Here is a 144,179-nt window from a genome sequence, read left to right as displayed (position 1 = left end):
TCCAGATTTTCAAATAGTTGTATCTCGGTCAAATATTGTCTGATCCTAACAAACCATACATCAATGGAAAGCTTATTTATTCAGCTTCGAAAAATTGACACTTAAGACTGGTTTTGTGGTCCAGGGTCACATATAAAGTCGCAATTGTGAGATATTAAGTCGCAATTACTTTTTTGGCCTTCAGAATTTCAGCATGTATAATTTTCATCCTAAATGATACCCAAGTTTATGTCCATTTAGAGGCAGACAGTGTGGAATGGACAGCGAGAGAAAAGAGGCAGAAGCAGCGAGGGGCAGATAGAGAAGATGAAGTTTTGTAGGGGTTTCTTAACATCGATAAAAGTTGGGCCCTATGAAAATCCCCCTCTGCTCACATCAAAGCCCAGCCTGCCAGTTCAATTCAGAGAACCAATCTGCATTCCCATAGGCTCCCCCTGTTTCCTGCCCCTACAAACACCCCCAGCCCATCTCCCGGCTCCCTCTGACCACGCTCCCTTAAAACAGGACCACCATTGTCCCTGCACACTCCCTCCCTCTGCCCAGCGGGTGACCATTCAGACGTCCCCCACCTCGCTGAACTCCACGTCCAGGCCAGCAGACATCCTCCCTGCCCCCACGAGAGGACAGGGGACAGAGGCTCGCTTTGGGAAATGACCGTTACACACTGAGCGGATCAAAATGAAAGAGTCATGTGATTGTGTGTGCATGCAGGGAGGGGCAGACTCCCATGTGGGGTTTGAGACAGGTCCTGACGAAAGTTAGAGGTTTGTGGTAATCTTACGGGAGACGGATAAGTCTGAGAGACCATGGGGTGTGAGATGTGCATGGAGAAGAAAGGTCAGGTGATAGATGGTTCACAAAACAAGCTCTGAATGATTTAACCGAAACAAAGAAAAGGAAGAGAGATGGGATAAGACTGAGAGTGACAGAGGGACAGATTTGGACTATTTTGAGAGACTGATTCACTTTCAAATGGTCAACTATAAAAGTTTTTGCAGCATCTTAAAGGGATAGTTCAGCTAAAATGTTCACATCCTCATGACTTTATTTCGCCGATGGAATACAGACATTAAAGATATTTTAAAGAATGTGGCGTTGCAAACAAGATTGGACCCCACTGACCTTCATTGTATATTGTGTTCTACACTTGCTTGAACATTTACTGAAGTAAAATATAGTATGTGTCTCCTTTTATTCATCTTATCCTGTAACTCACTCAATTTGCCTCTGAAGGTCTACAGGTTCAGTCAAGGACGCTGTCAAACAGAGTGTTTTAAATGTCAAACCAAAAGAGCAGAATACCATGGATTCCTAAATGACATTTTAAGGCTGTACAGCAGGTTGCCTGGTTGCTCAAGAAAGTTAATGAATGTAGGACCCTGTAGGGCTCAGGAAAACACAGGGGCCTGTTGTACCGAGCCATCTAAACAAGAAAATAAAGTAGAAAAGAGAGTAAAAACCAGGCAATTCTCATTACTTCAAAGTCATAAAATTAATAATTTGGTTTAATGTGGAACGAAGAACTTTTGTCCTCAAAATATTGAACCTAACAAGTTCAAACGGCTTCTGAACAAAAGCCCCCAAAATTGAATACAATCCCTTTTAAGTCAGGCTTAGGGTTGTGCTTGCACACACGCAGGGGTGCTCACACTCATACACACATTTCCTCTGCTTTTCTGTTTATTGTGACAATAGGGGGATTTGGGGGATCAACGCGCACTAGTCTGGATTTTACGCTCCCTTACTCAAAGAGAGCTTTGCTTTTCTGACCCCTCCGTTTTCACTGGTATCAATCAGCACGACCTCTCATCATGTGTGACTCCTCTCTTTTACTCATTCTTGCATTTTTATCAATTCCTTTTTTTTTTTTTTGCTTTTGTTTTGGCGACTGGAGCACATGATGTGAACTTCCTTAGCAGCTTGTGCTAGCATGCTATTAGCAGTTCTTAGAATCACATTGACATAATACATTCTCAGAACATTTTTTGGAATGCTATCAGCGTACGGTGAGACAAAAAAAAAAGACAACAAATGGATATGAATCTGACAGCTTTTTCCCTTTATGAACTCCTTCCTTCCTTAAAGTGACCTTGTTTAAAATCAGTGCTCCATTTAAGATATCTTAAAATTGCAGATAATTTGACATTATGTATACTTATGTCAGTCATGTGTGGCCAGGGCTCAGAAAAAAATCAGAGCAGCATTCTGGACCCAATATTGGTATATTTGTCAATCCTCTGTTTATATTCAAGTCCAGTTTTTGTTTGATCCAGTAGTACATCCATTCTATTTATATTTACCAAATATGCCTTGGCCACCAGATTTTACAGTTCCCCCACCTCCACATTCTCAAGTTAACCCTTAAATGTGCCACATTTCAGTATTGAGATGGTGTCATAGTTTCCACATTTATCATACTGCAACATCCATCCCACATGTTACTGTTTTCTAAGAACAGTTTCAGATGAAAACATTCCTTCTTAAAAATAATTCTTCTGAGAATATCTATTCAACCTGTCACAAGTTGGACTGGTGTCAAAGAATTTGTCAAATAAACATCTCATTGATCTCCTCATCGTACGAGACTTAGAGGAATGAAATTGGTCTGGTTATTCCACAGGCACAAATCATTCATCTGTGTCTTTTTCTGACAGTCACCATGTCACTCGGCCTGAGCAGATCACTGACCTAACTCTGAGTCAGCCTACAGACTTAGGTATGGGAACAGTTTGAAATCACATTCCTGTGTAATTTAACAATTTCTTTACATGAAAACATCAGAAAGAATGTCACACTTCATTTCAAACCTCGTAACATCCATTCAATTTATCTGCACATTTTACTCAGAATAACGTTTTTCATAGCAATCATCTGATTATTCCTATGGGACGTTCTGCAAAGCTTGTCTCGGCAGAGCTTAGTGAAGGTTAATATAGGAAGTGTGAGGCTGTGAGAACTAGACTAATGTCCTTCAGTATCACTTAGGTATGAGAAACAGTGAACGTCTTCTAATAACAGAGAAGAACTTTGCTGAATGGCAAGGGGGTGTTAGTTTACCTCTAATTTACGAGTCAGCAACAAGGAGAGAGTAAACAAAAGACAGCAAATACAAGGTAGCACACAAGCTAGAGTCATCTGGAGTCCTCTGATCTGCTCAATAGTTTTGTGTTTGCTAAGCTTCCTTTGGACAAGGCTCTAACAGATGCTTTTCTTCCAACAACAGCATGTATTCATATTAAAAACAAGAAAATGTCACACTTGCAAATATTTTTTTTGAAAGGCAAGGCATGCTGGAATAATCAACTTACAGTGCGGGTTGATTCCGATGTATAATTCATGTGCCGGGGTGTATAATATGTCCGGATCTGAGGCAGGATGCTGGATAAATAAACATTCTTCTGTGGCATTGTGAGGTGGAGGACTCAAAACACTGGTGACTTTGAACGCTTCCATAGAGAGTAACAGGGGAAAGAGGAAAAGTGATCTCAGAGATCCTGAAGATTTGAAATGTCTTCCTCTTAACCCAAATTAGGAAAGCTGGTTTCTCTGTGGATACTAGATGAATTAATTGGTTTAATTAGTGATACTTGCTAAGGTTAACATCACTATGGCTCATACTCAGGATCTGGATTTTATCAAACCTCTGAACCAGCACATTGCAAAATAATAAAGAAACACTTTCACAGTTTACAGGCCATCAAACTGCTTAGGTAGTTTTGTTAGCATGTTTATGTGTGCATTTCTAATGCTAAATGCTAACATGTGCTATCTTCTGTGTGGTTACATACTGGCCCAAGTCAAAAGAGCATGATATTTTTGTCAATCTAGATCGATATGTGAAGAATTTTGTCTCTTTTTATTTCATCCACCATGCTGTTACATTTGCAAGTGACACAAATTTACAATTTTCAATGCTTACATTTTCCCTTGTGGACAAAACGCAAAAAATAGCAATGCTCTTAAACGTACTCACAAAAATCTCAGCTGGCAGTAATTTGAAACTGATCCTGGTTCTAACGACTAAAAAGTGGGAGATGGTGTTTAATAGAGTAAATTAGAGGGATTACAGGAGAAGAAAGTGCACTGCCCCTGACAGAGTCAGTGTGTCTTTCAGGAAGCATCCTGCTTTGACCCAGTGATCCCAGCTACACATCACTCACGGGTCACCAGCGCAAAACAGGCGATTTAACGGCTAACTTGGCATCGAAGAACAGAGAATTTCCCAGAATAACAAACTTTTTTTACGTCAAACCTCCTGCTGTGTTGCAGTGTGGCCTCAGAGCCGCTGACCCTCATTACTATGCCTTTTCTCTGCCTGTTTACAAAGCCCATATACATACAACAATAAAACACACAAAGAAATATTTAATCCCAAACAACTGGGAAGGAGCATCTTGCTAATAAGAATGCTGCATTTATAAATGACAGCTAAATAGTGCTAAGTATTTATTGAATCTCAATAAAAAAAAATATCCTAAGCTGGTTTGAAGGTCTTAGCTAGGTCTAACTGATCTCTGAGCCAGCTCAAGCTGGTTTTTAGCCAGCTGGTCTCCCAGCCCAACTAGACATGAGCTCTAAACCTGTTTAAAACAAACCAGTACGCCATCTTAGGCTGGTTTAAGCTGTTTTCCTATAAGGAATCTCTGTTGTTGTTTACTTGAGTTGCAGTATGGAAAAAATGAGCTTCAGTCAAGTCAAACTAGCAATGCTAGTATATTGACTTCCAGGGAACACAATGTATACCTTAACTGCACTGTAAGTCACTTTATCTGCCAAATGCATAAATATGGATATAAATATGATGCCTCAAATGATGAAAAATCTGTTAAATTATTTATAATGTTAAAGATTATATGAACATGTTAACCCAATTCTCATCTACAATGATAAAAGACAGAAAGAAAAACACACAAACTCTTTAGAGAATGTAAAGCATGCTGACTGTGTTGTTTCGGTCTAATTGCATTCTACACTGGAGGAATCAAAGTGTGACAGTCTAAAATGACACAAATCAACACAGGCCAAGCCAAAGCAAACTTTTATGAAAAGGCGACACACATTTACAAGAACACACCCACGCATACGGACAAGAATAGCTCAGAAAGTGCCAGCAAAAAAAAATGACAATTCTGCTTAGGAGAAGATGAACATATGAACATGTTTTAATTAGATTTTAATGAAGAATTGTGACATTATATATATATATATATATATATATATATATATATATATATATTAGTGCTGTCAAATGATTAATCGCATCCAAAATAAAGGTTTTTGTTTACATAATATATGTTTGTGTACTCTGTATATTTATTATGTATATATATAAATACACACACATACAGTATATATTTTGAAAATATTTACATTTATATACATTTATATATTTATTTTCTTATATTTATTTAATATATAAAAATATATTTTCTTAAATATATACATGCATGTGTTTGTATTTATATATACATAATAAATATACACAGTATATACACATATTATGTAAACAAAACTTTTATTTTGAATGCGATTAATCGCTTGACAGCACTAATATATATATATATATATATATATATACAACATGTTGTTTGCAAAGGCATATGGGGAAATTATATATATATATATATATATATATATATATATATATAATCATTTTACGTTTCTTACAATTTTAAATAACATTTTAAATTTTATATTTTAATACATTTTAAAATGTAATTTACTCCTGTGTTGCAAAGCTGAATTTTCAGTTTTTTTTGTTTTTTTCTCAGAATGCTGTGATTCTACACAGCATTAATTGGAAATAAAATTAATTGGACCTCAAACCTTTGGACGGTAGTATACATAATTTGCTTTTTGCTTGTGTTTTTCTCTTTGGAGCCTGTGGTGTGGGAGGATGTATAGGATTGTACTTGCTTGATCAATAACACTATTAAAACCTAATTCATTCAATGGGAGGCAAACTCAATTTAATACAGCAGCCCTGTTAGGAAGCAGGAAGCAGCACATCAAAGACAGGCTTTGTGAAGAGAATCAGCAAATAGGTCCACTGACGCAGAGAGGGAGGGTCACACACACACACACACACACATACATATCCTCAATGGCCTTTCCCCCTCTCAGTGTTGTTGATTTGGGGGGCATTTTACTCTAATATCTCCTCTCTCTCTGACTGTGCACATAACTATACAAGACCACCATGACAAGCTCCAGATTAACACCAGAGGAGAGAAAAAAACAGGGTCTCCGAGGGCGTCATTCATCATAATTACAGTACATTATTGAAGAACTGTGTTCTTCATTTCTAAATATGATTAAGATGACTTACAATATCTTTATGGAAATAAGGCCAAAAAAAGTACAAAGACGGCAGCAGCAATGCTTCATGATGGAACATTCCTCTGATCTAATTTTCTCTACAATTTTATGTGCATTACATAATTTAGGTAAATTGCCACAATGTATTTAAAAGCTGCTGTATGTGTCTTTATATATGAAAAACAGTATAATGTTTAGCCTAATTTTCACAAATCCAAACTACACAAAACATTGATGCAGAAGGCCTGGGAGATTACTACTTCAACATGAACACATATTTAAATGTGGTGTGTTTTTTTTCCCTATGGGATGCCACAATCTCCACAACCCAAACCTTTTGTCCCCAATATCTCTCTCACACGCATTTACATACACTCCCCTCTAGACAGCGACACAACAACCCGACATAAAAGAAATAGCAGCGATGAAGCAGACTACGGTATCTCCTCTCGTTGCCTGCACCTGGGCCAAAACGTTGGGCTTAGCTAACAGCTAACGGCCAACTAGCACATACATTCTGCACCTGCGTGAGAGGAAATAACTCTCCAAACCAGCAGGTGTCAGTAGTATGTATTCATCATTTTATTTATTTGCAAATATTTTCAAATTGGAATGTTCAGTTAAGATGGAGATGTAAAATTAGAAGAGCCTTTTGTGGTGTTTCCAAATGACTTTATTGTTTGCTTGCTTTCATTTTTCTGTTCACTTATTCACTAAGCTGATTAGCCAATCAGAGCGATCTTACTATGCAACAGCTCTGACCATGATTCAGCATGCTCAGTTGGCCAAAAAGCCACAGCGGTGGTCTGACCAGTGCAGACAATGTAGAAAACATCACAAAAACTAGGATGACAGATGCTCAGTTACATTTAAAACATACGGTTCCTCTACCAAAGAGAGAAAAAAAGAAAAACTATTGATGACTCATCCTGCACTCAAGGGCGTGTACGCACTTTTTATCCAATCAAATTCTGTCTATAAAGAGAATGTCACTCATTCTAATACCACCTGACATCTTTTAAACACTTTTTCACTCTGTTGTCACTTTTTATAGTGGCTTCATAAGATTTATCACCAGCACTAAACAAAAAAGTGGGCCACAGGAAGCGCACGGGTAAACAGACTTAGTCACTGGGTATTTTGTAGGACGTGCAGACCATGTCTCAGTTTGTACTATCCCTAAAGCAGCGTCATGTCTGTCTTGTGGTGATGTGTAGGACTCAGAAGCACCTGATTGCTCTTGTCATGTGATATATGGACCGTAACTACAGAACCACCAGAGCTTAAAGACAAAAAGCTGGAAGGCTGTCAACACAGCGTGATTAAGCGGTGAGCTGGAGTACAACTGCTTAAGGAAGAAAACAACAGAGCACTTTCAACAATGTCACTTCCCGCCAAAGAATACCAACAATGCCTCTTCCTTTCTGCATGCCCCCTTGCATGCGCCCTCACTTCCTGTTTCAGAGCAGAGCCGGCGCTCAGACATGTGCCTGACGCACTAAACAACTCTCACCCCGTCACAGCACATGCACTTACAAACATGCATTAGTCTACAGCGATATTGTTCTTGTTAACTAAAACTATTAAAAATCAACTTGGTAATTAAAATAAAGTTTAAATAAAATATAAATATTTCATGAACAAACCTGAAAATGTAAATAAATAAAAAAATTATAAATTGAAAGCTAACTAAAGTTTAAGTTGGAGCACTAAATAGAAATATATATATAAAAAAATAATAAAAATGACAAAAGCATATAACAGAATTACTAAAACTTAAACTAAAATGAAAACTACAAATATATAAATAAAACTAATTTAAAATATTAATAAATACAACAATACTACTAAAATAATACTGGTCAACGTTAAAGGAATAGTTCACCCAAAAATTATAATTCTGTCATCATTCCAGACAAGTTTAACTTTCTTTCATGGTAGTTTTTAGCAGTGACTATGGAGTGTTTAATTCCAAAGGGGGAAAAGAAAGAAAAAAAAGAAAGAAAAAAGTAACAGCAGTTTTGTGCTTGCAGCTGTAATTTTGTCATTTGAATATTTCATCTAATTTCCTAATTTTACTTATTTAGAATAAATAATCTGCTGTTTAATGTATATATATATAAGTCATGGCCAAAAATATCGGCACCCTTGGTAAATATGATCAAAGAAGGATGTGAAAATTAATCTGCATTGTTAATCCTTTTGATCTTTTATTAAAAAAAAAAATCTAACCTTTCATTGGATAAGAATTTAAAATGGGGGAAATATCATTATGAAATAAATGTTTTTCTCAAATACACGTTGGACACAATTATTGGCACCCCAAGAAATTCTTATGACTAAAATATATCTGAAGTATATTCCCATTCATATTCACAATTTTGAGCACTCCAGTGTGATTATGAACATGAAATTATCCTGTCATGGCTTCCTGTTTCACAGAAATATAAATAGGAGGGAAAACAAAGCCCAAATTCCCTTAATCATCCATCACAATGAGAAAAACCAAAGAATATATTTCTGATGTGCAGCAAAAGATAATTGAGCTTCACAAATTAGTGAAGTGGCTTTAAGAAAAGAGCTAGAGCAGTGAAAATTCCCATTTCCACCATCAGGGCAATAATTAAGAATTTCCAATCAACATAAAATGTTACAAAACTGCCTGGAAGAGGACGTGTGTCTATATCGTCCTAATGCACGGTGAGAAGGAGAGTTTGAGTGGCTAAAGACTCTCCAAGGACCACAGCTGGAGAATTGAAGAAAATAGTTGAGTCTCAGGGTCAGAAAACCTTAAAAAAATAAATAAATAGTCAAACAGCACCTACATCACCACATGTTGTTTGGGAGGGTTTCAAGAAAAATTCTCCTCGCTCATCCGAAAACAAACTCCAGCATATTCAGTTATCAGACACGACTGGAACTTCAAATGGGACTGGCTTCTATGGTCAGATGAAACTAAAAAATGAGCTTTTTATCTGCAAATACTCAAGATGGGTTTGGTGAACACAGGCATAAAAAGTACCCCATGTGTACAATGAAATATACTGCTGTATTTTTGATGTTGTGGGCCTATATTTCTGCTGGAGGTCCTGGACATCTTGTTTAGACACACGGCATCACTGATTCTATCAAATACCAACAGATAAAAAATGAATAAGTGACTGAAATCTTATAATGGGCCATGTTTGGATCTTCCAACTGTACAATAATCCAAACACAAACCTCAAAAACAACACAAAAATGGGTCACTGAGCACAAAACCAATCTTCTGCTGGCCATTCCAGTCCGTTCCACTTTATAACTACTATGTACTTACATTTAAATTAATAATTTGGTATTATTGTGTACATACATGTTTTTACATTGTACTTATATTTTTAAAATACCTATATGTAATTACATCTGTAATTAAGTTCTGTAATTATATATTTATAATTACACTGTTGACCCATCCCTTACACCTTAACCCAACCTTAAACCTACCCATACCACCAAACCTGTCCCTAACCTTACCTGTATCCTACCTTAATAGTGGCAAAAGTGTTTTGCAATACAATATGACCACAATAAGTACATTGTACTTATTTTTATGTAAGTACATAGTAGTTAAGGCCACCTAATATAAAGTGTGACCTTCCAGTCCTCTGACCTGAACCCTGTAGAAAATGAGTGGTGAACTGAAGAGAAGCACCAACATGGAGCTGGTAATCTAAAGGGTCTGGAGTGATTCTGGATGAAGGAATGGTCTCTGATCTCTTGTCAGGTGTTCTCTAACCTCATCAGGCATTATAGGAGAAAATTTAGAGCTGTTAAACTGGCAAATGGAGGTTTCAAAAAGTATTGAATAAAAGGGTGCCGTTAATTGTGGCCAATGTGTATTAGAGAAAAAATATTTATTTCATAATGATATTTCCCTCCATTTTAAATTCTTATTATCCAATGAAACATTAGATTTTTGTGATTTTTTAAAATAAAAGATCAAAAGGATTAACAATGCAGATTAATTTTCACTGCCTTTTTTGATCATATTTACCAAGGGTGCCTATATTTTTGGCGTGACTGTATATATATAAACCATGAAAAAAAATCAAGTTTGTTAAAAGTCATGTGTGTAATACATTTTTTTTTTTTTTTTTTTTTTTTAAATAACTTTCCTAGCTCCATAAAAATGCTTCTTTTGCATTAAAATTTTACATTTTTACTATATTAGTGCAGATAACACTTGACTGAACTGGACTGCGATTGTTGAGTGGTGAATATGTTTTTTGCGCTGACATACCATATCCAAAAATGGCACAGCTATTTGGTGAATCCTCTGCCTTAACTTTCACAGTAAAATGTGACAGCTCAGTCAACATGAATCAGTCATCTTACTGTTCAAAAACAAAGCACGCAACATTGTTATTTTTAGTGTTGTCTAATATTCTGAGTTCAGGGTGAGGCATCAAAACAATAAGAATGTTCCACCAAGGCTTAAGTCATCCATAAGCGTACTATTGTTCTACTGAATCTTCCTCTAAGGATCCCTCCCATCTCTGGGACTCGAGAGCAGCGTGCTTTGATGAGGGAAGGGTTTCTGCAGCTAATAAAAAGAAAAGAGAAAAGGAGAGCACCAGGGCTTGTGGGTAATTATGGCACAGGCGAGAGCGTTGGAGGGCCAGATGTGTGAGGAATGTTCTGGCTGGATCCGTCGACGGGGGAGGGGGTTAAGAATAGTCGACTCACCGTCTGCAAATCGTTACAGGGCTGTCGAGCCTCCAGCGGTCTACTGTGCGTTTTATAACGTTAAGCTGAATGTCACCACCACAACCATAATAAAGATGCAGAACAACCGTGAGACAACGGCCACGTTAAAAATGAATCGCAGAAAATCTGGCAGTGTCGGCACAGGCGAAAGACATCACAATGATAGAATGCACTTAATTATGTTTTACGTTTTCAAAATGCGTTTTAGCATGAGAATGATAAATCTACAACTATAACCAAAATAAGCAACTGGCTAATTGTTTTATCTCATCAGAAGAACAACATTAAAAATGGAATAAAGCAAATCAATTTTAAGTTTTATCTTATCTGTAAACAGTTCCTTGGACACGAACCCCCACCGCTCATTCGCTCAGTGAGCCCATTAGTTATGTGCTGCTATGGTTGAGCAGTGCTCCAGAACAGCCTCTGTTTGTTCAGCTGTTTCAGGCCGGCCGCAGAAACCCTGGGAGGCTGTAGAGAATTCACAACCCCAACTCATCAAATGAAAGACGAGATGGTGGAGGGAGAGAGGAAGAATGAGAGAGATGAAGAGGAAGGATGAGTGCACTGGAGCTCAAAGATAAGATGATGATGATGATGTCTTTTTTAATCACAGACCCAGAGCAGCTACTTGCCTATGATCTAAAAAAAAAAAGCATTTGAGAAGCATAGGCCATCCCCTATGGAGCAGATTCTGGCACGTGTTGGATATATAGCAAATTCATAATTTATACTTCAACCCCAAGGCCCTTTTAACATATTAGTGCTGGCTTCCACAAAATATGATTAAGCCAGTTCCTCTAATTTGTTTGCAGTACTGCATGAAACTTTAAATGCAATGAAAATTGAATTAATGTGTCCATTGGGTTTTAGCAAGTCCTCTTTGTAGTTGCAAACAGCCTAATGGTTTATACATGTTACAGAAGCTTTTGCTGTTCAATTCAAACACAAACATAAACATAGAGGGTGCAAAATTAAAGGGATAGTTCACCCAAAAATGCATATTTCGTCATCATTTTATTTGTGATTATGTAAATGTGATTATTTAGCTGTTTTTCCTGTTTCATGTTCATGCCAAACTTCACTCTCTTGTCACAAATGTTTTTAATTTTTTATTAAAAAAATAAAAATAATAATAAAAAATAAAATAAAAATTATGAAAAATAATTGGTGCAGAATGTTATTTATTGTAGATGTAGATTTTTTTTTAAAATTTTTTATTTGTGGTTTGATGGCAGGAATATTATTCCACATGTCACCATATTGAATAAAATGAACAATAAAAAAAAAAATCTGCACCAATTATTCTTCATAATTTTTATTTTATTTTTTATTATTATTTTTATTTTTTTTATCTGAGACTGTTTAGGTAAACCTGATAAGCACACCTATATATTTGTCTTTTAGCCTGAAATTCTTTCAAATGGTCTTCAGTAAACTGTCTGCTTATTAAATGTGTGCATGTCTTTCATACATCTGTTTGTAGTTTGACATTAAGTCCAGTGAAAAAAAAAAAACATACAGTATATGTACTTATTAACTTTGATCACTTGCCTGATACAGTCAAAGCCAGCTTTAAGAAAGAGCCCTCTGTTTGACTGATGAATTTGAGTTTTGCACACTATTTCTGTTCTTGCTGACAGATACATATGTTTTTGTAAGTGCTAAATAGGCAATCTAGGTCCATAGTGCGCAGCAAAGAATGAGTCAGTGTGTCCAGTTGGTGTTGGCATTTATATGTGCTTCCCAAAGCGCTGAACATTTCCCCAGTCATCACCAAGGCCAGTGCACAGCCTTTACTCCATCCTGTTGTGTTCCGTCCTAAAGCGAGTGTGGCCTTACTTAAATGTCATGTCAGCAGCCCATACTTCCCCAAAACATTTCCTTATACAAACATACTGGAACTGACCCCAAATCAGGTGAAAACACCTTAAGTTTGATGATATGCCAATCCACATGAGTGGCATATGGTGGTATCTAAAATGCTATAATATGCTGTTTTAAGTTGAACATTATTAGATATTCATCCCATGTTGCATAAAGGCAGCTTTGTGGGTTTCCTTGCGCAATGGATTGATTGAAAAAAAAGAACAAGAAAATGGCGGGAAACTCAGTTGTTTCAACTGCACAGTTGTTTTGAGAGCCAAATCATTTATTGCCCTCGATTTGCAACGGGTTGAAATTTCAGCCTCGCTAAGCGGGGAAACTCGAACCAATGGTCCAGCTGTCCGCAGGCTGCCGTCCCACAGTGCCTACCGCCACACACGGTTCCCTCCCCTCTCTTATTCCATTCATCCCCTCTGTCCCACAGAAGCAGGTGATCGATTGGAAGAACAGACCCAAACAAAACATGGTCCTGAGAGTTGAGCAGTTGCCCAGATCTCTGTTTCCCAAAACTCTTTAGAAAAGCCCAGTTGAGACATGTTACCCCCACTAAACAAATCTGTCATCGTGCAAAACAGCCAAGTTTGAAGCTATTACTTGTTGACTTCTTATACATCTTATTTATCTTCTGGGTGGTTGCTAATAAGGCATTTAAAACTGAATTGAGAATGACTTTTAAATTCCAATTCTGTTTCCAAGTTCTAATTGAAGGAGCAAACAGGTTACAGAAATTCATATAATAGAGCCAATTTTTAAATTTCGGAACTCTGCACAAACCTAAGTCTCTATGATAGTCTGGATCCTAGATATGGCATTTGTCCACAAATAATGAAAAAAAAAAAGCTCAGATTATTTAAAGTAATAGTAGCTCTCTCAAACAAGTTAAGATGATTTGATTAATGATTTGCTCTTGCCTCAGTAAACTCCACTTATAATTTTGTATCAGTATCAAGCACAGATAATTAAAGTGAAACAATAATGAACAACCTTTAGCCATGATCACTATGCTTTCACATCTCATAGAAAGCTGGTTAATTCTTTGCTCAAAACATATGACTTAAGTGCTTACCACTGTGGAACAAGTTGATGTTGACCTGTGATGTGATCCATGATGGCACCAAGGTACTACAGTTCACTAACAACAAAATGGGAAAGAGGTCAAGTTAAACTTGACTGCAGATTTGTCATTTGCACAAGATTTGTACAGAATTTGAGTCAAAGATTCTTGTTTTTGGACTGACTCACATTTGAAGTTACCGGTCACACTGGTGTTATTACACCATCAGAAAATGCCAGCTCAGATGACAGACAATGACAACAGATGACAACTATGATCCTAGTAAACTCCACGTACTCAGGGGTAGAGGATGGAAGACAAAATAAACCTGAAAAGGACAGTCAGACAAAGTAGACATGCAAAATGTGCAGTGTTGGTGTAGCTCCAGAAACTTGGCTGGGAATCACTGCTTTATAGCATAATTCATTTCTCAACAAATAAAATGCCTTTGAACTCGGCTACAAACCAAGAAATTCAACCAAGTGTGAAAACAGCCTTATAATGAGAGTAGAACAAATTTAGCCGAACACTAGTGGCTGTTTGTCATCTGCTGAAGCTGTCATGACAAGTTTTGTATGCACATCTGTGCTGCAGCATCCGTTTCCTCTCTTGTGCAGCGCTGCGTATATGTCCTGTGGTAAATGTGCTTTCAGACAATTGCTCCAATATGGTTGCATACAACTGATATCAATCTCAATTATTAAAGTTCTGCTAATTATAGCGCTCATTTCACATTGTCTCTTTCTATTCTTTTGCCATTGCGCAGAAATGAATGGTAGGATATTACATTAAACAGCATGTGCAGAAGTTTCCCTCCCTTTCTTTGTCATAAATACAGGTCTTTCTTTTGCTCTCTTTAGCTTTAGTACTCGCCTCATTTCCTCACAAAGGACTTGAGGCAGAGTAAAGCAGACAGTAGCTGCATTATCAGGCAGATGACTGGACGGCAACAGCGCCCTTCCCTCTGTCACACATAGTGAATTAGGGACCTCGGGTGGGACAATGAGGGATTGTCCTCTTTAACTTCATAATCGTTCACGTCTCCACTGGAAGGCAGAAAGGCCACAACAGAAGGACAGCAGGAACGGTCAGAGAAGCAGAGAAATCTTACCTGGTAATCTGACTGAATGAAACTTCTTTCATTCTATCATTAAATGCAGTTTTTCTGTGGAACACAAGATGACATTTTGAAAGTCCAAATCTAGTTCAAAAATAGTGTTAACAGATCATCTTTTGTGTGCCTTGTGGTACTGTCGTGAACATGCGTCGAAGACTGAAACGGAAGTGAAGAAACTGTTGAGTCAAGCTGTTATTTTTGTTTTCTTTGTGCATAAAAAGTATTCTCGTAGCTTAAGAACATTAAGATTGAATCACTGATGTCACATGGACTATTTTAACGTTGTCCTTACTACCTTTCTGGGCCTTGAACATGTCAGTTGCGTTGCTGTCTATGCAGGGTCAGAAAGCTCTGGTATTTCATCAAAAATATTTTTAATATGTGTTCCGAAGATGAACGAAGGTCTTAGGGGGTTTGGAAAAGCATGAAGGTAAATTAATGACAGAATTTTAATTTTTGGGTGAAGTGACCCTTTAAGTCCTCATGGTCTTCGAGGAGTCCACACTTTTTTGAGGTTATGCCAATATGACTATCAGGTAGAAGTTTGCTGTGGAGCTCACAGTGCAGGACGTAGTGGACATCAACAATGTGCAAGCACCCTTCTGAAATCTAAAATGACGAATGGGGCACTCTATGCTTTGGTCCACTCTTGTAGAGTTAACGGATACGCGGACACAGCCAAAGTCCACAAGATCAGAAGTTCACATGAAGAGAGAATCTGTTCGTAAAGTGTTCGTATGGGGCCATACTGGTTTGGAATGACATTATGTTGTGTAAACGAATTATCATTTTTGGGACAACTACCTATCAATCTGGGTGAAGTAAGCTAGTCACCAGTTTAGATGGTCTAGGCTGTTTCTCTGGTAGTTATGCTACTTATTAAATATATTATACTTAGTACATAAAAACTGTACTTCATTCTGCCATGAAACCTCCTCATAGTGCATGTGGGAACATAACTGTCCTGTACTGGCTGGGCTGCTGGGAGGACAGGCTGGCGTGGGTTCTAATTGTACATGGTGCAGGGCAGGAACTGAAGAATAGGAGAGGAAATCGGCAGAGGAGGATGGGGGCCAGCAGATGTTTCAGCTTTGGGTTTTGGCTGGAAAGGGCAATTATGAGGCACTCTTAATGACGCTGGCAGCCGCCCCATAAACCTGGTTCAGTGGAAGAGCTGCTCATTAGGGTGACCCACCAAAAAACACTGCAACCTGTCCAAACTCTTCCATGTCCCACCAAGCCAACCAAACACACCAATGTCACTGCTACGGGAAGTGCAGCTGCAAGAGTTGGGAACTGTATGGGTCCCACGGACCCTCCAAAAAAAAAATATGCAGACGACTTTGTTTGAGCCTGTAGATCTAAGGTAGCAGTAAAGCGCTCTAGATGGCGAGCGAGCGTGGTAATGATGTAGGTTTTCCATTATGCATGTTTGTGCGCAAGCTGGTGAACCAGACTACAGAGAAAATGATAAACGGAGAAAAGGGAGAGGTGGCTTTGGGGGGTGTTGGGGAACTGGGCACATTAAAAACTGCGTTAAGAGCCCAATATAAGACATCCTGTAATTTACACGACTGATTTTCCCACTCGTTCATACATATTAACTTCACCGGGTGCCATAAATCTGTTTAACGACCACAAGGCTCAGCACCGACATGGCTACCTCTACAAGGGGCTCCGGCCTCGGTGACGGCAGGCAGACTGCGACATGTTCCCTGGCGCAGGGGTTTACGAGAGATCTCTCCCATTCTCGTGCACCTTGGCACGGCTAGACCTCAGACCTGTCTTCCTAGGCGAAACCGCTGGCACACAAGAGAGTTTTGGCACAGGCCCTGCTATTGAGTTTTCATGAAAGTAGGTCACTGCAAAGCTCCCGTTGAAGCTTTAGAGCATGAGGAAAAGAAAATAAATGAGGAGATGAATGAGGAGAGGATAGAAAGAAGATACCAGCCACTTCCTGTCCAGCAGAATGGGAGGACGCAGAGGGACAGGAAGTTACGTGACATGCTGAAAACGAGACACGTGAATCTTGAGATGTCTTTGAAATGGTGGTGAGAGAATGCCGAACGCGTTTGCTAGCCATATGTTGCCATTGTTGTGGTTTGGTATAAGAACAAGCTGTGTTTGGCAGCTTTATTGTACCTACGATTGATTTACCCTACAAAGTTCAATTTCAAATGTTAGGGCCCAAGTACATGAGGTTTATGTTAAGGCTCATCATGCACTGATTTTGGCCAATCTTGACATGGAAAGGTCAAACTTGTTGAAAATGTAAAAATCTCAGTCGAATGATTCAGCTGCAGCTGATACACATGTCTCCCACATGTTCAAAAGAATTGAAATAAAAACAGCAGAAAGGTGCTATAGATCTGTGAAATCATTTTCATCCTAATTCATCTTAACACATGCGTCTCTCTCTCTACTGCTGAACTTACCAGACACTTCATTTTCCATGTGTTTGATCTCACACTCCAAAGATTTGACAAATCAGCTGGGTTATGGAACTTTTAGGATCATTTGCTCCATCTGAGTGAAGCAGATTATTAAAAACGTCTTGTTTCTGTCCGTCACACATGTGGTCATCCTCCAATTTCCCACAATTCCCTTGTGTTGTCTCAGGTACCACATGGAATGGCGTAGATGGATGACATTTTAACCAGCCAAACTGGATGGGCTGGAACAGCGATTTTGAGGGGAGAAACTGCAGAATTCTGTGAAATGGATTTACACATGGTAAAATATGAAAATTCTGATTGATACCAATAATTAACTTAAAATATTATCTAAATAAATAAAAAATAAATCACTAAAATTAGTGCTTTTAAAGGCTACAAGGGAATTTAGGCATTACGACATTAAAGATTACATTTAACGGTGTTATTAAATTATTAGCGTTAAAGGATTAGTTTACTTCCAATTTTCCTGATAATTTACTCACCCCCATGTCATCCAAGATATTCATGTGTTTCTTTCTTCAGTGGAAAAGAAATTAGGGTTTTTGAGGAAAACATTCCAGGATTTTTCTCCATATAGTGGACTTCAATAGGACCCAATATGTTGAAGGTCCAAATTGCAGCTTCAAAGGGCTCTACATGATCCCAGCTTATCTAGTGAATCGATTGGTCATTTTCTAAAAAAAGTAAAAATTTTCATACTTTTCATCCACAAATGCTCATCCTCTGCTATGCACGTCCACGACCTCACACATTACACAGTCACGTTGGAAAGATCACGTGTGATGTAGGTGGAAATACTGACCAAGTGTTTACAAAACGAATGTGCAAAGACTAAATCAAACAACCTTTTCAAAAAAAGGTAAAGCAACAATAACGGATGATTTTGAAATTGGAGGAGAAAATCAGATAGAGTTCGAGTACTTTCGGTACTTTTGCCTACATCACGCGTGACCTTTCCAACGTGACTGCGTAATGTGTGAAATTGTGGACGTTCATCGCAGAGCTAATGCAAGGCGGGCATTTGTGGTTGAACATTCAACCCGTTGATCCCCATTGAAGCCAACTATATAGAGATACAACCTTAATTTATTTTCGACTGAAGAAAGAAAGACATGAACATCTTGGATGACATGGGGGTGAGTAAATTTTTATTCTGGAAGTAAACTAATCCTTTAATTGATGACAAAGGTAATACAAATGTAAAAATAGGGGATATAAGCACACAATTAAATATATAATATCAAAAAGCATTTAAGTAAAACAAATAGATCTCTTATAAGAGCCTATAACCAATATGGTACCGATATGGATATATTTTTCACAAACATAAAATTAGGCAAAATGTTAAATAAACCAACATGCACAAAAAAATAAATAAATAAATAAACGATGGTTATTCTGATTGGCAGTTTTTCTGTGGAGTTCTGGGGCTTCTCTAGATTCCATATGGGCATTCTAATAAAGCATATATTAATCAAATCATCTAATTACAGTAAAACGAGATTACTGTCTCGGATACAGGACATCAGGATGTTGCTCCCCAAGTCTCTTTTCCAATATGCGAAGCCAGATGGGAAAGGAGAAAAACACTGTTTTTACATGACAGATCCAAAGTCTTGGATTTCAAAGAAAACAGACACTAACAGGTGTGTTAGATCATATTGTGGAGAGATTCAATTATACGCTGCGTGCATATGCACACACAGACACGTGTGAACATTCAACATGCTGGACGTTCTGGCAATATTTTTTCGCATATTTGCATGTACTGTATTTTAAGCGAGGAACATTTTTTGGCAATCAGAATGAAATAAAAACAATTTCATCTAAGTTTCAGTTCAGCCAAAACGCAAAACAAACAAAAGCAAATTTCACGCTTGTCCGCACGTGAAACTACTGATATCTGTATTCAGATATAAAAATAATCACTTCCTCCTCTGCAACACCCAAACACCCACACATATCAAAACAGAGCCAGGCCACTGTCAACGCGTAGGACGTTACATCACTTAATATAGAACTCATATCAAAATCCCCTAAAGGTCACGTGAATCAGGTGTGAGTTTGGAATGATACATGTAGGTGTTTTTTACAGTATGTCTCATGTGAAATTGTAGTAAAGAAGTCGAAACCAGATTGGTTTGGACATGTAGAAGACAAAAAATATTAAGCAACTCTTTTAACCACGATTTTGACTAATAAGCTAAATTTAACATAAGCAGTATAAAACATCACCCTCTCAGCATTCAAAACACATATTCATCAGTATAGACGAGTTTAAAAAGAAGAAGGGAAAGAAGAAGTGGATAGAGGGCAGTGCACTTGATAAAAGGAAGTGAGAGTGTTTTAGTGCAACATCTGCTCCTCCTGTGGCCTGTCTCTCGGCGAGCTGCTCTGTTTGTCTACGGGTCAAAAACGGCCAAAAAATACAAACACCAACAAAGGCACTCACGGACATGTGGACGCATAGAAAGCCGAGTTAATAAGTAAACAGGCAGCGCTCCATATCTGATTTGGCATGGATGGAGTTGGTCTCGCTGAAAATAACAAAAGGGAGTGACAAAAATCAATGTTATCTTTTCATTTGCAAGGGAGGAGGCAAGAAGCAACGTGGGCCCACGTCAAGAAAGGAAGCGAGGGAGAGAAAGCCCCCTTCTGACTGCTTCAAACCCACATACATCTCCCCAGCTTAGCTCACCCTCCCCTTCTCTTGGCAACTCAAAGTCCTACACAAAGAATTCCAGCGTTCAGCCAAAGGTAAAAAACCCAGTGAAGCTCCGCCTCCCAGTCTGATAGACGTTTACCCCTGAAAACATGAGCCTGATAGATTCAACCTGTGCTGTGGCTGTGATTTGTTAGGCTATAAAAAATATCTAGATTAAGTATTGATGCTATTTGTAGCATAAACTCAAATGACTAGTTTGAATTAGCACAGTTGTTGGTGACATCATTTAGAAATGTCAAATGTGATTTAGCATAGCTGTGATGCTACAAGGGGCTTTTTTTTACCATGTGGGTGTCCTTATTAGTAGTCTAAAGATGCTCTCTGCCTCTTTCACTGCTTTGTTGTTCCACATACGTGCTCTCTTTAGCTCTGTTCCAAAACCTAGCGAGCTGTGCATTGCTGTCTACTGCCTGCAGCTGCCTCCTAAGGCAGCAAATTAAATGGAAATGATGTTAGCATGTTGCTAAGCTAACAAACACAATACTCTAAAAGCAAGAAACAAAAAGTCATTAATTTCTAACAGAGAGTCACACTCGGACTGAATTCGATTTGAACTCTGTGTTTAAATTTTTCATCTTGCGAGACTAAACAATATTCCTCCAAAATATCCCTCCAGACTTCCTCCAGAAGTACTGGCAGCTAATTGTCCCAGATGGGTAGCTATTCATTCATACATGCCACAATGGTCAATACATGAAATTTAAATGGTCTTGCTTTCACGCTCCTTGACAGAAACAGCGACTTCATGAACAAACTGTCAATTCACAAACTGTCACAGTAAACAGATGGCCTAATCAGAATAAAAATACACAATGTACACAAACATTTGATTTAAAAAAAATAGCATCAATTACATCACCACTGTTTTTATCTATATTTTTCGTTGAAAACAAAGATTGACATTTTCCAGACTTTTCAGGTTTTGTAAGAGCTTGCATGCATACAAAGCTGAGTGAACTGAGGTTAACTTAAGCTGATCCATCTGTTTGGACTGCATCAAGAAAACGGACATGCAGGCAGGGCCCAAAACACCCACGCTACATGACACACACACAGCAAGCCCGCATAGTGAAGTGCTAGAACTGGACTTCTCGCTCATCACCCGCTTTCATCTTGGCATTGGCAGAACTGTTCATTTTCAACGAAAGCCCATATTTGTGTCTGGTCTGGCCACTTCAGAACGACTGATGTATGCTCTTTACTGCTCTCTCCACCACTGCGGCTGCGCTGGGCCAAAGCCACAGGCGTGCAGGAGAATCTGATAGTCGTGGAACCCGCGCTGCTCTCGCTCCGGGCTGGAATGCATTTCTGCAGCACTGCACTTTTCACCATATCAGGGGAATGATTGGAGGTCCCCACCAGAGCGATCAACTTCCATGTTTAGCCAGACAACCAAACCACCCACTCACCACACACACAAACACTACTGGACAAATCTCAGCAGACTGAATGCATGCTCACAGCATATGATTCACATGTAGAAAATTACAGTTTTTGGAGTTCAGGTTTCACTTCCTCAAATTCTGGCGTTCTAACATTTCAAGAAATCAGTGTCGGTTTAGCTATAGGAAACACACAGACATATTTACACAAACACACACTAATTACACCTAACACTTCAGTACATAGTTGAGAATTACTTATCGTCCTGCAGAGTCTGATCTTTTCAATGCTCTAGTTTGCTAATCTAGTTCACAAAAGCAGCCTGACTGATTTGTTCAGGGTTCATACTGATTTGGTTCTGACTGATTTGTTCACGAATCATACCGCTCTCGACGACAACCTGACTGAATGGTCTGGTCGTAGTGGATAACAACTCCCTGGAATGCTAAGATTTAAATTTCAGTCTGTTTTTCACACAAAGCTATCACATGATTTCAAAAACCTTGAAGTTGTGTGGATCATGTTTAAGATACTTTAAATGGGGACCAAAGTTTTCAAAAAGTTTTTAAAACTTCAAAAAGAAGACCATTACTGTAGTTACATGGGAAAGAGCAACCAGAACATTATTCAAAATACCTCCTTTTGTGCGTCACCAAAAAAATCAGATGCACTTTGAATGATATGAGGATCAGTAAATGATTTTGTAAACTATTTCATTAAGACAACAACCAGATTTTGCAGACACACACATTTATCTGCCTCTCATCTGAGATTGTAAACTGTGGGAGGGTGAACAAAGCAAATGCACAGCCCAGATTTTGATTGTGAACTGTAGAGTAGGCTGAAAAAGGAAATTATGATGCTGCATATGTATGAAGCATGTGGTCTACTATAGGAGTCAAGAGGGGTATGTTTTTAGTGAAATTTACATTTAGAAACTGTATGTGCATGTGGAAAGAGAGTTATAAGACATAAAATCTACAAAATTTGAGATCGTGAGCATGAAAATGTCAGACTTGTCATTTATATGGAAAGCCGAAAGCTCTATATACTTCACTTGATGGTCTACAAAGAGAGATATCCCCCCTTAAATCTCCTCTGGGAACTGTTATATCGCCCCCTGCTGGATAAACTGCTACTAGCTTTGTTTTTTTAAGCTCTTTTTTTCTACAGGTAAACTCTTGTCAGTCTCTCAGACATAATTAAAAACACTTTTATATCTCTCACACTGGCTGAGCACACAACCTTTGTCCTGCAAAGAGTTCCATCACATGATTCAGTAGACGGCCTCAAAACAGCCCACGACAATAATTTGTCAGTGATGAAACAAAGCGGTATCAAAAATATGATGTATGACTTTTTCCACATTTTTTTATAGCTCTTCACACAGGCTATGAAATATCTCAATGAGACAGGTAGAGGACACATAGAGCGTCCGGAACGTTAGACGAGAAATGGATTGTGTTCAGAGCATGGTTTTGTCATTTGCACTGCTTTTCTTAGTATCTTGCCATCTCTCTTTTTCCCTGAAGGTGAATGGGGGAATCTAAGAGAACCTGAAACCACAAACGTGCACCACACCCTATTTAACTCCACACATCCTCATTTAGTTTTCCTGAGCATAAAGGGCCAATAATCTCATCTATATCAGAATTGTTGTAAAGATATAGGCAGGGGTAATACACTGCTGTATTTTCCCCTAAATAGACATCAATGCAAAACTTAGAAGTGCCCGCAAGCTGTAAAGCTTCAAACCTTTATACACATATACATTTCATAGTAACCATCAAAGTATGTAAAACATGCAATAATGTATGTATCTATGTCTACTTGAATATAACTTGTTTAATCTGACAATAAACTATACTTATTTTTATGTATTAAAGATGCATTCTCTGAAAATAACTCTTAATACCTTATGCATTGGTGCTTCTCAAATAAATGAATATTGTTTCAAGGATTTTCAGATATTTTAACCAAAAAAAAAAAAAACTACAAAAATATTTGTGAAGAGCAGGATCCTTCGCAGTGTATCTCCAAACTTCTGCTTCAGCGTTTTAAAAACAGAAGGCGTACGGGAATATCTGGCCAATTTGTTTTTCAAGAGCATGTGGACTTTACGTTTCGGCATTTATTTCATTGACTTCACGAGTTGTCTGATGGCGGGGATTCCCCGGCACTCCATTGTCATGAGATGGTAATCACTGTGGGAGCTGCATATCAGTGTAAATATGAATAAACCTATAAGTAGTTAAAAAAGATTTTGTTTGCATCCAGCGATTTCTTTTCTCTCTGTTTGAACAAAACTGTGTTCAATGCGAAACTGCATTGAGTATCGAATGCTGTATGACTAGTATGCAGTATGGTAGGCAGTATGGATTGAATCCAGGCCCTGGCTCTCGTTTCAGCTCGTAAATCTCTACAGCCAGTTCTGTGCAGCCGCTGAAGGTAATCTTATTGTAAAATATTTTAAAGTCCCAAATTACGTCCAGTTAAAGGCAGATCTCACACCAAGTTTTACATGCACTTCAGCATGAAACTGTTGAGTAAAGACCTTGGAACATATAAAGATGCTCAGTCTGTTCCAAATCGTTTTCTCGCTTTTATAAAGAAACATTATCACTGGCAAGCATGGTGGAAAAAAAGCCTTTGTTACAAGCAAACATTCTGGCTTGTTCACTTGTCAATCAGCGAGTCGCTTTGACGAAATAATGGATGAGCCGTAATGAATTGACTGGAGATTCCCCAGAGGTTATAAGAAGGCTTGTGCTTACTGGTTTGATGGCCTGATTGCCAAGAGAACAATAGGTAGAAGAGAACACTACCTGATAAGGAAGTGAGAGGCACTGCTGTGATTTGTTTTTCCCAGCATGCTCGGACTGCATCCCATTCAGGTACGGTGACTCATCAAGTGCTCAGAACTGAGACAAAGTTTGTGTCAGGCAAACAGCCACAACAAAACACAAAGGACTGGCGAAAGAAAGCGACGGGGACAAACACTGTGCATCTTCAAACAAACGATCCAGCGTGTAAACCAGTCTGACGTACGGTCTGAAACTTTCGAGTCACTTACCACAAATCCTACTTAACCACTGAATATCTAACCTCACATTTTACTATACTATGTAATCACAAAACTTACGCACAAGCGGGCTACACTTCGGTCATGTTGAAAGGGTGCACCGATGAGATAATGGCCGCAGTCTTATCTGACCAAACACGGGAATGGTTATACCACCCTCATTACAACTCCTCTGATCTCACACCTGCTCCAGACATCCATAAATTCTCCCATATACAGCTCAGCTATTTTGCTTTGTGTAAAAGGAAACAGCGTTCTTATGAACGCTAAGTAACAAAACACAGGCCTCCTGGATTCTCTTAGACACTGTTGATCTAAATATAGAAAATTCTGAGAGTTTAGGAGTCACGTTGTGCATACATGTAACTTTTGAGAGTGTACTAGATGGTTTTATCCATCTGGATGTGATCATTGGTCCACAATATAAGGAAATAAAGGTGAGAGTCTCGAAGGTGAGACTATGGAAACATCTTTTTGACATTTTGAGATGTTATCGAAACGTTTTGGCTGGAGAATGACATTGTTTGGATTTGCGTGTTACAAATTGATGTGTGCATCTTTATCTTTCGTGGTTACATTCCTGCAAACCTTATCAAGAAATCATAATTCATCATTGCAGCAACTTTTGCTACACTATCCACAGACACAAACATCTCAAATCCAACCCTAAACACCCCAAACAGGACTGAAAAGGTCTTGATCCCTTTTAATGGAGGCAACAGACCCTCGTTGTCCAGACCGTAGATACTAGATAGGACAGATTCAATGTCTAGTGTTAGACCGGTCACGTATACTTTGAACACGACACAGGCTGTGCGAACGGACAGGTTACCGTGAATCCAGATGGGCCCGAGGGTTGGGGGCGAGGGGTCGAGGCAAAGACACGGTAGAGATATACGCAGACCTGAGCGATCTGAAAACCGGGTGGTCTGTTATGTGGCAGAGGAATGTGAGGATCGCAAAAAGAACAGACGCTCAGGAAAACTGAGGAGCCCACATCAAACGTGATGACCAGGAGGGCCGAATGTAGAGGTGACCCGATACAGCGTGTGTGCGTCTGTGTGTATCACCGAGAATATGTCAGTCGCACGCTGCTCAAGCTGCTGTTGGTTGGAACACAGCAGCCATTCTCAGATCTGTTACAGGGTCCCACGGGAAGAAAGAGCCACCCACCCACAGTGCCACTGTCAAGAGCATCAGCCCGCTATCTTCTTAAGTACAAACATATGACCACCAATATCTGACCCTAATATGACCCACATGCTTGGAGCAAACCAGAACTATCAATGAACCAAATAAATGAGCGTTGAAAAGTGTTCCTACAGAAAAACTACAAAATATTTCTCTAAATGTCTGTGTTATTAGGTAGACGCCCATAACATGCTCAGCAAGACTCTAAAATGTTGCTCTGCCATGCTTCAATTAAAGGAATTGTTCACCCAAAAATGAAAATCGTCATTGTCATAATTTTCTCAGCCTAAAATCGTTCCAAACCTGTTTCTTTCTTATGTTGAACACAGAAGAAGATATTTTTAAGGATTTTAAAGAACCAAATAGTTGTTGGTCCCCAGTGATTTCCATAGTAAGAAAGTATGGAAGTCAATGGGGACCATCAACTGTTTGATCGCCAGCACTCTTCATAATATCTTCTTTTATGTTCAACGTAAGAAAAAAACAGGTTTGGAACAAGATGAGGGTGAGTAAATGATGAACTATCCCTTTTAGTTGACATAAAAGAAAAGTACTATAAAATACAATATATGCTAATGTAACAATAGCGCCCCTTATGGCAAGCCGTTTTAACTTTTATTCATTCTCAGGATATGACTTCTTGATATCAACAATTCAATTTTCACTAGTTAAAATGTTAATTCTTGATATCAACAATTAGATTTTCACTAGTTAAAATGCTAATTGTTTATATCAAGAATTAAATTGTTGATATCAAGAATTAAATTGTTGATATCTGTAATTGTATTTTCACTAGTTAAATGTCACCATAGGCTGCCATTCAAAATCAATTGTTGATATCAAGAATTAATTTCTTACTAGTAACAATTTAATTCTTGATATCAGAAATACAATTCTTACTAGTAAAAATGTCTATTCTTGATATCAACAATTTAATTCTTGATATCAACAATTTAATTTCTGATATCAAGAATTGAATTGTTGATATCAAGAATTGGGAGGGTAATTTTTGATATCAACAATTTAATTCTTGATATCAACAATTTAATTCTTGATATCAGAAATTAAATTGTTGATATCAAGAATTAAATTGTTGATATCAAGAATTAAATTGTTGATATCAAGAATTTAATTGTTGATATCAAGAATTTAATTGTTGATATCAAGAATAGACATTTTACTAGTAAGAATTGTATTTCTGATATCAAGAATTAAATTGTTACTAGTAAGAAATTAATTCTTGATATCAACAATTGATTTTGAATGGCAGCCTATGGTGACATTTAACTAGTGAAAATACAATTACAGATATCAACAATTTAATTCTTGATATCAACAATTTAATTCTTGATATCAACAATTAGCATTTTAACTAGTGAAAATCTAATTGTTGATATCAAGAATTAACATTGTTACTAGTGGAAATGCAATTGCTGATATCAAAAATAGCCATTGTTACTAGTGGAAATCTAATTCCTGATATCAAGAATGAACATTTTAACTAGTGAAAATTTAATTGTTGATATCAAGAAGTCATATCCTGAGAATGAATAAAAGTTAAAATGGCTTGCCATAGCCCCTTGTAGATACACCAATGTTCTGACATATTTTGAAAGACAACAACATGTGAAATCGAGCTTAAGCAACTATCAGCATTCCTGTTCACATACTAGCATAAAGTCAGGCCTAATTCTTAAAGCTAGCTGCTTTAGCATGTAGCTACATTTGTCTAGGACAATTTTATCCTTATATTCCTGTCATTAACCACCTGTTGTTTTGTTGTGACTATGGCTCATTGATTGACATTTATTTCTTAACTATTTTCAGATGTATTATTTTCCACATCTTCTGTGATCACACTAAGAACAAGGTCAGGCAGCATTAAGACTGGTAAAAATATTTTTCTTCATCAGTATTTTGTCTTGTTTTCAGTAAAAACAACTTTAAATCAAGATAAATTTAATGTGTAGATAAGAGTTTTCTGGAAAACTTTTCTCTTTTTTTATACCTTTTTTTCTTTTTGTTTTGAGTATAAACTTCACTTAACTGTTAGCTATGTTTAGAATGAGAAAACAATGATGTTAGAAAAAAAAATATTAATTAAAAATATTTTAGCTTCTGAAAATGATCTTACACATTTTATTTTATTTAGTTTGGGAAAACATGACACAATTCTGAGTAAGAAAATGATTTTTCATAGCTCTCTGCCCTTTCATTCTCATCAGGGTGAATGTGAAATAAGATGAAATATTGATGACTGACATCTCAGAAATGCAAGAACAAACATGAATGAGAAGGTGTAGCAAGCTTACTAATGAGATGTCAGTTGGTGTGTGTGTGTTTACAAGTCAATTTATCAATGACAAAATAAAAGCTCAAAAAAGAGTGAGTGTGAGCCATCTGAAAAGAGTTTTCCCACTGTTACATCATAATATAGTTGGGCTTCGCTCTCTCTGTCTGGTGACGAGCTGTCAGCCAATCAAATCCCGCTGGAAAGCACCTCATTGGCTGGTAAGCCTCACAACTATCGGCAGCCAAATGTAGAGGCGTGTTTCAGAGCCTTAGTTACAGAAACAAAACAAGATTTCTGTTATAGTCATAATGATCTACACTGAGTAGACCAGTTGGCTTACGCACAGCTTACGCTATGTCAATCCATCTTAACGATAAACAGATGAAGCAATTATACTTGGGTTAATTGTGTCATTTCAATAAAAGTGTTCAGAACCTATTGACAGCTGTGGTTCATTCACATGGAAGAAATCACAACCTCACCAGTCCCATGCGCGCACACACACAAAGGCCTATAAAAAAGGCCTATATGATTTTGCATCTAAATATTGGTGTGCATGTTTAAAAAAATTTTGGTTTTGAGTATTAAGCAAGAGACACACTGCACGATTTTCGTCTGTCCCAGACGAAAGATTGGCACTGTGAAACAATTATGGCAATTTCTGTGATCGTGATTCCTAATCAGTGGCTCTATGTCGTACAGTGAGAGATGTTTCAAGACAGCTGTTGTCACGGTCTTGCGACCGAAGATAGCCTACGATAGTTTTCTGAAATTCAGCATGATCATTGCACAGTGTGTTTGCTGCCACGACCCACGTTTACTGACCAACCAATAAAAATGTGACATGAAATCAACGCGACATCGCGCTAAAACATAAAACTGCTTTTTCTCAGTACACATAAAAACTAGAACTGCCAAAGTGTGATTCATCATGCCTTTTTTGTTTACCACTAGCGGATGTTGATGCCGTTTTATTCTTCTATAGAAACATGCGTCGTAGAGTACAAGTCAATAGGTGTCATCATCATACGGTCTACATGCATGTCGTACCCAAGTTTATTAGATCCATGTCGCTCAGTGTGATCTACAATGATCTTATGGGATTGCTAAAATCGCGCAGTGTGTAGAAGGCTTTACTGATACCAAAGAGAAAAAGTGTGCGGAAAAACTGTAATTAGCAGTTTAAATGCAACCGATAAACGAGATGATGCACAACAAGTTGCTCAGAGAAAACAGAGTGACAGCAAGAAAGACCCGGTCTTGAGGGAAAACAGCCAACATTGAACTAAACTCAAACTTGCTTCTGGTCCAAAAACAACATGCCAAATGCAAGCATGGTCTTTTTTTACCGAACTAAATCATGCTTTTTACAATCTGAAACTTTTTATAGAAACCCAAATGAGCCTCTCGCTTGAGCTCCTGTGGCTCCAGTGCGTTTTACAGGTCCACGGAGAGTCAATGAGCCCATTGGGACTACTATGTTCAGAGAGGAAAACCACCTAGACCGCAAGAGATTCAGCAAGTTGTACAGCAGCAAATGAAAACCAACCCCCTCTATGAGTAAAGGTGATTTGTAAATAATGGCTTTATGTTGTATTATATTGTAGGGACATACAAAACTACAGTTTTTTTAAATCAACTAGTTGGTGGTTTGCCTGAATGACTAGCTGAGTAATCAGTAGTAATGATGCGTTCACATCATGTTGGAATTACTGTAATTAAAAGTTTCTGACTTGTAAAAACCCATTTGCGCCTGCGTCTACCTTGTGATTAAAGGTTGCAAACTCAATTTTCGGAGAGCTTCGGCTTCTACTAGCTGACCGCTGTGATGTCACGTTTAAACAACCAAAATGGTGGCAACTTGAGCAGTATAATGAATACTTGGTATGCTTTCTCTGTCCTTCAATATTTTCTCGGCATTCCAACGTGGCATGAGGACATGACACAAAGCGCTCAAAAAGACTTCTATCTGTATGTGTGTGGCTGTACCAACGGTGCTTTAAAGGAAGGTCATTGAAGTATTGCTACAAAAGAATTAATATAAGAACTAGCTAGTCAGACAACAGTTAGTCAACCACTGTGACCCATCCCTAGTATATTGTGCCTGTTTGGTTCAAGAGGTATATGAACTTTTATTAACACCCATTAAGGACAAAGACAGTGTTTATATACAAACACACATGACTTGCAGATTAGATCATAAGTGACCCCACCTTTAGAGTCCATAATGCACCTCTGCAGTCAGTCGTCATCCAGCAAACATTTCTTAAAATAAACCTCATCTTTTTCACAGCTAGACGCACTCTGAAACATTTTCTCTCTCCGTGGCTCTCGTGTGAGCAACGGAAATTTCACTGCTTTTTTTAAAGCCTCAAATGGCCACTTTAACACCGACCGAGCAGTTGAAAAAACAAGAGGTAGTGAAACGTCTCACATATTTCATAATCAGATGTAATATGCACACACACCTGCAATAACACGGTTCCCACTGTATTGTACACCCCAGCGGTGTGCTCTTACACCAAACACCCCAGCCAAGACCGCTATACCGTAACTCTGTCCTCATCGTCGCTCGCCACCTTGCTATGCGTTCCTGGACGCAGCTAAAGTCAGGATTAAATCAGGATCAGACCACTGTAATGAAATCATACAGAAAAGAAACTTTACGGTTGATACACAGTCACACATTTTAGTAAATAGAGTTCCTGAAAATCATTTCTCGTCAAGGGCTGGTTTGGATGGAAACAAACGCATAGATCTCACAACTGCCAGCTGTTCGCCTTAATACCTTATTAAAACCACACATACCCATTACACTTAAAACTTGGTTACTAATCATAAAGTTTGTACAGCCAACAGCTGCTTTGAAGGAGACGCCCATCCGTAGTTCATTAAGAACATAACCGATACGTTTATCTTTATTATAGTAATATATTTACGCTAATCTAGTTCCACTGAACCGAACGAAATCTAACGACTTCCTGCAGTTCCTTCGATAAATGATCTGCGAATATATGGGAAAGATAAATTGTAAACTGATCTTTTCTGCATGACCTTTTGACTATCAAAGAAAACATACCGGTACAGCTGTTTGGTACCAACCGTTTGGATAGCCTAGAGCGGAACAAGCAAATCTGTTACCTGCTCTTACATGCACAGTTGCTCAACTTAAAGGGTTAGGATTAACGTCTTACGGCATGAATCTGTCATTAGGACAAAAAAAATGGTGTGTGACGGGAACTTTGAGAGACTTGGAGAAATGTTTCGGAAAATGGAGACAAAAACAAAGATTAAGCCTATTGAGGCAAGATTTACTTTTGGGTTCTATGACGTCAAGTTGTACCAAATACTCATATTCCCACTTCAAAGGCCAAAGTTGGGGGTGGATTTGTTCTTCAGGAACAAACTGGGTCCTTTGGCAGCCTTATGGAGCTTGTTAGGGATGTTAGGCAGAATGGGGCCAAGGACTCTGTGGCCATCAAGTACCTGGCAAACCGCCTAACCATGCCATCGTGCTGAGCCAAACCAACTGCAGAAAAGTCCGGAGAGAGAGGGTTTGACGTGCAATGGGAAGGCGCACACAACAGTGATGGAGGTGTAGGTATGAGACGGAAGAAAGTTGAGAGGCCTGGCTCTCCACCCCTGCCTGGGGTCTGGACCGCAGAATGAGCGGCAGCTATTCATTTTAATAACTGCACTTATTTTCTTCCCTGCCAGGAGCCATTACCATAATTCACACTTTCTGCACAGTACCTGGAGAGCTTTAGTGTGGTTTACAAGTTTTGGATTCAAAAAAGTCTGGAAAAGTCTTCTGAATTCTGAAACAGAGCGAGGAAGAGAGAAATGAACCCAAAGTGTTACGCCTATTTAGAGTAGCCACACACCAAACAGACAGAGGCAGGCTTTAGTTCAACCAAAAAAAATATTTACTCTCGGGTCAGTCCAAATCTGTATAATTTTCTTTCTTTCTTTGATGGATTTAGAAGATGTGTAAATGACACTGATTTCCAATCAATTACAATGAACATGCACTTTCAGACTACAGAAAGGATGCAGTAGTTCACTGTTGTAAACACAACTCTTATGCTTTATTTCAAGACCTCTTAAAAATAAAGGATAGCTTTGGTTCTGAAGATTAATTATTTTTTGCTGAATATCTTGACTTTTCTTCTACACTCTAAAAGAATGCTGGGTTAAATACAACCCAATGCTGGGTAAATATTGGACAGAACACATGCTGGGTTGTTTTCAACCAACAGCTGGGTTAAATGTTTAACCCAACCTTCTGGGCCGTAACTCAACCGCTAGGTAAAAACAACCCAATCGCTGCGTTTGTCCATATTTAACCCAGCATTTTTTAGAATGTAGCTCTCATTGGCATGTTTACGCAAGTTCATTAGCATTTGTTGAATTTGTAAATTAATTATTCTTTTGAGTCAGTTGATCCAGTTCACAAAACTGTATTTGCTCACAAAGTTTTCAAGGTAAACTCACTGACTTGATTATTCAAAATTTCACCTTCTGTGTTCCAAAGACGAAAGAATGACTTCGGAATGACATGTAAATGGCTGTTCATTCTTCGGAACTATTTCTTTAAATGTGTCATGAACACTGGGGATATTTTCACAAGGCAGTAGGCTTTGACAATACTATCTGCAAGATAGCGCATGGAGTCCACCTCCTTTAAATCACACCGTGAAGAGATAAAACAAGGTTTCCATCCATGCTTGTGCAAATTCCTCTTCCCCATCCTCATCTATTCTGTCACACACAGAAGCAGTGGAGCTACATCTCTGTAACAGTCACTCTGAGATGTGACAGCGGTTGACAACCACTTGGCATCTGCTTTAATGTTTACACTGAAGCCTCACCCTCAAGCAGCAAAGCACTAAATTTAACAGAAGATACATAAACCAGAAAGAAAAACGATGTGAGAGTTATTGCTCTTATCTCAAAATAGAGAAAGAAAACAGAATAGCCTGCTGCTCAAATACCCTGGTAAAAATGCAAAGCAGTGTGGGAAACCTCCGTGTAACGTTATGCAAAGCTGAGTGGGAGATAAGCAATAGCCGTTTACATAAAGGCAACAAGCAGCCAAAATGAGAGATACAGCTGTCCACCGTTTTAAAAAACTGTCATAAGCACCCTCAAAGTACAGTCTTACAGGTGGCTGTTTGTTTTGGCTTTTGAAAATTAGATTACTGGCGAACGGCTTCATATAGAGAAAAAAAACTGAAGGAGCCAGTAAGACAATGAATATTACACTATTTTATACTACATTTTTTGAAACCCAAGGTTAAGGCCACATTTACCCTTTAAGTTAAGCAACATTTAACCCTGGGTTATTAAGCCCAGCTCCAGAACTTAACCGGTCAGGGTATACAGTAAAATGTGAATTTCTAACACGTTTTGGCAAATTGATGGTGAATTTGAATTCATATAATCTCATTCATATGTTTTGTATCTGCATACACCCCACTTATGGTTAGATTTAGGGGTGGACCGTCATGCTTACTTTATTTAGTTTTCATCAAAATGTCGCTAAAATGTAAAACAGCATAAAAACATTTTCTCATGAGATCAGGTTGATATGAACACTTTAAAACATGGAACAGAATAACCCAGGATTAAAAATTACACTTTTTAAAGATGAAAAGCCTAGCATTGTATGTTTTCCATCTTGCAAACCATAGCATCACTTTTCCACTATGCCCTCAAACCTGTTGCACAGAGAGGATACATACAGAACAAAAAATAAAACTCTATTCTAAAAGTCCAAAAAAAAAAAAAAAAAAATCCTCTGTGATATTTCAGAGAAGAAAATAAGTCATACAGGTTCAAAATGACATAATAGCAAATCATGACTAGATTGTCATTTTTGGGTGCACTACCCCTTTAACAAATACTGAATATTAACTAATATACTTTGGTTAATATTCATGGGACATGTTTGCAGAGATAACATATCAACATGATTTATGAGATCCTTTTTATACTATTCTCAATAACCTTTATGTGTATAATTAATCTGACTGCCTAGTTTATAACCTTGTGTCATTACAATCACTGTTTAGCACATGTAAGGATTACAAATAAAAAAATAAAAAAAAGGTTTAAAAAGCAGTTCCATTCTGTAAGGCTAAGATAAGAACATCTAGTTGCTCTACTAGCCTGCAGTTAAAATGCTTTAAATAAAGGTAATAAATAGTTTAAACAAAGACAGTTTTCTGGTCACAACCATTCTGCATCTGTCTGCAATACTCCATATAACATAAGAGCAGTTGTTAAACAGCTTTCCTCCCATTGTATGGTTTATAAGGACTCGTTCTCCATTTCTAACCTGCTTTATGAATGGATCTGAGCCCTGACACTCAGATCTATTCAACATGGGCTACTCTCGACACACCTCTCAAATGCAGCATGAAGCCATCGTCTGCTCCATTGCACTCTGACAGCTTTGATGACTGACAGGCTTAAAGAATACTGTAGTGATACCCCTCCCCACTGACTCAGTTCCCATGCAAGACACTCCATTTAACCAAACCCCTCCTGGGCTGTTAGTCCTGGAGCGGTTTGAGCTGGAGTCTCCGATTGTGAGCCGCTTTGCTGCTTCATTAAGCTGGAATGAAATCAGAGAAACATTACAGAAATCAGACAGCGACTCTACACACACATCGGGAGGAAATAAAGGCTATTTATGCTTCACCTGCTCTTTAAAGGGTTAGGGCCTTTCCATATTTGGAGTGTTGACAGATGATTGGTTGTGTTGCTGTTGGAGGCGGAGTTTAGGTGTTTTTTTTTTTATATAGGTGCAGTGGCATCATAGCAGGCCACACCCACTACGGTCAGGTGAGCTCATAGGCGTGCTGCCACTGCAATCAAAAGCGATGAGAGAAGAGTTGCCAAATCGCAATTGAAGGATTTGAGGTGACGCATAATTGCCCTAGATAGCCACAGGGGTTTTTTGAAAGAGTCTACAAAAAGGGCAGGAAACTGGAGACAAGAAAGACACACATAGGTTTAAAAGCCTTTCAATGATATATGGTGACACGAGGATTAAAATGCATAGTTAGGATTAAGTGACAAAATGCAATCAAATGTACATGTCTGAAACTAAATGAGCTTGTCAATTTTCTGAAGTTCTGAAATAAATATTGAAAAAAATGTACCTGTCATAAGTTGTATAATCAGGCCTAAGGCTCTGACCTATTGATAGAAAGCTTGTTCATATAATGAAATCTATAGATTCCAACCATTGTAGGACACAAGCTGATGAGGATATGAGGTGTGGACCGGTCTGACACAGAAACACACACAGCTCACATAGCCCAAAGACATCATATTATCTGAAAGATAACAAAACATACCATGTACACTGATACATTATGATACACACTTCATGAAATCTGAAGTGAAGTCTAGCAGAATAGAAATGTACTGTGGCAAACTACATTTATGGTGGCTACTATACAACTGTAATAACTTGGCATTGGCAAATGCTGGAAACTGAAAAGCTTAAATGAGATCCCATAATAATTTATAATGATTTTACATTCGTAATAGTAACTGTGGTTTGTTAGCATTAAGTTACCTTACACTTGTTGGTAAAGGCGCCAAATCCGGGTTCTGCCGTGGTGATAGGACGCCATCTAGTGGTCAAGTGACAACATCACATTTATATATTAACCTGCATTTAACCTCCTCAGTGTAAAATAACAGGGTAGATGATGGTTCAGACGCAATGAATTAAGTGCTTGGATTTTTATTAGATTCGAGAATGTTTGTATGAGAAATGGTTCACATGTTCACTTATTATTTCATAAACAGATGGTGCAGCTCAACAAAAGTTAAAATCTGAGAACTAACGACAAAGACCTCTATGCAAGATTTTGTACGAATATGGGGGGAAGAAACGTTCATTTATCCGAAAAAGTCGAGAATTTTCAGTAAGAACAGCAGGCATATTTTTATTTTTTTTATCTCCAAATTTGAAAAGTTTGTCTACCTGTCTCAGAAGACAAACACTAGCCAATAGCGTTTGAACGCGGGCTGTGAAGTAGCATTTCATTGGTTGAATCTATATACATTTAAACAGGGCAGTATTTGAGGGTACAGTTGTAGTGGTGTCCGAAACCATAGTGGATGTTATTGAGGGTGTAGAGATAACTGAGCCATAGAGATAACTGGCCAAAACCAACCCAAATCGCCCCCCTTTCCCTCATTCCCAAGATCACGTGATCACAAATGAAAATTGTTTCCTTGAAGTGACCATCGTATGTTCCCTTCACTAATGGACGTCTGGAAGGGCCCTTCATGAAGGGATTCATGTTCACTTTTATTTGGATGTCCCTACAAATGACGTCCCCTTCCCAAAGTGCCCTTCAAGGGTATAAAAAAGCTGTTTGGAATTCGCTGATTGAGTGTACACCAATTGTACACTCATTGTGGTGCATTATGGGATTGAATGAGCTCAACTATGGTTTTGAACACATCACTACACTTCTGTAATAGCGCACTATATGAAGGTATAGGGAACAATTTCGGATATAGCCTCTGTTTTTTAATGATTCAGTTGGCTGAACAATTCAAAACTGGTTTACAACAGCTGTATCTGAAATTGCCCCCTATACCCCCCATTTACTCTTCCCTATACTTTTGTCCACTAATATAGTCCACTGAATGAGTGGATGAAAACAAGTAGGCCTAAGTGTATTCGGACACGAGTGTGTCGAACTGCTGCAGACGCCATCTTAACTAAGACGCTCACAGTGCATGGCTTTACATTTGTTACTGAGGTGGTGTATTATAGGATTGAATGAGCACACAATGTCTATATGGGTTTGGACATTACCTCCAGACACCTAACCCACACATACCTGTAGTGCCCTATAAAAGGATATAGTTGGCAATTTCAGACACAAACACACATATCGCTCTCCTACTAGTGATTCTCAAACCTCTCCATGAAGTATCCCCAGCACTGCATGTTTTGTATGTCTCCCTATATCTGACACACCCACTTCAGGTCTTGCAGTCTCCACTAATGAGCTGGTGAGTTGAATCAGGTGTGATAGATGAGGGAGACACAAAATGTGCAGGGCTGGGGGTACTCCAGGACAGGTTTGAGAACCACTGTACTAGTGTAATAATGCAAGTGAACTGAATCAGTGATTTAAATCTGAATCAGTGACTGACCGAGTCCGTTTGGATGATCGATTCTAAACATGTAAGTCTCTGAGATCATTCGAAATCCCCACATTTATCCAAATTTTGTTTCATGGGTTGTGAGCTTTTATATTGATATATGTAAAAAAAATTTAAAAAATGTAAAATCATATATGTGAAACCATCACTGTTTTAATGAACCGGGGAAAAAAAACTGTTAAATGTATGTGTGAGCCGCAGGGTGTTATTTGCTTATATCACACATTTAAAATTCAAATGACAACACTTCTTGCATTCCTTCCGCATATCACATTATCATTGCCTGAATGCACAGCTGTATAAACAGGTGAACAGACATGGCATTGAAGACCATCTCCATCACTGCCGTACATCTATTGATATGGCCGGATCTGTATTGTGATGTTATAGAGAGTGATTACAATACAAGAACAATGGCAATGCGCTGCTTACAAATAGGAACGCTAAATTTCAAGGGAACAGAAAAGTGCACTTGATAATCATCTAAAATTTATAACTCTGACAATCATCTAGCACACCAAAGAGACAGGTGTGCAAAACACTGTGACATTACAATGAACTTCAGAATAATAGCTGCAACAGCTACACTATCAAAGCTATGAACATAACATTTGACATTTTAATTGCAACTTTTGTATTAAGTTGAGATAAAGACTAAATACAGACATTTTCACTTAAAAAGAGTAAAAACCAACAATATTGATTGAATTTCATTCAAAAATTAGTGGCTTTAATACATTTTTTGTTTGGTCAGGAACAATATAACCAATACAACAAAACTTTCTGGCAAATCAATAACCTGAAATTGTAGCCATGCGGGTAATAACAAGGTTATTTGCCACAATATTTCTCGTAATCTTCATCCGTTACTTCATGGCATATGAGAGACGGAGCTGAAATTATTAACATTGACGTACCTGAGGTCAGTGAACCTATATGCTATATGCCTTTATTGTGACTATCATCAGATCCCTTAAAAGACTCGATGTGAATCTAGCACCAGTTCATCAACACATTTACCACAACAACTCATTCTCTCCAGTGAAAACACAGGAAACTGTGATGTTTTTATGGTTTCAGTACTGAGCACCAGGCCTCTATATATGTAAAAACAATACAGTACTCCTTTGGGTCTTCATCTCTATGAGAAAAATAAACAAAGAAAAAAAAAGATCTAAGATCAGTCTGAATATGAAAAAAGCTCCTGGAAGACAACTTTCATGCATGTTCAAGCACTGAATTTTTTGAAGAATGTAAAAAAACACCAAATTCAAGTGCAAGGCATTGCTTTAGGTTATACATTATATATACACAATAAGTTTTTAATATATTTTCGTGACATTTCTTAACTACATTTTAGATATTAATAAATAACACAAACTAACATTCAAAAGGTAAGCTATCCCAACAGTTATTTGCTTTTGCTACTACATATACATCATACACACTGTTTATAATCTAAAAGGACTTGCTTATTTTTTAAAAGCACTTGATATATAGCTTTTCGTCTCTCTACAAGTGATGTGTTTGCTTTCCTGGGTTTTTTTTTTTTTTTTTTGGACGAGGGAACATGAGTCATTATGTTTGTCCCCTCCCAGAGTGTAGGAGTGGATGGACTGGTTTGGGAGGTACAGTATTGTGGTAGAGGTGGAGGGTTCATTCTCATTTTGCCATCGGGCACCACTCCTGCAGACAAACCTTTAACTTAACGGCTACTCGCCCGAATGCAAGGGCGGTTTGACGTTGAGAACTGAGGTGGCAAATTAACCAGAAAGTTCCTCACAGTTGTGCAACTGTCTCTGTTGGAGCTGCACCAGCCGTGTCCAAGCGACTCTTTCCCTGGAAGCAGGTGGGAGAGAGATTGAGAGATGTGCGGAGAGAGTCATGGGTGACGGGAGCTTTGTGATGGGGATAGGTGTTGACAACATCCTCAATCCACCTTCACGTAGCCGTTTGCGCTGGTGGCCCCTGCTCTGGCCCCTCGTGCTCTTCGCCCTCCGCCTCCTCGTCCCCCACCGCCTCTGTCCGACCGTTCTTCAGCCTGGCTGGGATCGGTGGCCTCGTCGAAACGCAACCGGAGCGTGTTGCGGATCACTAGGCGTTCTACAATAAAGGAGGCGCAGAACCAAGGCACAGCGTACTCTGCCGTGATCAGGCCCATGAAGTTATATTTAAACTCTGAGTAGTCCCATGGACAAGCGTTGAACTGTCGTAGCAGCAAACCCGTGCCGAACTCCCACAGGTATGTCCACAGTGTGTAAATGATGCAGCGGAGCAGCACGTTGCAGCGGTCTCGTAGACAAAGGTACATGCGCTCTACGATCAGGATGCAGGTTCCGTAGATGAAGAGCGCCCACACGCTAGTCACGCCGGGAAACTTCCAGTTGCAGTTCACCACAAACTCCCAGGCGGCCGTGAACATGACTTCACAGAAGTAACCGTGGATGGCGTACAAGTACCACCGAGAGAGGGCTGTAAGGGGCTCAGGGGTCATCGTGTTTGCCATGTTGACCATCTTCCTTTTATTTTGACGTGTGGAGTTAATAGGCTTCAGGAAGTAAAAAAAAAAAATATAAAAGTGTTACAAATCTGCAAACGCTGCAACAGAGGTTCTGAATGGAATACTAGCATACAGTGTAAAATAGTAATGTAAAACAGCAATATCTGGTTGTGGGCACAGTTTTGTTTTTGAGACAAATTACCTGAGCAGCTTGTTATAGCAGGATGGATTCTGATTGGGTGTCAATGTTTTTATAGTTCATCAACTGGAAAAAATTGTTATGAAAGTGATTCCAGCAATGTCGTTTCTCTGTCTTTATTGTTATAGCTGTGGTGTGGACTCTGCTATTCTTTAATATTGAGAATGATTTTTAGAACTATATGGGTCAATATCACCATAGAGTGCCTTTCAACCCACACAATACTCAAACATTTTGGTTTTAATTTCCCATTCACTTTATGTCATGTCATAAATAGTAGACACTCAAGTACTATAGAAACATATTAGCTGAGCTTCCACACATTTTCTTTTTAGATAATCATGGGCCATTATTCGAAGCATAAATCATAAGATATGTCCACCCTGTCATGGACATATATATTACTGTTAAATACATTTTCATTGCAAAATTAAGATGCAAATTATATTTTCTGAAAGGTATGATGTCCCTTTCCTAAACAGGGTTATTTGTTTGCTTTTAAATTATAAATACATGAAAGATTTTATGTAAACCATGTGTTTTTAAAGAAACCCATAAACCCGCACATGTAGCTTCAATTAGCATATTAGCTTACAAAAAAACTGTGACTAGCTAAATAGTTAGTCTGGTTGTTGAAGAGAATTTGGTCTTTAAATTTACATATTTTGAAAATACTGTATTCTAATCACTTCTGGCATATTTTATCCCGACAGGGTGGACATGTTAAGCTTTGGCAAAGCAAGTAAGCAAATTCAGATGAAGAAAATTTGTCAATTGAAAAGTCATCAACTTATTCACCTCAGCCGTTGAAATTCCTGCCACTGAAGAGACGAGAAAAAATCTGTTGTTCTAATGTCACTAAAGGGGGTGGCCTTTTTTAAAGGGGCGGATTCCCCAATACAACCATTCAAGGGACATGGACAAACTCTCTTTTTTTATTAAATTAAAATATTGTTTTTATTACCAAATGATCAATACACTCAAATTTACACTCTTATTTAACAAAATATTAATAGGAGAACAAAATTTTTGAATTTTATGATTTGACAATATTCTACTATCATTCAAATTTAATGAGCAGTGTGTGGGACATAGCAAAATATCATGCATCCTCTTACACTAAATAATATAATATAATAATATAACACACCCTTTCATAGTCAATTTTATGTTAAATTATCATGGCAAATGAGTTATTTAACTACAGGACACCAAAAGGCACCCTACAGTGATACTGACCCATATATTTATCATTATCTTTATAGTTATCGTCCTTGGTGTGAACGGGCTTTAATGGTTTAGTAGCTGCAGGGAAATAACACAATGAGATGCTCAAAACTGGTTAGTGACACCACAATAATGCTAAATTAAATGAAAATATAAAAAAATATATTAACTTTATATTTAAATATAAAGTTTTTAAAGGGCCCTGCAAAAATGACCACTGGTAAAATATCTGCTATAATATATTTAGCCTTTTAAATTCAAATATAATTTCATTTTCAGCCATTTTGAGAGCCCTATTGTCAAATCTGAGCCAAATAGGCCATTTAGGTAATTCATGCATTCAGAAAATTAGTATGTTGTGCCCAATTTATACTACCGTTCAAATGTTTGGGGTTAGTAAAGTTTATTTAAAAAAAAATAATAATACTTTTAATTAATAATTTTATTCAGCAAGGAGATACTTTTGTTCAAAAGAGACAGTAAATACATTTATAATGTTACAAAAGATTTCTACATCAAACAAATACCGTTTTGAATTTTATATACAAAAAAAAAAAATTCATAAAGATTTTTTAAACATTCATAATAAGAATAAATGTTTCTTGAGCAGCAAATCAGCATGTTAGAATGATTTCAGAAGGATCATGTGATACTGAAGAAAATTGGCCATCACAGGAATAAATTACTTTTTTAAATATTTTAAAATATATTAAAATAGAAAGCAGCTATTATAAATATTAAATTGTAATAATATTTTATAATATTACTGTTCTTATGCTATTTTTGATTAAATAAATGCTTTGTTGAGCATAAGAGACATTAAAAATAGTACCAAACCCAAACTTTTCAACGGTAGTTTATATATTGCAGAAATCAATAGAGTAGTATGCTACACCAAACATAGCCAACAAAATACAAATGCTGCATGACAACACACAGTAAAAGCATCTACTATACACTATTAATAAATGACAGTATATAATCTCAAGGAGCATATGAGCTGGATTCATGAACGGGGTCACTTGCAGACATAAGCGAAAAATAACTGATCCTAGTTACATGAGCCAACAAACACTTTCAACTGTCCTTTGCTGTAAATCCATGTACATACATACACACCGTACACAGCTTAAAATACAGTATCGTATGTCAGAGGGTCCCAGAACAGCTCATCTGTGTTCAACTAACATCACAGTGAAACTGCAGAGATGGCTGGTCAATTCTAAGGCAATTATGACTGTTTTGATATTCCACTGCTGCTGAAGATGTGTGTGAAACTGAATTAGAGGTGAATGTGATCTCATTATGGCCTATCAATTACACTTTGGTTACTTGCCATTTAGCAGATGTTTCTCTCAGCCAAAGCTGCTTACTGTAGGCTAATTGTAGGGACAGTCATGGAGGTTAAGTGTCTTGCTCCAAGGGCATCATGGGAACTCAAGTGACTCTATAATTCACACCTCCTGAGATCGAATACAAACTTTACAAAGTGCACCATCGCATTCAAAATAGATCTGCTAGTCTTATTTGAAAAACAAAAACTAAAATAGCCTGTACTGTGATTAAACTAGACTAAGGATTCAGTGGATGGAGAGGGAAACAAACAAGAGAGGGACATTATGAAAAAAAGTAATATTTGCAGATTTACCTAAGCTGCTGTCTGGTAGTCTCACCGTCCACACTCCACACCGTCTGTCAGGGTCCAAAGAGAGTGGTACTTCTGAGCTTTGCTGCCGATGCCAATGCTAATGTAGTACTCATGTACTAAAATGGAGAAAAAAACAGAAGAAAAAAGTAAACATACAGTCCTGTTAAATTGAGTGGAATAATAGCTTTGTTTTAAAGGAATGTTACAGGTGCAAAATTCTTGTCAATTCATTCAAGTACATTCATTTCAACTTTCCCCTAAAATCAAAGAATATGTGTTTCTAGTAATACACTTACAATATAAACCTATTGGGAAATAAATTCCATTATATATTGCACTTATTTGTAGTTATCAGTGTAAGACTAAAACTATTTTTTACACATTTTGTAATACACATTAATAGTATTCCTTTGTATTTTTGAAAATTATAATATTGTATAATATTATAATAATTCTGTTTCTAACACTAAGAACGAGAATTCCTAAGTGTTGTCATTTTAATCTCACAAAATCCGTGCATATGATAAAAGCCTCGCACAACAAAGGTGTCAAAAGTGTTACTGAGAAAAATGCAGCCACTGTTTCTAGAATCTAATACTTCCAGCTCTTCTAAAATATCTTCACAAAAAGGAAGAGTGTCTGGTGTTGCAAGCATCTCCAAATGTTCTGAACTGGGCATGCTTAACATTCTAACCAGCTCGGGATGGAAAATATTTAGTGTACTACAAGCAAAGCTCTTAGTTCCTTAACAATAGCAAGAACACACTATGAAGAAATATACTGATTTCCCTATAAAAACAATTCCCCTAATATTTAACCATTGACTTCGATCACAGAAATAAATTATATTTTAAAGTATATCAAAATAGAAAACTGTTATTTTAAATTCCAACAATATTTCACAAAGTAACATTTTTATTTTCTGTATTTTTGATCAAATAGATACTGATGAGCAGAAGAAACTTCTTTAAAAAAAAACATTAAAAATCTTACTGATCCCAAACTTTTGACCAGCAGTGTACATAATAAACAAACAGTACACACACACATATATATTATGTAAACCAAAACTTTTATTTTGGATCCGTTTAATCGCGATTAAGAGTTCAGATGCAAAAGCCTCTACGTCTGACGGTTTCTTTAAAATTAGCATTTCTTTCTGGCTACTATGTATAAGTTTCTATGTATGTACTGGTACTTCCGAATGGGTCGAGGCTGGGATTTAGCACATTTGAAGTGAAAGTACATGATGATGGCTTTTACGCCCGTTTCACACCGCAAGCGTGAGCGGCGCAGAAGCGGTGTGTATGCAGAGTAGGAGCAGTGCGCGCCCATTGCGCTTTCACACTGGCAGCGTTTGTCACGCGCAGCTGAACCGCGGCTTGTACTGCATTACAGACGAGTATCGTCATTTGTGTCATATTTTCCAGCGTTCTCCTCCGAACACTGTGTGCCATGTGCTTTGATGTATGATATGGCCAGCATACTCTGTGATGCGACCGTGTCCCCCTCCCCTCTGTCCCACACACATGTAAATAACATATATTATATATAGGTAGTTTACACGAGAAACTTGAGCCAAGTTTTCAAGATGTGTATACGAAAAAATTGCCACATCACATTTTGTATGAGGAATATACATTTTTGCCATCTAACAAAAGGCTTGCATATGCTAGATTGAATTGTCTATGTTACGTAAATCTTTGGTGTATCAGTCATTAAAATTAATAAATCAGAATTGGGGTTCAAATAGGCCTCTGGGCTCTGGAAAATAGAAAGGACTCACTATTCAAAAGCACTGTAGCCTACTACAGTGTGTACATAGCCTACTGTTGTTTTTTGTATTAAGGTGCGTCTATTGTATTGTTTGTTTAGCCTAACTGTCGATGTGAATTGATGTGAGACGCACGCTGTGAGATCCAAGACAAATTTTAGAAAGAATTCCAACAATAAAGTGTAATTGGATTGAATAATTGAATTGAAAAAGTAATATTAAAGCTAACAAATGCCTCTAGTTTTATTAATTTAACAGACCTTTGAAGTTTGGGCAATAACTCGTGGAAGTGATGCGTTTTTGTGCATTTTATTTTTTCATATAGTGATTGTGAAACACGAAACATCACTTACAAGATTTTATGGTGAATTTTTTTTTTTTTTTTTTTGTTAATTTTAATGTTAATCGGGTCAATTTTGATCAATGTTTTTTGCCACAATTAATCATACCCTTTTATTCAATATTTGCAATAAGTAATTAGCAGAATCCTGCTATTTTAACATAGAATAAATATAATCTAAAGCTATTTGCACTGTGTAAATAGCATATCACTAAAGAATACTGCTATTTTCACTTAGTGTAAATAGCCTCTATCGATGGGGTATTGTCAAGAGGAAGATGAGAGACACCAGACCCAACAATGCAGATGAGCTGAAGGCCACTGTCAAAGAAACCTGGGCTTCCATAACACCTCAGCAGTGCCACAAACTGATCACCTCCATGCCATGCCGAATTGAGGAAGTAATTAAAGCAAAAGGAGCCCCTACCAAGTATTGAGTACATGTACAGTAAATGAACATACTTTCCAGAAGGCCAACAATTCACTAAAAATGTTTTTTTTTTATTGGTCTTATGAAGTATTCCAATTTGTTGAGATGGTGAATTGGTGGGTTTTTGTTAAATGTGAGCCTAAATCCAAGAACCAAAGACTTAAACTACTATTTATTTAATACACGAGTTTCACAGTTTGAGTTGAATTACTGAAATAAATATATATTGCATTTTTTCTGTTTGTGTGTTCATGAGAAGTTTCTCATAGTTACAAAGACTAATTTCTTTTATCATAAATACAGTGAACACAGTAATATGAAATATGATTACAATTTTAATGTTTAATGTTTAATTTCCGGCATCATTACTCCAGTCCTCTGTGTCACATGATCTTTCCGAAATCATTCTAATGTGCTGATTTGCTGCTAAAATAACATTTCTTATTATGTTGAAAACAGCTGTTCTGCTAATGATTTTTGTAGATAGTATGATGCATTTATTTTTCAGGATTCTTTGATGAATGTAAAGTTATAAAACAAGAATAGCGTTTATTTGAAAGTATTCAGTATCACTTTTGATTATCTCATTTATTTCCATTTCTGATTACATTATTGTTTTTACTTTTTTGTGTCATTTAAACAATACTGTTTTAATAGACACTGTTTTATTGTTATTTAAATAAAAAAAAAAAAAGAGAGATAGTGAGAGATTTAGGTGTTATAAATAACACTCGATAAAAATTGCATTTCATACTTGGAAACTCCAAAGGTTTTATCAGCGAATAACTCCATGAGAGTGCAGCACACATTGCTAAAAGGCTGATATTCTGCACTCTAATGGAAAGGCCATTATGAAATATTAATCTATGCATTGAGATAAGACACAGCTCTTGAGCCACAATAGAAGACAAAAGTGCTCAGTCATCCAGACAACCTTGCATTAAGAGTTGTCTGGTACAGAGCCCAATGCATGGTACAGTGTTTACATGTTACCCATTTACTGGCCTTGCAGTCAGCATTGCTATTGATCTCCTCCTGTCAAACCTCTATTGACCTTCTCAGCAACCTGAACAGACCAGTCACTGCTGACAGCCTGGTCATCACTATACCACACAGACACGCAAGCTCAGCTGCACAGAGCAGCATCAACGCAGAACGGCTGGTTTATGGCGCATTGGATGATAAGAATAGTTTCTTTCTAGACGTCAGGGGATCACTGTGTTATGTGCAAATAAAAAGAGGAATTGGTTGTAGAATTTGTCTATTAGTAAGGGCAAAGTACATGAAATGGTAGTTCAGATATGTGTGCCAAATGTAAATAAGTGGAATATTTTAAAGTTGTTTTAGCAAATTATGCTCAATCGAATGGAGGACGAGTATAAATAAATAAATAAATTCATAAATTCATAAATGCAGAAATAAATAAATGTAGAAATACATGAAGAAATGAAGAAATAAATACAGAAATACATAAATAAATGAATAAATTAAATGCTGAAATAAATAAATAAATGCAGATATGCATAAATAAATGAATGAATAAATTATTGTCAAAAGTGTAATTTTTAATTGTACTATTTTTGTACCATTTGTGTTATACTACATTTATTTCTGCATGTATTTATGTATTTCTACATTTATTTATGTAGCTATTTCCACATTTATTTATTTTTACATTTATTTACGCATCTCTACATTTCTGTATTTCTGTGTCCGTATGTTAATAATGTAGGTGGTTCTAACCTCTCTCAGTGCAGGATTGGTTAAACAGGATCGTTATCGTTACGGCTGTACTACTGATACTACCATTGCTAATGATTTGCGTTTAATAGCAAGTGATGTAGATCAGTGTTTCCCAACCACACTAGTGTGCCGTGACAGGTTGTCGGGTGTGCCGTGGAAAATGATCTAAAATTCCATATCTCTATTATATTTCGTTATTATTATTTTAAATCAGTGCTATTGGTCATCGTTATGTCTGTTTGTGGGGTTTACAAATATTTAACCAATGAAAAGCATTCAAAAGAGCTTGTGACTAAACCTCGTAATGCCATTGGATCCTCAAATTGTCAGTCAAACCTCATAACTCCACCCCGCCTCCATTCAGAATGAAGCACCGCCACCTTACAGTCTATTGGCCGCGACGCACAGTTTGAAGACAGACGTCTACTTCTTCACAATGCAAGGGTAGCTAAATAAAGAACTGATGTTTAAATAAGAGCAGCGTTTCCTTTACTCAAGAAACGCTGTCTATAAAGGCTAATGTTTTTGTATGTTTAAAGAGCAGTCTGTCTTAGCAGTCTGGCCGTTCTAATGATGGACAAAACACAGATCTCTGTCATTCGGTCTTCAAAAACCTTTTTTAAGAAATTAAGTGCAAGTGTCTGATCCTATATAAAACCAAAATACCAACTCTGAAGACGCAATGTTTAATTACTGGGGGGGGAAAAAACTTTATTTTCCCATTTATTGACTGACAAGTCTCCAGTCACCATACTGGGAGAAATCGGAAGTGCAGAGGCATTGTGTGCGCTGTGTGAACATGATGTTACTGTAGTTCTAGATTAAGTCAAGTCAAGTCACCTTTATTTATATAGCGCTTTTAACAATACAGATTGTGTCAAAGCACTTAACAGTATCAAATTGGAGGATAGAGTGTCAGTAATGTATGATTAAATGTGAATGTGCATTAATTCATCCCACTCGGAAAAAAAAAAAAAAAAAAGATTTAGTATTCATCAAAATGAATTAAAACAGTGAAATGCAAACTCAGAATATGACGTAAACCTGCAGTAATTAAATGTTACATAACACAAATGTATCTAATCCCATTTTATTAACCAATGTCTTTGCTGCTGACCTTTGATGATCCAGTTCAACCATACTAATAAGCAAAAATGACTTTAGATAAACTAACAATTGTGCTTCATTGTTTTTTATTGCTGAAGAGTGTTGAACCTTCTTCTCCTGCGTTCTACTGTACAGACGTGAATTTACTTTTCCTTCAGCCTGAGGTTTATTCATTACACTTTTTGGTGTGAAAGGGCTTTTACATTTGCTATAAATAGAACTTCTTAATATTAAAAACAATCAAGCCCTGCTCATATTTAAAAAGTAATGCAACGCATTGCTTTCCATAAAAAGTAACTAAGTAACGTAATTAGTTACTTTTTTAGGGAGTAACGCAATATTGTAATGCATTACTTTTAAAAGTAACTTTCCCCAACACTGGTGGTGTGCCATGGGATTTTTTACATATCAAAACTGTGCTGCGGCAGAAAAAAGGTTGGGAAACACTGATGTAGATCATGCACCAAGCGACTACCTTCTGTTTCGTTTGGAGCGTGTAGTCGATGAATTAGTTATCAGCTCAGCGCTGATATGGATATAGACCTTGATCCAGCTGAATTCACCGGAACACCGGACTTGCGTCCTCCCGTCCTCGGGAGTTCACTCTCTCCCGAGTCGAACTTGCGAAGTCGGAACTAGGCCTACGCAAGTCCGAACTTTGCGTACTTAGTATTGAGAAACGGCTCGTGTATTTTCAAGACGCGGCTGGCTTGACCACAGTTAATAAAGTTAGCAGGCTAGGCTAATTGCTATCTCTCAAGGGTTGTTCTAATTGTTCTGCATTGAGAGAGGTTAGGACCGCCTACCTTATTAACATACGGACACAGAAATAAAGAAATGTAGAAATGCAGAAATAAATGTAGTATAACACAAATGGTACAAAAATAGTACAATTAAAAATGACACTTTTGACAAAATGTATTCATTCATTTATGCATATCTGCATTTATTTATTTCAGCATTTAATTATTTATTTATGCATTTCTACATTTATGTCAGCATTTAATTATTTATTTCTTCATTTATTTATTTCTGCATTTCTATATTTATTTCATTTATTCATTTATTTATTTATGTATTTCTACATTTATTTATTTCTGCATTTATGTATTTATTCATTTATTTATTTATACTTAAGTCATTGCTCGTCCTCCATAAATTCACTTCCATTATAAGTGCCTCATGTAATCCAGATTTTTTTTTTTTTTAAGAAACTGAGGGACAAGTGGAAACGATTTTTTTGTGGTAATCAACATCACGCCACAAGAGCTGTTGATTAAGCTTTACTTATTTTAGTGTTGTTACTGTTAACTAAACCTATTCAAAAAATGGTTTCAATTGAAAGCTGAAGTACAAAAATTACTAAAACTGAAATAAGTAAATACAAAGCTATACAGAAATAAATAAAATAAATAAATAAATAAAAATCACAAAAATCACAACATTGTGAACTGAAAATAAAAGCTAAAATATTCATAAAAACACTATAATAGTATATAAATAATACTGATTCACTAAAGAAGCACACAATGACAGTGCATGGACTATTTTTATGGTGCATTTTTTTTTGGAGTTTGGATGTTGCTTCCACCATATACAGTGGGGCAAAAAAGTATTTAGTCAGCCACCAATTGTGCAAGTTCTCCCACTTAAAAAGATGAGAGAGGCCTGTAATTTTCATCATAGGTATACCTCAACTATGAGAGACAAAATGAGAAAAAAAAAAATCCAGAAAATCACATTGTAGGATTTTTAAAGAATTAATTGGTAAATTCCTCGGTAAAATAAGTATTTGGTCACCTACAAACAAGCAAAATTTCTGGCTCTCACAGACCTGTAACTTCTTCTTTAAGAGGCTCCTCTGTCCTCCACTCGTTACCTGTATTAATGGCATCTGTTTGAACTCGTTATCAGTATAAAAGACACCTGTCCACAACCTCAAACAGTCCAACTCCAAACTCCACCATGGCCAAGACCAAAGAGCTGTCAAAGGACACCAGAAACAAAATTGTAGACCTGCACCAGGCTGGGAAGACTGAATCTGCAATAGGTAAGCAGCTTGGTGTGAAGAAATCAACTGTGGGAGCAATTATTAGAAAATGGAAGACATACAAGACCACTGATAATCTCCCTCGATCTGGGGCTCCACGCAAGATCTCACCCCGTGGGGTCAAAATGATCACAAGAACTGTGAGCAAAAATCCCAGAACCACACGGGGGACCTAGTGAATGACCTGCAGAGAGCTGGGACCAAAGTAACAAAGGCTACCATCAGTAACACACTGCGCCGCCAGGGACTCAAATCCTGCAGCGCCAGACGTGTCCCCCTGCTTAAGCCAGTACATGTCTGGCCCGTCTGAAGTTTGCTAGAGAGCATTTGGATGATCCAGAAGAGGATTGGGAGAATGTCATATGGTCAGATGAAACCAAAATATAACTTTTGGTAAAAACTCAACTTGTCGTGTTTGGAGGAGAAAGAATGCTGAGTTGCATCCAAAGAACACCATACCTACTGTGAAGCATGGGCGTGGAAACATCATGCTTTGGGGCTGTTTTTCTGCAAAGGGACCTTTTAAGAAGCATTTCAAGGTCCTGGAGTGGTCTAGCCAGTCTCCAGATCTCAACCCCATCGAAAATCTTCGGAGGGAGTTGAAAGTCCGTGTTACCCAGCGACAGCCCCAAAACATTACTGCTCTAGAGGAGATCTGCATGGAGGAATGGGCCAAAATACCAGCAACAGTGTGTGAAGACTTACAGAAAACGTTTGACCTCTGTCATTGCCAACAAAGGGTATATAACAAAGTATTGAGATGAAATTTTGTTATTGACCAAATACTTATTTTCCACCATAATTTGCAAATAAATTCTTTAAAAATCCTACAATGTGATTTTGTGGATTTTTTTTCTCATTTTGTCTCTCATAGTTGATGTATACCTATGATGAAAATTACAGGCCTCTCTCATCTTTTTAAGTGGGAGAACTTGCACAATTGGTGGCTGACTAAATACTTTTTTGCCCCACTGTAGATGAGCAGCTTGAACATTGTACGAAATATCTCCTTTTGTGTTCCATGGAACAATTTTTTTTTAAACGCATAGCATAAAAACTTTTTTGGTGAACTGTCCCTTTAAGTGCCTATTTGAGTACTATGGGAATTTCAGACATAAGAAAGGCTACACTATCCAAGTTGTTGTGTTGTGTGTTTTTCTTTTTTCTTTTTTTTTCTTTTTCTCTCTGTCATTCTTTTGTCAATATCAAGCACACACTTGCCAAGAGAACAAAGGCACATCAACGGCAGGGACAATATACTATAACGTCCTCAGATGCACTGGAATAACCGGCTCCGATGAATTCTTATTACAGCTATTTCTAGAGGTGACTGATGAGAGCTCTGGTCTCTTGCCATGAGTTCACTCCACTCTGCACAAATATAAATGGCAATGGATCAATAGTGCACACAGCTCAGTTACTATCACCTTGGCTCCAGCCCGCACACTGCCTTCATTCCTCTCATCAGGTACAAGAAGTGCTGATAAGCCTCCTCAGGGCTGTTAAAGGACGATCATGTTTCATGACAGAGGCAGAACCAGTTTCATTAAATTCTCCAGCATGAGGCGGACAATTCATCCTGAGTTTCACTCATCAGCGCTAATGAGACACAAATTAAGAAAAATGCAAAACAGTAGCTGAAAGCTGTTAGTAATAAGGAGTGGCTATATAATAACAGTCACATAATTATTGGTTAATTTATATGTGTTTTTCAAAAGCAGAGAGAGAGAGACACGAGTGAATTTGTCAACATTAAATGCTTATTTATTTAAAAAATGCAAATTACAATAATCTTAAAATGGCCTAATTTTGCCCAATATATTGGTCTATTTTCCCCAGCATTATTTGTATTAAATTATTAAAATAATAAAAAATTAAAAGTATGATTTAAAAAAAAAAAAAAAGGACTTGTGGGGGGCAGAAAATGTATTGTAGATATATACAATAATTAAATACAATAATTTTGTCTTAAATAATTTCAGATGAAAAAGAACTGTATTGCTACTAGTATTGTTATTGTGAACTAAAACCATTACAAATAGTTCTCATAATTTGAAAAAAATAAAATAAAATAAAAATAAAATATCAAATGGAAAAGTTAAATTAAAAAAAACAAAAAATATTAGAAATGCTGCATTGGCAACTAACTGAAATAAAATAAATTTAAGCTTAATTAAATTACTAAAAACTAAAATAAAAATAAAGATTAAAAAAACTAAAGCACATAAAACTAAAACTACTCAAGTTAAAATGAAAACTGAAAATATAAAAAAATAATAATAAATACTATAATAAGTAGGCTATATAAATAATTCTAAAATAACCACTGAGTGCTACCGATATCATGGGAGTTTAATATGGTCTGGCTGCAGCTTTAAAATACGGTGGGCTGTAGGACTCTCAGGGTGGGCCAAGCTCATGATTAGGTGGATCAGGACCACCGAGTCCCGCTCTGCAGTCAGTCCTCTTATATACTTTTTACTTCAAGTGATTATGAAACAGCCAAGGAGCTTATCCTTTCAGTTTGTTCCCCCAAAAGGACCACAAGTATGTCCCAGACCCTCCAGACTGCTAACATATGGGTCAGCGCCAAGAGATTAACAACTTCTGAGCCTTAATAGAGAGGGTTAGTCACATGACAGCACCGAGCCACAGTGATGTTAAAAAAGACTGACATGGCAAGTCTTCTTTGAAGAATAAAATAATGACAATCCGACATTTACCATAATTACACGCCTTATTTTGAGAAGCAAGATTGAGATGTGGGCAAGTAAAACCGCGTGGAGTGCAGTGGAGCTGATCTGCTACACTAAACACCAAATCCCCAGTTTTAATCAAGTAAGCTTTGGGTGTCTTTGATCTCATGCTGCTGATGTAAGTGGGGCTTCAGCTTAGCGGTATGAAATATGAGGACAGTCAGCGTAGTAAATATTGACCCATCCAAAGTAATTCCAAACTATCCCGGAACGACCTCTTAAAGGGCACGTATCATGTTTATATACGCTTAACCCCATTGTATATTGAGTGACTGAGATGGAAGAAGTGAGAAGCCGGTGCCAGAGGTCTGTTTATAGCCAGTGACCCAATACGTGTGAAGAATTTGAACTCTTTTGGTCCGTTTACTCAAAATAGTATTCTGAAGTGTGGTCAGATATAATGATGCGACTTGATTTAGCACCTGACAAGTTCATAATAACACGAATTGTTTGGGATATGTAAATGTGAGGGTTTTTCGTCCGAGACTTAATATACCGCAGTCGTGACAGCGGCGCCGGTCGGATGCGCAGCGCAGGCCTCCATGACAACCGACCACTGCAGCGCTGCGTCGCCTGCGCAGACACAACTGCACACTGTCTAAAACATTACAGTGCGATTTATAGCAGTACGTTTTTCTAGTAACAACGTTAAATAAAGTTTCCTATCGTTTTTGTATCGGACAACAAAGAAACGGTATAGACAGATGCAACATTGCAAATGGTCAAACTTAACAGCAAGTTCCTTCATAATTACAGATTTGAGCGCAAATTAACGCGTTTGGGATCAAATGCACGATGGAGATGGCAGCGTTGACTTCCTCGTTCGCATATTTGGGTGATAACAGTCCGTAAAACAGCGAGCTTGCGGGCGAGTAAACGTTCAGAAAGATGCACCGGTTTACTCTGACTCGAGCTCGTGTAAATTGTGGGATAACCCATGCAGGAAACTCGACTGGGTCTAATGAAACATCCTAAAAGCCGGCGAGACTTACCTTATTATTCTTCCGCTGCTGTAGATGTAGAGGAGCCGTGCCTCATTTTGGTGTTAAACAGAAAATCGTTGCACCGGCTGCCCCTCAGAGTACATTTGTAGCCGGCTCTCTCTGTCCTCTCGCCGCTGTCCGGTGAAAACTGACATATTTTACTCCACTGCAGCAGTAACAGCACATGCTCAGACACCGGCTGCGTTTCAAAACACAGCGAGCTGCCTACCTAGTAGCGACTTACGATTCGGCATCGAATCATTCTTTTGAGTCGAATCTTTGTAATGAATTGGTTGAATCGGTTCACAAAACTTGTCTTTAAAAGATTCGTTCACCAAAAGTTCTGTCGTTACCAATAGAGTTCAATAGAACTTGCGACCATAGTTAGCTAACGATGCTTTAGGGAAACGCACCCCTGGTCTGACTCTGAGCTGCTCTCGTTCACTGGCTAAACTGAATCACGAGTCGACTCATTCGAGCATGCTTGTTTTGATTCTCAATGTGCCTAGAACGGAGTGATAAAAGGATGTGACTGTAAAATGGCAATAGCGGAGCGACTTTTATGGCAATTCAAAACATACGAAACTGACATGGTTTTATTAGCATTTTATTAAAACGTGCAAAATCTTTTTAGTCAATTATGTAAAGGAATTATAGTATTGTTGTAATTTGTAGGCTACATAATTTACAGTGTAGGCTAAAATGTAAACTACAATGTAAAGTAGTGAGTGTACAGCTTGTATAACAGTGTAAATTTGCTATCCCCTCAAAATAAGTCAACACACAGCCATTAATGTCTAAAGCACTGGCCACAAAAGTGAGTACACCCCTAAATGAAAATGTCCAAATTGGGCCCAAAGTGTCAATATTTTGTGTGGCCACCATTATTTTCCAGCACTGCCTTAACCCTCTTGGGCATGGAGTTCACCAGAGCTTCTCAGGTTGCCACTGGAGTCCTCTTCCACTCCTCCATGACAACATCACGGAGCTGGCTCCTCCACCTTCCGTTTGAGGATGCCCCACAGATGCTCAATAGGGTTTAGGTCTGGAGACATGCTTGGCCAGTCCATCACCTTTACCCTCAGCTTCTTTAACAAGTGTTTGGGGTCGTTATCATGTTGGAATACTGCCCTGCGGCCCAGTCTCCGAAGGGAGGGGATCATGCTCTGCTTCAGTATGTCACGATACATATTGGCATTCATGGTTCCTTCAATGAACCGCAGCTCCCCAGTGCCGGCAGCACTCATGCAGCCCCAGACCATGACACTCCCACCACCATGCTTGACTGTAGGCAAGACACACTTATCAAGTCCACTCACCTTTATTTATATAGCGCTTTTAACAATACAGATTGTGTCAAAGCAACTTTCCAATATCAGAATAGGAAAATAGTGTCAATAATGTAAAATAACAAGATTAAACACTCAATTTTCAGTTAAAGGCATTTCATTATTGAATTCAGTGATGTCATCGTCCAGCTCAGTTCAGTTTAAATAGTATCTGTGCAATCATGTAGACCAGTGATCCTCAAATCTGACTCGCGAGATCCACTTTCCTGCAGAGTTTAGCTCCAACCCTAATTAAACTCACCTACCTGTGATTTTCTAATGGTCCTGAAGACATTGATTAGCATGCTCAGGTGTGTTTGATTAGGGTTAGAGCTAAACTCTGCAGGAAAGTGGATCTCGCGAGCCAGATTTGAGTATCCCTGATGTAGACGATATCACTGCAACTTGTCTTTGTACTCCTCACCTGGTCGCCGGCACACACGCTTGACACCATCTGAACCAAATAAGTTTATCTTGGTCTCATCAGACCACAGGACATGGTTCCAGTAATCCATGTCCTTAGTCTGCTTGTCTTCAGCAAATTGTTTGCGGGCTTTCTTGTGCATCATCTTTAGAAGAGAATTCCTTCTGGGACAACAACCATGCAGACCAATTTGATGTAGTGTACGGTGTATGATCTGACCACTGAAAGGCTGACCCCCCACCCCTTCAACCTCTGCAGCAATGCTGGCAGCACTCAAAAATCTATTTCCCAAACACAACCTCTGGATATGACGCTGAGCACGTGCACTCAACTTCTTTGGTCGACCATGGCGAGGCCTGTTCTGAGTGGAACCTGTCCTGTTAAACCGTTGTATGATCTTGGCCACCATGCTGCAGCTCAGTTTCAGGGTCGTGGCAATCTTCTTATAGCCTACGCCATCTTTATGTAAAGCAACAATTCTTTTTTTCAGATCCTCAGAGAGATCTTTGCCATGGGGTGTCATGTTGAACTTCCAGTGACCAGTATGAGAGAGTGAGAGCGGTAACACCAAATTTAACACACCTGCTCCCAGTTAACACCTGAGACCTTGTAACACTAACGAGTAACATGACACCGGGGAGAGAAAATGACTAATTAGGCCCAATTTGGACATTTTCACTTAGGGGTGTACTCACTTTTGTGGCCAGCGGTTTAGACATTAATGGCTGTGTGTTGAGTTATTTTGAGGGGACAGCAAATTTAGTTATACAAGCTGTACACTCACTACTTTACATTGCAGCAAAGTGTCATTTCTTCAGTGTTGTCACATGAAAAGATATAATAAAATATTTACAAAAATGTGAGGGGTGTACTCACTTCTGTGAGATACTGTATATATATAGATTCGCATCGTGTCTAACAACGCCCTTCAGCCGTGATTTATTCACGATACAGCATGGCCTCTCGTACCTTATTGCTTACATATATATATATATATATGTGTGTGTGTGTGTGTGTGTGATCCTGGACCATAAAACCAGTCATAAAGGTCAATTTTTCGAATAAACAAGCTTTCCATTTATGTATGACTTGTTAGGTTAGGACAATATTTGTTTGAGATACGACTATTTGAAAATCTGGAATCTGAGGGTGCAAAAAAATCAAAATATTGAGAAAATCACCTTTAAAGTTGTCCAAAGGAAGTTCTTAGCCATGCATATTACTAATCAAAAACTTTTGATATATTTACAGTAGGAAATTTACAAAATATGTTCATGGAACATGATCTTTACTTAATATCCTAATGATTTTTGGCTTAAAATAAAAATAAATAATTTTGACCCATACAATGTATTTTTGGCTATTGCTACAAATATACCCCAGCGACTTAAGACTGGTTTTGTGGTCCAGGGCCACATATATGTATGTATGTGTGTATGTATATATATATATATAATTTCTTTAAATTGAACTTTTTATTTGAAGAAAAAAAAACACACAAAAATAAGGAAAACACATGAGTATGCTATGATATTAATTTACCTAGCTTGTTTAAAAAAATGCTGAAAATAGAGGGCCCAGATCCACTGATGGAATACACAATGTTTTCAATGTCAGCACCACTCATGTGTTAAATATGAGCCCCATGACATATTGATGACATTATGTTTTATGCTGTATATTAATATGGTAAAAATTAACCAAAGCCATAATTTAAATATTGAGTACTGGGGTATAAGATTAGAATACAGCCAGTGGGGCCAGTGGTCCAGGTACTGTTGGGTCCGAGTCCACCTTGTCAGGTCTAGGTCCTTAACCAAATGATGTCTTATTTTAATTTTATTTTGTTTATACTTATTCATTTTAATTCATATGAAGTCCAAAATGTAAGATTCCGTGTCAGATTCGAGTCCAAGTGCCTTTGCTCCAGGGCACAGCAAATGTCAAACAGTGCTTCATTATGTGGCAGTAATACAATAAAAAACAAATGATCAGTTAAAAATCACAGGTGCATATCAATATCACAATTAATTTTAATTAACACGTTAAGTATGGGGTGTCTTATGTTAAAATCCTGGACTTTACTTACAGCTATAAACATAAAACCCTGTGGCTGCAGGACCATAATCTTTTCTAGAAAATATAACCTCACTTAACGGGACAGTTCACCCAAAAATCAACGTTCTGTCATCATTTAATTATGTCGTACCAAACCCGTATGACTTGAATATTTCAGTGAATCAATAGAGGATATTTTAAAGAACGTTGGTAAACAAATGTTTGGTACCATTGACTTGCATTGTATGGACAAAAAACGCTGAAATGTTTCTTAAAATATCTTTTATACTCCACAGAAAAAATACAGGTTATACAGGTTTGGAACAACATGAGGGTGAGTAAACGACAGCTTTTTATTTTTGGATTAAATATCCCTTTAATAACAAATGAAAAACATTAAAATGTAGTTCGCCTGATATCCGTTGTGTAATTTTTTTCCACCACAAGTGACTCCAAATTGATGTGTGTTTTGTAAGGAATGAAATTAGCCTATATTCTACCTTTTCTGCTTTAGATATGATGGCAGTTCATGAAAACGCGTCTATAAAAATATCATTCCCCAAAAATACATCCTTTACACTGCTAAGCTCAGCATCTTTGGTTGCAAGTGTCAAATTATACATTACTTTTCGAGATTTTCCAAAAATGTTTACAACCACAGTCTGTTGTATGTGTATACATCCTTGTCATTTTAATATTTAAAAAAAAAAAAAAGGAAAGGAAAATGTGTGATGAGCGTGCAAAGCTCTGCGTTGGCCTAAAGATATCAATATTTGATAAGCCAACTGCAGAGTAAACTGGGTTGTATCACATATCCCTGGCCTGAAGCACTCAGTTATTTGCTGAGCGCATACGTGAGGAATAACTTAAACACCACACTCCCATACAAGCTCATTTTCAAGAAGGTGCATCATTGTATTAATGGGGTAGTACCTTTTCAGAGTTCCCATCATCTCTCCGTATATGCAGGAGAGAGCTGAGGAGGTTTCCTTACAAAAAGACATTTCAAAGAATACGCTGTGCATGGCAAATCCATTACAACAAGCTTTGATAACCACCAAAGGCCCAAAATGCACCACTGTACAATAACGCCTCCCTCCTGTTTTCATTTACATATTCACAAAAGAGAAATTACATATAGGAGCAGTTGCAATACTCGTGAAAAAGGTAGAAAAAGAACGTTCCGTTGTCTTTCTGAATAATTTAAACCACTGTGGCAGGACGGACTAACAGAACCGGAGAATACAAGCATCCAAACGAAGAGAAACGTCATAGAGTCCTTCACGTCGGCGCGGAGCTGTCATGTTACAAAACAACGCAAGAGACAAAAATGACAGTTTGTCCCACCTTTACATTATGGTTTGGGAGCAAGTCGTTTCAAGAAACGTTCAAGATTCTTACATTTTCTCAAGTCATTAAAAAGAAAATGGTTATACTTGATAAAAAAAGAACAGTAATAATAATTGTAATAATTATAATAATTACAATGACAGAAGTAACAGCCGATGGTAAATAATAATAATCAGTCCTATACAATCAGATCAGTCCTGTGATTGGCCACAGGCTGTTTTAACCCATGGAGACGTCAGGGCTTTGCAGTCATTTCAATGGCTTCAGCTGTAAAAAATGGGCCGCCTGGACAGGGCTTTCTGACCGCAGATCCTTTCTTAGGTCCATCCGTCACTGAGAGCTGAAAAAATCTCTCGAGTCACCTGAAAATTGAGCATTAAAGAGCTGCTTTTAGAGTTTGTAATACAACACAAGACACGGATTGTTGCTTTAACATATTGGATTTAGAGTATTAAAAACAATATAACCACATTTTATTGAAATTAAGTTATTTGCAGAATTCAGAAGTTATAAACAAAATTTAGACATTAAAAATTTAATTAACAGCCCTAGTTTAAGGGTTACATAATTAAAAAAAAAATTATATGGGCCAGAAAGATGAAAATTTAGGAGTATTTTTTTAATGTTATTAAAGCACAAAAAAAAAATCCTGAGCCTGAACTTTTTTCCGAGGGTTGGGGGGTTGCGGGGGTGGATACATACACAGGGTTATTTGGCAAATAAACAAACAAACAACATTTTCAAATGATTTTCCTTGAAACTACCTGATAAATAAACTAATAAAACAAAATGGTACAAATAAAGTGCTGCACACGCAAAGAATGCAATGACATTAACTAACATTTGAAAGGATACTATGGCAAAGATACCGCTTTCCTTATTCAAACTGATTTTTTTTTCTCACGAATATGAGATTGACCTGAAGGAAGAAAGCTGTATCACACACTTGGAAAATTATGAGCTGAAAAACAGGCTTTAATATGACTATTTATATATAAACTAATGTGAGGCAATAATAATTGGCTCAAATAAAGCATCAAAACCAAGTAATTACACGGTTTTATTGTTAATTACATGGTTTCACTGTTAAAATACATGTAATATGTCTATATTATAAAAAAAAAATACCTGCAGAGGGCAGGTTAGTAGGTAGTAATGTTAGGTAGTTCTTATGGAGATTATTTTGAGCTGTTTACAAAGCTCTGCTGCTTTTTTAATAGCTTTTCTATGTAAACATGGAGCTAGATAGACATTTTTGACCATTGCGCCTCGCAGCTTTTTCAATGTGTCACGTGCTCGAGACGCAGCCGCTTCTTTTCCATTCCTCTGCTATTATGCACGTCTCGTGTTTATAAGAGCAAAAACTTCTGACGGCTAGTAATGTTAGTTTGGTTGAGAGTGAAAGCTGAACTCATGAACTCGAACATGATATCAACAAGTTATTTTAAATGTAGGACTATCTTTTTTACGCTGCCAAACCCCACACGCCAGAGATCTTTAAACCCTGGTTATTATATAGTAATGATCATTATTCATGTAAAAATAAAAAATAAACTGTTGTGCTGCTTAAAATGTTTGTGGAAACCATTAATTTAAAAAAAAAATTTTCAAGATTCTTCTAGGAAAAGAAAGTGCGAAACAGCATTTTATTTGAAACAGAAATCTTATGTAACTATAAATGCCTTTACTGTCACTTTTGAACAGTAGTGTATATACATATTTTATATCTGATGGAAGGGTTTTTGAAAGCATTTTTAAAGCTCAATTTTATTAGAATATCTACTAAATGTACCTGTTGAAAAAAATGTGCATTAGAAATGGTCATGAGAGCTGTACCTGCTCATCTGGCCAGAGTGTAGCAGTCAGTTGTCAAAGCAGAGGTCAGTCCAGCTCATGAACCTCATCCTGCAGGCCAGAGGGAGTTCGGCCTGGTTCAGACACCCTCTTGGCCATTATTTCCCACTGAGGAGCCAGAACTTTGGGTTTGGACCCTGACACACATGTAGAGAGAAAGAGAGGAGATAAATCCATCTATACATGTTGGTAAAATGCATTTACACCTAACAATTTACATATACAAAAACCATGCATTTGAATTTGAAGATCAGGGTAAATTTAACTTATTTTATCTTCTGGGAAACATGTAAGTATCTTCTGTAGCCTCTGAAGGGCAGTCCTAAATGATAAAATATGATATTTAGGCAAAATAAGTAAAATGTACACATCTCCATTCTGTTCAAAAGTTTTCACCCCCGGCTCTTAATGCATGGGTTTTCCTTCTGGAGCATCAGTGAGCATTTGAACCTTCTGTAATAGTTGCATATGAGTCCCTCAGTTGTCCTCCGTGTGAAAAGATGGATCTCAAAATCATACAGTCATTGTTGGAAAGGGTTCAAATACACAAAAATGCTAGAAAACCAAAGAATTTGTGGGACCTGAAGGATTTTTCTGAAGAATAGCAGGCAGTTTAACTGTTCAGGATAAACAAGGGACAAGGGTTAAACAAATATAATATAACATAATATAATATAGTGGTTGTCATGCTTGTCATGTGACACACAGCAGCCATATAAGTACACATGATATAAGCATATGTTTTATTTATATTTTCCCTTTTATTCGAAATATTCCCAAATGTGTTAACAATATCATGAAATATCTTGATTCTCAAATAAGTGAAAGCAAATAGATTATTAAGTACTAGATTATTAAAATAGAAAGTAAATACTTTATAGATGAATTGATCTATAACGGGTGATGGGCAAAGTAACCTAATAGTGTAATCTATTAACTACGCATAAAACCCCATCTTTTTACTTAAGTACCAGATATGGGTGTCATGCCATAAAATATTTTTAATACGACTGACTTTGTACTTAATGTGAATTTAATAAAAACATTGTAATTTACTAATTATAATACTTTCATTGTACAGAAAGAAAACAAAGAACATTTACATTATCAAAAAAACATTAAGCACTCTCAAAACTCTTTTTATAATCACTGAAGCCGTTTACACTGTGAAATGAATATCCTACTTCATACACACATCTGCACTTTGTTGTTTCTGATGAGATAATCGTCAGAGAAAAGAACTCCTTCAGCAAGCGAGTGAACAGAACACCAGCATTTCAGCGATGACTCATCTGAACGCCTCTGATTGGCTATTGCATTCATGAGCTCAACAGAATCATGTGTGATTGGTTATAATATGCCGAGCTGTCTCTGGCTCAGCGGCAGCCAAAGCACAAACGCAGATTTGAATTTAGCAGCTGATGCTGTGCAACACTGCACGCTCTAATCACGTGCAGTGTACAATTGTGTGATTGTATGAAATAAAAAAAATATTATTCGGCTATCTTTTGTAAGCTACATTCAAAATCCACGTGCCCCCTCAGTCTGAATGGGCATGACGCCTCTGACTGAGTCTCCAGACACTGTTCCATTCTATAGTTTCATGAGCAGTTCACCCTGAAGACTCATGTCACCCTACTGGTTCTAAGAGGTACTACATGCACTCTTCTGCTAACCCCATCCTTTACATAATGCATGCGGCTCACACCACCAAGGACCAAGTTTGAGGACAGCAACATGGAAAAAAGCATGTGCCATTTATCACAACCACATCAATAAGTGCATTAAGACCCCAAATGTAAAAGCAATCTGAAAAAGCAGCATGGGGGTGAAGAAAAAGGATTTGCTGCTTTGGACAGAATGGTGCCAAGCTCATCAGGAATTTATATAACCGCTGAACATTGGTTTCCCTCCAAAGCCTTCATAGAGACAAGAGGGTAATGAAGCACAATGTGACAGGGGAGCATACATAAGTGTTCCTAACATCCGCGCCACGTGCTCGGGAAGCCCTCCTTTTGAATCGACGGTTACGGTGCCTTTAGTCTGTGTTTTGGGGTCTGATCTCCCGCAGGACTAATGATCCATGTGAGTCACTGCTGATCCGTTACCATGACAACCCTGAAAGCCATTCAGAGATTAAAGTAGCATGTGTGTGTGTGTGTGTGTTTTCCTGTATGGGGGTTGGTGAAGATACGAGTGGGAGAGTTTAAGACAAGTGAATGAGACATTGCAAGAAGAGTAGGAAGAGAGTGTGTTGTGTGGGCAGCACAGAAACCCGAAGATGGCTTACCATCCAAACCGTTGTGCTGCTCGTAGCTGCGTTTGCCCAGGATGGTTGGGGAGCCGTTGTTGAGGATGGGCGTGGATTTGATGGGTGTCAGGCTGCCCATGGAAATGGTGGCTCCTCGTGGAGGATCTGATTTAGGTGGGCAGGGGTGGGCCTCTGGAACACGGTTTGAAAAGACATGATTAAAATGTGTTTGCTTGAAAATCTGAAAAGATTCTGAAGGAAAGTCAGCTTCACTCACCCAGATATCTGACCACTGACTCTAAAGGCTTCCTTACTGTCTGCTTTAGAGATGGAGGCTTTTTGGACATATCTGGCAACCTAACCGCACCTGAAATGTGTCAAAAAGAAACGCCATTAAAATCATGTATTCTAATCAGGTTCAAATTACTGTGGTAATTCAGTACAGGGTCAATGACACAACTCTCTTTTTAATTAAGAGTTTATTTTATGAATATGTATATTCATTCAGGCGATTCAGGGTGGTACAAAGACACAAAGAGCCTATTTAAAAGAATGCAGTAAAGATAGTTTAGCATAATCTGTAAATTTTTATTCACACATGCATAATTTTGTTTTATTAGAATTTCGGTAACACTTTACAATGAGGTTCCATTTGTTAACTATATTTAATGCATTAACTAACACTAAGCAATACATTTGTTACAGTATTTTTGTTAATACAAATACAACTGTTCATTGTTAGTCCATGTTAGCTCTGGTCCATTAAATACCATTAACAGATACAACTTTTGATTTTAATAATGTATTAGTAAATGTTTGAATCAACATTAACTAAGATTAATAAATGCCTTAGAAGTATTTTCATTGTTACTTTAACTAATGTGGTTAAATAATGTTAACAAATGGAACCTTATTGTAAACTGTTACCGGAATTTACTTAAAAAAAAAAAAAAAAACAGTGAAGGAGATTTAAAATGTATTATTAATCCTAGAAAATTATTAATATGAAAACTGTGTGAAAAACAAAAACACAAAAAAGTACATTTTCAAAAATTTGGTACACGTGTTTTAAACTAGATTTTTAAACACAGTTTTTTCCATTCATTAACCCACAATTAAAAAAAAAAAAAAAAAAGTAACACTTTACAATAAGGTGTCATTTGTTAACATTAGTTAATGTATTAACTAACATGAATAAACAATGAACAATACATTTATTACACTATTTATTCATGTTTGTTAATGTTAGTTAATAAAAATAGTCGTTCATTGTTAGTTCAAAGTGCATTAACTAATGTTAACAAACACAACTTGCGATTTTAATAATGCGTTAGTAAATGCTGAAATTAGCATTAAGATTAATAAATGCTGTGGAAGTACTGTTAATTCTTAGTTCATGTTAACTAATGTTAACTAAATGAACCTTATTTTACAGTACGTGTACTTCCCTGGTACATACATGGCAAATATTGTATACCTACAGGCAAATGTATGGTAACACAAGGTACTTACCTGAGGTGTATGTACATGGTAACAAATAAGAAACATGGCTGTACTGAACAGTCGTACATACATGGTAATTAGTTTGTACATACAGTGTGTGTAAGAACAGTCACTTACAATTAGGGATGCAACGATTATTGATTTTGTTGGTACGATTATAGTCTGAGGAATAATCACGGTTACACGATTATTATGCATGTATTCATTTCACAACATAAAATCACATAAACACTCTTTAGATATTAAAGTGTTATTGATTGCTGCCTTTTGAAACAGAAATAACACAGTAACCAATAATACAGCACAAAAAAAAGTACATCTCTCCTATTGGAATTAAAAAACGTGACCTCTGCTCTGTAAACATCCATGTCAGTATTTCCCTTTTGAAAATAACAAATGGAAATAGATCACAAACATATTTGGTGTTTTCATTTCTTTTGGACCTGAGGTACAGAACTTGGAAAGATGGTGAAAAATAAATTGACTTATGAATAATACTATAACAGGGATGATAAATATAAATATAAAATGATAAAATATGAGACTAATATTAACTTTATCCCACAGAGGGCACTGTTACTAACGAGGGGAATAAACTAAACTATTATTGTAATCAATTTTCATCCATACTTATTAATTTTAATAATCTTTATTCATCTGATTTTACATATGGCCTGAGAAAATATCTATTATTTTGTTTGTGAGATCGAGATCGAGCTGCCCACACAAGGAGGACAGAAACGTGTTGTCAACGTGGATCGCTACATTATATTAATCAGCAAAGAGGGGGTAACATGACTTTAAATAACTAAACTCAAATCTTCATTGCTTAAAGTGACGTGCAGATGCAGGTAGGCTAATTCACTCTCACCGCACCATTTCATCTCTGAAGCGGGCAGAATGTTAGAGCTCAAGAACTTCGCATCAGGCGATCCTTGCCTTCACGTCGTGCATTAAAATCGCTTATTGCACAGCGAGAAGAGGTACCCGAAATGGTCCCACACTATCGACTTCAGTCATTTCTCTGGTGGAAATAAAGGATCGCTGTTTGGTTCCTCTGTCATAGTTAATCTAATAGCCTCCATGTCTCTGATAAGCACGGCATTTTAAGACGGTGCACCGCTAGTGTAACTTTGTTTTCATTTTGCACAAGTTTCAACAGTTCCATTCCATGCAACAGAAACACTCGGTGTAGCGGAGCCTTTACGATTAATTAACCGTGACGTTTTAAAGCGCGGTTAATTGTAAAACCGGTTAATCGCTGCATCCCTACTTACAGGTAGTGCATGTATGTACATGGTAACCAATTAGATACTTTACTGTACTTACTAATGTATATACACACGGTAAATATGTAGTACTTATGGACAAGTGGATACAAACAGGCACGTCCTTACAGTATCCGTATATGGTAACTAATAAGACATTACTGTACAGACTAATGGTATGTACATGCCATGGTAAATGTGTAGCACATATGGAAAAATATGCTTTTATGTGGTAACAAACAAGCCACATACTGTACTTGGTATACACATGGTAAATATGTAGTACTTACAAACAAGTGTGTCCACAACAAATTGCTCTCCACAACAGTGCTTGCAAAGTTTGAAGAATGGGTAATGGGTAAAATTCCTGTGTAATGTTTATGTAAAATGGTGTACTTTATTTTACAGTCCTATTTCCATATACTTACTATGCAAGTACTGGTGTATGTACCTATTAGTTAATGTACAGAATAAGTTATGCGGTACTTAAGTCGGGGATATAAACACAGACCAAGGTACTTATGGAGTAATTGATAGTAGATGGTACATAGTATGTATATGGAAACAGGACTGTAAAATAAAGTGCACCATTTTACATAAACATTACACAGAAATTACCCATTCTTCAAACTTTGAAAGCACTGTTGTGGAGAGCAATTTAACATTAACACACACTTGTTTGTAAGTACCACATACTACTTTACCAAGTACTTTGTGTGTCTTGTTTGTTACCACATAATAGCATATTTTTCCGTGAGTACTACATATTTACGATGTATATACATTAGTATACATACAGTAAAGTATCTAATTAGTTACCATGTACAGGCACTACCTGTAAGTGACCGTTCTTACCCACACTTGTCTGTATGTACAAACTAATTGCCATGCATGTATAACTGTTCAGTACAGCCGTGTTTCTTATTTGTTACCATGTACATACACTTCCGGTAAGTACCTTGTGTTACCACTCATTTGCCTGTAGGTACAAGATATTTACCATGTATGTACCACGGAAGTATACGTACTGTAAAATAAAATGCTACCGTAAAGTGTTACCAAAAAATAAAATAAAATGTTTAAAAAACAGCCCATGATTCATATGTAAATTCCACAATAAGAAATACCATCAGAGCAATTCAAACTTGAAATACCACGTTCATGTCTCACAGCAGACACTCACACTCTGCTTTGATAGCGGCAGTGTTGACAGGCATGTACGGGTGTCTGGCCAAATATCTGGATCTCAACAGGTCCTGGCAGACGCGTCGAGCAGCTTTCGTCAGCTGAGACGTGTGCAGGTAGAAAGCCTGTCTGGTCTTAACAGCAAACTTTGGGCTTCCGCTGTGTCTCATGGGCAGACCGTGAGGACTCTGAACACAGACAGCGAGATGAAAGTCAAGTCCTGGGTGACAGTGAAATCTAAATATTGCATTATAATTCTGTTAAAGTCCATGAATTTCACTTTTAAACATAAATGAAAGACAAAGTTTCTCTCATGCAGGGCATTCATTTAACAGTCACAAAGAGGCATAATAAAACAGAATTGCACAGCACAAGAAAAAACAGACTAAATAAAAGGACTCGGGGGAGAGAGCAAGAATTTCATGTCAAGAATTGACTCGGAGCCCCGTGGAGCATGTTTGGAGAGATTCCACTTTACACCCACCATGTTGCGGTTGGGTCCGGGCCTCTCTCCATCCAGTCTGGTTGGCATCTTCAGACCTCCGTACTTTTTCCAGTAAGTCCAGCAGGAGGCACACAGTCGGCACTGCATGTTGGGCGGCCCCCATGAGTACCACTGATACGAGCTAGTGGCTACACACAGACAAAACACATAAAGCTCCTTCCAACTCCACTCTGCTCTACTCGCTGTAGTTTAACCTTTAACCTGAAATAATATTAAAGCTGACATATAATAGAAAACTGGATTTATCCTCTCTTTTTTGAAGTAAATAAAAATCAAATCAGTGCTAAGCTACTTTATTGTATTCAGCTTGTACTGGTTGGGACATTATTACTTGCTTATTTCATGTGCAATTATTTCAAGAGGTTAATCAATCATAATAGATTTAATTTACATTGTGTTACTATAGTATTATTTTTATTTGTATTTATTAATATTTTGAATTAGCTTTTTTATTTTTAGTTTAAATTAATAATTTTGCTGTGCTTTTGTCATCATTATTGTTTTTCCCCCCCAATATTTATATTTAACTATAATTATTTTTATTAATGCATTTTATTTAGTTGCCAAGGCATCATTTCTAATTTTATTTTATTTGAGCTTTATTAAACTTACGGTAAAACAAATTTTAACAAACATTTTAATTAAAAATGGAAAACTTTTTATGCATTTTGGCCGTTCACTTACATGATAAAAGGCATTTAGTGGGTCTGAAAATGCAAAGTTTTGAAAACGGGTGTCCAAGAGCAAGTTTTTGAAAACAATACCGACAAAAACTCAAATTTGTGAAAACAGTGATATTGGGAGCATGCATATTATATGCTTGTGTAATATTTCTTTACAAAGTGACATGGTCAAATACTGGCCTGGCATGCATAATACAGCATTTTAAAGTTTTAGTGCAAATCTGTGTGAATGGGATCGATTTGACAATGTTGTTGTCTGTACGTGAAAAACGGTAAAGAAAACCTTTTTTGTTGTGAACGTACCCTTCCTTAATACCTTTCTGGGTCTTGAACGTGGTAGTTGCGTTGCTGTCTACGGAGGGTCAGAGAGCTCTCGGATTTCATCAAAAATATCTTAATTTGTGTTCTGAAGATGAACAAAGGTCTTATGGGTTTGGAACGACATGAGTGAGTAATGACAGAATTTTCATTTCTGGGTGAACTATCCCTTTAATTCTATGTCAGGGAAAACTATATGACGACTTTTTGATGGGAGAAATCTTGACTAACATGACTTATCTGTACAAATACTTCGTCCTGTCAGTTTAATGTAACCTTTAACATTCAAAGTACTTGAGAGCGTCTCAGATACTCACTGTAACAGCTCTCGCATGCTCTGCCCAATCCGACGGGCTGGCCTGGTGCTCCTGGAAGCACCCCTGCTCCATTCACGAGCCCTGGCTTCACACTATTCATGCTCAACTGGTTAGGGTTGGGCTTGTTACTGTAGAAAAAAAGGCCATGACGGTTACTGGATTTCATCTGGTAAAAGTGCAATCACTCAAAGCTTATGGTGAAATGCAAAATCCAGGGTTGAACTTCGACCTGTTGAAATACTCACTAGTTTGGGATATAAACCTGCTTCAACTTGCTCTCAGCCTCGGCTGCTTTTAATCGTTTCTGTATGAAACAAGATCCAGTTAGTCTCAATGTGAAAACTATCTAGGCTTTCTACCTGTACACAGAGACTTGAGACAGCAGTGTTGGATTACCTGCTGAACGTATCTGTCTGTGGTCTTCCACATGTAGTAATACTCAATGATGCTGGTCAGAGACTTCCAAGGAAGCTGAAATAGGAAAATAAAAGATCGTTTAGAATGAATACATCACTAAAATCATTAACAAATTGCTGTTTATTATATTTAACCCCCTATTTACAATGGGTAGATTACAAGGTTACGATAATTTAGTTATCTTCATGTCTTTCCAAACTCATAGGACTTGCATTTATCTTTGGAAGGCGAATGAAGATATTTTCAATCTGAGAGATTTCTGTTCCTCCACGCAAACCAAATCTTTGACTTTTATAAAGACATTGACATTTTGGACTTTCAATAAATGGACAAAAAAGAAGAGAATATCAAAAAAGTATCTTCATTTGTGTTCTGAAGATGAACAAAAGTCTATGTTTGGAATGACATTTTAAAACCTTTTAACTCGGAACCACTGTGACTAGATCACGGAGTCAGATCATTAAGTTGAACTTGAGAAACGGATCAGTGAACGAGTCTCACACATTAAAACTGTTCAAATCACTGACTGATGCAGCTGCAGTGGCTCTTGAGTTGCAGCTTACTGCAGGTGTAGACTATGAGTGAATAATAATTAACATTTTGGTCTGTTTAATACAGTTTTTTTTATATGGAGTCATATGGACTCTTTTATGGAGCTTTTTTGGCGTTTTTGTCACTTTTTGACAAGTGTTTTTGCATAACATTTTAATTGTTTTGTTCCACAGAAGGAAATTGTATGGATTTAAAAAGCAACATCAAACGAGTGAGTAAATGGTGACAATTTTCATTTTTGGTGAAAGGAATCTTTTTTAGAGCAAATTGGTTCATGATGGCAAACAGAATTCCAGCTCCATTTCCCATCCTTTGTGTCCCTGAATAAGCTTGGTTGACTTCTTAAGGGTGTGCCCATTTTCCATGCCTGGCTCCTCCCTGTTTCTCTAAGTAGAGATTTCTAACTGAAACCCAGAGCCGAAACACTCAATGCTGCACATACACCCATCGACCACCAGATGGCAGAGTTAAACGCTCACTTGGCACACTCGCTGTCCCCTGAACAAAGGCAGTTTATCAGTCATTACTGCCACAATTACCTTAGCATATGCTGTTCAAATCTTTTCAAAGCCACGCTATGCTGTAGTACAAACTGAAGAAATTCAGTCTGATCACCCTTCTGCTTGCGTAAACACAAACTTACAAAGTCTTGTTGGATGTCAGTGAAGTCCTTGCCGTATTTCTCAAGCGCTTCCTCAAACAGGTTGGCTTCGGATGCGCTCCATTCCTCCATTTCATCCCGGCAGAGCACCGGACCACCCTGGGGTACCAGCGCCGCAATGGCCCGCGTCATGTCGTAGCCATTCTTATGCAACGTGTCCATGGCGTGAAACTGTAAAAATAGAATTTGAAATAAAAACACATCATAAATGATGGCTCAAATCCAAGATTCATCACCAAACACTCCATTGTTTTCTGCAGAAAATCTGAATTGCTCAATCCTGGGAACAACACAACACTGACACTAGATGAAGAGGAATCGTGTGGGCAGCATGAGAGTGTGTATGTTTATGCATGGGGATGTTGCCCTCTGGCGTCTTTCCTTCATGTTTTGTACACAACGGGCAGAGTTGGGTGGCTGGAGAGTGAAACCGTGCTCTGATGTTCTTCTCGTACAGCCTATAGGCTAAAACTGAACATAAAGCTGGCAATAGGCCTGTCGCAATTATTACATAATCGCCTGGTGGAGATTATTTGATCTAATTGTGATTATTTGAGATGATTATGATCACTGTGCACTTTAAATTCTAATCACTTTGCCACTAAAATTATGAGTTTGAGCATCCTGACGGAAACACTGACTCAACCAATGGCGTGAGTTTGACTGACCAATGGCATTCATGAAAGCTGTGTGTAACAGTTCTTATTTGTATAATTATTTTTGGTGAACTTTGGCACACTTTACCTTTATGCAAAATGGAAACACAGACTGATGCCAAAACCAAAAATGCTCATTTTAAAGTAGACTTTGCCTGAAATAACTATACATTTAATTAATAAAACAATCCATTCTAATGTATTTGTATAATTCATTACACGTTTTTTCCTTGAATTTGTGACAAAGAAATAACATTTAAACTCAAAACAGTACAATTAGTCATGTAATCATTCAGTCTGGGTTGTTTAATACAATTTGGACTTTAAATAAACTATTACAAACAGAGTAGGTGTTTTTGTTGACTATTATGACAGAATACTAACATAAAATGTCTAAATCTTAAAATTGACTGATAAACACACATCTGTACTTACACAGCAAAAGACAAAAGGCTTATTTTCCATTTCTAAAAGAAAGGAACATGAGAGCTAGTTCCTTTTTTAGATGTTCGTTTAAATAGCTTTTCACTCTCTGCGCTAGTTCATGGATACAAACTGAATTTATAATTGAATTTGAATTTTGACTGCAATATGCTTCAGTGTAATCTCTTTCCTATCAATATATCATCCTAAAACAGTCATCATTTACATTAACTAATTAATTGGATTTTTTTTTCATGCACATTTTGCTTCTCCAAATACTGTTATCAGATATGAATTACTTCTGTTAAAATTTGCAGCCTATTTTCTCTTTCAGACAAAAAAACAAACATTAGTTTCCAGTGTCTGATATTCTAGGTTATCAGTCCAGGTTATCAGACGAAAGCTAAATTACATCCAAAAAAAAAAAAAGATGAAAATAATATCATGATGAAAAAGCATCATTGAGACGTTCGGTATGATGTATTGTATTAGCTAGACTGTAAAACAAGATGAGAAAAGACATTTATTATGCCTCTTTTATGACAGGATTAATAATATAATATAATATAATATTATCTGGCTACAATACAACATTTGATGTTTAATTCACTATAAAAGCAAAATATATTGGATTATGTATTGTATTAGCAAGCCTCATCGACAAAATGAGAAAAGACATTTATTATGCCTCTTTTATGACAGGATTATAATATAATATAATATTATCCGGCTACAATACAACATTTGATGTGTAATTCACTATAAGTAATGTTATATATAAAATATTATAATATATTATACTGTAAAATTTGCATTTACAACCAGTTTCAGAATTGGACAAATGATCCAAAAAGTTGTTGTTGTTTTTTTTCCCTGTAAATGTCTGCCATTAATTAGTATGAACCTGCTGAGCTTAACTAAAGTGTGAAATCTTCCAGCAGCGTGTGGAGTGTGCGAGTGTGTGAGAATGTGAGATGTGCCGTACCAGTGTGATGTCTCTGGAGGCTGCCGCAGCGCTCATGTGCAGACTGGGCTGCCGAACTGAACTGCTGCAGTCTAAAGCCCGCGCAAACGTACCCACAGACCTGCAGGGGAGGGGGGTTGGGGAAGTTTGAGAAAGAGAGGGAAAAAATGTGAAAGAGAATGAGTGAGTGCGAGCGAGCAAAATATGCAGTTTGAAATAACAGGGTATAGAGTGGTTCAAAAAAATAAAAATAAAAAGATATTATTTGGGAGGCATCTTCAGAATTTCACAGCTGAGGTTTTTGTTGTTTATTGTCTTTAAAACTCAATGTTCTGTTCACTAAAAAACTGCAAATTTGTTCACGCTGCAGAATCTTACCGAGCCACGACGAGGAACTGGTCGATCTGTTTCTCGGTGAGGGGGTGGCTAGGATCCCACACCTTCTCCTCCAGTTTTTCCAGCTCCCGACCATCATCCTCTCCTGACAAACCAACACCCACAGACCACATTCACTACAGGACACTGCTTTAAAATGAGACTTTTGTTTCACTTTCTTCCTGAAGCCATCGTTCATCTAATGTGAATTTAATTTAGTTCTTACAATTAGTGTAAGCAGCATTACTGGGCAACCAATATAATGACCAGGATGTTTAATTGGGTTCTATCTGGCATTTTGAAACGATTCCCATTGGGCATTAAAGTCTGCATTAAATTGCGATCATCATTTTTCTCTATTGTGACATACAGTACTATATCTATTTTGTCCATCATTAAAGGAATAGTTCAACCAAAAATGAAAATTGTCGTTCCAATCCTGTATAAGTTTCTTTCTTATGTTAAACACAAAAGAAGATACTTCAAGTTATTTTGTAGAACCAAACAGTTGTTGGTCCCCATCGACTTCTATAGTAGAAAATAAATACTACTAAGTCAATAGGGACCATCAACTGTTTGATTACCAGCATTCTTCAAAATATCTTTTTATGCTCAACATAAGAAAGAAACAATATTAATCTATCTGTAATTGATTGGGGTGATTCATGATCAAACTGTTCCTTTTGTGTTGGATCTTCTCAGTGGATCAGTTGATTCAGTTCACACAAACTGCTCTAAATGATCTGCAAACAAATTAAACCGATCTGAGCTGTTTTCTCTAGAAAGCAATGGGTGGCAATGGTTTCTATTATCTACTTATTTTTATGATGCTTTTGGGAAAAGCAAGCTTTGTTTCTCAATGGTCTGAATAATTTGTAAAGTTGAAAGCTCCAGTTCCTATTCAACGTAACTGAACAGTAATCAGCAACCAGTATATTTAAAAAAGAAAATGTCTGTGTCCCATGAAATAAAGGTTTTTTTATCATTTAAAACAAACCCTTAAAAACCACTATTACACTAGTCTGTATTAAGAATTCCAGTCATGTTTGCTATAAAATATACATTACCAATCAAAAGTATCGAATAATCAAGCTTTTTTTTAAAAAGAAGTCTCTTATGCTCAACAATTTGACTAAAATAAAGTAAGATAGTAATAAAAAAAAAAAAGTGTTTCTATGTAAATATATTTCAAAATGTAATTTATTTCTGTGTTGGCAAAGCTGAATTTTTAGCATCCAGTCTTCAGTGTGAACCTTCAGAAATCATTCTAATATGATGATTTGCTACTCAAGAAACATGTATTATTTTCAATGTTGAAAACACTTGTGCTGCTTGATATTTTTGTTAAATGTTAATATGATGAGTGATGAAGAGAAATACAATTTGAGAAAATATGAAAAAATATGTGGTGTGTTAATGGTCAGAGCTCAGAGCTTTGACCATGTCTAACTCAATAAGGCGAAGAGACGTCTTACCCTCTTTGAGGAGGTCAGTGATGTCAGCCTGGTACTTATTTCCCACTCTGATCTCTCCCTTATCAGCCAGCAGAGTCTTCTGCTGAGGGTCGTATACCAATGAGTAGAAAAAGGCATCCTGCAAAACCAAGAGACACCTTGATTAAGACCAAAAACATACTGCTTTAAAGTACACAAATGCTAAGCTTAATTGTGTGCATCGTTGCATCAAAGACAAGAACGCACACCAAGTACAGCACGCTTGTAATGCGTTGACCAAGCTTAAGCGTTAAGTATGTTCCTGGCCTTTAATATAAACACAGACAAATGAACCGGTGAAGGCCAGTGTTTGAGATATTAGAGGACCGGCTTGACTCTTTGTAGAGTCTCCAGTCTCCTCATTACTAAATATGAGGAGGAACATACTGGGTCAACACACTGAATTATTCATTTGGATCGGGACTCAAACTAGCTCTCATACACACACTCACACACACGTCAGATAAACATTTCCCTCTTGCAGACATACTGTGAACAGAGAGCGAAAAGCAAATTCATGCAAACAAAAGCATTTGCACATGCGTAGAAATACCTCGGCATGCTATGACACTCACCTCTCTGTCTAAATAGGACTTGAGGGCCTCCGTCTCATTCAGAAGTGTAACACAGCATTTCCCCCTAAAAAACAACATAACACACAGTTTTAGTGGTGGACTGAATCACATATGCCATTAAATAGATCTGAATTGCTTCACAGTTTATTCACAGTACTGCTGGACAGAATTTTGCTGTTTGGCTGTGGTTTAGAAATGACAGCGTTATAGTAAAGTAATCCTACGTGCAGTCTGTCATTTGTTATTTCACTACATTTAAAAACGTATCACACAATGTAGAATGTTAAAACTTGTTTCATGGACTCTCATTCAATATTTGAAGCCAAAAGTATCAGAAACAGACCATTCTTCCTAGCTGGTTGTAATTAAACAGGTGTATTCGTTCACAGGAGCTTGTCTAACTGTTGCCAACTGCAAGTAATGATTATTTCAAACATTTTTTAAATAATTTGTTTTAAATAATGGTGAAATATCATAGACAAGGTTTTGTCTTCAATCAAAACAATATTGTCGTCTTTTTTGAAAGTACACCTCTCAAAAGTATAAAGTTTGAAAAAGTATTAAAAAAAACAACAACAAAAAAAACAAACCTGGTCCCCAAGATATTAAGATATAAGAACCAATGCATAACATTTTAAATGATTGACTTCTAAGAAATTCTATTTGTACTTTATTTGATTAAGTTTGCATGAATTAGTACTGCTGACAGATCAGAGCTAAAACAGACCGCGGGACATTAAAGCCAGCATATGATAATTGTACATCCTGGCCTCTTTCTAGTATATCAATGTAAACTGCGGCAAAATGGCCAAAAATTCCACTTTAAAAATGCTACACTGCAAAAATCTTTTTCGTATTCACTATATATAAATTTCCTTAAAACGAGACCAATTTACATCATCAGTAAAATGACAGAAGCTGTTGTCTTGTTCCAAGGGAAAGCAGAGAAAATTTAGTTAAGTTTATCAATTAAACTTGTTTTTCCTTTTGAATTAAGTTTATTTTTCTAACAACCAGACTTAATACTGTCTAATAATTTTTTTCAGTGTATAGTATAATTAGATATTTTCCTCAAAAACAAAACACAAATGCTGAATAAGAAAATGTTTTTTGGCAGTGTACCCAAAGCCCTCACATGAGATTTGAGTAAATCCTGAATTTGAACTTATTTATTAACTCTGCTGTTGTGTTTTATGCCAGTTACATTTTAATAACATTTAAGGACTATTAGCTCTATTTTTAAATAAAGAGGTTTCCAAACATAATCCTTGTCCATGTTTTTGGGTCACTGCAAATGAGTCAAACATAAGGAAAATTCTAATCACTTGATGAATTGCTTCAACCCCTGAGAGAGTCGATGCTGGCCGTCCACCTTCCATCACCAAACAACAGTGAAGAACCTGTTCATCCAGAAAGGTCAAGCTCACTCCACCCTTGAGTCCGACTTTCTCCACAAACTCAAAAGATGATTTACATGAGTCAGACAGCACCTCAGGTTTGTAAGTAGGACATGAGCGGATGTGGTGGTTTAAAGGGCAGCCTTATGCTGTATGGCCACTTTCCTGAGAACATCGATTTCATAGAAACTTCCAAAATAAAAGCGGGCATGATCCTCATTAAATGGTTCTATTCACATGTATAGATGACTTGACGAAAAATACAAGCCCTCGAGCAAAAACGAGATTGACTCAATCTTCAATTGCTCTCCGCTGAATTTGTAGCGATGAGAGAGCGGCGTGAATGAACGAGAGGTTAATACTCTCCTGTGCTGGGGATTCCATTAGGCCAGAACATGAAAAAGACTGAAGGGAGCCGGTGTGTGCGTGAGATGTGTGACTCACGCAGACGCTAATGAGAGCGAAGCCAATCGGCTGCTAGAGAGAACACAGCAGAATGAAGCGTATCCTCAGTATCGACAAAGCTTTTTGTAGGTTACCTGATGTGTGTCGCGGGCAGAGACTCCAGCTGTCTGGAGAGGAAGAGCTCTCTGTGTCTCAGCTGATGCTTCTGTTTCTCTGGGAGATCCACCATTTCGGGGTTCTCCATCTCCTCTTCCATTTCTCCTAAAAGTCAAAGGGAAAAGATAAACAACCTTTATTTGTCCACCTTTATTAATATTATTACAGATGTAATGCTGCATGCTGATGCCACTTGGCTGATTTTGACAGTTATATAGGCACCAAAATGGTTTTTCGTATTAAAATAGTAAGCGTTTTTAATATTGGCCATTTATTGGTTATTGGCCATAACATGAAAATTATAAATGGCATCAAAGCCAGAGTTTTCTTGCCTCCCTTGTGTTTCACCTACTGGAATATTATCATTTTTAGATATTTCTAAATGAACTCACACAATATTTACTCAAAATCATTTATCCTTCATACAATTTAAAGGTCCAGTATGTAATATTGACAGCTAGTGGTTGAAATGGGTACTATGATTCAAATCTAAAATACTGGAGAGAGCTTTTTCTCACGCTTCCACACGTGGGTTGCCAGATTGAGGACACGCAACAGGAATGGGCACAATCGACAATGGAAGATGACGGTGAGTTGATTTAGCTATGTTTTAATGATTCAGGTCATAGACCTTTTTAGATGAATGCCAAAATTCTTTAGGTTGGGTAGAATCTGAGATCACTGTGTTTTTCACCAACTGGCAACCCAGGGTGTCGAATTACTATTGGGTAAAATGGCAGTGGGTAGAATCACAGTCCAAAACAAAAACAGGCATTCCAACACCGAACACACATTTCAAAGTAGAATAACTGGCTGTTAAGATTGTTTTTGTGAACTTTTCACCTTTTAGTAGTAAAAAAAAATAAAAATTACATACAGCACCTTTAAGCAATTTTTGTGTGACTTCATATCATATATGTCATGATGCAATGCAATATGGTATATAAACAATCATCCATCCAGTCAGAACATATTCAAAATAAAATTTCAAATGAAATTTGAAAAACCAGTGTCAGTCAATCACTATTAGACAAGCTAATAGTAATGCTAACAGGGCCGTACGCAGCATTTAATAAATACCGAGGTCCCAAAATTGAGATTGGTAGGGGGATTCGGGGGCATGCTCCCCCGAGAAAATTTAGATTTTCCTGACTTACATGTGTGCATTTTAAGATGTTTTAAGGCTCATAAATTGGATGATAATAATATAGGTTTAAAACCAAGTCAGTGTGCAGTAGTAGCATAAGTTATTTTTCAAGATAACAGATTCTTAAACATGAGAATCAGATTAAATGTTGCAATGAATGATCCATGCTACAAACTGAAAATAGAGAAGATATCGTTTGTTTGTTTGTTTGTTTATGTTTATATTTATGAATTTAATAAACTCAAGTTATAATTATAATTGCCCATTATCTTTTGAGTCAAATTCTTACATTTAATCAGTGAATTAGAATAATAAGACATTTGGGCTGATACCAAGCAAAGCAAATCAAATCAGCTCAGAAGCTGCATCTGAAGTGGCATTTAGATGTATTTACACACGGTTTAATGCAAGACATGAATGCATTTAACTGCAATTACAAATGCATAAATAATGTTTTGATATATTAAAGGGGTGGTTTACTGCGATTTCACTTTTTATTTTAAATAGTGTGTAATGTTGCTGTTGGTGCATGAACAGTATCTGCAAAGTTGCTGCGCTGAAAGTTCAACGTAAGCGGAGATATTGTCTTTTAAAAATCAGGAAGTTTAATGCCTACAAAAACGACTCCTATGGAACTACAACGAGATACTTCCCGGGTTGCATACGTAAAAAACCCATCAAACCCCTCCCTCCGGAACATGCAAAAAAGGGGGCAAGGCCATGTTCTGCGGCTTTGTCGAAGAGGAAGAGTTATAGTGGAGAGTTGTAGTCATGCCGTCGAAACGGTGTTATTTTCACCCAGCTGTCAGGTCTTCTGTGTTCGGGCTTCCTACGGACGCTGTAGTTCGTCAGCAATGGTTAAAATTTATGTTTGATTATGTTCCTGACAATTACAATCCTAATTTAGCTCTCTGTGCTGCGCATTTTACGGAAGACAGCTTTCAGAATCTACACGAGTTCAATGCTGGATTCTCACAGAAACTATTTTTAAAACATGGAGCGGTTCCAACTTTAAAACCAGAGGCAGCAGTTGTTGGGCCACAACCTGCAAGTAAGATTTCATAATTTTAAATGTATTTGCATGTATAATTTCAGACGTAATGTTTTAGTTTTATCAAGGACGTAAACAAACGCCAACGCTGGCTTTAGCCAGTTAGTTAAATGATGTTTCGTGTGTCTATGACAAATGCGTACAAACATTTTGGACCCGAATTTGTAATTATGTACTAATTTTGTAAATGTATTTTCCATGTATACTTTATGACGTAATTTTTCGATTTGATCAAGAACGTAAACACAAGCCAACGCTGTTTGGTTAGTAGCCAGTTAGTTCGATGCTATTTTGTGTGTATAAGACAAACGTGTACGAACTTCAAAAAATGATATGTAATCACAACAGCAAACTTCCATTCAGAAACGTTTGTAAGAGCCGTGCTTGCGGAAGTTCTGCTTGACTCTCTTCATTACCGCTTTCTGGGTCTGATTCTGGCTCAAACTGATACATTTGACCGGAGCACATGCAGCGGTCGCCCGTGAAGGTAATGGGCGTGAAGTTTCCGGACAATGTGCAGTACGCAGTTTAGCCAATCACAACACACCGGCCCAGCTGACCAATCTGAGCCCATCGCCTGTTTCTGAGGGAGTGGTTTCATAGAATCAGGAAGTCAACTGGTCATTCAAATGACAGAGGAGAAAGCGGCTTACAATAAAGGTGAAATATATGAAAAATAAGGCGTTTTTTCACAAACGAAACACGAAGACATGTTATATTGCACCCCATAAACACAATCAAGCAAAGAAAAAAAGCAGTAAACCACCCCTTTAAAAATAAAACGTTAAATACTGATATTTGAAATGAATTAAAACATGGAAGAAAAAAAAAAAAAAAAAAAATAAAAAATCGAAATGTGAAATTAAAACCACCAATAGGTGGCAGCAAATCACTGTTAATAAGCGAGTCATTGCGATTTAACCAAATCATTTAAACAGTTGATTCATTCAGGAATGAAACACCTTCAGGTTGCTCAGAGATGCAAAACAGTGCTGTGGCTGGGTTTGGAATTATTGTTTTGGGCGAAATAGAGCAACTAGGCAATTTAGTCTAAAACGTAAGTCTCTTAATTAACTTTGTTTATTGAGCTGTTGTAAAAATTCAATATCACATTTGTAATCATGAAGAAAAATGGCACTCTTCTTGTGAAATTGATTAACTATATGAAGTGGTATAAATATATAAATTTTCTGCCCCCATGTCTTGAATTTGTGATCACTCTAAATGCATTTTAATAGACTGAATCATGCAGTGAAAGAACACACTCTAAATGCGCATTCACTAGTCTAGACTTCACATAATGTATGTGTGCACTCTGTAGGGGTGTTTTGAATGGTTTTTGCAAAATACTCGATCATGTCAAATCGCACATTAACAACAACAATTACGATATTATCGCAGACTATATATCGCACACCCCTACCGCTGAGGCATCTCAGATGAGAAGATCTGTTACCTTGGCTTTTTATCCTTGCAGCACCAAAGCAGAATTAATATAAGGTAATTATTTTACAACTTCTGTTATTGGAAAAATACAGAGGTCTGGACCTCGGGAACCTCAATGGTGGGTACTAGGGATGTCACGGTACCAAAATTTTTGTATTCGGTACCGATACCAGTGAAAATCCACGGTTCTCGGTACCAATTTCGGTACCAAAGCAAAACACAAAAACATGCTAATTAAAAAACACAATTTTTTTAAATTAATAAAGTCAAACAAAAATAAAATGTATAAAAATCAATGCCATTCTTTATACTTATTTAAAATTGTGTTTCAAGTTTTTCCGCAAGTAATAAAAGTATGAAAAACAGTAAACAAATTTCACCCAAATTTAATTTGTCTTTTAATTAATGAAATTTAAACTTTTTTTTTTTTGGTAAATAAAGGGATTTAGGCTACTATTAAAATTAAAACTAAAACATGGAAGAAATATTGAGTGATTATTTCTCAAAAATAAAGTTTTATTAATTTTTCAACAGTAGTAGCAGTAGCCTATCACATACATTCTACTAAATAATAGTAGCCTAATGGTACAAAGTCTTTAGTTAAACCGGACTTTTATTTTGACGGGTTGCCGTGAATACATTTAAATTGACGCTGGTTTTACTCAATGAAACGGTAAAATGCTCGTGAGGTGACTCTCAGAGCAGTTCTGGAGATGTTGTTTATGTATTTATTTCCTCACTGAGACTGCAGATGCTGAAATCACTGCGAGTGCCACTGGCGCTTCAGTGTATAGTAAACAAAACCGCGGGTCTCTGCCGTTCATTCATTCACACAGAGACTCGCATAACATACAGGATTCACATTTGAATCGACTTTTGCGGCTTAATATTTGCAGATACTGGTCCATATCGCGATTTGATCTAAGTGTAATGACCTACTTTGACAAATTCCGTGACATTCCGCGTTAAACTGTAAATTCCGTTTTTATAACTGGATTCCGAGATTCCGTCCGCGTTTTCTGCATCGCGGAAATCATACGCCAAGAACCGGGTCGAACGGGTACTCGGTACCACCGGTACTTCAAAAAACCTGGTACCGTGACGTTTTCATTTCTTTAGTACCGACTTGGTACCGAAGTACCGGGTCTTTTGACAACACTAGTGGGTACGGCCCTGAATGGTAAGGGAGCATTCACAAAGAACACTTGCATTTTAGCATTTCATTTTTATTGCTATTATGCAAAAATTAAAAACATTTTCTTGTGTCTTTTGTGTTCTAAAAATGTGGTTTTTCAACTTCTAAAAAAACGTGCTTTGAGACCTTTTTTTCCTCATTTTTTGGCCCTGCGTCTTACAATTTTAAACACAACAATGCCTTCTATGTAAATGACCCCTAAGGCTATCACAATTACTATTGATCATACTCAAGGTCATAGATTAGAACTTAACTAAAAGTATTGCACTTCGGTGCACTGTTTGTCACAGTCATGAATGAAACCCCACACCACAAGGCTTGTTGAGGAGAAAAACCCATGTAAACTACACTGAAAGAGTAAACATATCAGTCATATCTAGGGATCAAGATATCTTAGGCCCATTTACATCTGGAAGGGTGCTTTCTTGGATCACAATCAGATCTCACTTGATCGCATTAAATGGCAGATATAAATGCACAGCAAGCTAGCAACACACTAAAATCCACTTAGTAATGGACCAAAAAGAAAAAAGTGTTTCATGGAGTTTTTGTGAGTTTTCATCCAGGACAGATTTACCCAAGCTTGGTATAACTAGAAAACTGTCAATCAAAATGTCTAATATTTATAAATTTACATGACTTTGGGGTCTAAAAATTACAACAAGAGCATAGAGTCCCTGGTTCTTCAAAAGAAAAGACAACAATTAAGCAGTGAATAAAATATGAAATATCTTGGAAGTTTGCTGAGGCCCCCTAGTGGATCCTGACCCCCTGAGTTGAGACCAATGATCTCGGACCTTAATACAGCGCATGCCTTTGTAAAGTCTGCAAATCTATCCTTCACAGCATCATTTTGATTGCTTAATTCAAATTCTTCTTTTGATTAATATACATGTACCTACCTATCCTTTTCTATTCACTGCAACTTACAACAAACAAGTGAAACCTTGGGGCATATAACCCTAAAGAGCCAAGGGTAAAGGTCTCTAAATTAATAACATTATTAAACCTTCGCTGAAAAACCTGTTGTACACAACCCACTACATGCCTTTTGTCATATATATCATACTATATGGGCCACAAAAGCCTTATGAATTTAATATGATACTAAACAAAACCATGTATGCAATTATTTTGTATAAAATATATAGAAAATAAATAAATAAATATATTCTGATTATTTATTTCATATATCTGGCTTCACATGGTTAAACCTACATAATTTCCACAAGCACTACAAAGACCCTCAGGAAATCACACCATCTTCACAGGACTGAAAAGTTCAAAGTGAGGTACGGATAAGTTTGTGATGGCCATTCATTCAACCTAAAACCGCATCTTTAAACAGAGACTAATCAAACACTGTGTGCAAACGTGAAAATGACTGCAAACAACCAAGAGAGCGCAAAACGACACAGACGCCTTTTCTTAATTGGGTTTACACAAACACATTATCACCCTTCTCTTAAAAAGATTACTAGGGATGCACCGAGAAAGACGACGTCTTTCTTGACAAACCCCACATATATGTGCTGTATGGAGGCAGAGTGCAGCGGAGAATGATAAGTGGTAGAGAGTCGGGAGGGAGGGAGAGAAACCAGCAAGCGTGCTCCAATTCATTTGGAGTTTCATTAGCGAAAGAGAGAGAGACAGATGGAGAAACATGGAGATGGAAGGAAAGGCAGCAGAACAAAAAGAATCGAGGGATTTTCAAATGAAAAAGAGAGACGTTTGTGTGAAATCAATAAGTATTCCCCCCTCCTCTTCCTCCCCCGATACTACATTCGGCACACATGTATGCTATTGCTTTCTACCTGTCACAAGCTATCCAGTTTTATCTTGCTATGAAGAAATCTGAAACGGTGGTCACTTTACAAGCGCTGCACATCAGTAACCATTCTATTACAGCTGTTCGTGGAGTATCGACAACCCCTGCTGAGATGGGGTAGAGATGGAGCCTGAAACAAAGAGAGTGAATGGGATAAGATGACGCGAAAAATAGAGAACAAGCGAGAGAGGAACAGCCCTGTGGCTACGAGCAGCCTGCCGCGTCCTTGAGAGCCGTCGAGAAGAGAGGAGCTGAACCTAGTAAACTCCGCTTGTAGTTCTGAGAAAGAGAGAGAAAAAAGCCAATCGTCTGGCCCTGCAGCCTGCCTATACTCAACAAATTACCTCTCCATTTCACCTGTCTTAATCAATTATCAATTATTGATGAATGAATCGCCTTACCAGGTGGAGGGGAAGAAAAGAAGAGGATGTCGGTCTGAGAATCCAGAACCATTTTTACTCCCAACACCTTTTTTTTTTTTTAGACGTTTGCTTCAGTGTCTGCGTTTGTCTGTTGATCGTGAAACTTTGTTGGGTTCGAGCACTAAAAATCAGATTTACATATCTTCTCTACAAAATGGTAATGCTTGTCCATGCAAAACTAGGGTGTTGTGGGTGGTTCTTGATGGTTGCTTTCTGGTCCAAGTTGAAAGAGTCCACCCTCATATGTCTATGATAGTCTGGTCTCTAGATATGACTCTCAGTAAATCTATGAGATTTTTTTATGGTTTTATCATGTGCCAGATAATTTTTTTTAGTTTTTGTTGCATATCCAAAAAGTAATAGCACACCTCTCTTCAACACTCTTAAAAAATAAAGATGCTTAAAAGGTTCTTCACAGTGATTCCATAGAAGAACCATTTTTGATTCCACAAAGAACCATTCAGTCAAAGGTTCTTTAAAGAACCATCTCTTTCTTACCTTTTTATAATCTGAAGATCTTTCTTTCGCCACAAAGAACATTTTGTGAAACAGAAAGGTTCTGCAGATGTTAAAGGTTCTTTATGGAGCTATTTAGACAAAAACAACGTTCTTCTATGGCATCGTGAAGCACCTTTATTTTTAAGAGTGAACAAACCAAACGGTTCGTGTCCACAGCACAAACCATGTGGGCGGGGGAAAAAATAAGCACAATTAAAACTGAGGTAGGGTTGGGAATCTAGAAATCCCGTTCTGCTTCATTTACAAAAAAAAAAAAAAAATACTGGATTTTCTGGACTTTGGATTCTGTTAATTGTTCTTCAACGTTTGGATTCTTGCACTAATGTAGACAGAACGCTGTACTAAAACACTCTTGACAGGGTTTTCTGCACCACTATACAGCGGTGGCACTGCAGCACTACTCAATCTACCACCACAGCAAAAGAAATTTCAACAAGAGATTGCAGTTGCAGCCTGAAGTGAATCTGATGAAAGATGAGATGGAGGAAATTCTATTTCAAATGTGTTATCGCTGCTGGGGGCACAAAAACACAAAAATAAAGTGAAAACTACTCTCTAAAAACAAATATTTTTGGTCAACAAAAAAAAAATTATGCAACAGTTTGGATCAATCTTTTTGAGTTATGACAACCTCTAGTTAAATTATGTTCAACCAAAAACCATATTGAGTTAGAGATACTTAATTTGTAGGTTAAACACAAATTAAGTAGATTATCCAAAAAGGTTGTTACTAATGTATAACATAATTGAGCTGTGGCTCTGGAAGCAATTAATCTTATCTATTTGAATTTAAATGAACAGTTAGCATAGCACATGGTCAAACTTATTTAGTATGTAAATTTAACGAACAAGTAAAAAATTAGTTGTCACTTGCATTAACAGTCACTGCTCATATGGTCAGTGTAGTGTATACTCTCATGGAGCCACCCACAACCTAACACAACACTAAAATGTCTTTTCCTTTGCTAAAAACACAATATCTAATGTCAACATTTGCTCTCACTATACAGTCCTATAAAAAGCATGGGAACTAGAAATTCACTGCCAAATTTTCAAAGTTGTCAAAACAAAAACAAAAATGTCACTGCAGCTTAGAAAGCAAAAATGTAAAAGTTTCTCTTAAATTTCTTCAAGGAGTGCATTTTATACACTGTATTGAGCTAATGTATTACATTAATGATTAACATTATTATGTCAACAGAGCAAAATAATGTTTGTACGGTTTAATTAAACTAATAAATTTGAATTTTTAACTTGCAACCATGCATTTGTTTAAGGTGTAATAACAGGTCCCTGATTTTCATTTTAAAGTTTATTGTCCAAATCAACAATGATTCTTTTGTATACAGTATTAGCCAAAAATACCCACAGGTTACAGTATGAATCTAGAACCCATATTCACTAAATGGCAAGTCAATACTTTTGCAATGTCCAAACTGACATGGCATGGGAGTCCTGAATCAGTATAACATGTAGTTAACAGATACAAATTTTTATTTTAATTTTTTTAAAGTAGCCTTACCAAAATATTATTGTTTATATACACACATACATATATATACACATATACACACATATTCATAGACTTTACCTTTTATTTCAAATAAATACTGTTGTTTTGAACTTTCTATTCTATCCAGAAAAAAAATTCACAGTTTATATAAAAATATTAGGTAGCGCAATTGTTTTCAACATTGATAATAATATGAAATGTTTCTTTAGCAGCAAATCAGCATATTAGAATAATTTCCGAACAATCATGTGACAGTGGAGTGGAGACTTGAAACTATATTAAAACAAAAAACAGTTATTTTAAATTATAATATTTCACAATATTATTGCTTTATTGTATTTTTGATCAAATAAATACAGCCACGGTGAGCAATAGAGACTTCTTTCAAAAACACTTAACACACACAAAAACAATAATTAAATGGCATCAGAATGATTAGAATCCTTATGACTCGCATCCTTAAAAAGTTAAGCCCCGTACAGATATGTATCATATCTGGAGGTCCAACAGACTATTTTCATTCTACCCTCACATGCACACACACTAAATACAATAGGTACAGCCTCCATAACCACACTCTAAAGCCTCCATCCAAAAAGCTGTGGCCACAAATACACACACTTTGGCTTTGTATGTCACATAAACCCACACCACGCGCAACCTTTCTGTTGATAAGGACATGAAAGGATACGGAGATGAATTCCGGTGCCTTTTTCCGAACGCTGTTTGTTTATTTTGCCCTTCCAATTCAGGAAGAAATGTAAAACACACAAACACAGCTCACTCTGACAGCCGTGACTCAAAGCTGTTGCGCTCTGCACCGAGAGGTCGAGCAGAAAGCACAAACAAGTGGAGCGGCTGAGGCCGACGAGTGAGGTGATTCCAGTGAGTAGTTCACAGCAGGGCCAGGTTTCTCTCTCGGCACACATGGCGCCTCGCTGCCTCATGCTCTCAGGGCCCAGCGAGGCGGAGCCAGCATCACAGAGTGCAAAATATTTCATCTGTGAGTCACAGCACCCGCACGCTGCCGACTCCTCCAATGCTCAAGTCAAGTTTACACACCACAAGCTCTGCTGGGTTATATCAAGGGTCAAAGAGCACCAGAAAGTAGATTTCGACAATTTCTGGAGAAAGTCAGAGTTTTACTTCCCCATGCAGAACTCAGAAAATAAATAAATAAATAAGAAAATAAAATGAATGAATGAAAATAGAAAGTAAAAAATAAAATACATTGTAATAAAAATATCATAAATATAAAAAGATATAAAAAAAAGAAAGAATAAATACAGATAAAAAGAAAAAGAGAACTAAAATAAAGATAATATAAAAAGAATAAACTATTTGCCAAATAATAATAATAAATAAAGGAGAAATAAATTAATAAATGAGAGAGAGAGAGAGAGAGAGAGAAAGAAAGGAAGGAAGGAAAGAAAAAAAGATAAAAAGCAAAGAAAAAGAATTAAAGAAATGGAATGGAATGAATGAATGGAAAATTAGTAAAAGAAAGAAAAAAATAAAAAGAGAATAATAATTTATTAAATTTAAAAAAAAAAAAATGCATGCATGTGTGAATAAATGAATGCATGAAAGAATTAATGGAATTTCACCAGAGGGAAATAATACTAATTTTAATTTGGGGTTAACTATTCCTTTAATGCATGTAATTAGGCATTTGAACCAAACCTGAACCCTAAAGATGTGCAACAGCAAAAGTGATACTTGCAAGCAGAACTAATAATGCACAATGGGCTGAGGCACTGCCTCTAGCTCTCGCATGAAGGCACATGGACCACCTCCAGCCAACACTGAACTTGTATCTTCCCTCTTCTCATTGGTTAGGCTTCTCCCTCATCCTCCCTCCACTTGGTGACTTTTCTTTTTCCTTACGCTCTTCCACTCATTCTTCAACTCCCTTTCCCTTTTCCAACGGCAGAGACAGGATGTAGCCCACACCCATGTGGTGAACAACCATTCCTGCCATGCATTTTTCACATATTGCAAATGTCTGAAGGTCCACGGAGAGACTGCTGGCATTAAGGAGAGGTCCATAATACACACACACACACACACACACACACACAGAGCGATTTCCCCTTGACTGCATCTGTGTGGTCCACATGAACAAATAGGCTTCACGGTCTCAGAATCAGACTTGTGTGTTGCGGGCCGAAGCCGAAATCTCTTTTATACGTATAAGCACCGTGTCTAACCCCCGTACTTACAAACCTCTCAGATACCCCTCTGCCGATAATTCTCTACAGCAGCCATTTTGGAGGAAGGTTCTGCTCACAGCGGGAACAGATTCTCTTGTAAAAGACTCACAACTACAGTTCATTCAAGAGAGGAGGGTGTTTTAAGGGCTGTCATTCATCTGAACATTACATAATGGACGACAAATATCTTGCAGCTTTTTGCCTGAACCTCTAACAAGATTTAAAGGATTAGTTCACTCCAGAATGGAAATTCTCTATCATTTACTCAACCTCATGTCTTTCCAAACCCACTTCCTTCCATGGAACAAAAAAAGAGATATTCTGAAGAATGTCTAGGCTGCTCTTTTCCATATAAAGAAAGTGAATGGGAGCTCTGGGTGTAGAGCTACAAAAAAAGTGTTACACCAGGTTTGATGCCAATGACAATAAACGAAGAACATACAAGTCTAGAATATGAAGGTGAGCAAATAACAAAATTTAAATTTTTAGGTGCACTATTGCATTAAAGGGATGAAAAACCTGTAAGACCTTTGTTCATCTTCAGAACACAAATTAAGATATTTTGATGAAATCCGAGAGCTTTCTGAGCCTGCATAGACAACAACACACACAGCAAATTCAAGGCCCGGAAAGGTAGTAAGGACATCGTTAAAATAGTCCATGTGACATCAGTGGTTCAACCGTAACGTTACGAAGCTACAAGAATAATTTTAATATACTAATAATTTTATGTGCAAAGAAAACAAAAATAATGACTTTATTCAACAATTCTTTCTCATCCGTGTCAGTCATAGAACCCGGATGTGCTGCACTTTGTTTACAATAAAACAATCTTTGTAAGCATGTCTGAAGATTTAGACGGAGAGGATGATTTGTAATGTTTTGCCCAGTCTTCATTATTTGAACCAGAATATACAAACGATGAACTAAGAGAGATGGACATTCTACGTCATTAAACACCAGCAGCATCGCACGCATGTGTCGTGGTACTCCCATGAACACACTTCGAAGACTGACAAGGAAAAGAAGAAATTGTTGAATAAAGTTATTAATGTTTTATTTGTGCACAAAAAGTATTTTCGCAGCTTCATAAAAATAAGGTTGAACCACTGATGTCACATGGACTATTTTAACGATGTCTTTACTACCTTTCTGGGCCTTGAACGTGTCAGTTGCATTGCTGTCTATGGAGGGTCAGAAAGCTCTTAGATTTCATCAAAAATATCTTCATTTGTGTTCCAGAGATTAACGAAGGCTTTACGGGTTTGGAATGACATGAGTTAGCTAATAACAGAATTTTCATTTTTGGGTGAACTATCCCTTTAAACCAAAGAAACCAAGCTAAAAAAGACAAAGCATTAAAGGGGACCTATTATGAAAAAAAAAAAAAAAAAAAATTTGACAACCAGTCTATAATAGTAAAAATCCACACACATTTTTTTTTTAAACAGTCTCTCAGAACAAGCGATCCCAGATTCTCTGTACGTACACGTCATCGTAGGGAGAAATCCCCGCCCATTTGTGATGCTCTCTGCTCTATTAGCATAATCACAGCCCTGAGTGAGAAGCAGCAGTCCGCCATTTCTGTTTTCTTGCTGTAGCTGCTTGTCAGCACCAAAGAGGCATTACAAGTGTCATGTTTTGGGATGCACAAACGAACATAGGAGTCTCCATAGACTCCCTCTATCTGAGCCGCTGAGGACACTGTGGTTACGTTTCATTTTCGAAGGAAATGTCCTGGACAAAAAAAAAAAAAAAATTGGTAAAGTCCGATTTTCCTGATTATATGATTGTGCCAATCATTTCACGCCGGACTGAGTCACAAACGAGGGTCATTTCAACGCTGAATTTTAGCAAAAGTTGATTCTGAAAGAGGGATCAATACCAACGCCTGTTTTCACTGATGCAGCCTTCACATGCTACCAGAATGATTGTAAATAGGAATGTGAAGAAATGTGAAGTCGACCGCTTGAGAGTTTCTGAAATTTCAGTTCGTGAGATAGACTGTTTTTCCCAGTATGCCGGAGAATGAGCCCTTAAAGCTCCGCCCTCTTCTGGCCAGGAGCACCAGCTCATTAGGAGACATCAGAGGCTTATTTTACATCTTGTAAAAAGGGGCATAAGTCATCATCCAACACAATGAATCTGAATGTGAAAGTGATAAACGTGGTTAAAAATTAAGAATATAAAAGAGACTCTAGTTTGAATCAAAGAAATGTGCACCGTCATCACATTAGTGGTGTTCTGATAATGAGCAAATGTAGAGAAGCAAACATGAATGTGATTAAAATCAGCCTGCTAGCAAAATAACTTAACACACAACCACATCCATACATACACAGGCTTCCCATATTGTGCGTGGTAATTTGCCTATGAAGACTTAAAGGGGTCCTATTATGCTCTTTTACAAAGTCTTGATTTTGTTTTGGGGGTATACTAGAACATGCTCTCATGCTTGGTGGTTCAAAAATCGTATTATTTTTCACATAATTTACATTAGAGGTCGACCGATAGTGGATTTTACCAATACCGATAGCTAGGTTGGACCACACTGGCCGATACCGATTAATCAACCGATAGTTTTTAAAATGGATACTGAACTTAAACTAAAATAGAGCTTTACTATTTTTAAAAAGCAGTAACAGTACTGAACCATACTTTGTAAATGAATAAAAATTTTGTATTAATATTAATTATTATACTGATCATTAGGTTATTTCATAGTTCACTAATGTTAAAAGAAGAAACTTTAAAATTTAAAAATGAAACCTATTAGTAATAGTAAATGTTGAAACGAAATGAACACACTCTAACAAGGAACAATACTTCTACAGCTTTCATTAATGTTACAAATTGACTCTTATTGTTAAGTATTACCATTTAATTTCAACATGCTTAAAGATCTTGAAATACCTACACAAGGCCATATTAAAATTACATGCACAAGTTATTGATATTGTATGTGTACTCTCACATTTTATTTGCTGCTATTTTAGAACACTGCATGATTATCTAATCAAAATATTAAAAAAAAAAAAATATGCAAGTGACACACTGTGCAAAAGCGCAGAGCTGCGTCTTGGAGAAGTCCCAGGTGTCACACACAACAGACGCGTCACATTCAATTCAGGCAGCGGTCTAAAACTGTTTATTTAAATCACCAAACGGACATAAGTTTGCTTCAAGAATTAACTATGTGGCATAAATGAGTTTGAAGTTCGGCGTTTAAAAAAAACAGAGCAAACGGAAAGAGAACGCGCGATCTACATTACAGATCTCTATATAAACATACAGATTGTAATAGAGCCACAGAAAGAAACGTTTTGCTGAAAAATGCACAATACATAATTTATAGCCTAGGGTGAAGTCATTATGTAAATTAACAATGATCTGGGACAAATATAATGTTATTTAATGGAAAACTATGTGAATGGCGCTCTGTTCCGCGGCAGAATTTTCTGTCTGCTGCATTTAAATGCGCATTTGAAGTTTCCCGCTCTGTGCAACGCGCAGTGTCACATGCCAAAACAAACAACATGTGCTGTCAGTGATTTCCACCTCTAGAGGCCACTCTCGTACTGTATAATGACAGCAGACCATTCTCAGCCACTCCAGCAACAGACGCAACACGGAAAACTATCGGCATGGATTTTTGCCGATAACTGATAGTTCCGCAAATCAACTATCGGTGCCGATTAATCGGCAAAACCGATGAATTGGTCGACCACTAATTTACATTATTACAATATCTTTCTCCCCAGCCTGGCACAAACGGCTCGATTAGTTCCGAAATGTGTTGTGATTGATTAGCTGTCCCAGTGCGTTGTGATTGGCGAACAGCTTAGACGGTGTTGCAGTACTGCCCCGCCTCTTGCCAAAACAGCAAGTTCGTCAATATTGCCATATCAATTTGAGCCGGATTCAGACCCGAGAATATTGAACAAGAGGATCACGCAGAACCTTTGCACACGAATATTGCAAGACATATTAAGGTAACATTATTGTTGTTTTTTGGGCTAAAATCACATTTTAGATAGGATGTCAACAACAGCTTATAAATAACTGCATTTACTATGTACAGATAAGTGCAACGGTAACACATATTATGTTTATTGTTCTTTAATTCTAACATTATAACATGAATTGCAGTGAAACTGTTATACAGTTGAATTTATTTATACCACAGTCGCACAGAGTTACACTATTTGTGGAGGCATATATATAGGGCTGCAACTAACGATTATTTTAATAATCGATTAATCTGTCGATTGTTTTTTCGATTAATCGATGAATCGGATTTAAAAAAATTTACCGCGGTTCAACTTAAATCTGACAATGCACCTGTAATATGGTTTGTTATAAATAAGTAAAAAAAACTGAGTTTGGTTAATGTATGCGCATTCTGGCTTCCCAGTACATTACAACAGCAGCGATGAAAAAAAAAAAAAGAGTGGACAAACCATTCACTCTTGTTCAATGCGAATGCCATATGCTGGAATATGAGCATTTATTCCGTCATCACCCGGGTGCTGATAGCGCGCGCACAGGTGAGACCTGAACAGCACACCTTAATATCGGTATTTAAACTAAACTCGAAAGCTTTGCCAGTTTAAACATTTAAGAGCCAGAGGATGTGAGCTCACGCACACTGTGAGAAGATTTGTCCGTGCGCTCATCAGAAGCACGCAAAGCCGCGCCTCAGAACGCGCGCAAATATTAAGCTCTCTCTGAAGTATTGTGTTTGAATGGACAAATTCACACAAAAATTGTGTCAAAATGTCCGTCTTAGTAAGTATTCTATAGCTGACATAGCCGGCTGAACGTACAGTATCAGTGCATTCTCTGAAAGTGACAGCACTTTCTTAATATTAATCAAACAGCAACAAAGAAATCACTCACTGCTCTTGACTGAATCGCTTTTGTAACTTTAATAAAGATTAATCTTTAATTTATACAGTCAAATATGCAATGTTGTTTTACATTTGATTACTTTATTCAATTTCTGTACCTAAAAACTAATGCTATCCACCCTAAAAAAAATTTTTTTTAAACCCTGAAAAATCACTGTTTATTTTATTTGTATCTTTACTATTGTATTTATTTGTGCTGTTGCTTGTAGTTATATAGATTATTCTTATTTTCTTTATTTTTATTTGACAGTATAGTTTTTCCCTAAACATACCGAACCGTACCGAAACCGTGACTCTAAAACCGTGATACAAACCGAACCTTGAAAAAGTTGAACCGTTCCACCCCTAATACAAACTATATGACCGTAGATAATATCAGGTGATTATGTGCTTTATTCAAAGTTAAACGTGTCTAATATGAGTTTAAATATCATATTACATGACCTTATAGCCATACTGAAAGCAACAACAGACAGTTTACCTCAGATATTGAAAAATTAAAGCAAAGATGACCGTTAAAACTGTGAACTCACTGCGAACCAACGTGTATTCCATAACAGATGTTATCAGTCACTCAGTATGTACATTTGATGATGTTAAAAAGCTTTAATATTTATGAATGAGATTATAAAGGTATCCATTTCGTTGCGAGAGCAGTGCGCTTCCAGACAGAGCCAGCCCACACGCGCTTCTGATTGGCAGTGATATTTGATTGATTCTGCCGCGTCGCGTCTGGTGTGGTGTGGACACCCAAACTGCTTGTCGCTGGAATCTTATCACGTTGCGTGTGTAACGAGAATACGGTGTAACGCTGTACACAAAGCAGCGCTCCTCTCACAAACGCTGCTTTATCAGACATTAAATGCAAGATGAAATGAAAATGACATCCAAAATTTTCTGAAGACAGTTTTCATTGCAATATTAAAATGCAAATTATATTTTCTGAAAGGTATGATGTCCCTTTCCCAAACATGGTTATTTGTTTGCTTTTAAATTATAAATACATGAAAGATTTTACATAAACCATGTGTTTTTAAAGAAACTCATACAATTTGCACATGAATTTCTTTCTTATTTTGAGAAAACTGATATTTGGATGCAGTTTTTTGTTTGCATGTTATTGCCCCCACACCTAGCTATTGAACACACTGGATTATATAGCTATGATTGAATTATTTAAAATATTATTGTAAAATATCAAGATGACAGGGTGGACCAGCACATGACGGGGTGGACACACAATGCAAAACACACAAATCATGACAAAATATGAAACTGAAACATTTATTCAACTTCTAAAAATAAATAATAATAATAATAAATAATATAATTACATCCTCAATCACATTGATATACCGCCCTCCCCATTCATTTTCATTCAGTCCACCCTGTCATACGTCTGTCCACTCTATCGTGTTTAAATGGCCGACAGGGTGGACATTTTGGAAAAACGACAGGGTGGACATTTTGAGCTTCAATTAGCATATTAGCTTACAACAAACTGTGATTAGCTAAATATTTAGTCTGGTTGTTGAAGAGAATTTGGTATATTTAAACTTACATATTTTGAAAATATTGTATTCTAATCACTTCTGGCACATTTTATGCATTTTTAAGCAAACGCATACGAAGAAAATTTGTCAATTGAAAAGTCATCAACTTATTCACCTCAGCTGTTGAAATTCCCGCCACTGAAGGGACAAAAATCTGTTGTCCTGATGTCACTAAAGGGGATGGCCTTTTCTTAAATGGGCGGATTTCCCAACACAACAGGGTGGACAACCATTCAAGGGACATGGACAAATTCTTCTTTTTTATTAAATAAAAAATATAGTTTTTATTACCAAATGATCAATACACTCAAATTGAGTTTAACAAAAAATTAACAAAATATTAATAGAGAACAAAAAAAAATTTATTTTATGATTTGACTGTATTCTACTCTCATTCAAATTTAATGAGCAGTGTATGGGACAAAGCAAAATAGCACACATCCTCTTACACAAATCTAAAAAATAAATCTAGAAAATGTATCTAAAGAGCTAAGTAATGCTTTTGTTATAAATATAAAAACTTAGCCTTATATAGCACACCCTTTCATAGTAATTTTTGTGTCAAGTTATTATGGCAAATGAGTTATTTATGTACAGGACACCAAAAGGCACCCTATACAGGAAAACAACTTTGTAGTCCAAACGAGCCGTTAGTTGTAGTTCTTGAAAAGGTATTTTTTTGAAAACGAAATATCTCCCTTTGGAGTAGACTTTGAGATTTGTAACTTTGTAGATCTTTTTATGCCCAAACATACACACTGACTAAAATTCAAAAAGTGAAAAAGCATAATAGGACCTCTTTAAATAAAGACAATATAAAGACTATTTTGTACGGTCATCTGGTTGATGTCACTGTGAAAATAATATCCTATTAATTAACAATATAATATTTTAAAAATTACATTAATTTTAAAGACCTTAAAATAAAAGATAAAACATCTATTAAATAAAAATCACTGGTTTCATTTAATCAGGTCAAATTCCAACCAAAAATAAAATAAATACATACACTACTTTTTAATCAAAACATATTATTCTCATTTAAGCTGACATAAAGGATGTGTAGACGAGAAAAAAAAAAAAAATTAAATAACAATAAAATCTAAATGGATAAAATTAAACCCCACCTATTATTTTCCAATGAATATTTTGTTTCACTCAGAAAAATGTACAGGTAATACAAAATTCCAATGTGTGTGAATGGTGATCCATGTTTTTAAAGAAGCAAATGTACCCTTCACTACAAGGTGCCTTAAACTTGAAAAGAGAATTCTAAAAAAAACAATTGAAATATAACTAACGATCACTTGAGATAAACGGACATTACTGTAGCTCTGTATGATAACAGACACCGGGTGGATGTCTCCGGAAACAAATTTCAGGTTTGGTGAGCTGATTGTGGGTGGCCATTGTGGACTGCAAACAAACTGGAAGGCAGCTGCCTAGGAACACTCCCAACACAAAGGCTCCAAAAAGTAAGCAGCAAAATTATGCTGCCTAATAAGGTGCTAAAATACCTTGTGTTGTCCAAAATCACATTTGATGTTATGAGGTTTAATTTCAGTTAGGATGCATCTGTAGAAGGTAGCCGTTTATGTAGGTAGTACACAAGGCACAAACAACTTTTAATTTTTGAGTAAATTTTTCAGTTGAATAGTTAAATGTTCAACTTAAGATGAATTTTCATATCATGCCATCTATTAAATATGTAAATGTATTTTAAAAGATCTTATTGTGAAGAATTCATACATGAAAATGACATTTCTCTTTGGTTCCAGTCATTTAGTCCACTTAAACCCCAAACCTCCACAATCGACTGCAAGCTCACATTCAGTTTTGAAGCTCAGAATACAACCAACAACAGATGAATACAACCCACTCTAGGGCTGTCCGATATGGTCATCACAATATTATTATTTTTTTCCATATCATACAATAATCAATATTTATCACAATGTTCATTTTAACGATGGGGAACTAAATGCTTACCATTTGGATGTTAGACAATGAGAATGAATGTACAGTAAACATAACTAGTTTGTTCACAATTAAACTCCACAAAGTAAACTACTTTTTAACTGAGGGCCCCATTAAATTCATTTTCCCCTTACATTCTGTGTTTTCTATTTTATTTTATTTCTGAATTCTGTTACCATTTAAAATAAATGTATCATCAAAAATTGAGTCTAACGAAAATAAAATAATTTAAATAACCTTTTAAAATATAAATCAAATAAAAAATATTTTACAACAAAACATTGTTGTTGTTGTTTTCTCAAATAAGATGCTGCACAAGAGAACTGAATAAATTAAAGCACGGATGAAAAAATATTTGGTTGTATGATATTCCTTAGAAATAACAAAATTATTATTATTACTTTCAGAAGTATTCAATAGTAATACATTTCCGTCATAACTTTTTCATGTAAAACTGAACATTTATTTTGGCGGTTTGATCTTTCAGTTTGCGTTTGACGGTGGGTTTCCTCAAATGAAATGGTGAAAAGCTGATGAAGTTATTCTCAGAACAACTCTGGAGATGAAGTTCATGTGAACTCACATATTGAAACGACAAGATGTTAAAAACACTGCAAGTGTCACGTGTGTTTGAATTCATGTAATAGACATGCAGACTTAATGTTGCACTGACTGGCTGTTGTCACCTTTATTTCTGCTGTGTGATAGGCTGTCACGTTAATCCATATCGAGTAAACTATCCAGAGTTTATCATCATTACCAACACAAATTTCATTGTGATCTCGATATGATATCTGCCTCATCTCGCCCTACATTTCAGCTCAAAGCATTGTGGGTAAAGTAGTCTTTGACAGCTACTCACGTGCATGTTTATCAGCGAGGGCGATGAGCGTTGTAGAGATGTCTCTGCGTCGGTAGAAACACACCACTTTGGCCTCCACATTCCCATTCGCCGTCTGCAAAAGGAAACAGTTGTCACAGCAACAGCTTCTAGACCAATCAGCTCCTGGGGAAGCCTCAATATGCAAATTGAGGATCAAATCAAAACCATGACCTAAACACCTCTGCACTTCCTGGGTGATTTGAGAGGGTCTCGTGATGGAGAGAAGATGAGGAGGGCAAACAGGGAGATGGTAGTGTGATGTTAGAGGATGTTAAAGGCTTACAAGTGTGAACACAGTACAAAAAAAGATAGAAAGCTGTAGATTTGAGATTTGTAAGCTATTTAGGTATGGGTTTTTGCCAAGCGCTCACTACTAAACTTAAGCTTGTCACCCTTTGCATATTTAAAGGGATAGCTCATCCAAAAATGAAAAATTTGTCATCGTTTACTCACTCATGATATTACAAACCTGTATGATTTTCTTCCTTGCAACACGAGAGGTGAAATTTTAAATAACATTCTGACAAGCTAATTGGGCCCAATTTGGACATTTTCACTTAGGGGTGTACTCACTTTTGTAGCCAGCGGTTTAGACATTAATGGCTGTGTGTTGAGCAGTGTTGGGCACGTTACTTTTAAAAGTAATTAGTTATAGTTACTAGTTACTTCTCACAAATAGTAACTGAGTAACATCATTATAAAAGTAACTAATTACCAGGGAAAGCTATTAAAGCTATTAAACTATTGCGTTACTTTTTAAAAAAATGTTCAAATGTCAAATAACTTTGGATGCCCCCAATATTAAATGTTAAATTAATGGAATGGACATTAAAAAGAATTAATTATTATTATAAAACATTGTACATTAATCTACACTATGTATCTACTGACACTTAGCATCACTCAGTCAAGCATTATAATATAATATTATGATAATTTAATATTATATGATGATAGAACTTTAGTAATTAGAATAACCAAGTATGAATGCATATTTGTCATCAATATAAAATGCACTAAGGATTAATGAGCTGCTGGTTTCTTGAATATTAATCACGTTGTCTGCGTTCGCTCGAATTGATTTGCTGAAATCAAAACAGGGACGATAATAGGTGAGCGCCAGCCAATGAGATTGTCGTTTGTGCATTAGTTCCGCCCACTACCAGAGAACCGGCAGTTCTTAAAAGCTGAAGAATTCCAAAGGAACTCCGTTATTTTGACAAGAAAATACAACAAAGAATATCGTTTACATGTAGCGCGTCAATTCTGCATGTTATGAAAGACTCTCTTGCTCTGTATCTTTCTTTGCGTGCGTGTATGTGAGAGAAAGCGACGGCGAGTCGTGCGCCTTCACACTAGAGTTTATGGTACGTCAAATACAGCTACACTGCGCATCCATTCAGATGAATTGAAAAATTAAATTCTAATAATTTAATATAGTAACGCCACATTTTATTGTCAGTAATGGTAACGCCGTTGTAACGGGGGAAACAGTAATTCGTTTGATTACTCGTTACTGAAAAAAATAACGCCGTTAGTAACGCCGTTTATTTATAACGCCGTTATTCCAATCACTGGTGTTGAGTTATTTTGAGGGGACAGCAAATTTACACTGTTATACAAGCTGTACACTCACTACTTTACATTGTAGCACAGTGTCATTTCTTCAGTGTTGTCACATGAAAAGATATAATAAAATATTTACAAAAATGTGAGGGGTATACTCACTTCTGCGAGATACTGTATCTGCCACTCACAAGAGTACACACACACAAAAAAAAATGCTGTGACTTGGCTACAATCTGGGCTTTTTGTTGCAGACTTAAAGCATTAAAGGGTGACCAGCTTCAGTCTTGTAGTGTTCGATTGGCTTTTAGCAACACACACACACACTCATGTGTCACTCACCTTGTTGAGTTCCTCTATTCGCCTGATCAGCAGTGGGTTACTGGAGGAGTTTTCAAAATAAACATAATCTGTGAGAAGAGAAAGAAACAACTGTTAGTGTTGTTCACACACCTACAGTCTGTCAGTGACAGGCAGCATCTCCTGTCACGCTCCCACACCTGCTAAGGCTTACCGGACTGTTTCGGAGACTAAACAGAGCATTCTCCGCCAGGATACATGACAGGAGCACCGCTGCCTTTTGGCAAGTTCCCCGACAACAACACTTGAAAACAAATACGTTGACACTGTGAAAAGCTATGGTGTTTGTAACTCAACCTCACAGATAACCTTCAGTGGTCACTTTTGCCTGGCACCAAACGACATGCCAGTATCAGGACTATCAGAGGAAAAACAGACCATTAAACCCAAAAAAGACAGAGTGATGCTCTCTTTCATTTCGTTTAGGTCATTTAAAAATGTTTTTAAAAATAAATTAATAATACAATTCAAATACACAATTTGAATAAATCTCTTCTATCATGAGCATGTACTTAGCTTTGGAATTAAATTCATTTTGCATTTCAAAATGAAAATCAAAAAATGTATTATGCCAAAAGTGTCAGGGTGATACAATCATCCTGATAATGTAATAATGAAAGAAATTCTTGAAAAGAAAGCCTTAAGTATTGTTTGAAAAACACTGTCTGCTAAATCAAGGTCATGTGTTGCGACCAATAAAGTCATGTGGTGCGACCAACAAGCAGAGAAAAAAAAACAAAAAAAAAAACAGGAAATTGCCAGAGACGACCCCTGCAGAACATCATGACTGTGTTTCAAGGTCAAAAAGCCTCTTAGAAATTTCAGATAAGTTAACTTTTTTGACAAGACAAGGTTAGTTCCGGTTCTTTATCATGTGGCGCAACAATATTTATTAATCAATCATTTCAGATGTGTGTAATAAAGCAAATTAAATTGAATGTACACACACACATATGTACACAATTAAAAAAAAACAAAAAAAAAAAACACATGGCACGTGTTTTAAACATGATTTTTAAAAGACTCTTTTATCATAGCCCCACTTTTGCCATTGACCCTCCTACCAATTCTCTCAGTTCATTCTTTCTTGTGTCAACCCTCCTTTTCTCGATTTATTTGTGTGTGTTTGTCTTCTGTGCGTGTGCTGTTGGCCTTGCTCCAGGGCGTGTGGGCTCTGTGCAGGCTTACGGCTCTGTGGGACGTCCCCCGCAGGCCTCAGGCTTGGTGGGGTGCCTGGTCTTAACCCTGTGCGCGCCAGGACCTCTGGCAGATTACACCCCGCGTACAGCAGACGGCATACACACACACACAGTAATCCCATGGTTTGGTGGTGGGGGGCGGGGGGACCAGAACATCAAGTCTGGCAAAAACACGTTTGCAAACTCAGTGTTTGGTAACACAGCCATGTGAGCCCACAGTTCCCGTTTCAGAGAGAAGTCTGTTTACTAATACATCAAAATGGATGATTTTCCTGAATATCCAAAGGGCAAAAAACAAATGGGACTAAACTTTCAGGACAGACGGCTGAAAATTATAAACATTGGTTTTGGTTTTGAAATACAGCACTATCCTACAACCCTTTTTTTATTTTTAAAATTTTTCCACGTTGAGAATAAAGAGATGAGAAAGATGAGAATAAAGAGATGTCTTGAGAATGATGGCATGATACACGAGGCCAGTCAAATTGGACTTACAATGCTCATATCCGCAGCTTAATACATCAGATCATGAGTTATCTACTGATAACAGCATCTTAAACAGACAATCCACTCAGTTTCAGTTCCCATTGACTTCCATTATATTTTTTGTCTATACAATGGAAGTCAATGGGAACCAAAACTGTTTAGTTACCAATATTTTTCAATATTACAAGTGTTCATCAGAAGAAAGAAATGCATACAGGTTTGGAACGACATGAGGATGAGTAAATGATAACAGACCTGCAATTTTTGGGTGAACTATTCCATTCCCAAAATACAAATGTGATATGCTCTATATGAAAAGAGATTAAAATAACACATTAAAACTGCAACATAATACGACTTCAAGGTAATATAATCAGTCAATTAATACAATCCAGTTAGAATATATTTGACGTTTAATGTTGTAATGTTGAGCAGAATTTTCAGACCAGTGATATTTCATGCTGGGTAGGCTGCCCAGTTCAATACCACAGAAAAAGAAACCAAACAATCGACAAGCAACTACTCCTCGTAGCCACAGCTGATTAGGGCGAAATGTTGATTTACATGTAACAGATAGCTTTTATCAGCTGTCACTTTATACCATCAGGCCTACAGCAGACACAGTGCTGGCCATGAACATGTCCTTTTCAAAAAAAGCTCAGTCTACAGCACCACTGGCTATAAAGGGACAGGAAGTGGCTTTGGTACGTTCCCTACACAGTCTCGGTGTCATCTAAAGTCTGGGAGGCAGTATGTTCTTGTTTGTTGTTTTTTCTTCTACCAAAAAGTGTATGCTGGCTGTTCTGCAAACATGTGGTCTGTAGCACCTTGCTGAGACTTTCAGACAGATCTATTTAAAAGTGCCCCTATTATGGGTTATGAAAGGTTCATATTTTGGTTTTGGGAGTCCCCAACAACAGGTTGACATGCACGCAAGGCCAAAAAAACACTTTGTCTTAAAATATGCATTTATTTTTTCCTTTTTTGCTCACGACTCCCAAACGGTTCGTTCAACGATTCATTTTTCCAAACCCCTCCTTTGCGCAGGGGCGGACTTAACCAATAAGCGAGGTAAGCGGCCGCTTAGGGCCCCGGGGAATCAGGGGGCCCCATCTGATATTGGCGAAACATATTTGCAGCGTTGAGCAATGTAGCCGTTCACAGACATGTGCGCTGATTTCTTGAACGCAGTGACCAGAAGTGTTTAAGTTAGAATCCACTTACCGATCAAAATGCTGAGTTTTTGTCAAGTGCTGAGTTCTGCAAGTTCGGGAATCATCTCATTATAACAAAGTGTAGATACGATGTAAATAAGAGATTCATTGTACAGTGTAGAGCTTATTAACGGAACGTCGTGAGATCGCAATGAATTGAAGTGAGAGACAGCTTTTAGTGATTATGAGGGAGCGCTTTTTGCACGCATTCTAGGCTGTCTGTCTCAGAACATAGATATTCACCTCAGTAAAGAAAGTATTGTGTTTCAAGTCACAATTTTATTTATCTTGATGTTTCAAAATGACTCTCTTGTGGGCTTCTTCTAGGCGCACCGGCGCGAACTACCGCGTACTCGTATAAATGCACGAATGCAATGACTGGAGATTTTCTCTTAATAATAGGTTTCATTTTCGATTTGTTTCTCGGCAAACCCTACAGTATGCCTTCAGAACACTTGGAATATGGAATGAGTTGCCTGGGATAATTTTATGTTTGTAAAAAGATTGGAAAAGTTTACAATTTAATAAATGGACAAGTGCAAGCATTTTACATTTACATTTACATTTACATTTAGTCATTTAGCAGACGCTTTTATCCAAAGCGACTTACAATTTTTTTTTTTTTTTTTGTGATAATGTCTTCATTTGTAATCTCAAAAAATAAGGTAGCCAAATTTGGCTTTAGAACAGCATCAGGTTGACAAATTACTGGTTGTTAAGGTACAAATAAACTATAAACTAGAGCGAGCAAGCAAAATAAGGGTTAAGCATAAACACTTGGAATATGGAACGAGTTGCATGGGATAGTTTTGTTTGTAAAAAGGTTGAATTTTTTTTTTACAATTTATTAAATGGACAAGTGCACACATTTTTCTTTTCTTTTTTTTCTTTTATTAATTTATTTTTTGATAATGTCTTCCTTTTGAGATCCGAAAAAAAATAAGGTAGCCTAATTTGGCTTTAGAACAGCAGCAGGTTGACTAATTAACTAATAAACTAAAAACTAGAGCGAGCGAGCAAAATAGGGGTTAAGCATAAAAGGACACATAGTTATTGTGTGGGGGCCCCATACCTGGAATTTGCTTAGGGCCCCCAAATCGCTAAGTCCGCCCCTGCCTTTGCGTGATGCTAATCTGCGGTGATTGGTCTGATGATCCAGTCTGTTGTGATTGGCCTTCTGCGTGCAGCGCATGTCAATAACGGAACGCCCATCGACACTTAGCCCACAACTCGGTGGTAAACACCCAAACAGCCATGGTATTTAGCCCAATTCAGAAATGCACTGATAAAGCATTGCAGTTTGTACACCAACGTATTGCTCTATTCTTTATCAGAACTCCAAAAAATAATGACAACAAACATTCACTATTCATCGACACATTTCTAGACAATTGCAAGCGAGCAGATATTGCTGTTAGCTGGAGACCTACAAGCTGCGCGGAGCGAACACAACACACACAACTAAATACATATTTTGCATGCTACAGTACAGAGTACATGACAACAACAAACTGTAAGAATTACTCCACTTTCAGAATAAAAATTTCCTGATAATTTACTCACACCCCCACCCAAGTCATCCAAGGTGTTCATGTTCACAACTTATCTAGCGAAACCATCTGTAATTTTGTTTAAAAAAAAAAAAAAAAAGTTTATACACTTTTTAACCACAAATGCTCGTCTTGTCTAGCTCTGCGAGGCGCATGCGTACTTTGTGTACAACGGTTCAAGACAAGGTATGTCTAAAAACTCCACTTTTCACTTTTCTACAACACTTTTTGTCCTCCAACTTCAAGATCGTACTACATTGTTGTTTTACCTTTTTTGTTGTTTTTTTTGTAAAGGCTGTTTGACCCTCGTTGCACGTTCACTTTGTAAACACTGGGTCGGTGCTTCTGCAGCGATGTAGGATGATTTTGAAGTTGGAGGAGAAAATAACTTGGGTGTTTTTCGACATACCCTAACTGTACCCTAACAGATTTACCCTCACAGTGCAGAGCACAGCGTCTTCTCCACAGGAATCCGCTACGGTGTTTGAGGGAGGGGAGGTTCAAGTTTTCCCGGGTCTCCACGCGCAACAAGTGGCTGGGCATAAATATGCTTAGAGCTGTGTTACACACTGAATGAAAGGTAATTTTCAAAAATCCATAATAGGGGCACTTTAAATGTCAAATTACACAGTGGGTCTACTCTAATAGACAATAAGTGAACAAACACAGAAAACTAAAGATGTAAATGTGATATTTTCTATGTTTTTTTTCCGATTTTGAATGCATAGTTTTCGTCATTTAGATTAGACTTATTAAACTACCATTCAAAGGGTTGAAAAGAAAAGTTAATTATTTTATTCAGCAATGTTGCATTCAACTGATCAAAAGTGACAGCAAGACATTTTAAATGACAAAAGATTTCCTTTTCAATTAAATGATGTTATTCTGAACTTTCTAATCAACGTTTCAACAAAAAAAAAAAAAAAAAAAAGTTATTTTAACTTCTGATAATATTTCACAGTATTATTTAGGGCTGCACGATTATGACAAACATCATAATTGTCGATTATTCCCTTGAAATTGTAATTGCGATTATTAATAATGATTATTGCCATTGTTTGAAGGTTCATGCCATATTTTTATATAAAATATTTTAAAGGCTGATAACACTCTTCTTGAACTTTTATTGCTTTTCTATAGCATTGAGCCTCAAATGTCAACTATACATTGTTTTGGTTTCTTCTTTAAACAAAAAAAGGTAAAATTATGCATGGTATAATAATGTTGCACTAAAATTAAAAAAAGTTTACTAAAGCTATACATTTCATTTACAATTAAACAGATGAAATTTCAAATTACAGTAACATTTTACAGTACAATTTATATTATCAGGGCTCCAGACTAACATTCGAGAGCAGTGGCACCAGCACCTGATTTGGTAGCACTGAACATGTAACAATATTATAAGTTTTGTCTCTTAGAAATGCACATTAGAACAGGAACTTGAGTTCAGAGGAGCATGAGCTTGAGTTGGGATGCAGATGTACATTTAACAGTACCATTGTGAAAACTGTAACAGCCTCATCTTTTAAGCATAATCAAAAGTACAGAACCTCATTACCATGGTAAAAAAGTAGCCTAACTATACAGTTTGTATGGGGTTTGCATTGAAAAACATTAGCCTTAAGATATTCAGTCAATTACAAATCCACATCAACTGACAGAATAATTAACAAAATAATGTAATTATATTCCATTACTCCTTTAACATATTTAGTATATTAATAACACTCAATATGAATATCCTACTTTTCTGCCACCATACCATTGTTACCATTAGTGTTACTACAGTAAAACTATGGTAAATGTGGGTGATTTGTGGATTGAAACGTCTTCTAACTGGATTGTTCTTGCACTGTTTCTGCATCAGTGTTGATGAGAATAATAGCTCCGATTTCTTTGGCTTTAAACTAGTTTCAATTAAAGGGACGTGATTTGTACTGAAGAACTCTGTGCTGAACTCGAGTGCTTCTTACTGGATTTCACAGCGTTGTTTAGTGCGTGATCGCGACTGGTCACTGTAATAAACGCATGCACTCTAAGCTCGCACTGCGCTGTTTTCTGCACTGATATCTATCATGCGCAACAGAGTGACAACAACTATCAGTTAGACAAAATGTCTATTATCCAGTGTGTTTGAGTTTGTTAAACCTCACGCTGCAAACACCTCAAGCACACAGAATAATGCAAGTGGGCATTTTTAATTGTTTATTTATTTTTGTAATCTCAGCTTTGAACGATTAATCGTGGCATCCATAATTGTAATCGCGATTAGAAATTAGATTAATTGTGCAGCCTTAGTATTATTATTTTTTTTACCATATTTTTGGTCAAATAAATGCAGCCTTGGTGAATATAAGAGACTTCTTTATAAAAAAAAAAAAAAAAAAAAAAGAAAAAAAAATCATCAACTCAAAACTTTTGAATAGTAGAGTATATATATATATATATATATATATATATATATAAAATTGATGGATGCAAAAGCAAACTGGTAAATATATAGTGTCACTAACCGAGTGCCCTAAAAGTGCAGCAACTTGAGCAAAGTGAGATTCAGCGATCTTGTCTGCATTATGACCAAATATTGATCTAAATTTCCTGTAAAAGGTTTTCAAAGAGGGATCCAAGAGTGCTAGGGCTTTTTTTTTGACTTCACAGATATTAAATAAATAAATAAATAAATAAATATATATATAAATAAATATTTATTTATCAACCGTTTAGTCTTACAAGAGTAAAAAAAATAGCAATTGGCGTTTTCTGTCTGCAAGATCCAGTGTACAGATTAATTCAGGGATGTAACTGGGGTGTTGGGATCTCAAGAAACTTTGGGACCTAAAAAAAGTGGTTGACGACCAAAAAAGGTTGGGAACCCCGGACATTCACAGTCCTGAATCTTCCACTCCATCTGAGATTCATTCAGCCATGTGCGTCTGACTGTATCTATCTGTGTGTCTGCGTAAGACTAGGACCACACCTCTTTGCTGCTTATTTAATGAGTACAAGTTCTACCAGAGGCCTCCCGGTCTGGGGCAAAACCCAACATGGAGTCAGAACCTCACACAGAACCTGGAAGAGAAGCTTGCAGAAGACCTGGAGGCATCACCACTGTCTCTAACAGCTTCTGTCAACCCTCCTGCCATCTCCGGCTGCCTGTGCCCACAGCGATGGCTGTGCCCCCACCCTCCCCCACCAATCAGCACGCGACACAGCCTGTGACATCACAGTGCAGTCAAATTTCCTGTGATCCAATCCGTGCATGTTGCCGAGCCTTACTCAGACTACGGGTGAAAGAAAGACAGACAGAAAGAGAGTGAGAGAGAGAGTTAAGTGCAGGGAGTCTAACCAGGCCAGAGGAAGCTGAGTGAAGAGAGACAGACAAAGAGCGAGAGATTCAACAAACAAGCCAAAAAAGTCTTCAAATGGATGAACACTCTTAAAAATGTAATATATTTTTATTTAAATCACGCAAGGACATTTGCAACTAGGCTGGACTTCAGGAAGTGAGGGCTGCCCTGAGTTGGACTCAGAGGAAGAGGTCTCCGTGGCCCAGCCGCTGCAGACCCCAGCCTGCACAGGTCCTCGGAGTGCACAGAGGCCATTCAATCCCTGTCTTAGGACAATCAGACCAGGACCCACGAGACATCCGTTACTATGGCAATACCAGTTAATTCAAGCTTATGCGCCAAACACATACACAGAGCATTAGTGCAGCTCTTAGGTTATTCTTGCTCTCTGCCTCTGGCTCAGGGATTTGGGTTATACAACACCTTCAACAATACAGAACCACTGCTTGTCTTTCCACCTAGGAAAAAATAGCGGTGGGCCGGGACGCACAAGACACCTAAAGCTGCTGGTTTTAAACCATATGATATACTTTTTTGCCCCCTGTTTAATATGGGGGGTATTAATGTTCATTCTGGTGGCATTTTTGCCCCAAGCCCCTGTTCATTTCTGACTCTCATAGAGGAGTGAGAACCAGAAAGGCGCAAGTGACATTTCACCAACTTTACAGGAGAGCCAAAACAAAAATGATATCCTTGTTTGATCTGACCTTGTGTACTGATTTCAACTGTTTATAATAAAAATTTGTACACTCATGGATGAAAGTACTTTTGCCAGTAGAAAGATCTCATTAAGAGCTTTCATTTGAGATATATAATATCTCCATTTCACCAAAAATGTCACTTACGCCCTTCTGGTTCTCACTCCTCGATATGCATTGATCTCTCTGCAATGTAGTTGACAGAAATCCAACAGTGACAGAGAACTTTAATCCCTGCACTTTTGATTATTTTAATGCGTCCTTGCTAAAATGACAGTATTAATTTATTTCCTAAAGTCTTACTGACCCCAAACATTTGAACGGTATATAAAATTTACACACTTTGCATTTTATTCATAAATTCTAAGATTAAAGGATTAGTTCACTTCCAGAGAAAAAAATTCTGATAATTTATTCACCCCATGTCATTCAAGATGTTCATGTCTTTCTTTCTTCAGCGGTAAAGAAATTAAGGTTTTTGAGGAAAACATTCCAGGATTTTTCTCCATATAGTGGACTTTAAAGGGCACCTATTAAGCCCCCTTTTACAAGATGTAATATTGGCCTTGGGTGCCATGCGACCGCGCTCAGCACACCACTGATCAGTTAAAAATACTTAATGTACGCACACAAATATGGTTAAAACACCAAGCACTATAACGACATGACATTCAGAAAGGAGTCTGGAGTGATGCACATATTTAGGTGGATTTTGAGGCGCAGTACATTGAAAAATGAAAGTAATCCACAGCGTCCTCAGCAGCTCGGATGTTGGGAGAAAATGAAGACTGTTATGTTCAGTCTTACATCCAAACGCAGAGAATCGGGTTGCTTGCGAGACATTGTTGACGTTACAGCTGCTCGAGCGTGGAGAAAGTGGAGAACAGCGTACAACCGCTGAGGGCAGAAACTATAGCAATGTAGGGCTGTTAATCAACCCCTGTGGCCAGGCCCTATGCAATGTGACGTCACATTACAGTGAGAATCAAATGAGGAGTGGGTGGATTTTTATCATTGTAGAGTGGTTGTGTTCACACACTGCCAACACACATTTATGTCCAAACACCATGTAAAAGTGGATTTTGCATAATAGGTGCCCTTTAATGTGTTGAAGGTCCAAATTGCAGTTTCAATGCAGCTTCAAAGGGCTCTACATGATCCCAGCCGAGGAATAAAGGTCTTATCTAGCGAAACGATTGCTCATTTTCTTAAAAGAACCACAAATGGCCGTCTTACCAGGCTCTACGTCCCTGACTTCACGCATGACAGTCACGTTTGAAAAATCACGCATGGCACAAGTGGAAGTGACTACAGTGAATGTGCAAAGAAAGTCAAACATCCTTTACAAAAAAGGTAAAACAATGATGTCGGACAATTATGAAGTTGGAGGAGAAAAGAGTTTTTAGTCCTACCCTACCTTTTTAAACAGAAGTAAACAAAGAACTAAACGCGCATGACCTTTCCAATGTTATTACAAGTCGCACATCAAATGAGCATTTGTAGTTAAAAAGAATATAAAACTTATTTTTATAGAAAATGGCTGATCATTTCGCTAGATAAGACCCTTATTCCTCAGCTGGGATTGCGTAGGGTGTAGTTTGGACCTTCTACCCACTGAAGTCCACTATATGGAAAAAAGTTTTTCCTCAAAAACCTTATTTCCTTTTTGACTGAGGAAAGAAAGACACGAACACCTTTGGGTGACGTGGGGGTGAGAAAATAATCAAGATTTTTTTTTTTTTATTCTGGAAGTGAACTAACCTTTTAAATCATTTCAGCATTAAAGCTGGATGAAAGCAACAACTAGGGCGATGTGTAAAACATGGTGATCATGTTGTCCAGCATCATTTGAACTGAGAAGCTAAGAAAGGCTGTACACTTCAGACCATCTTTGCTAATTTTGGTCTGTTTTCTTGACTGTCCCACCCTAAATGAGGTGTTAAGATATTATGTAAAGTAAAAAATTGCACAACCTTTACAAACATGTAGGTTATACTAGATTTATTTATTTATTATTTTTTTTAAGTGGACTTGGACTAGTCTTTCGAGTCAACTTTTTTGAAAATACACTTTTTGGAACACATTTGGAGAAATGTTCCCTGGCTGAGCACTGGCTCCTGGACTCCAGTACCAGCAACTTTTCTGTATAAAGGGAATTCAGAATTTTTATTAAAGCGTTTAAATAGTCTCCAGACTATAAGAGCTATGGATTTCTGCAGTGATGCTTGTTTATTTGTCTCTGTGGTTGTTTAGGCCAGACCGTTCTAAAGGAAAGAGAACAAGGCTTTGTGCATTAAATTGCAGGGTCTGTAATTGTCCCACCTACATATACAGTACACAAAGATCCTGACACAACATCCACAATGTGACAAGTATTCAGTAGAAACCCGTTTTCTGTCCACACTAAAAGCAAAAAATCTGTATGAAGCGACAAAAATCACAGCATATTTGATGATTAAAGCCAACATCAAACAGCATTTACTACCATTCACGTTCATTTAAAAGGAAATTTTCATTCATTCAGAAATAAAATAGGCTACTTGATTTTGATACTTTATCAGGTTTTACAATCCAATCTATTACCCATGAATAAAATAATACATTCCACAATGAAGCCACGAATAAGCATCAAATACAACCGGCATCAACTGTTGAGGAGGGGGTTTTTTCACTGGGACATGCTGAAGGTCAAGTTCACATGTGAGAGCACTTCAAGAATCCCAATGGTTCAGTATGGAGTCTCAAAGCTTATTTATTAAACTGATCATTTTGGCCAATACTGATATCATCTTTATTATATTAGCAGGGATTAAATCACTGCATTAACTTTTGGCAGGATTTTAAACTGTACAAATGTAGAATTAAACCATGCCAAAATAGCTAATTGGTTAACATTAACAATAACCAATATCTCAAAAAACTGACGACAGCCAAGAAGGAAAGTTATTTCTAAAGCAGAGCAATATTTTATTTCTTTGAAATAACATGCAGTAGAAAATAAATGGGATCAATTTTGACTGGCATGATTTGGACCAACTGGATTTCACCATTGGTGGAAAATCCCAGTGCAACGTGACAAAAATAGAAACCTAAAACGTATCATTGGTCATCACAGTCATTAGGACAGAAATTACATGGTATTGAGCTTCGTAAGGTCATAAAGAAAGACACAGGTGCAAATGCTGTCAGGGAAAAAAAACCATAATGAGCAATGAATGAAAACTCCAGAATTAGTTTGCTAAGAACGCAGCAACTGCTTGCAGGCATTTTTAGTGCTAATGGATCAAGGGTCAAATCAATTTTGAAAAATCAATACGATTTAAACACTTTATCATAAAATAAAGCTACCACAAAAGTAATGGCAGAAACTGGTTAGTTAGCTAATCCTCCAAGCATTTTCTCAGAAACAACACCATTCCACTCATCTCATTAAAAAGTCTCTGCCAGCTGAAAAACTATTGAATAAATGATAATGTTGCTGTTTTAACTGTCAATCACACAACTGTACTAGAGAGATAACTGCTCCTGGGGAGGTGCTTCAGGACTCCGCAGTGCTCAGAGCAGCCTGAACTGATGCTTTGCAAATATTTTATATATACACACATATACATGCATACATATATACACATTTTCTGCCCCATATCTTGAATTTTGTGATCATTCTTGGTGCATTTTATTAGACTGAATCTTGCAGTGAAAGAACACTCTAAATGCGCACATGCTGTAGTTTATAATAATTATATAAAACATATTTCATATAGCCTAGCTAATATCACACGAAGAGCGACGATTTTTCTTCAAAAATAAGCATGATTACAAATGTGATATTGATTTTATACAATAGTTCAATAAACAAACACTTACGTTTTACACAACATATTGCCCGTTTTTGCTAGTTGCCAAAGATCAGAGCCAGTCTGCAGATTTGAGTTGACAGTATCCATAGAAAATTGATTAACTTAAAGTGACAACCATCAGTTAATATTTAATGTCTGTTTATGAAGTATTTACATAGACGTTCAATGTGGAAGAGCTTAAAGAGAGCACACTGAGCTTAATTGGACCAGCAACAATTTTGAATAAATTTCATGTAATATTTACTAAAATGACAGGATTTTGCTAAATAAATAGTCTAGGTCATGTATTAAGTTCATACATATTTTAATATGAACAACTATTATTAACAATATCTATGAAATTACACTTTTTCTTATTGATGTCACACTGAAGCAGTATGATTTTCATAGTAGTGCACCCTTTAAGCTCACCTTACAATAAAATTAAATCTTTAAAAATAACAGCACTGTAAAACCACAGACCAGCAATAAACTGTCAATTTAAAATATTATGGATGTAAAAGTACAAGCCAGTAATGCCTGTGAAGTAATATATTAGCGTAGCACACGATCTTATACAGCTAGTCAGCTAACTGTGTTCTGTAGCATCTGCGCTATGTTGCTAAAACTATCTTTTGGATCTAATGTCATTATTTCCCACATCCAAGTTCCAGGTTATAATATGCAAAAGTCTGAACATTAATCTCTTAATTTTACAATAGTGAAACTTACACAAAATAAAGGCTTAAACATCTAAAAAACGAACATTTAAGGGGCTCCTCTTTTGGTGAAAGTTTTCAGACAGCTTTCAAAATGGCCGCCAGATAGCGTGCACACATGGAGACTCATATCTCAGCGTGCAATGATCTGATTGACTTGAAATTATAGGAGGTATAGAGTAAAAAACATATCACTTAGTTAAGACATCAAGTAGGAAAATAAATGATTTTTTCTTTTTATAATCTGATCTCAAAAATGGAAGTGTGCTTAATAGGTACGTTTACCCTAATTTTGTTGATACTGGTTTCATTTGTTTGGTAACAGCCTAAATGTCTTATTCTAAATGACTGATTAAATGTAACAAATTGACTTTTTTTTTTTTTTAAATGGCTTTATTAAAAGGTAAAATTGCCCATAAAAGGTCAAAATCGATTTAAACTTAAATGAGAAGATTAATTTCTATGACTGATGTGAACTGACCACACAAAATATGAAGAATATAAAAAACTGCAGTTGTCCACGGTAGTCAGATATCAGCACAATAGCACACTTGGCAAAATATCATCTGATTATCGTTATCGAAAAAAATCCCCAAAAATATCGAGATATCATTTTTTTTTTTCAATATCGCACACCCCTATTATCAATACACATTCTCAAATTAACAATTAGCATCAGTTATGAGTAGAACTTTTTGGATGGTGAGCACATAATTTTACTAAAATCTTTCAAGCTTTATGGGTCAATGACATATATATGGCCATAAAATATACCATATCTTAAAATTGTACTCGTTCATATATTTGATATATTACACAATTTTCAAGAAAAGTTCATATAATAATTCTAAAAATTTACTTACACCTTGAATACATGTGAACAAACATTTTAATAATAAAAAAAAAAATTATAATAATTTTCAAAGTACTAAATTTTTTTATTTTTTACAAATACCATCAATTAGAATTTATTAATAATTAAAATAAAAATTAATTACAGTTTTGGGTAGTCAAATCACATCACATTTTACAATCAGTAGGAAATTCAAACTTGTATTCCCTATTTGGCCCTCTACTTTACGAACACCAGTAAGACTAAGAAAATACAATTACCTTAGATTTAGGTTTTTTTCTTGCATGTTGGTTGCACCATGATTTTGATTTGTCAGCCAATATCAATCAAATATTAATAAGCAGCAATGCAATAGTTAAAAAAAAAATTCTAGGAAATAACAAAACCAAAAACTAAACGACTTCAATTTTGTTTTCAAGAATTTCATTCTTTTAATGAGGCTTTTATCCTCATTATGATATCAGAACAGTTGTATCCTGACACACTGCACTCCAAAAATATTAAGTAACTTTAAATTCAGAAAAAAAAAAAAAAACCATGCTCATCATAGAAGAGGTGTATTCAAGTCACTGCATTATGAATTGCATTTTTCAAATATTTTTTAAACACAATGAGAATCACATCGTTGACCCTTATTGAAAGTTCTGCAGGCACAGATTGCTGGCCAGTGTTTTACAGAAGCTTCTAGATACAAAACTTTAAAACAACCACATTTTCCCCAAGGTAGATGGAGAACAAATGCATTTTAAACTACACCTCGTAATAGGCTACGACTACTGTACCAGACAGAAAAATCTGAAATCCACTCGCTTTGTGGCATCATACATCAAGTACTCCCATGACCATCCGCAGGCGAACACCCGCATGGATCGGACACATATTAGAGATAGCGAAAACCTGGCAAAGCTTCCCAAATACCGTACATCTCTGCTAACTGTGTCCTGCCCATTGGCTCACATTTCTCACTCATGTCGCCACACTCAAACCTGGCCCATCCCAAGTTCAACGCCACCAATCGCAATGTGATTCAGCCCATTTCCATCATTTCTGTGGCTGCTCATGGTGGTCTGTTTTGAATTTTTTTCCCTCTGATTTTCTTGGCACATTTATTCTACGCTGGAGTCTAGGAGAAGCCTCCCTTCTGGGAGAAGAAAAGAGAGCCAGAGAAAAGCCGTTAGCTCAATGAGAGAGAATTCAGGCCGACTACCTTCTCCATCAAGTGTGAGGGAGGACAAAGGAGGAAAAGAACGCTAAGGCTTTGTTTCTCCCTCACAGGGCATTGTTTTAACCATTATGGCTCTGCTTCCAAATTCAATACCCCAAAATCTACTCAAAGGAAAACGATGATTGTATTGGAGGCATCAGGAGAATTCTGAACGCTTCAACACGGGAAGGTGTTTGGGCTGCTTTAACAAGATCCAAATGATAGTTATGGCGCATTTCAGCAATCAGCTATTAGTACGGCTGCGCTAAGTGTAGGGTGCACAGCAGAGGTCTGAACATGGAGGTGTAAAATAGTGCAAAATTGGCTTCGTTCCAATCCGAGGTTGGTCAATGTGCTTCTTTTGGTCCATGCTGGAGCAATGAGAGAAAAAGAGAAATGGAGAGAGAGCGCAGGAGATGTCGATATGTATCAGGTGATGCAGTAGCCAGAGGTATGGAGGCCCTTGGAGACTCTCTGCTGGATGGAGCGCCTGGGGCCATTTTCAGCCTCAGCAGCCAAAGATGTTGCAAACACAGGGAGGAGCGTGTAACAGAGTAACAGATATTTACGCAATGATCTTAAAGTCCTGAACGAACACATTCACAAACCTGTGATTCATCTCGGTACAGGATATCCAGCGAGAACAGTGGACTGTTTAGAATATAGTGCAATGCATATGGAGTAGTACAGACCCAATACTGTGGTTTTTTTTGTATGCATTATTTAACGCCAACTATTTCAAACCGTGGTATGATACAGTGTTGTCACATGACCATGTTTAATTACGTCTAAATTTAACCCAGAAAGATAAGAACATTCTAAAGGGATAGTTCACCCGAAAATAACCCGATGTCATCATTTACTCACCCTGAAATCATTCTAAATGAGGTTAGTTCTTGTGTGACATTCAAGTATGTTTGAGCTTTCGTGTTTTGAAGAGACAATGTGCTGCGTGCGTGTATGTGCGTTGATTTTTATAAACATAAAACCATAAATTAAATCTGTTCATCATATAAAGTAATTGTGTCTCTTCTGAAGACCGCTTGATTCATATGAACTACTTTTACAATGTCTTTATGAACTTATTGAAGCATCAGAATGTTGGATTTTCAATAGATGGACAAAATTTATGAGAGAATCATCTTCATCTTCCACAAAATTCTTATAGGTTTGGAGAAACATGAGGATGAGCAGATAATGACAGAACTCTTCCTTTAAAAAGATGGTAAAAATGTTGGTAGATATTACTCAAATTTGTTTGTAACACTGCAAAAGAAAAGTTAAGTCAAGCGCATTGCCTTGCAGGATGGATATTACTGGTATATTGCACTCTCACAAATATAGCAAACAACCCCAATATTCCATAAATACAAAACATTTGCAAACTGTACACTTCATACATAAGAAAAATGTTTAAACAGAAACATCTATGGAGAAAATAATAATTTAAGGACGCCTGGGCTGCCGAGCAGATTTGTGAACCAGAATTACTGTAAATGCATTCGTATCGCTCCTGATCAAAGACCAGCTTTTCTTCAGGTTAGACCAAGTTCATCAGCTCCCCTGCCTCAAGAGTAAACTTCCGAAGCCAAACACTCTCATTATACCAATAATTACACATTGGACACTGTAAGCACACATTCATTCTCACTAAATCAGCATAACCGGGATCCTAATGGATAATTGATACCAACAGGGAATCAGTTCCTGAGCCAAATGCAATCACTGGATGGGATAGATAACCTAAAAATGAAACTTATGGCATCATTTACACACCCTCGTGATGTTTCAAACCTGTATGACTTTCTTTCTTCAGCAGGACACAAAAAGAGGCAGAATGACTGCCTCAGTCACCATTCACTTTTACTGTATGGAAAAAGCAATGAAAGTGAATGGTGACTGAGCCTGTCATTCAGCCTAACATCTCCTTTTGTGTTTGGTGGAAGAAAGAAAGTCATACAGGTTTGAAACATAATGAGGGTGAGTAAATGGCACATTTTTTTTTTTTTTGGGTGAACTGTTCCTTTAAATAACCTAGGTACCTTAGCTTCAGCCATAATAGATAATTCAGGTAATTACAGATAATTGTGAACCCCTTTTAAATGTGGCCCATATTTATAATAACAAAAGTACATTATTGTCATCATCTTCCTTTATGAAAATAGACCAATTTGAGAATATACAAGCTCCATTAAGTTCATTCTTTGCCACAACGCATTCTATATCCTATATTTTTTATCCTTTCATACACTAAAGCTCCTCCATAAGCACTGGACTCAATCTACTGGCTTGACGTATATGTGCCAAAACTTTCTCCCTCCATCTATTACATCCAATATCTATAAAAAGTAAATTGCAAGACAAAGATTTGACACTGTACAGTCCTCTCCCATCAAAACAGAGCGTTTCCGACCCGTCAGTGTCTTAAGTGAGGCGTGCTGCCCAAACTTTAACTTTAAAACGCATCTCTTCTGTGTAAATTTCAGAGTTACCCGCTTGTTACGAACACTCAATGACACTCGCACGCGCTACATCATGCTAACGGCAATAAATGTTGCGCCAGTTAGTAGTAAAAACATTCTCGGGGTCCCGAAACGAGAGTGTTAATCTTCATCTCGCTGTTCGCTATCACCATCATCATCCTCTCACTGTAGTCCTACAGTACTTTAAAAAATAAAAGAGGAAGGACAAACCTAAAACTGCTAAGCCTTGTTGCGAAAAAGCATGAACGAGAGCGACGCACAAAAAAGGGTACGACATTTTTTTTTACCAAGCGTGATCTCTTACCTCCGACCCGGTACATGTTGGCTGCCATGACTGCCCCGGTCCTGCCTGGCGTCTCCAGGTAGGGCTTTCTCTCTCCGCCGCCGCCGCCGCCGCTGAGTGCTGTGCGCTGGAAAATGGTGGATTGATCAATACGAAGCGGACCAGTGAAGGGATCTTAAAGAGACAGTGCGCATATTTTTCGGCAGCCGCGTTCCACGGAGCGGTGTGAGCGATCGCGTTCAGAATCACCCGCGTGTTTAGGAACACCTTCCCAACAAAGCGGGATCCGGAGACTCGGGCCACGGGGCTTGAGAGAGCGCCAGAGGGAGGGGAAGGGGTCTGTATGGGCAGCATCACTCGCGTTTCCCCGCCTACTTCAAACCACCGAACCATTGCTGTACTACTTTGGACCCACTAGAGGCGAAATGAAACAAATAAACAACTGTTGCTCTCGGACTGAGTTTGAAACAAAGATATAAACTAGTATAACAGAACAAGGAAAGACATCTCTCTCTGTGGAGAAACATTTGTCTGAATAACTAGAAGAAAATGTGAAAAGATGCTACCACAATGTTGGAGTCCACAAAGAGCCCATCCTGTGTCTAAATAATATTCTGGTGCTGAGATTTGTTATTTGTTTAGCTTAATTAGTTTTTGGTTTAGTTTTTGTGTTAGTGCTTTGCTTTTTCAAACTAGTTTTTCCTCAGTGTATGATTCGTGAACCAGAATTTGTGACCCTGGACCATAAAATCAGTCATTAGGGTTTATACATCGTAATAAGCTTTCCATTGATGTATGGTTTGTTAGGATCGGACAATATTTGGCCGAGATACAACTATTTGAAAATCTGGAATCTCATGCAAAAAAATAAATAAAATGTAGAAAATCGCCTGTAAAGTTGTCCAAATGAAGTTCTTAGCAATGCATATTACTAATCAAAAATTTATTTTTATATATTTACATTAGGAAATTTCATTAATGAAATATCTTAACGGAACATGATCTGTCCTTAACATCCTATTGATTTTTGGCATAAAAGAAACATTTATAACTTTGACCCATACAATGTATTGTTGGCTATTGCTACAAATATACCTGTGCTACTTATGACTGGTTTTGTGGTCCAGGGTCACATTTGTGTAAATTCACTCTAATCAAAGATGAGGCTTTCCTCGGGTTAAACCAAGTTCACGTTGTGTTGTTTCACATTGCTTTGCTTTGTTTTTGTCAACCATAGTCACAAAAGTTTTGTCTGGAAAAGAATATTAAATTTAGGAATCCAGTAACATCCCTTATTTGTCGAGCAATAGTTAGAGACATATAGCCTATTGTCTGAATTCCGTACTTTATAATAGGCAAAAAAAAAAAATATATATATATATATATATATATATGAAAAGAATAGTAAGTCCGAATTCATAATATATATTTATATATATATATATATATATATATATATATATATATATATATATTTAAAAGTAACTGAATGATCAATACTTAGTTCAGGAAGTGCATATCTGATGTATTCTTTAGTATCCCATGAGGCCAGAAATGTAGTATGGATTTCATTGATATTACATAGGCCTACATTCATACTATATCACATACTTTTTTTTTTTAAATAATACAGTACCTGTTCAGACAGTATGATTTTGGACGCAGGATTGTGGCATAAATGATGGATTCAATGTTGAGAAAATCAGTTGGTTACCAGTTGGTTTTGAATGCTATTCTCCAGTAGGTCCCTTAACTATTTTAACTAGTGAGACTCCTTTGGTCAATCAGCTTCATCAGACAAGTTTAGCTGGTCAACAGCATGGCGATGGCTAACACCCAGAATAAACTAGCTTGGATGAGAGTGGAAATTTATGCTGGTCTTCTCATCAGTCTTATTCCACCTGAATAATTCACTTTACAAAGAATATTTATTATCTAACACCGTCATTATTAACTAGGCTTTTCACATTAAGCTTAACTGTGAGTTATATTTTATTAATCCCAGGTTGAGGCCACATTGACCCTGGATAACATTTCATTAACATTAGCAACCGCTTTCAAGGTGTACAATGCGATACATACCTATAGGATTACATTAGCCCAGGCTTAAGTGTGACTCTGGGTTAATTTGTTAATAAGTGTGAAAAGCCCAATGGAAAGGTCATCTTGTGAAGATGTTTTTACTGACTACATAAAGATTATACAAAAGGTGTCTTTCAGCCTGAAGTGTCTTCTGGTACATAATAAAGAAATGTGGTAGTTTCTAAGTCTGTTTAAGTTCTGAGCAAGTAGTCTAAACACTGGTTGACAGTCACTAAACCAGATTTTTATAAACTGAAGTCCAAGTCCTGTTTTATTTATTTGTTCTCTAGCCTTGGAATAAGCTCAAAGTCTCGAAAGCCAGTTTATAATTATACTTTCCCTGCATACACAACTACAAAGATTTAGCCTCTTCTAAGTTTGGTCGGAGGGAAACGTGAAACACTGCTTTTCAGAAGTCCTTGTGGGTGGCACATGTTCCAGAATTTGTACGCATTGAATGAGTCAACATGTGAAAAACGTGAGCAATATACATTTAAACCAGCAAGAGACACTAAAATGATGAGACCTCTATAGCGCTACTGATGCTGAGGAAAGTATTGTATGAACAATAAACTGGGCATTAATTAATCTTAAGCAAAATTTATTTATATTTGGCCTCCATTCATTTTTATTATTCATCATTATTTCTGTAAAATTTAAAATAATTTAAAAAAATATTTTCTGTGTGTGTGTGTGTGTGTGTGTGTATTAATTAATAAAAAAACGGAAAAGGATTGATATTACATACATTACACATTCTTAAATGTGTCTAATTGATTAATGCTGTTGTGCTTTTAAAAAATGGAACAAATTATAAAATCATTATTTCATCTAATAATTCAGATAATTATAAAAATCTAATAAATCTTTCAGTCAGAAATACATAAAGGACTGTCATTTAAGATATTTAGGATTGGTTTCCAAAGTATTCATTTTAATTATTAATTTTTTTTTTTTTAATCTATAACACTGAAAACTACATCATTGACATAAATGTTTCATAATACTACAAAAGGAATCTGTAATTTCCTTCAATTTAAAATGCCATTTGTCCATGTCTGATGTATCAAATTAAATACATTTTGCTACAACAATCCAATCAGATCTCAAATTATTCCGTTCAATTCTCTGTTAAAAAAATATGAACTCACAACAGTACATATGTGACGTTCAAAAATAGGTCATGAATAAACAGGACCGTCTTTAGGGGGACAACCGTGATATATCGAAAAACCCACTCATCAGGCCCAAAGGAGAGGGGCCCATGAATATAAGCAAATCAATATATACACGATCGTGAATCGATTAGCAAAACATATGTGACTATAAACCCTCCTGACTATTTAGACGAGGCCTGACACGTGACAAGACGTTAATAATGTCATTTTGGGGGAGGTGAGTGGGATTTCGTGAGTGCACGGCATGGTAAGGCACCTCATCATGTTTGGTGGTTGTTGTTAGTGAAGGCAGAGTGGAATGCTGTGGTGAGCAGCTGATTTACACCATATGAAAACCTTACAAACTGAGCTCTGCCTCGAGCTGTAATCTGCAATCACATGACCGGCCTCAGCCAATGGCAGGCTTCGACTTACCCTCTGTGGAGACTCACAACAAAGCAAGTCCATACTGCTGATTTGTGTGTGTGCCTACGTATTTATTCATAAATATGTGTGTTTTTGGGGTCCTGACTTCAAACTGAAGCAATCAAATGAATCTCAATTTGCTGAAGCAGTTATCATGTGAGGATGTGAAGTTGTAGCCTAATGTTAATTTGCTGCAGTCTGTCTATACCCAGGACTAGAAGCCTCTAACAAGCAGTAGAAGGTTTCGGGATTCTTGTACTCTGTCTCTCGATCTTCCTCGCTCTCGGCAGAGCCCCAGCTGGCCTTCTCCCAGGGCCCTTGCTCTAGCACAGCAGGAATCTGCTAGAGAAACAGAAGAAATCAATTAAGGCGTGTGGCCCGATCAAGCTTCATCTTTTCTTGTGTTCTTTTTATTACAGACTTAATTACAGCCAAACACGGTTCACAAATAATAAAACCATTGTCCTCACTCCGCGGACGTGACTGAACCCGGGTCCATCTGCGCTGAGGGAGGGTTGCTGATCGGTTTCATGCGATTTGGTGTATATAGACAGACGCACTCAAGTACACAGATGAAATCTCTGCATGGATCAGGTGTAATAGGACTTTCCATCAGAACTGCTGGTGAAAGAAAGAGAAAGAGACCCAGAACAGAAGTGCTTGTGTAATGGACACCAAGATTTATTGGTACAGAACATCAAAACAGACAAACACTTGTGCGGATCAAATGAGAAGACATCTGATTGTCTTATAAGTCACGCAGCAAACAAAACAGGAAATGACACTTACATTATTGTCTATTCGTTTGCAAGCCAACGAGAAGTATCTCCGCTAATCTGTCTGTGGTTTGTTGCTGACTATTAAATCTGTTAATTTTTTACTTAATAAATATTAGTCTTGAATCATTTGGTATCTTAATGCAAATTATATAATATATAGCATTAGGCTGTAGCAAGCTTTTTCTTTTTTTCAATTAAATCTTAAAGACTGAATGATGGTTACTGAAATATTTTGTATTGATTTGATTCTTATCAAATGATTATTGACAAATATAAAATCTGAAATAATTTTATTGTATTTTTTGGTAAAAGTAATGGTAACTGATAGTCATTTTTATTGTAAATTGATTGTATTTAAGATCATGATGCATAAATAAAATGTTTATAACTGTAAAGGGCAGTGTCAGAAATTAACTTTTGCTAAATTTGCCCATTAAAATTGATTATCATTTGATTATGAGGGCATATGTTTTTATAATTACACATTAAAATAATTTATGCTCTAATTTTATATGCACTAATTTGATTCATAATTTTGATTCATTTAAAAATTTATTTGACACATATATTTAGTGACTACAGTTAAATGTGATATCTGTATAGCCAATAAACCCATAGTAAAATAATAATAATAATATATATATATATATATATATAATTATTATTATTGTCATTATTATTATAAAATATACCAAATTTTAGATGACATATAAAATAGAATTTGCTGTGAGGGCATTTTTCCCAGTTATTTCAAAATATCTAAGCCATTTTTCTCACTTTCGGTGGCATTTCTAAGCCTAGTAGAGAGCATTCGTGCACAAAATTCTTATAGATGATATTAGGTTATTAGCAACATCTGCAAGCTGTACAAAGATGCTCACAAAATGAATCATCTCATGTCACATGTGACAAAATAAAAACATAAGCTTCAAAATAAAGAGGTGTCATTTTGACTGTCGCCAGATGGCAGCAATATACTTTATATTTTGCATTAGAAAGTATATCTTGTATTAAACTACAAAGCAGGAATGATGCAGTTTGCATCTAAGAAATTACTTCAGCTTTCTTATATCAGAAAAAGGATTGTTTGCGAGTTCTGCGTGTCTGCTGGATGTAGATGCACATTCTGCTGCTGATCAGCAGGGGGCGCGAGTAAACCGTCTTTAATCACATGTCTTTGTCTTCACGTGCTCGCAACAGAACAAAGTGTACAATGCGAGTCCTCAGAACACAACGGTACTGACACCGCTGACAGAGGAAATGACACTCAATTAATTGGCTCATCTCGCCTCTTTCACAACACATCAGGAGATCAGATTTGGGCCTGATGACAGATATTTTGTCACAGCAACCCCGGCGCTGACCTCATCTCATGCATTGTGTGCTACAAAGCTTTTCTTTCCAGAACTATCATTTTCCTCTTCCTGTTCTCTGTGTTGTGGCATATTAGATTAGAAGAGAAAACTGTGTGGTGGAGATGTGATAAGTGTGCACATGTTCGTGGCTTACATGTGTGTCTGTGTGCACATTCATCTGGTGTAGAAATAGTGTGCTCTATAGAAGCCTTGGCCTCAAAACCCGAGTAGGTGACAAAGTGTCCCAGCATTTCTTGAATCTTATTTGTCCACTGTTTCTTGCCGAAATCACTTAAAGTCCATATAAGTAGAATTAGACAAAGGCAAACAAAAGAGAGAAATACTGTATTTCATTTTAGCTCTATGAATAGCATCATAAAAATAGCCAAATAAAATTTACTGTCTTTCACAAGCACGTCATTGAACTTTTTCATCAATCCTGGGAATTCCTTTTTGGTGGAGGAAAAATTCATCTTTTTATCTGAAAGATTTACATTTCCATTACTTCTCAAATGATAATGTTCCGTGGTGAAAATGACAGTATCAATATTTTAGAAATAAACTGGCCTTGCTCACTTGCCTTGCTAACATAGCTATGTAATATGATAGGAATCAAATCATATTTTCACACTTTTTGCATAATTTGACAAACGTACAGCTTGATTAGAAATGACTCACAAATGGTATTTACTTTGATTTTCCTTTGTTATGTTCATGTGTTACGGCTCATATTTCAAGCATGTGAAAATGACAACAAAACTGTACGACAGAATAAATGGAAAACAATTTTCACAAAATAAGAATTAAAATAATTTTATTCTTCGTTTACATTATTATGGTTTTATATAAGCAAATACTTCATGTATTTTTGATGAATTTTCATATTTTAAGATTGAAGGTTGGGATCTGGGACAAAAGTAAAATAATAAAATCTACACAGAAAATCTTTACAAGAAATTTATACTTTTATTCAGCAAGGATGCACTACATTTATCAAGCATGACAGTAAAGACTTATATTACAAATAAATGTGGTTCTTTTGAACTTTAAGAGAATCCTGGAAATATATATCCACAAAAATATTAAGAAGCACTACATTGCCAATAATAATAAAATAAAATAATAAAAATTGTAATTTAAATTGTATATATTGTATAAATTGTATTTTAAAATATACAATTTATATAAATAATAAATTGTATTTTAAAATATAATAAAATAAAAAACAGTTATTTTAAATTGCAATAACATTTTACAATATTACAGTTTTACTGTATTTTTGATCAAATAAATGCTGCCTTGGTGAGCATAAAATACGTCTTTTATGCCCAAAAATTACACAACAGTAATGTATATTATAAATGCACTGCATAAGGTTTCCATTACTTTTTTATATAAATAAATTTATTATTTACAGAAATAGTTGAAATCTGTTTCAGTAAAAAATCAAGTTGAAGAAACACTGATAAACATGAATAACAAAATGAAATCACTTTTTTCCACAAACATCACAAAACCTTCTGATTTTTTTTTTTTTTTTTAACCGAACCCCTCCATTTCACAATTCAATCAGTTTTCAATTGATAAAATCAGTCTTGGCCTACATTTATCATACAAATAAAATCACACATGAAAACAAAATGGATTGTGAATACCATTTCATGTTGACTTTAAGTGCACAGAATGACGATAAACCAGCTAAAAGCACAGGCCTTAACAAGATAGTTTATAGGGGTGCAGAGACACAAAAAGAGAATGCAATTACAAAGTGAATGAAAATAAATAGAAAAAAAAACTATACTCTTCTCTGGTCAGAAGTGACAGGATTTTCAAACTCTCAGCTGCTGTGGATTGGCATGAACACTGTCTCCATCTGCCCTGCCCTGCTGGAGAATTACAGCAAAACCACAAAGCGCCAGGCATCAAGGGTGCGAAGCCCTACAAGAGGCCAGCTGTCCGTGTTTTAGCCTGCTATCTGTTCTACAGGCCACGGACAGTTGGCAAGAGAACAGTGGAGTCATCCGAATGCCAAAAATCTTGGGGAAAAAAGCAGCAGCTGACCCCAGAGACCACAGGGCTGGGTTACTGGCTCCACGCACATGGATGTACTGTATTGCTTGCAAAAGTGTAATATGTACATCAGCGGTACATCCCCGCTTTGCATGATATACAGCAATATCTGGGTAAAAGTAGGGCAATAAAGAGCTATGAGTGACGCTTTTCCCCAGGCAAGACTGTCAGTTTAACAGGAATGGACAGTTTTATGCATCATTTTTATACCGTACATGCGTGAACTCACATGTATGCGCATGTACAAATTGTTAATCTTGTCATTTACAATCACTGTGGTTGTGGTTTGTTATATAATGACGTAAATGACAGCCTACTTGTTCACATGACCTTTAAATCAATCACAGCTTCCTTCTTAAAGCTGAATTCATTCCTTGAATTCTGCAAAACCCTTCAGTCTGCGCCAGGCAAAATTATAAGCGTGTAGATCGTAACCTTCATTTTGAGCACACAAATTATATTGCAGGGAAAATCACTTGCTTTATTTAGTTCACAAAGATTTTACAGTTTGAAAGAAGTATTTTTATATATCCCAATGTGTATGACCTATGAAAGACTGTTTCCGTGTGGAGAGTAAAACAAATAAATAGATACAATTAAAATGAATTTATGCCTCACATATTGCAATGTATAAAATCTCACAATGATCTTTTTTATAATTTAATTAAATTTTTTATTTTGTGTATTTTTAGAGCACTGCTTTCACACAGAGCAAAAACTGTTGTGGTTTAAAAACTTTCACTTTTCAAACTAAAACTGATTAATTTTTTTTTCTTTCACAGTGAAGGTCTGTTTATACTTTTTTGTGTGTGTTATATACTTCAAAGGCAACATTACAGATGTGAACTGTGATGTACCTTTTTGACCTAAACCCGAAGACTGTACACTAAGTGTTTGTCCTGTGCCAAAGAGACAAATGCGCCTCTGGCGGCTGTGTGTTTGAGGAATGGATCTGTTATTGCTCTGTTTGGTTTGAATATGTCAAATTTCGGGATTCTTGTGTGGGTGTTCACGTGTTGTTTTGACAAAGTATGTCTCTGGGCAGGTTCAGTTTGAAACATTGTGGAAGTTATCTCATATCTTTTAGAAAAAAAAGAACGAAAAGTTGTATCAGCTGTAAAAAGCAATATTATTCTTGGTTATATCTGCAGGAAGCTTTTAGTCAAAGTCTGACATGGAAAAAGGCAAAATGAGAACTAGTAGTTGCTAGAATGAGTTTCCCAAGATTGTCATTTTAGGCATTTTATTTTGAAAGAATATGTGTGGGAAAAACCTACACAGTTTTCATAGAGATACAATTTAATGCACTGGATCCAAAAAGTATTTAGACATTTTAACCCTGCAAAGTTAAGTTAAAAGTCATTGCTAAAAAAATTAGTGCTGTCAAATGATTAAAACGCGATTAATCGTATCCAAAATAAAAGTTACATAATATATGTATGTATACTGTGTTTATTTATTATGTATATATAAATACACACACATTCAGTATATATTTTGAAAATATTTACATGTATATACATTTAAATATTTATATAATTATATTTTATTTTATATATAAATATATTGAATATATTAACATAACATATTTTTCTTAAATATATACAACCCAAATTCCGGAAATGTTGGGACATTTTTAAAATTTGAATGAAATGAAAACTAAAAGAATTTCAAGTCACATGAGCCAATATTTTATTCACAATAGAACATAGATAACATAACAAATGTATAAACTGAGAAATTTTAAAATTTTATGCACAAAATGAGCTCATTTCAAATTTGATGCCTGCTACAGGTCTCAAAATAGTTGGGACGGGGGCATGTTTACCATGGTGTAGCATCTCCTCTTCTTTTCAAAACCGTTTGAAGACGTCTGGGCATCGAGGTTATGAGTTTCTGGAGTTTTGGTGTTGGAATTTGGTCCTATTTTTACCTGATATAGGTTTCCAGCTGCTGAAGAGTTTGTGGTCGTCTTTGACGTATTTTTCGTTTAATGATGCGCCAGATGTTCTCTATAGGTGAAAGATCTGGACAGCAGGCAGGACAATTCAGCACCCGGACTCTTCTTCTGCGAAGCCATGCTGTTGTAATAGCTGCAGTATGTGGTTTTGCATTGTCCTGCTGAAATAGATGTCGTCTGGAGGGGAGCATATGTTGCTCTAAAACCTTAATATACCTTTCAGCATTCATAGTGCCTTCCAAAACATGCAAGCTGCCCATACCATATGCACTTATGCACCCCCATACCATCAGAGATGCTGGCTTTTGAACTGAACACTGATAACATGCTGGAAGGTCTCCCTCGTCTTTAGCCCGGAGGACACGGTGTCCGTGATTTCCAACAAGAATGTCAAATTTGGACTCGTCTGACCATAGAACACTTTATCACTTTGAAACAGTCCATTTTAAAGAGCCTTGGCCCAAAGGACACAATGGCGCTTCTGGACCATGTTCACATATGGCTTCCTTTTTGCATGATAGAGCTTTAGTTGGCATCTGCAGATGGCACGGTGGATTGTGTTTACTGACAGTGGTTTCTGGAAGTATTCCTGGGCCCATTTAATAATGTCAATGACATGACAGAATCATGCCAATGAGTAATGCAGTGTCGTCTGAGTAATAATGCCGTCTGAGGGCTTGAAGACCACGGGCATCCAATAAAGGTCTTCGGCCTTGTCCCTTACGCACAGAAGTTTCTCCAGTTTCTCTGAATCTTCTGATGATGTTATGCACTGTAGATGATGAGATTCGCAAAACCTTTGCAATTTGACATTGACATTGGAACGTTGTTTTTAAAGTATTCCACAATCTTTTTACATACTCTTTCACAGATTGGAGAGCCTCTGCCCATCTTTACTTCTGAGAGACTCTGCCTCTCTAAGACATCCCTTTTATAGCTAATCATGTTACAGACCTGATGTCAATTAACTTAATTAGTTGCTAGTTGTTCTCCAAGCTGAATCTTTTCAAAATGTCTTGCTTTTTCAGCCCTTTTTTGCCCCTGTGCCAACTTTTTTGAGACCTGTAGCAGGTCCAATTTGAAATCAATTGGCTCATTTACTGTATAAAAATGTAAAATTTCTCTGTTTAAACATGTATGTTCTCTATGTTCAATTGTGAATACAATATTGGCTCATGTGATTTGAAAGTCTTTTATTTTTCATTTTAATTAAATTTAAAATCCCAACATTTCCGGAATTCAGGTTGTACATGCATGTGTTTGTATTTATATACATAATAAATATACACAGTAGACACTCCTATATCATTTAACCAAAACTTTTATTTTGGATGTAATTGATTGCGATTAATCGTTTGACAGCACTACTAAAAAAAAAAAAATAAAAAGATAGCACAAGCATACTTTCTTGTTTTACAACAGTGGCCCGTAAATTAAATTAAATTAAATTAAATTAAATTAAATTAAATTAAATTAAATTAAATTAAATTAAATTAAATTAAATTAAATTAAATTAAATTAAATTAAATTAAATTAAATTAAATTAAATTAAATTAAATTAAATTAAATTGTTAATTTGATTTGATTTGATTTGATTTGATTTGATTTGATTTGATTCTTCACATTATGAAAGTGTAATGGTTTACAACAGCCTTTAAGCACCATATAGTGGCAGACCAATCATAGGTAAAAATGCTTTATTATTTTATTTAGATTTTTTAAGAAATTTAATAAAAATAAAATGCATTTTAATGAAATAAAATACATTTTTAAATTATTGTTGTTGTTTTTTATTTATTAATTTTTTATTTATTTATTATTATTATTCTTTTCTTTTTTTTTTCACTGGGTGTTCCTATTCACTTCAAAAGGTAATTTATATACAGAATATATGTGACCCTGGACCACAAAACCAGTCTTAAGTGTAAATTTTTCGAAATTGAGATTTCTACATCACCTGAAAGCTGAATAAATAAGCTTTCCATTGACGTATGGTTTGTTAGGATCGGACAATATTTGGCCGAGATACAACTATTTGAACATCTGGAATCTGAGGATGCAAAAAAAACAAAATATTGAGAAAATCGCCTTTAAATTTGTCCAAATGAAGTTCTTAGCAATGCATATTACTAATCAAAAATTAAGTTTTGATATATTTACGGTAAGAAATTTACAAAATATCTTCATGGAACATGATCTTTACTTAATATCCTAATGATTTTTGGCATAAAAGAAAATTTTGACCCATACAATGTATTTTTGGCTATTGCTACAAATATACCCCAGCGACTTAAGACTGGTTTTGGGGTCCAGAGTCACATATGGGTATAAAAATAAATGTAGGAATAAACACAGTGCTATACACTGATGTATTGTTTACTATCCAAGATGTACTGCTAACTTAGTAACCCATTCAATGGAGAAATCACTAACTAAGCAGGTGAATTACAAACAGATGAATAGGAACTGCCTATTTCCAGTAATATCCAAAACACACATTCAAACCAAACCATTATAACCAAAACATCCTCCAAAAATTCCCTCCTTATGTAATCAGCAGATTAACGACTCGTATTTTCCTGTCAAGTACAAGAAAGTACTTTAGACCATCAAAATAAGCTTTAAATCCACGTGATATTTCCCTCACTCTTCTCCTGTGACTTCTTGTGGTTACGTCACCCGTTCAAGTGACCGAAAGCATTCATTTTCCACTTCAACTTAGACAAACAATTCTACTAAGACATGAACAATGTGTAAGCAAAGCAGCTAAATAAAGTAGCTCCGATTAGATAAAACAAAGATACTCCAGAGAGGAGGAAACTCCCAGAGGAGGACTGCTGGAAAGCTTAGTACATCTTCCCATCACTACAGTCTCAGAGAGTGTGCTGAGAGTGGAGGACGAGGTCATTCACTGTTATCTTAGGCAGAGAATCAAGACAAATACCAAGGGATGATTTTTGACATTCCTCAGCATCCATTTTCAGAAACTTGAAATATGACAAAGGACCTCTGCAGTAATGCCATTTATATAATATAGTACCATGTTAAGGTCACTCTGAGTTCTTCTCCAGCTCCTGCTTCTGACCTGCAAATGTCTGATAGTGAAGTTTGCTTGAGTCGCTTAGAGACTAATTAGAGATAATATGGAGTCTGTGCCTTGTCTGCCTTATCGGTCACCACAGACACCTGCTGTTGTTTCCCAGACTGCTGTCTTTAACTGTAGACACCCTTAAGAGGTCTGATATCAACCGCTCTCCTTCAGTCTCTTGCAGTTAATAATATCCAGAACCACTTTAATACAAAAATAGACAAGTTCTGCTTCAGTACATCTGGATCCTCATTCATATTTGCATATGCTATGATAGCTACACGACTGGGTACACTTATCTGACTGGATTCCTGGCATTACCCTCAGAATATATTTAATTTCTACTGTTTCAAATATAATTCTTTTATTAGTGGTATTTGAGTGGTACCAAATTAAGGAGCAAAGACTTACACCCTGCTGAACAGAATGATCTTAAACCAGCTTAGATTGGCCTAAAATCAACAGATTGGTTTTTGGCCAATCTGCTGGCTGGTTTTAGGGGAGTTGGGGCACTTTTTTTTTGCTTATGTTGCAGAAGAGGAAACCAGCTTAAACTACGTAAGACCAGAAAACAGCTTTTGTAGGTTTAATTTGGAATTTTAGCAGGTTATAAAGATCAAGAATACTTGGTGGGCTCTTCAGGATTTAGTAACACCCTAAAACACTGAGAAAGTGTTTAGTATTATTATTTATATACTATTATAGTTTTTATTAATATTTAGAATAGTTTACATTTTTTATTTATTTTAGTTTTCATTTTATTTGTTGTGATTTTGTAATGTACTTTTGTCATTTTTATTAGTTTTGGAAAATATTTTAATTTATTATTTCTATTTCAGTTAAACTTATTATCAAACTAAACTTATTTCGGTTAGATAACATTTAAAAATATTTATAAATATTTTTCTTCAAGGCTGCAATTATGTGATCAAAAAACAGTAAAAATAGTGATATTGTAAAGTATAAATTCAACTTAAAATACCTTTTTTATATATTCTAATGTTTTCAAATTTAACATTTAAAAGTGAAAATGGGAAAGTGGCTAAATGAATTTTCAGCTGCCATTACTCCATTTTTCAGTGTCACATGATCCTTCAGAAATCATAATATGCTGATTTGGTGCTCAAGAAACATTTCTGAATACTATCAATGTTGAAAACAGTTGTGCTGCTTATTATTTTTGTGGAAACGTAACATTTGTTTTTAATATTTTAATAAATTAATATTTAAGATAGTTTTAATTTCTCGGTTTTTATGATTTTGTTTTTGTCATTTTATTAGTTTTGGAAAATATTTTAATTTATAATTTCTATTTCAGTTAGTACTGAAATTTATTATCAACTTAAACTTATTTCAGTTAGTTGCCATGACAACATTTAAAATATTTTGTTTATATGTTTTTCATGTAATATTTATATTTTATTTTAATTCAGGTTTATTTTGATTAAACATCAAATGTTTTAGTTAACAGCAACCGCATTGCAACAATTAACAACTGTAGTATCTTGTAGTATAATAAATCTAGTTTTATTTTATTATTTTGAAAGGAAAACATACTAATCTCCTAATTAAGAATCTAAATGCTTCACCACACCTAGATTATGTCTTGAAAATCTGCTGCTATAATTTTCAACAAGCATTTAATAATGCAGATGTTCCCACATGAATCACGACAGCACGTGTGTGAAGAGTCGGGCTGGTTTTGGGTGTGTTTGAAGGGTGGTGTGGGTGTTGGGTGGAGTATGCACTGAAGGCTACACACTTGCTTTGGGGAAACATGTGCTTCTGAATCCATCCCACGGGAAACGGGTGTGAATGGAAGAATGGGTATTTATGGAGGCAAAGGGCCTTGTGCACCTGTTCACCACTTGTCCCAATGGATTTGCACTGGCTTGAGGTGAAAGGAATTTGAAAATTTATACACACTCACTTTCAAAAGTTTGGGGTCGGTAATATTTTTAAATATTTTTCACCAAGCCTGCAATTTTGTGATAAAAAAAAAAAAAAACAGTACTATTGTAAAGTACTAATTTCTGTGATTGCAAAACTGAATTTTCAGCAGCTATTACTCCATTTTTCAGTGATATATGATCCAATATGCTGATTTGGTTCTGAAGAAACAATTATTTTTTTCTATGTTTTTTATTTATTTATTTATTGCCTTTATTAGGACAGGACAGTAATTTTAGACAGGATGCGAACTGAGAGAGAGAGAGGGGGTACAGGATCGGGAAAGGTCAGCGAGCAGGGACTCGACCTCAGGACGCCCGAAGCGCAACGGTGCATGAAGAAACATATCTGATTACTATCAACGTTGAAAACAGTTGTGCTACTTATTATTTTTGTTGAAAACATGAAATTTTTTCAAGCTTATTTGACAAAATAGAATGTTTAACATTTATTTTAAATAAAATGTATTTGCATCAATTTGAAATAGAAATTCCAAACAGTAGTGTAGGAGGAGGCCGGGGCTAGTTGTCACACTATTTACTTTAGGGGAATAATTCTCAGGTTTATTTTAAAAAAGCAATCTGTGCACATAAATTTTACACACAAAAATACTAAATATTTTCACTGTTATTGCTGTCCAAAATAGCTTTTAATTTAACTGCAAAAATGTAAGTAAAATTTATGAAACACAAATAAAACACAGTTATCTGGCCAAGTAGTAATGAAATTCTTACATTTACTTTGACAACTAACCCCATTCTCACTTAGACAGTCAGGTCCATATTTGGACACAAGCACAATTTTTATTATTTTAGCTGCTGACCAAAACATATTCAAGTTACAGTTATATAATGAATATGGGCTTAAAGTGCACACTCCGATGTTTAATTTGAGGGTATCCACATCAAAATTGGAGGAAAGGTTAAGAAGGATTACAAGCTATTTAATATGTACCTCTCCCCTTTTTCAAGGGACCATAAGTAATTGGACAATTGACTCGAAAGTTGTTTCATGGACAGGCGTGGCCATGTGGACCATTCCTTCATTATTTCTACATCAATTAAGCAGATAAAAGGTCTGGAGTTGATTCTAAGTGTGTCATTTGCATTTGGAAGCTGTTGCTGTGAACCCACATCATGCAGTCAAAGGATCTCTCCATGCAGGTGAAACAGACAATTGTTAGGCTTCAAAATCAAAACAAATCCATTAGAGAGATAGCAGGAATATTAGGAGTGTCCAAATCAACAGTTTGGTACATTCTGAGAAAACAAGAATGCACTAGCTCAGAAACATAAAAAGGCCTGGACGTCCACGGAGGACAACAGTGGTGATGATCAGAGAATCCTCTCCATGGTAAAGAAAACTTTCACAGCATCCAGCCAAGAGAAGAACACTCTCCAGGAGGTAGACGTGTCAGTGTCAAAGTCTACAATCAAGAGAAGACTTCACAAGAGCAAATACAGAGGGTTCATCACAAGGTGCAAACAAGGTCAGATTAGACTTTGCCAAAAAACATCTAAAAAAGCCAGACCACTTCTGGAAAAGCATTCTTTGGACGGCTGAAATTAAGATTAACCTGTATCAGAACGACGGGAAGAAAAAAGTATGGAGAAGGCTTGGAACAGCTCATGATCCAAAGCATACAACATCATCTGTGAAACATGGCGGAGCAGTGTGATGGCAGGAACATGCATGGATTCCAGCGGCACTGGTTACTGGTGTTTAGTGATAATGTGACAGAAGACAGAAGCAGCCGGATGAATTCTGAAGTGTTTAGGGATATACTGTCTGCCCAGATTCAGTCAAATGGAGCAAAGTTGATTGGACGGCGCTTCATAGTACAAATGGACGATGACCCAAAATATACAGGAAAAGCAACCCAGGAGTTTTTGAAGATAAAAAAGTGGAATATTCTGCAATGGCCAAGTCAATCTCCTGATCTCAACCCGACTGAGGAAGCATTTCACTCGCTGAAGACACAACTAAAGGCAGAAAGACCCAGAAACAAACAACAACTGAAGTCAGCTGCAGAAAAGGCCTGGCAAAGCATCACAAAGGAGGAAACCCAGTCTCTGGTGATGTCTATGAGTCCCAGACTTGAGGCAGTCATTGCCTGCAAAGGATTCTTTGAGAGGTTTTGAGCAAAATTGCTCAAAAAAAAAAAAATCAAAAATGAACATTTTATTTATTATTATATCTACTTATTTGTCCAACTATATTTGAGCCCCTGAAAATGGGGGGTCTGAGTATAAAAAATGATTGTAATTTCTAAGTATTTTATGTTATATTTTTGTTCAAACCCTTGAATTAAAGCTTAAAATCTGCACTTCAATTTCATCTTGACTGTTTAATTTTAATTCTATTCTGGAGGCATACAGAGACGAAATTATGAAAATTATGTCAGTGAGTGTCCAAATATATATGGACCTAACTGTATACGAGTGCCACTGCATTAGAATTTTAAAATGCTATAATTAATAATATAATAACATTTTGTCCTGCCAAGCCAACCCAGCAAATCCCTGCACTGCAGCTGTGCAAATGTGCTAATACAGCAAACTTACTGACGCTGTAACACTGACACACAAATGAACTTGAATAAACTTGGCGCTGCAAGATTCACATTCCTCTCACTGAAATCAGCTATAGGTAGAGCGAGAGTCAATATTCACTTAGGTATCAAGAGGCACTTTCACAACAGTACTAGTCAGGGATCTGTTTGACTAGTCGACTAAGCAATTTGGAGATTTATGGGAGACAACAGGACTTGGTTGCGTGTAACTGTCAAAGGAGTGTAGAGTCAGGAAAAGGTGGACATTTGCTGTGCTGACTGATCAGTTTGAGAGAAAAATGACGTGGACACGTGGTCAAGGTAAAAGCCTGTAAGAGCTGGCAAAGACCTGAGTCTAAAAAAAGACATGGGTGACAGACATTTTTGGGTGTGTGGAACAGTGATGTAAAGGGACAAACTAGTCAAAAACGTAACACTGCCATACAGTGACCTCAACCCCAAACAAAAAGAGAAGTGTTGTGAGCATGACTGGGACTTGCCAATATCTTTCTCCCTCTGATTTCCACTAGTAACGGTCTGGCAAGTACTGAAGAATCCCTATTCATGAGAAGTGAAAGGAACCTTTGTTGGAAGCCTTTCACATTCCCGCTGAAGGATGTAAAAAGGAAGAGCCAGTGGCTGACAGAAGCCCCCGCCAGCAGAGCCAGACGACTCCGCCCACTTGATGACTGACCGTTAGCCTGACCAATGAGAGAAGCGAAAAGCGCTCAAACAGACCTGCGGGAGAGGGCGGGGCTATGCAAATACAGAGCGGCGCTTTCAGTAGATGCGCTCCCGCTCTCAAGCCATTGGTCGACTTGCGCGCGTGGAAGACAAACCTGACGCTGAGTGAGAGGATCCAGTTCAAGAGACGATGGCTTCGAAGTGCCCTAAATGCGAAAAGACTGTTTATTTTGGTAAGTTTGTGTTTACTTTTCAATGACTTTTAATTCCGAGCCTCTATTAAAAATACATTCACCGTTATATTTTGATATGATAAATGACTTCCACGGTGTACAATCATGGAAAGCGACGGTTTGTTTACACAGGTGTTGATAAAACTTATTTAAACATCTGAGAGTTTGTGATAGATCGTAAAATCAATTTGTCTGCGGATAATCACTCACTTCACCGCTTTCAGGAATCCACTTATACTTTCTAGTGCACTCACCTCGTTCAAAACTCCCCAAAATAATTTCTTCAAATTGCTAACGAAAAGATGCGGTGCATTCCATGAATACGGGATTTCTGTGACTTTTGCAGTGCTTAGAGGGACAAATTCCATGTTTTTCTTTGCAATTAAAAAAAAAAAAACTTTATTAGACATGTTTATAAATGATTGTGTCACAATTAACTAGTTGCAAACAAATCAAATGTTTATATTACCCCCAAACTGGTCATTTTTGGCCTGTTCCTCTGAGGTTAGGTTAAAATCATATGCCATGAACTGATATCTGTTCATTATTGCAAAGCTATGTTTAACTATCATCTTATATTTTATTTGTTTTTATTTATTAATATTATAAATGCTGTTTTATATATTAAAATATTTAAAATATATTATTTATCCATTATATTCATTTATAAATTCTTTAATTTATAAGTTCTGTAAGTTTAATTTTGACATCTATGTTTGATGTAGGCAAAATCTCACAAATCATGGGTTTAAACTGTTTTTAGACATATGTGATGATGCATATCAAATGTAGTCCCTGACCATTTAAGAAAGAGGAGGAAAAGCCTTTTTTGCCCTATTTTGTACTGTATTTGTGGAAAGCACCATAGATAGAAATAAATATGCAAAGATAAACTTTGAATGCTGACTTTTTACTTTCAGACTGCTGAGTGCAATGACAGCCAGTTTATATTCAGACAATTTTATTGCCTACTTCTATAACATTAATAATAAACAGTTGTGTCTAAGTCCTGTCTACATCTTACAATCACCTTTCTCTTCTTTTTTAACATAACCAGATGAGGGGCTATTTTTCTCTTTTGACCAGATGAGTGGCTATTTTTATAAACACTAAAATGAAATCTTGAAAGTTGCTTTGCTTTGCTTTTATAGGCTTAGATGATTTTTTAAATACAGCATGTGTGGTGTGGATGTTTGGGGAGCGGAAAGATCATAGAGAATGAAGAACCTCTTCTTTTCATTTATATCCATTTTCAGGCCAACAGCATTGATGTCTGCTCAATATATACCTCTCAATCCATTAAACAGTTGAATAGCCTCTCTGCCACTTGACCTTATCATCCCTGCTCTCATATTTATAAGGTTATTCATCAGTGCATCAGAGCCTTTGTGGTGGAAACTGAGATGATTATTCAGCTCTTATTTATGTTGTATTAATCTGTGTGTCAACCGAACAGCCATAACACACGACCAATAAAGCTGTCGGGTGGTTTTAAATCGATGGTGTGAGCAAGGTGCTGTTATATAAAAGCAAGTGCAGCTCTTTTCATGGCTGTGTGTCTAGTGGGTGGGCAGAAAATTCTCTAGCTTGACTGTTTTTTTTAGCTGGTTATGCTTCAGGATCCAGATTTCACGCAGGACGACAAAATGTATTAATTTTTCCATTTAGTTCACAGGTTTAATAATATGCTAAATCATTCATATAACATCAAAAATAGAAATTTAGCTTTAAAACACAGGTTTTGAAGTCTAAATAAGACATGATGGCTGGTTTTGATGGCGACAGACAAAATGCTTGCTGCATTTTGATTTTATTGGGCACAAGGGAGGAACTGCACATGTTTCTGACGTCACAGACAGTCTTATGGTCCACGATGCCATAGGACAGAAGAAAGGACAATTCAGGGTTTCACCCAAGACTTCGGTTTATGTCATGAGGGAGTTGGTCGAGATGGATGTGGGTGACTGTGCTTTTTTTAGACTCATGTTGAAGCCAAGACGCATTCCATGCAGCTGTGGAAGAGCGGGGTGCGGTTCTCCTCATTTGGTCCTCAAAGTGAGTTTCCTCTGAATATGGAAATGTCACCAAGTGGAATATTTGAGGTTGACGGTGAATGCTGCATCCGGATCCACAGTCTAGACATGAATAAGCAGAAACCAGCAATAAGGCTTTATTAAATAATAATATAATATTATTGTTTTTATTAATCTTTTTATTTTTTATTTATCTATTAATATTAATTTACATTCCTAGTTTATATTCAACACCAAATGTAATATATTAATACAAAAACAAACCCAGCTGTTCCAGATGGTATTTCCAAATTGAGTTTGTGAGAGTTAGTGCATGTGTTCCTGTAAATTCCTTTCTGACTATATCCTGTTTCAAACCTAAGTGGTAAGCCACTGTATTGAGTGGAAACTTCTCAAACTTCCGAATGAACCTTTTAATCATTTATTTAACAGCTGTTAGCAGATGCTGTGGCTTTCTTACACAAGAGCAAGCGTAAAAGCTTCATTTCTCACATTCAAACATGCATTGTGTCCACTTTCATATTTGAACACAATCTTTGGAAGCAATTCATGTATGCCTAAAAACAAAGGCAGCATTGTAAGTAAACAAATTTTGAACATATAATAGAAAACCTGTCCCTGTTAATGGCAGACAGAGCTCACTTGCACCGTATCAAATCTCACTGACAAGAGAGAATCTGGCAAAACAAGGAATCTGCTTCTTTCACTTTCCTTCATCTTTTCTCTTTTTCACTGCTCTCCCTTCAAGGCCTGTGCTCATTCTTGAATAGAAGTTAGGAATGCTTTCTTTCTTAGATGCCAGTCACATTGAAATGTGAGCGGGCATGTCTATTATGTCATCCTTTGGTTTCAGACACAGGGAGACAAACAGTTGGTTTAATGGAGAGTTGTCCATACCACTTTTCCTTTTTGTCTCTCTGTCCCCATCTCTCATCGTTTCAGATTTACTTTGACTGCTTATACCCATTAAAACCCTGTGTTTTCCACATGGCTGCCTCACAAGCTGTTTTAATGTGCAGAATCGGTTATATAATGCCACTTCTCGTATTTTTGTCTACTGTTTAGGGGCATTGCGTAGTTCTGGGAGTCAGAATTGGGGGCTGTTCGCCTTGTCTGTCAGGATTCCTGCCAGGCATGAACCTCGACCATAGTTACAAGATGTTGCTCTTGTTGCAAGGTTAGCAAGAAAAAAGACCTAAGCCATCATGTAATTACTTGTGTTTTATGGGACTAGCTTTTAAACTGACATTATTCTAATTTGACCTACCCGAAGGCCTGCAGACATGCATAATTTGTCTCCATAAATTTGCTCAACCTGGAGACACATCAAGGAGGATTTAATGCTGTGTGTATTTTTTTTCCTCTCTAGAATGTTAATAAATCACCCCATGAATGTATCAGAATCCATTTAAATAAAAATTCTGAATTTTAACTGGATGAATCTCACAAAATGCATAGATCTGGGTTAAGAAAATTACATTAATTTTAAGAATTGTTAAAAGTTTATTATATTGTAATTTAATGTTTTATTGCATTCTTTATTCTACTCTCTTTATTGTAAGACATCCAGATGTTTTCATATCAGCATTTGCCATTATTTTCCAATGCTGATTCTCGTTTTTTAAGTATTACAGTAAAAATGTATGTTATATACATATTTTTTTACTATTTAAATCACCATAAAGTATTAAAAATAAACTGCACTGAAATTAGGGTACATCAATTATAGATTAGATTTATTATATGATTTACATAAATACTTTTTATATTACAGTAATGAATACTTTGAGGCATAATTAGAATAGGTAAGAATATGTGCTTAATTGTCAGGAAAGTGTTCCAATTCAAAACATCTTACATTACATTAGCAATTTCTTACTTTTGATTTTGTAATGCAATGTGATCCAGCCTGTTCACAATAGATTTCATGATATTCACCCAGCCACTGAAATGTGAGGACCAGTACAGTTTCATATTGGCTGCAGGGAAGCTGATTGTGGCCGAGCTCCATGAGGCAGCATTGATTTGTACTGACAGCCATGGGCACTGCAGTAGCGCACAGGCACATGTAGCACTCATTCAAGCCAGACAACTGAAAATCACGAGGTTGCCTAATTTATATCAAGAGGAAACTGCAAAGAGACAGACATCTTGCCGTGCCTTGCGTCAGCAGGGCCACATCTGTGCAGTGAGGGCCCAAACCACACCCAGCCTTTCCGCACTACTGTAAGGAAATTCACAAGCCCCTGCAAATTGGAAAACCAAACTCGCAGTCAGACGCCTATTTGAGATTTGTTTGGAGAAGGAACTGCCACTCAGGAGTTGGATGGCTAGCGGCAGGGTTTGAAAGAAAGGCACTGTTTGCCATCATAGAAGAGTAGGGTCATTAAACAGAGCTACAAAACATGATTTGAGAACAGGGCATGTGTGCTATTTATAGCTGAAAAAAACTGAGGATCATGGGAACTAACCACAGCAATCATCTCCCTGCTTATTGGAGCCAGGAAGGGCATGTAATGATTTTGTGTAAATTCGAGCTACAGTTTACCTCATTTTATCTCTGTGTGATCGTACATGTTTGGCTAGGGCCTGAAGGCCCTCAGGTGCAAGGCTAACGGGTCAGGCTGTAATCAGTGACTCGAAACGAAGCACCATGTTGGACCCAGATGGCGTGCATGTTGCTTTTGCAGTACGAGGGGACACAGTCAGGATAGAGTACAGTATAATAGTAGTGCTCTGAACAGATGGGTCCACATTAATGGCTGCTGAAGTGGAAGCAAATCTGGCCCTGCCTTTCAAATTGATTTCCATGTGTGCGACCACATCGAGTGGACAGATATATAACACATGTCATTTTACCCATCTTTTGAGTCCTGATCTGTTAGGGGCTTGCATGGCTGGTTCTTCAAACCATGAACAGAGTTAATGTCAAGCCAGTGCCAACCAGTGAGTACTTGTTTGTTTACACTTTTTTGGAGTTTTAAGTTTTATAAAAATCCATTGTAACACATTGAAAGTCTCTGCTGATGATGATGGAGTAGGTTTCAGACTGCATTCCTGCCGTGGAGCCCGTAGGGTGTTCAGCTGTGTAAATGTTGTTGAGACCTAGCGCTGTTTATTTGTGATTACATCTCAGGCAGGGTCAGCATATAACAGACCTTCCTTATCAATTTCTTTTTCTCGCTAGTGCAGGACTAAGCATCAGATATACCATTTCATGAAAAATGACCCTATTTACTTTCTAAATACATATACTTGGTCTTATAAATTATGCAAACAAAGGTTGGTTTACACAGTCTTTCATCTTGCACAACCAAAAGCAGGAAATAATGTTAATCCATAGCCAGACGGCCATTTAGGCATTGTTTGAGGGTACTAGGTGATTTGGCCTTGCCAGTAGTTAAAGGGTTGCAAATGTAGTTTCATGTCAACTTTAAAGTTGTATTTTTGGGCTTTAATGGATAGGACAGTTGTAGAGAGCAGACAGGAAAGCATTGGATGGAGAGAGGGGGTGGGTTCGGCAAAGGACCTGAAGACGGGAATCGAACTCGGGTCGCCGTGAGCACAGTTGTGCCATATGTCGGTGCACTAACCACGAGGCTATTGACGCCGACTGTTTCATGTCAACTTTTACGGACCATACATTTGTAGGGCCTCTTTATCCACCTTTTTTTTCAACGTTGTTGTAAGGTATTTCCTGTGAATGTGTGAGACTTCTGATTCATTAGCCATTATAGGTAAATAACTAAAAAGAATAACTGTAAAACTATTTGCCCTAGAAACCAAAGTGTTTATGATTACAATAATATGATAGTAATATCAAGAAGCATAGCAAACTGTTTTTGTACAGCTAAAATAACTGGTAATGGTTGACCCCAGAAGCCTTGCACTTTTAAGTTAAAAATGGCCATGTACACTCTTACATTAAAAATAAAGTGGATAAACCTTCCACTTTTGAATACAACCTTGTACTGACCTCGCTTAAACCCACCTTTATTGACCCTTTGCTAAGTCCCACCTTTAAAAAAAAAAACGTTATTTACTGAAGCCGTAGCCTTGTGGGCAGTGCTCCAACATATCGCACAATAGCGCTTTGGCCACTCTTGTTCGAGTCCCTGCATTCAATCTTTTCCCAGTTCCATTCCCTTCTGCTCTCCTATCACTTCCTATGAACTTCCCTGTCAATAACAAAGGGCAAATTATAACTATGACCTAAAACACACACACAAAGCAGTGGGAAGCCCAGGGAGCAATTTGGGGATCACTTGTGTGTAAAGAAGGTGGAAGAGAGCACTGTTCGTTCACTTTCCCCACCTACATTTCCTGCCAGTACTGAGAATCGAACCCACAACCTTCAGGTTACAAGTGCGACTCTCTAACTATTATGCCACAGCTGCCCCTATAATAGTGACATAATGAAGCCAGAGAGGATGTATTATTGCTGTTCATCTTACAGCTTTCTTGCAATAGGGATGTTCCATAAAGCTTGTCTGAATTTGCAATAGTAACCAAGAGGGTGAAGCTTCCCCCTTGGTTACAAGGAAGGGAACGGTCAATTATACAGTGGTGTCAAAAATAAAAATCCTCAGTATCTAAAGAAAAACACTAGAAATACAGTGTCCCCATGTTGCAGAGAGATAGATGTATCTGTTGTGCCTAGACAAACTTAATAAGAATGATTAAACGGAGATTGATGTTGATGCATCTCTCTCTCTCACAGCTTCTTTTTTTTTTTTTTTTTTTTGGCAGAGTAAGGCTCTTTGAAAGCCTCTTCTATTCTGGAACAACCCCAGGATATTGAGCATGACATGTTTACAGAGAGACTTATTTACGTGATATCAGGTTGATAAATCTTGCTTGGTAATGTTGACTTCATTAAATCTCACATGACTCTTGTTTGGTAGAGAGAGTTGTTGTTGTGACAGATTTGCTTTTGAAATGAGAGCTGACTGCACAGTGCAGCTCCATTAGCACACATCCAAACCTGCATCTGTTCTGCTGAGATGGCACAAGCTCATTCATTTGAAGGCACTGAGGGTTTCATTTACCCTGCCAGCCAAAACACATTAAACAAACCTCTGTGTTGTTCACGGATCAGTTGACCTGGTGTTTGAGGTGTTATGGTCTGATTTAATTGTGGGGTAAACTGAGGGAAAACACAAGATCTAATGGCTGACGGTAGATGTTACCTCTACAGACAGTACCAGCAGGACTAAAGAGATTACCTCTGCAGCTCAAAACAAAGCACTAAGAAGCTTATCAGCGATCAGGTGTACATATTGCACTGCGTGTGCTCATTAGAGCCGGACATTGGGAGGTACTGCAACCTCCCGTATAGTCTTACACAACCGTCCATTACGGCTCTCGTGCATCTACGCCTCGCATCCAAGGTAACCTGACTCTTTAATGAAGCCCTCTCTGGTCTCCCGTGTCTTCCCTCTCCGGTTGAATGGATTCCCTTAGGGACGAACGAGATGACAGTGCTGTCAGGATATCGCCATAGTCGCACCGTTTCTATTGGAAAGCAGAAACTGGGCTTGCAGTTTTGTCTGCGGACAAAGCTTCTTGTAAATATACCACCCAAGACACAGATTTTCTTTGGCTGTAGTAAAAGAATGTGTGTTAGAGTGTGACTGGAGGTCGTCCAGGGGTCTATTCAGCTTGATGAGCGATTAGCGATTCCCTCCGCCTACGCAAAACTACACCAATAACTGAAACTGCTCCCCAGCAACCACTTGTACAACAACAGAAGCCCTTTTAATGGCAACTCTGTTCATCTGCACTTCGTCAACCACCTTGTACACACACTTACCGTTGTATAGTAGTCACTGGCATTGGCATCTTCCCTGCAGAGATACTCTCTCTTTATACTCAGTTGGGCCATTGACTGTGAAATCTCACTTATCTTGGATTAGCCTCCTGCTGGAAAACCAGTGATTTATACTGTCTGGATCTCTACGTCTCTCCAGTGTGAGCTTAGAATTCATTTGGATATGATTCCTGTGTTAGTAATAGGGTTACA

At 36.9% G+C, this 144,179-nt stretch overlaps 3 protein-coding genes and 1 long non-coding RNA gene across 7 annotated transcripts in view; 1 reads left to right on the top strand and 3 right to left on the bottom strand.

Moving 5' to 3' along the window:
• Nucleotides 1-32,987: 32,987 nt before the first annotated feature.
• On the bottom strand, nt 32,988-35,592 carry LOC131523512 (uncharacterized). Its single transcript, XR_009266798.1, has 3 exons — nt 35,422-35,592; nt 34,959-35,245; nt 32,988-34,871 (listed from the first exon to the last, which is right to left on the bottom strand). It is a non-coding gene; the product is annotated as an uncharacterized LOC131523512 (long non-coding RNA).
• A 2,569-nt stretch (nt 35,593-38,161) lies between these two features.
• tmem229b (transmembrane protein 229B) lies at nt 38,162-54,542 on the bottom strand. The gene is made up of 3 exons (XM_058748388.1): nt 54,223-54,542; nt 43,031-43,146; nt 38,162-40,004 (listed from the first exon to the last, which is right to left on the bottom strand). Exon 3 carries the CDS (start codon nt 39,969-39,971, stop codon nt 39,387-39,389), a length of 585 nt encoding a protein of 194 aa, XP_058604371.1. The 5' UTR covers nt 39,972-40,004; nt 43,031-43,146; nt 54,223-54,542; the 3' UTR covers nt 38,162-39,386.
• Nucleotides 54,543-57,980: 3,438 nt separating this feature from the next.
• mta1 (metastasis associated 1) lies at nt 57,981-118,136 on the bottom strand. 4 transcript variants are annotated; one of them, XM_058749091.1, is made up of 19 exons: nt 117,811-118,131; nt 99,897-99,964; nt 97,968-98,061; nt 77,310-77,436; nt 75,374-75,437; nt 74,781-74,898; nt 73,309-73,411; nt 72,952-73,051; nt 70,870-71,058; nt 69,654-69,728; nt 69,503-69,561; nt 69,258-69,385; nt 67,919-68,067; nt 67,433-67,622; nt 63,756-63,845; nt 63,518-63,670; nt 61,498-61,549; nt 61,210-61,375; nt 57,981-59,735 (listed from the first exon to the last, which is right to left on the bottom strand). In XM_058749091.1, the coding sequence occupies exons 1-18, from the start codon at nt 117,836-117,838 to the stop codon at nt 61,255-61,257; spliced, it is 1,908 nt and encodes a 635-aa protein (XP_058605074.1). In that variant the 5' UTR covers nt 117,839-118,131; the 3' UTR covers nt 57,981-59,735; nt 61,210-61,254. The 4 variants fall into 4 exon arrangements, with proteins under 4 accessions (XP_058605074.1, XP_058605075.1, XP_058605076.1 ...); XM_058749092.1 differs by lacking the exon at nt 61,498-61,549 and having other exon boundaries at nt 61,210-61,364; nt 117,811-118,129; XM_058749093.1 differs by lacking the exon at nt 57,981-59,735 and having other exon boundaries at nt 61,267-61,364; nt 61,494-61,549.
• A 17,849-nt stretch (nt 118,137-135,985) lies between these two features.
• The window catches only part of crip2 (cysteine-rich protein 2), a 19,858-nt gene continuing 11,664 nt past the window's right edge, over nt 135,986-144,179 (top strand). The window contains exon 1 of the mRNA XM_058749201.1: nt 135,986-136,124. Coding sequence (XP_058605184.1) covers nt 136,082-136,124 — 43 coding nt within the window. The 5' untranslated portion in view covers nt 135,986-136,081. The remainder of the gene's footprint in view (nt 136,125-144,179) is intronic.

Source organism: Onychostoma macrolepis, chromosome 17, assembly GCF_012432095.1.
Source record: "Onychostoma macrolepis isolate SWU-2019 chromosome 17, ASM1243209v1, whole genome shotgun sequence".
In the NCBI taxonomy this organism is placed as follows: Eukaryota; Metazoa; Chordata; class Actinopteri; order Cypriniformes; family Cyprinidae; genus Onychostoma; species Onychostoma macrolepis.
Note: the sequence above shows the minus strand (reverse complement) of the source record. Positions and strands in the feature narration are given on the sequence as shown.

What these genes read in the sequence shown, in the direction of transcription:
- tmem229b (XM_058748388.1), bottom strand. Translation starts at nt 39,971, where the DNA reads ATGGTCAACATGGCAAACACGATGACCCCTGAGCCCCTTACAGCCCTC.
- mta1 (XM_058749091.1), bottom strand. Translation starts at nt 117,838, where the DNA reads ATGGCAGCCAACATGTACCGGGTCGGAG. An exon ending in GCAGCACAACGGTTTGGATG is followed by an intron (nt 61,550 to 63,517) that starts GTAAGCCATCTT and finishes TTTATCATTTAG; the next exon opens with GACTGCCCTTCAGAGGCTAC. An exon ending in CATGTTTCCCAGAAGATAAA is followed by an intron (nt 61,376 to 61,497) that starts ATAAGTTAAATT and finishes CTTTCTCTCTAC; the next exon opens with ATGTGTGTCAGGGTCCAAAC.